General features: G+C 40.2%; 2 protein-coding genes across 5 annotated transcripts; both read left to right on the top strand.

Moving 5' to 3' along the window:
• Window positions 1-9233: 9233 nt before the first annotated feature.
• TMEM169 (transmembrane protein 169) lies at window positions 9234-12159 on the top strand. The gene is made up of 2 exons (XM_003406074.4): window positions 9234-9554; window positions 11283-12159. Exons 1-2 carry the CDS (start codon window positions 9284-9286, stop codon window positions 11903-11905), a joined length of 894 nt encoding a protein of 297 aa, XP_003406122.1. The 5' UTR covers window positions 9234-9283; the 3' UTR covers window positions 11906-12159.
• Window positions 12160-17178: 5019 nt separating this feature from the next.
• On the top strand, window positions 17179-124186 carry XRCC5 (X-ray repair cross complementing 5). 4 transcript variants are annotated; one of them, XR_010322235.1, is made up of 22 exons: window positions 17180-17338; window positions 19237-19350; window positions 22207-22390; window positions 23274-23322; window positions 24329-24451; window positions 31297-31488; window positions 34574-34688; window positions 36299-36437; window positions 39464-39576; window positions 43453-43515; window positions 49315-49452; window positions 50372-50462; window positions 52763-52896; window positions 63366-63562; window positions 71691-71784; window positions 73944-74013; window positions 104521-104630; window positions 106708-106804; window positions 108546-108613; window positions 112103-114179; window positions 119726-119797; window positions 120582-124186. XR_010322235.1 is itself a non-coding variant. In XM_003405911.4 (21 exons), the coding sequence occupies exons 1-21, from the start codon at window positions 17318-17320 to the stop codon at window positions 120594-120596; spliced, it is 2199 nt and encodes a 732-aa protein (XP_003405959.2). In that variant the 5' UTR covers window positions 17181-17317; the 3' UTR covers window positions 120597-124157. The 4 variants fall into 4 exon arrangements, 2 of the variants coding, with proteins under 2 accessions (XP_064142771.1, XP_003405959.2); XR_010322236.1 differs by having other exon boundaries at window positions 114088-114179; window positions 120582-124169; XM_003405911.4 differs by lacking the exon at window positions 112103-114179 and having other exon boundaries at window positions 17181-17338; window positions 120582-124157.
• The last annotated feature ends 1822 nt before the right edge of the window (window positions 124187-126008 follow it).

Here is a 126008-nt window from a genome sequence, read left to right as displayed (position 1 = left end):
CATGATCACCTCAACAAGCTCTCAAAACAAAGAATCCAGGGGTCTTCTAGATGAAAGTGCATTCCTGGAATTACCAGAGGCAGAATACAAAAGTTTAGTATACAGAACCCTTCAAGACATCAGGAAGGAAATGAGGCAATACGCAGAACAAGCCAAGGAACACACAGATAAAGCAATTGAAAAATTAAAAAGATTATTCAGGAACATAATGAAAAATTTAATAAGCTGGAAAAATCCATAGACAGACAGCAATCAGAAATTCAAAAGATTAACAATAAAATTATGGAAGTAGACAACTCAATAGAAAGTCAGAGGAGCAGAATTGAGCAAGTAGAAGCCAGAATTTCCGAACTTGAAGATAAATCACTTGGCACTGATATATTTGAAGAAAAATATATTTGAAGAAGAATTTTAAACAATGAAGAAACTTTAAGAATCATGTGGAGCTCTATCAAGAGAAATAACCTATGAGTGATTGCAGTACCAAAACAGGGAGGGATAACAGAAAATACAGAAAGAATTGTTGAAGATTTCTTGGCAGAGAACTTCCCTGATATTGTGAAAGATGAGAAGATATCTCTCCAAGATGCTCATCAAACTCCACATAAGGTAGATGGTAAAAGAAAGTCACCAAGACATATTATAATCAAACTTGCCAAAACCAAAGATAAAGAGAGAATTTTAAGAGCAGCCAGGGATAAACAAAAAGTCACCTACAAAGGAGAGCCAATAAGAATAAGCTTGGACTATCTGGCAAAAACCATGCAGGCAAGAAGGCAATGGGATGACTTATTTAAAAAATTGAAGGAAAAAAATTGCCAGCCAAGAATCATATATCTAGCAAAACTATCTCTTAAATATGAAGGTGAAATTAGGACATTGCCAGATAAACAAGAGTTTAGGGAATTCGTAAAAACCAAACGAAAACTACCAGAAATACTAAAGGGAATTCTTTCGTTAGAAAATCCATAATATCAGGTATCAACCCAAGACTAGAACACTGGGTAGAGCAAACATAAGTCAGCCCAGACAGGGAAATCAAAAAAACAAAGCAAGATTAAAAAAAAAAAAAAACTCAAAACTGAATAACAATGTTATTATATAAAAGAAGACAACGTTAAAATAATAAAGAGGAACTAAGAAATGTAATCATAGATCTTCCATACAGAGAGGAAGGTACGGTGTTACAAAGAAATAAAAGTTAGGTTTAAATTTAGAAAAATAATAAGGTAACCACAACGGAGACAAACTATCCTACGTATCAAAATAAATAAAAGAAAAAAATGGAGACTCAGCAGAAACAAAATAAACAACAACGAATATGAGGAAAGGATGATATATAAAGATAACCTAATCAGCATACAAAATTAAGTGGGAAAAAGAAACTGTCAACAACACACAAAAAAAGACATCAAAATGATAGCACTAAATTCATACCTATCCATAATTACGCTGAACATAAATGGACTAAATGCACCAATAAAGAGACAGAGTGTGTCAAAATGGATTAAAAAACACAATCCATCTGTATGCTGCCTAGAAAAGACACACCTTAGACTTAGAGACACAAACAAACTAATACTCAAAGGATAGAAAAAATATATCAAGCAAACAACAATCAAAAAAGAGCAGGAGTGGCAATATTAATTTCTGACAAAGTAGACTTTAAATTTGAATCCATCACAAAGGGTAAGGAAGGACACTATATAATGATTAAAGGGACAATATACCAAGAAGTTATAACCGTATTAAATGTTTATGCACCTAATGACAGGGCTGCAAGATACATAAAACAAACTTAGCATTGAAAAGTGAGATAGCTCCATAATAATAGTAGTAGACTGAACACACCACTTTCGGTGAAGGACAGGACATCCAGAAAGAAGCTCAATAAAGACACGGAAGATCTAAATGCCACAATCAACCAACTTGACCTATAGACATATACAGAACACTCCACCCAACAGCAGCCAAGTATACTTTGTTTTCTAGTGCACATGGAGCGCTCTCTAGAATAGACCACATATTAGGTCATAAAGTAACCCTTAGCAGAATCCAAAACATTGAAATACTACAAACCATCTTCTCTGACCATAAGGCCATAAAAGTGGAAATCAATAACAGGAAAAGCAGGGAAAACAAATCAAACACTTGGAAACTTAACAATACCCTGCTAAAAACAGACTGGATTAGAGAAGACATTAAGGATGGAATAAAGAAATTCATAGAGTCCAATGAGAATGAAAACACTTCTTATCGGAACCTTTGGGACACAGCGAAAGCAGTGCTCAGGGGCCAATTTATATCAATAAATGCACACATGCAAAAAGATGAAAGGGCCAAAATCAAAGAATTATCCCTACAACTTGAACAAATAGAAAGAGAGCAACAAAAGAAACCCTCAGGCACCAGAAGAAAACAAATAATAAAAATTAGAGCTGAACTAAATGAATTAGAGAACAGAAAAACAATTAAAAGAATTAACAAAGTTAAAAGCTGGTTCTTCGAAAAAAATTAACAAAATTGATAAGCCATTAGCCAGACTGACTAAAGAAATACAGGAAAGGAAACAAATAACCCGAATAAGAAACGAGAAGGGCCACATCACAACAGACCCAACTGAAATTAAAAGAATCATATAAGATTAGTACGAAAAATTTGTACTCTAACAAATTTGAAAACCAAGAAGAAACGGATGAATTCCTGGAAAAACACTACCTACGGTCAACTAACACAATCAGAAGTAGAACAACCAAACAGACCCATAACAAAAAAAGAGATTGCAACAGTAATCGAAAAACTCCCAACAAAAAAAAGCCCTGGCCCGGATGTCTTTACTGCAGAGTTATACCAAACTTTCAGAGAAGAGTTAACACCACTACTACTAAAGGTATTTCAAAGCATAGAAAATGACGGAATACTACCCAACTCATTCTATGAAGCCACCATCTCCCTGATACCAAAACCAGGTAAAGACATCACAAAAAAAGAAAATTACAGACCTATATCCCTCATGAACATAGATGCAAAAATCGTCAACAAAAGTCTAGCCAATAGAATTCAACAACATATCAAAAAATTAATCCATCATGACCAAGTGGGATTTATACCAGGTATGCAAGGCTGGTTTAATATTAGAAAAGCCATTAATGTAATCCACCATATAAATAAAACAAAAGACAAAAACCACATGATCTTATCAATTGATGCAGAAAAGGCATTTGACAAAGTCCAACACCCATTTATGATAAAAACTCTCACAAAAATAGGAATCGAAGGAAAATTCCTCAACATAATAAAGGGCATGTATACAAAGCCAACAGCCAACGTCACTCTAAATGGAGAGAGCCTGAAAGCATTTCCCTTGAGAACGGGAACCAGACAAGGATGCCCTTTATCACCACTCTTATTCAACATTGTGCTAGAGGTCCTAGCCAGAGCAATTAGGCTAGACAAAGAAATAAAGGGCATCCGGATTGGCGAGGAGGAAGTAAAATTATCTCTATTTGCAGATGACATGATCTTATACACAGAAAACCCTAAGGAATCCTCCAGAAAACTACTGAAACTAATAGAAGAGTTTGGCAGAGTCTCAGGTTATAAGATAAACATACGAAAATCATTTGGATTCCGCTACATCAACAAGAAGAACATCGAAGAGGAAATAACCAAATCAATACCATTCACAGTAGCTCCCAAGAAGATAAAATACTTAGGAATAAATCTTACCAAAGATGTAAAAGACCTATACAAAGAAAACTACAAAGTACTACTACAAGAAATTCAAAAGGACATACTTAAGTGGAAAAACATACCTTGCTCATGGATAGGAAGACTTAACATAGTAAAAATGTCTATTCTACCAAAAGCCATCTGTACATACAATGCACTTCCGATCCAAATTCCAATGTCATTTTTTAATGTGATAGAGAAACAAATCACCAACTTCATATGGAAGGGAAAGAAGCCTTGGATAAGCAAAGCATTACTGAAAAAGAAGAACAAAGTGGGAGGCCTCACTCTACCTGATTTGAGAACCTATTATACAGCCACAGTAGTCAAAACAGCCTGGTACTGGTACAACAACAGACACATAGACCAGTGGAACAGAATTGAGAACCCAGAGATAAATCCATCCACATATGAGCAGCTGATATTTGACAAAGGCCCAGTGTCAGTTAATTGGGGAAAAGATAGTCTTTTTAACAAATGGTGCTGGCATAACTGGATATCCATTTGCAAAAAAATGAAACAGGACCCATACCTCACACCATGCACAAAAACTAACTCCAAGTGGATCAAAGACCTAAACATAAAGACTAAAACGATAAAGATCATGGAAGAAAAAATAGGGACAACCTTAGGAGCCCTAATACAAGGCATAAACAGAATACAAAACATTACCAAAAATGACGAAGAGAAACCAGATAACTGGGAGCTCCTAAAAATCAAACACCTATGCTCATCTAAAGACCTCACCAAAAGAGTAAAAAGACCACCTACAGACTGGGAAAGAATTTTCAGCTATGACATCTCCGACCAGCGCCTGATCTCTAAAATCTATATGATTCTGTCAAAACTCAACCACAAAAAGACAAACAACCCAATCAAGAAGTGGGCAATGGACATGAACATGCACTTCACTAAAGAAGATATTCAGGCAGCTAACATACCTGAGAAAATGCTCTCGATCATTAGCCATTAGAGAAATGCAAATTAAAACTACGATGAGATTCCATCTCACTCCAACAAGGCTGGCATTAATCCAAAAGACACAAAATAATAAATGTTGGAGAGACTGCAGAGAGATTGGAACTGTTATACACTGCTGGTGGGAATGTAAAATGGTACGACCACTTTGGAAATCTATCTGGCATTATCTTAAACAGTTAGAAATAGAACTACCATACAACCCAGAAATCCCACTCCTCGGAATATACCCTAGAGAAATAAGAGCCTTCACACAAACAGATATTTTTACACCCATGTTTATTGCAGCTCTGTTTACAATAGCAAAAAGCTGGAAGCAACCAAGGTGTCCATCAACGGATGAATGGGTAAATAAATTGTGGTATATTCACACAATGGAATACTACGCATCGATAAAGAACAGTGACGAATCTGTGAAACATTTCATAACATGGAAGAACCTGGAAGGCATTATGCTGAGCGAAATTAGTCAGAGGCAAAAGGACAAATATTGTATAAGACCTCTATTATAAGATTTTGAGAAATAGTATAAACTGAGAAGAACACATACTTTTGTGGTTACAAGGCGGGGAGGGAGGGAGGGTGGGAGAGGGTTTTTTACTGATTAGTTAGTAGATAAGAACTGCTTTAGGTGAAGGGAAGGACAATACTCAATACATGGAAGGTCAGCTCAACTGGACTGGACCAAAAGCAAAGAAGTTTACGGAATAAACCGAATGCTTCAAAGGTCAGCAGAGCAATGGTGGGGGTTTGGGGACCATGGTTTAAGGGGACTTCTAAGTCAATTGGCAAAATAATTCTATTATGAAAACATTCTGCATCCCACTTTGAAATGTGGCGTCTGGGGTCTTAAATGCTAACAAGCGGCCATCTAAGATGCATCAATTGGTCTCAACCCACCTGGATCAAAGGAGAATGAAGAACACCAAGGTCACACGATAACTAAGAGCCCAAGAGACAGAAAGGGCCACAGGAACCAGAGACCTACATCATCCTGAGACCAGAAGAACTAGTTGGTACCCGGCCACAACCGATGACTGCCCTGACAGGGAGCACAACAGAGAACCCCTGAGGAAGCAGGAGATCCGTGGGATGCAGACCCCAAATTCTCATAAAAAGACCATACTTAGTGGTCTGACTGAGAGTAGAGGAATCCTGGCGGTCATGGTCCCCAAACCTTCTGTTGGCACAGGACTGGAACCATTCTTCCCTACAAACCTGTTCTAAACCAGAGAATATTTACATGAAACCCACTTCCTCCAACTTGACTTCATTTTGTTCAAAGTCTATCAAACTACACTGTGACCAAGGTACAACTATTTTTTTGTAATGTCATTGTTGACACTCCAGCCTTCCACACCATTAAAAATTTCAAATATAAAAAAAAAATCAATAAAATTGAAAGTGTTTATTATAAGAACTCAAGTAATAGTTTAAACAGAGAAGAAAATATTCTTTGATGGTTACCAGAGGAGGAGGGAGGGAGAGAGGGAGAGGGTGATTCACTAATTAGATAGTAGACAAGAACTAATTTAGGTGAAGGCGTCGTGGACAACACACAGTACAGGAGAGGTCAGCATAACTGGACTAAACCAAAAATAAATAAGTTTCCTGAATAAACCAAATGCTTCAAAGGTCAGCGTAGCATGGGTAGGGGTTTGGGGACCATGGTTTCAGGGGACATCTAGGTCAACTGGCATAATAAAATCTATTAAGAAAATATTGTGCATCCCATTACGGAGAGTGGTATCTGGGTTCTTAAATGCTAGCAAGCAGCCATCTAAGATGCAACAACTGGTCTCAACACACATGGAGCAAAGAAGAATGAAGAATACCAAAGACACAAGGTAAGTATGAACCCAAGAGTCAGAATGGGACATGTAAATCAGAGACTACATCAGCCTGAGACCAGAATAATTAGATGGTGCCTGGCTACAACTGATGACTGCCATGACAGGGAGCACAACAGAGAATCCCTGAAGGAGCAGGGGAGCAGTGAGATGCAGACTTCAAATTCTCATAAAAAGACCAGACAATGGTCTGACTGAGACTGGAGGGAGCCCAGAGATCATGGTCCCCTGACCTTCTGTTAGCCTTAGATAGGAACCATTCCTAAAGCTAACTCTTCAGACAGGGATTGGACTGGACTATAGGACAGAAAATGATGCTGGTGAGGAGTGGGCTTCTTGGATCAAGAAGACAGCTGAGACTGTGTGTAGCCCCAGTCTGGAGGGGAGATGTGAAGACCAAGGGGGACAAAAGCTGGCTGAATGGACATGGAAATACAATGTGGAAAGAAGGGATAATTGTCTAATTAGGGAGAGAGCAACTAGGAGTGTATAGCAAGGTGTGTATAAGGTTTTGTATGAGAGACTGACTTGATTTGTATACTTCCACTTAAAACACAATAAAAATATATTAAAAAAAAAAAAAGTATACAGACCAATCAGTGTCTTCTTTAAAAGATGTTATACTGGTTCTCATCTCTCCCCACCTCTTTTTACTTGGGAAAAAAAAAAAGGAGAGGGAGATTGTCTTAGTTATGTGGTGCTGCTATAAAAGAAATAGCAAAAGTGGATGGCTTTAACAAAGAGAAATTTATTCTCTTACAGTCTAGTAGGCTAGAAGTTCAAATGTAGGGCACCAGCTCCAGGGGAAGGTACCTTAGTCACCTAATGCTGCTATAACTGAAATACCACAGGTGGATGGCTCTAATACAGAGGAATTTATTGTCTCACAGTCTGGTAAGCTACAAGTCCAAATTCAGGGCTTCAGTTCCAGGGAAAGGCTTTCTCTCTCTCTTGGCTCTGGAGGAAATGTCCTTGTCATCAATCTTCCCCTGGTTGAAGAGATTCTCAGCCCAGGGACCCTGGGTCCAAAGGATGGGCTATTCTCCTAGCTCTTGTTTCTTCATGGCATGAGGTCCCATGTCTCTCTGTTTCTTTCTTTCTTTTATATCTCAAAAGAGATTGGCTTAAAACAGTCTAATCTTGTAGATTGAGTCTTGCCTTATTAACATAACTGCCACTAATCTCATCTCATTAACATCATAGACACAGGATTTACAACACATAGGAAAATCACATCAGTTGACAAAGTATTGGACAATCACACAATACAATCATGGACTAGCTAAGTTGACACACATTTGGTGGGGGGGGGACACTACTCAATTCGTAACAGATGGTAAAGAGTAAAAAGTGTGCATCCCCTGCATTTGGTCTCCCAGCACATGATAGGACAGATCCCAGCAACTTTCTGAGATCTTGGGCCAACAAGAAGCCAGGAGATGTTGCCCTTTGCTCAATACAAAGGTGGCTGATGAAACTGCACCACCCTTGGGTGGTATCTTCATTATCCATTGCTGCTGTAACATCAATACTTTTAGTGGGTGGCTTTAACAAACAAATTTATTTTCTCACAGTTTAGGAGGCTAGAAGTCTGAAAGGGTGCCGGCTCTAGTGGAAGCCTTTCTCTCTCTGTTGGCTCTGAAGGAATGTCCTTGTCTCTTTGCAGCTTCTGTTTCTTGGTTCCTTCAAGATCTCATGTGATGTGGCATCTATCTTTCTCCATTTCTGCTTTCTTGCGGTTTTCTCTTTTATATCTCATAAGATATTGATTTGTTGTCAGAAGGGATCAGTCCCTGGAGAAGGACATCATGCTTGGCAGAGTACAGGGTCAGCAGAAAAGGGGAAGACCCTCAACGAGGTGGATTGACACAGTGGCTGCAACAATGAGCTCAAGCATAACAACGATAGTAAGGATGGCTCAGGACCGGGCAGTGTTTCATTCTGTTGTGCATAGGGTCGCTATGACTCCGAACCGACTCAACGGCACCTAATAACAACAACAAGATATTGATATTGATTTAAGACACACACTATACTAATACTGCCTCATTGACATAACAAAGAAAACTACTCCTAAATGGAGTTATAATCACAAGTATAGTAGGATTTACAACATATGTTTTTGGAGGACACAATTCAATCCATAACAGGTGGCTTGCTCAAAGTTGCATTCATCTATTTGGGTGTAGTTGCAATGTACGATGCGATAGATAGCCCAAAGCCTGGAGTTTGGTCCCAGCCACAGGACTCTCTGCTTCTGGTGGAAGTTAAGAGATGTGCTTAATTTCCATCCCTCTGGGGGGCTTCCTCACCCAACTTCCCTATACTCTGCATCCCCCAACTGGATTGATGGTTCACATAATATTATATGTGTAAATGACAAAAATATTATTGTAACTAATTGTACATGTGTTGAATAACATTTATTCACAACAACCCATTCTTGTAAAAGTATTTCCACGGCACTCCCAAAATAAACTTTTATGAGAAGTGAAGGGAGGAGAAGGCTTCTGCCAAATAAAAGATCATTTCCCAAACTCCTCTCCATCTCACCCTACTTGCTCCCTATTCATGGCTTTCATGTCCCTTCTTTCAGGTGGATTGTATCCTTGGGACATCTTTGCATAACCCCATCCTGAAAAAAGCTCTATGATATGTGGATTGTGAGTTTGTCTGAAGCAAGTTGAACTTTTCCCAAAACATAGCCTGCTGTGAGAACGGGGATGGAAGAGCTGGCACCAGCAGAAGGCGAGAGCCAGCTCCCAAGCCCCCACCAGGGCTCTCTGAGGAAGGCTGTGGCTGCTGCCTTGGCCCTGAATGGTGAATCCACAATGAGTCGCAGGAAAAAGAAAAAGAAAGAGTCCCGCCCAGAATCTATCATCATCTACCGGTCAGATAATGAGAAAATGGAGGAGGAGCCAGAGGAATTGGAAGGCAGAGAGCGACCTAAAGAGGAGGAGGGAGATGATTTCCTAGACTATCCTGTGGATGATGGTGAGTCTCCCTGTGCCCTGTTTATGGGATGGATTTCTGTGTGACTAGTGTGTAGGCAGCCCTGGTGGCACAATGGTTAAGCGCTCAGCTGCTAATTGAAAGGTTGGTGATTCAGACTTAGCAGCCAATCCACAAAAGAGCTGGTGATCTGTTTCCGTAAAGATTACAGCCTAGGAAACCCTACGGGGCAGCTCTACTCTGTCTTATAAGGTCACTGTGAGTCGGAATCTACTTGATGGCATATAACAACAACAGTGTGTAGGCAACAAAGAGAGAATGGTGACAGGAAGTCTGAACGGTAGTCAGTGTTTGGGCCTTGTAGATCATAGTAAGGAATTTGGAGCTCGTTATAAGTGCAGGGGGAAATCAATAGAAGACTTTTAAGCAGAGGAGAGACTCATTTATATTTTTAAAAAGACCACTCTGCCTTCTCTGTGGAGAATGAATTGCACGGGGAAAGAGTGGAAGCTAATGGAAGACTACTGTAGCACTGCAGCCACAATAGTGTGAATGCAGAGCCTTGGACTAGGGTTATAGCAAGAGAGATAGCTAGTAAAGAGTGGATGAATTCGGAGTGTGATTTAGACCTTGCTGAAGGACTGGAGGTAGTGGTGCAGAAAAGAGAAGACTCAGTGATGACTCCTGGGTTTTTGACATGAACATTGGAGAGGATAGACAGTGGTGTCATTCACTAAGGTAAGAGAGACTGTGAAAGTGTTAGGTGTTTGGGGAACAGTAGAACCTTTATGTCTGGGCAGCCAGAGACCCTGCCACTATCCTGGGCCCTGCTCTTTAGATGGCTCGGCTCTGGCCCTTTTCTAACCATGGGGCAAGAATTTACAGGGACCAGGGGACCTACCTGCCTAGAGTATGTATACTGTCCCACCCCAACACACCCAAGTTCTAGACCACCTTTTCACATGCCAAGGACCACGGAATTTCCTGCCTTAATATATCCAAATTCCCTTCCAGAGTGGCCAAAGGATGGATGTTTGGCCGTGGTGGCGGTAGGCATGTGTGTGAGTGGACAGTGTCTGAATATGCCAGCTAGGAAGTCCACAGGCCTGTGTGGAGAACCTCTCTCAGGGGAGCACAGAGATAGACGTGAGAAGAAGGGGGATGGGCTACCCATCAGGGGCTTTGTTTCTTGCCTTTGCTCCATAATGTGTGTGCATGTTATATATATGAATGTATGTATACATGCATATGTGTATGGTTATGTATGTATGAATGCCTACATACATACAGTATATATATGGTGTATAATGCCCACACATAATCTTCACAAACAATAGATGATATTCATGAATAATATTTTCACTGGACTTGTAAACTAGAAGTAAAATCAATATAAAATTGTGTCTTTAATATAAAATGAGGGTGTGGATGTTTTGATAAGTTGAAAGTTTTCCCTCACACCCCTCCATATCATGGAGATCCTGCCAAGATGGAGGCCCAGAAAGGTAGACAGAGGACATGAAAAACAAATTTAACCTGTTTCACAATTTCATCAGTGGCCAGATCTGTGCGAGTTCACTGTGAGAGACATAATACCAGTGGCTGCCTTTCCTAGGGAGGCCCTTTCAGTCAGTCACTGACTTCTGTCCAGCACTGTGCCAGATGTTGTGAAAACAGATATTTGCATACACGGCACCAACCTCAGGGGACAACAGTGATGAAATGTTCCCTTTTCTGATCTTGAACTTTCACCCCCTTTGTGCCCTGTAGGTATGTGGAACATGCCTTTGGACAGTCGCTATGTCACGTTAACTGGGACCATCACGCGGGGGAAGAAAAAGGGTCAGATGGTAGACATCCATGTCACATTGACAGAGAAGGAGCTGCAGGAGTTGACCAAGCCTAAAGAATTGTCAAGGGAAACAAGATCCGAAGGAAGAAAGGTCTGCCAGGTGGGAGCAGATCGTGGGCCCCATGTAGTCCTCTGGACACTGGTCTGCCTGCCTGTGGTTTTTGTCCTCTCTTTTGTTGTCTCTTTCTACTATGGCACCATCACTTGGTATAACATCTTCCTTGTGTACAATGAGGAGAGGACTTTCTGGCATAAGATTTCATATTGCCCCTGCCTTATTCTCTTCTATCCAGTGCTCATCATGGCCATGGCCTCTTCCCTGGGCCTCTATGCCGCTGTGGTGCAACTCTCCTGGTCCTGGGGAGCATGGTGGCAAGCTGCTCGGGACATGGAGAAAGGCTTCTGTGGTTGGCTCTGCAGCAAGCTGGGCTTGGAGGACTGCTCTCCCTACAGCATTGTGGAGCTGCTTGAATCTGACAATATTTCAGGCAATCTCTCCAACAAGGACCCTGCACAGGAGGTAGAAACCTCCACTGTCTAAACTCTGAACAATTTACTTCCTCTCTGGCCCCTGTAGTCTCTATATCATCTTCCAATTCCAGAGAATTCTTTCTTTAAATACCCCTTCCCACAGTTCTTCCAGAAAATCCTATACAACGTTGGTCTGTCCTACGATCTTGATAATTCCAGGAGGGCAGGAAACTGAAAAGCAACTTGTGCCAAAGTAGTCTACCTAATGAACAAACTCCTTTTCTTCCCTGCCCTAAAGTGACAATTTATCTGAGACAGGGAGCTCAGTAGTGTCAGTTCAGGAGCTTGGAGGTGTTCCTGGGTCTGGAACCCAGGGGAGTATGTGACCGACGTGGTAGAGAGAATAAGGAGGCTCGGGGAGACCACAGCCACCGGGGAGATAATAGAGATGGAGTGAAACATTTAAGAAGCAGGGCTGCCACAGAATAGCAGAAGTAAAGACTTGTATCCCTAAGATTTAAATTTAGCTGCATATTATTAAGACCCTAAAATGCCATTGGTTTAAACAAGATAGATGTTATAGAAGACTGGAGGCAGAACATCAGGGACCCTATGAAGTCATCAAGGTCTCAGGCTTCTTCTATTCCATTACCATTAATAGGATGTGGCCCTCATTGTCCATATCTTTTAACGTTCCAGATGGAGACGGCATCTCCACTCACCACATCCGTGTTTCTGGCAGCAGAATAGAGGAAGGGGAAGGAAGAACACACCATTCCCTTTTAAGAAGACTTCCCAGAAGTCCCACTCAACCCTGCTTCTTATGTTTCATTGACCAGACCTTAGTTACATGGTCTCAGGTACAAAAGGGGCTGAGAAATATAGTCTTTTGGCTGGGCAGTAATATTCCTGGCTAAATATTGGGGTTATGCTAACCGGAGAGAAAAGGGAAGAAGCATTATTTTGGTAGACAAGTAAGAGTCTCTGGCTCATTATGATTATTTAAATATGTTTAGAATACCAAACTGTTAATACAGTTTTATTTACTAATTTATTTTGGCCAGAACTTTACCCAGATAATTTATATGTAAATATTAGCTAAGAAGCACCTTGTGTCCTTTGCGATTAAACGTTTTGCAATGTCGTATGGTTTCAGGTTTATTTTTTTTTTAAAGGAATAATGGTCAGGAGAGGACAGCTATAAAATAGTAGCCCAACTCTTTTCCTGTGGTAGACATGGGATAGTGGTGGTGATATTTAATCTAATCTACAGATTAAAGACTGTGAAGGGAGAGATTGCTTTTGCCAAACTCCCCACTTCCCTCCCCTTCCCCAACAAGGATTAGTAATACTCAACACAAAGAAACCAGATTTAGTCTTCTGTTGTTTGGTGCAACCTCACTCAAAACCTCACTCACTCGGACCTTTCTAGAGTTTAACCATAAACACGATTTTTCCTGTGCCGTCAGGTTGGTATCTTTCTGGCTCCTAGGGGATTGTAATCCAGCTGGCACTCACTGCTTGGTCATGTTACAGAAATAAACTGTTGAAAGAACTGCTGTGAATCAAACCAGAGGGGTCAGCCATGCTCTCCCCACACCAGGCCAGGGACATTACTCAAATGCTTGGTGCTGGACTCCATCTACTTTCTGAGGAACTTTCACCTTTTTTTTTTTTTAATTATTATTACTTCAACCAGGAAAAAAAAAACCTCCCCAGCATTTTTGAAGATAAACTTGGTGCTCTCTGGTGCTTTTACAGAGACATGAACAACTGTAATGAAGACAAAGAAAATAAAAATAAAAACTGATTAACATCTGCTGACTTTATCTTTGAGGCTCTCCAGAATTTGCAGGAAAAGGGCGAGTGTGGTGGCTGTCCTATATGTATGTAACGATAGTAATATGATCTGTACCCCGATGTCTTGACACTTTCCATGTACCCCTAATTTTACTGGGATGCCAGTTTGGTGGACTGTTTTCACAAATCACATACTTAAGCCTACAATAGAAAGCTGTAACCACGTCTGTCACATTTTTCTGCGCATGGGGAAATCCATGGTCAAGGCCAAAAAATAGTCATGATTAAGACAAGGGCAAGATGAGGCCATGGTGGAATGGAACGTGGTGGGATGGAGGGTGAGACTAGGCACAAGGGATGTCTAGATGAAGTTGACAGAGCCCTCCTTGTCACTAGTTAGGCTCGCCATCTAGTGGAAGAAATAGGTTTGTAAACTAATTTCCAAAGGGCTTTTTTTTGGTGGCACAGTGGTTAAGAGCTTGGCTGCTAACCAAAACGTCAGCAGTTTGAAGCCACCAGCTGCTCCTTGGAAACCCTACAGGGAGGGCAGTTCTATTCTGGCCTGTAGGGTCCGTATAAGTCGGAATCGACTTGAGAGCAACAGGTTCTAATAGAGATACATTCAAAGCCTAGAGGAATAGACACTGAAGGCAATGTCAATGCATTTGAATGAAAGCAATCAAATTTTGCTCTTAGCAAATGCCTAGCAAACCTGAGAGAAAAAATTGAGTTAAATACCATACTTGAGCAATTGTGTTAGCTCATAATTACCTAATCTTCATGATGAATATCAAGAAGGAAGACAACATTTTCTAATTGCTTACGAAAACCAAACCAAACCCGTTGCTGTCAAGTTGTTTCTGACTCATGGCAACGCTATAGGACAGAGTAGAACTGCCACATAGGGTTTCCAAGGAGCAGCTGGTGGATTTGAACGGTCGACCTTTTGGTTAGCAGCCGAGATCTTAACTACTGGACCACCAGGGCTCCTCTAATTGCTTAGCGGACATACTATCCTGAGTTGAATAAACCACATATCTGACCCAGTGGGATGATACTGATTTCAAGACAACTCGCCTATTTACGTTAGGTAGCACCTTCATTTCAGCTCACATCCAAGGGAAATACAACCCCTGTTCTCCATGACATCCTGTAAAACAAGATTCTAAATCTTAAAAAGAACCAATTTCAGATGTCTTGAAAGTTTCATTCTGCCACTTTGGAGTGGCCACCCAGGGCTTAGTTTTTGCAGTGTTAAATAAAATTGTTATTGTTGTTAGGTGCAGTCGAGTCAGTTCCAACTCATAGTGACCCTACAGAACAGAGTAGAACAGCCACATAGGGTTTCCAAGGAGCGGGTGGTGGATTTGAACTGCTGGCCTTTTGGTTAGCAGCTGAGCTCTTAAACACTGCACCACCAGGGCTCCGTTAAACAAGATTAGTGGCCAACATAAGACATTTTCTCTTCCTCAACTGAATTAGTTACATGGAATTTTTTTAAATGGCATTTGATGGAAGTGGTGGAATATGGTACCATCACTACTCACATCTCTTTAGGATATAAACCTTAATTTCATATTCGTACCGTGTTAAGGATTTTAACTAATTTTCCCAAGTGCCCACATAACTATTGTCACAGCTTGCTGTCACAGCAGATAGCCTCCTCTTTTTTATTCTGCATAATGCTTATGAAGTCATTACTCATATAGTTCACTCACAGAGTGATGTTAAACATAAACACATTCCAGTAACCAAAACTGTAATTTCAAAATAAAGTTCTTTACTTGCCTTCTTTTCAACTACTCTGAAGGGGATGCATAACGTGCACTATAGCAATACTTTAAAAAATCCCCCTTGTTTCAGTTATTGCTGCTTAACGAGCTACCCCCAAACTTAGTGGCTTAACAATCATTGATTCATTTGCTCACAATTCTGCAATTTGGGTAGAGCTCAGGTGAGATGTTCCAGGGAAACAACTCATCTCTGCCTAGTTTCTCTAACACTGAGGCAGCTGTCACTGGGCTGGAGGATCACTCCCAAGATGGCCTCGAGGCTGCCAGGTTGGTGCTGGCTACCATCTAGGCTTACCGTTGTGCTCAGTGATCCTCCATGTGGCCTCTCCAGGTGGTTAGGTTGGGCTTTCCTAGAATCGCAGTCTTAGGCTACATCCAGACATGGGGCTGGCTTGCCCCAATGCGCAAAAGCTAAATCTGCCAGGCATTCTGAAGGCTTTGGCCCAGAATTGGTCACGTTTTGCGGGTAAAAGCAAATCACAAGGCCAGCCCAGACTCAAGGGGAAGGGATAACACAAGGCTGTGAATTCCGGTAATCATGGCTCATTGGGAACCACCAAAGTAACAGTCTGACATTCCTCTTTTCCTGTCACATCCATTTCCCTCATATGCCACAGTGGCTCCTGCATCTCTCTGTGCCCAAAATCCCTCCCCCTCGCCATAGCCCATCAACTTCCTGTCCTCTCTTTTCTCCTTTACAACTAATTCTGTATCATCAGTTAGCAACCACTTTAATGTGCTCAGCTTCTAACCTAAAGGTTGGAGATTCAAGTCCACCCGGGGTGCCTCAGAAGAAAGGCCTGGCGACCTACTTCCAAAACTTAGGCATCGGAAACCCTGTGGAGAACACTTCAACTCTGACACACATGGGATCTGCCATGAGTTGGAGTGCAACCGGTTTCAGCTTTACTTCTCACTTTCCCCAGTTCCAATTTTCAAGAGGGAGAAACTCTGATTGGATTTTATTTTTTCCAGTTTGGTCAAAGGTTTGTGCACACTCTGCAGGTTGCTGGACCCGACCCTTTGTCCAGTCACCTGTGAATTTGTAGATCGTTCAGCAATAGCTGTTTCTGCGAAGCTTTGGCTTGGGCCTCGCCACCCTCAAAGGGGCGGGGCTGCAGGTGGGCCAGTTTCCTTTGAAAGGGGGTGGTGAACGTGTCCAAAAAACAAACCAAACCCGTTGCCGAGGAGGTTTCGACTCATAGCGACCATATAGGCCGGAGCAGGACTGCCCCATAGCGTCTCCAAGGAGCGGCTGGTAGATCAACGCGGACCTTTTGGTTAGCAACCAACCTCTTTAGCCAATATGCACGTAAGGCACTGTGATTGATAGCTGCCGTTCCTAGAACATCTGCTTAGGCTGGCCTTCCAAATTAAACCCCACCTCCCCGTTTACAGGCTAGAGCCCCCCCCGCCCCCACATTATTGGAAGATCCTTAGCAGATGTTTCACGTCTCCAGATTTCTCTATATGCCCCTCCCACTCTCGTTTGCCTAGAATTACTCTTCCTTCAGGAGTTGGTTCTACAGGTCACCACATCTGTGAAGTCTTTCATTATCCCCCATGTTACAGAACGAACTGAGACTTAGAGAATTTAGGTGACTTCCCGGATTTATACTCAAGCAGATCTAACTCCAGAGCTCTGGCACAGGACGCCTTAGGCGCTCCCTTGAATAAGAGAAAAAGCAAGTGAAACCAGCGCAGTAGTAGATCGGAGGGAGTCTGCGCATGCTCAGAACGCCGAAGCACGGCTTCCCCCCGCCCCTTCCAGGCTCCCGGGATAACCAGCTCTTTCTATTGCTGTCGGGCTCCGAGTCCGCCGGAACTGAGTTGCAGCGCTGCAAGTTCCTTCCCGGAAGAGGCAGCCGAGGCTCCTGAGCACCGGCAACATGGCACGGCCGGGAAATAAGGTAGAGGGAGGTGTCGGCTTGGGCTTTACCCATTCCCGGGATTTAGAGAGAGTGCTTCGGGAGCGGGAGTCGTGGGGTCACGGTGGTGCTGAGAAGCGGGGAGAGAAGGGAGAATCTCGGCGATGGGTTGGGGCAGGAGGGCCTGGTGTGAACGATGCGCTGTAGGAAGAGCTATGCTTTTGAAGACCGAAGACCTGAATTTGAGCCCCGCCCACTCTCCCTCCCCTCCCGCTGCCCACCCGCCTGTGACGCTCCCACGCACTCCTCGTCCCACTTCCGCCCTCTTCCCGCTGCTTCCCTACACCCTTGCCCCTCTCTACCCTTCCTTCCTTCTCCACCTCCCCACTCACCTCCCCCGTTACTTCTGAGACCAGACTTTTCACTGTGAGAGTGCGATTTATCACGACAATAAGCACCTACCACACAGGCTTGTAAAGCAGAGGGCTATCTGATAAAAGAACTTGAAATGTAAAGCATCATGTTACTACCTTTATAATAATATATCTCAGTTACTGGAAGCTTACTTTGTGCGACTCACTGATCTAAATGTTTTATCCCTGTCCCATTTAATCCTCACAACCACCCCGTGAGGTGGAAACGATTGTCCCCATTTTACAGGTGAGAAAACCGAGGCACAGAGAAGTGATTAATAGTAATAACAATAAAGTAAAAAATATATATATATTTTCAATATAGTCGAAGAGCGGTAGTTGTTTCTGAGGGGTCACCAGAGAGAGGTGTGGTTCTGGGAGTTGTTCCACAAGTCAACACATATTAGTGTTGGTGAAGAATATTAAATATACCCTGGAGTGCCAGAAAAATGAACAAGTCTGTCTTGGAAGAAATACAGCTAGAGTACTCCTTGGAAGTGAGGATGGTGAAACTTCGTCTTGCGTTCTTTGGACATGTTATCAGAGGAGGGACCAGTCCCTGGAGAAGGACAGAGTCAGGGAGAAAGAGGAAGACCCTCTATACGAGGGATTAACACATTTGGCTGCAACAATGGGCTCAACCATAACAACTACTGTGAGTGGTGCAGGACCTGGCAGTGTTTTGTTCTATTGCATATAGGGTCACTATGAGTCAGCGCCTAAAACAGCAACTACTCTACACTAGACCCTGTATTAGGCACCTGGTATACAGATAATTTGTTTGCGAGCAGTTGATCCTTATTCTCCTTTCCATTGGGAAATGTTGATTAAAATGATTATAGACTGGTAAGGATGCTGTTCTCCTCTGTTCCTCCTGTTTCCAGGGCTGAAAACTTTGTAGCTCTAGTGGAGCAGCTGTTTATGGCAGGTGAACCTGAAGCAAAATTCTAACAGCCTGTATTGCTACAGTATAGAAATGAAGAGTTGCTATGTTGCCCAGTTTCTTTTTTTGGATTCTTACTGCTGCCGGAAAGGAACTTGAAGCGTTATAGAGTCCATTCTTTTGCTTCCAGACAAGAAGTTCTATATTAGGAAATACTTTTTTGAATACCTGCTTCCTTGCAAAAGACCTTTAGTCCTTGGCTTAGTGTCTTCTTGTTTAAAATTGCTTTTATGAGCATATATTAAATAAATGCATCAGCGTTTGTTGGGCTCAACTGGACTGGACTTGATGCTAGCCTGCAGGCTGGGTTCAGGTGTGCTCCCATGGGGTTCATTCTGGGGCTCAGGCCAAGGGAGTAGCAGTTACCTGGATCATGCTTCTTTCTTGGTAGAGAGTTTCTAACTTTTAGAAGGCATCAGGACTATATAAGGATTCTCCGTAATGAAAATTTATGTCATATATACATTTTCCTGCAAATAACAGTACATATTTTGTGAAATGAAATAAGGAATGGACATATCTTTATCTTTCCCTGTCACCATTATTAATGTTTTCTCAAACACTCTTTGTGACTGTGTTTCTAGGCAGCTGTTGTGCTGTGTGCGGATGTGGGCTTTGCCATGAGTAACTCTTTTCTTGATGAAGAATCATCATTAGAACAAGCAAAGAAAGTGATGACCATGTTTGTCCAGCGACAGGTAAGTTTCAGATTGACCTTGAGCATGTAGCCTGTGCTTTAACTGCCATTTGTCTTCGCCTACTAATGCAAGATACCAGCCTCCTGTTAAGGTCCAGCCTCAGTGTTTTGGGGAATCTGGAGAGCTTTTTTACATGTACTCACATACAAGTTCAGCTATCACTAGAATCTGGTATTTCTCCCCTTCCCTCTTCTGGCCCCTCCACTGGATATTACAGTTTTCATTAGAAGCAATAGGCATGGAAGTAATTTTTTAAAAGTACAGTCTCTGGAGCCACTTCGTCTAGGTTTGAATCCCTGCTGTATCATGGCCACTAACCTTGTGACCTTGAATGAGTCATTCAACTTCCTTGTGCCTATTCCAGTTTTAACAGACAACCCCAACACTTGGTGTCTTAAAACAGCAGCTTATTCCCCCCCCCCCCCCCATAGTTCTTTGGGACAACTGGGCTCAGCTAGCTGGTAGTTCTCTCTTGGAGCTTCTTGTATGATTGTAGTTAGATGGTGTCTGGGGCTTGAGTCATACGAAGGTTCAGCTGGGTTGAATGTCCAGGTTGCCTCACTCTCATGGCTGGTAGTTGATACGTCCTGTCACTAGTTAGCTCAGTTGGAGCCATTCGCCAGACCACCTACATGTGGCCTGTCTCTGTTGCTTGGGATTCTCAGTAGGGTGACTGGTTCTAAGAGGCAATGTCCCGTGAGTGAGCATTCTAAGAGACCATACCTGCATGACTTCTTACGATCTGGCTTTAGAAATCTCAGAAAGTCACTTCCACAGCTTTCTTTTGGTCAAGCATGTCACTAAGACCAGCTAAGATTCAAGGGAGGTGATTGGGCTCTGCTCTTGTTGTAAGGAGTAGTCTGTACAAGGAGAGAAGAAATTATGGTGGCCATTTTGTAAAATGGGAGAAAGTAATAGTATCAATCTCATAGGGTTGTTTTAATAAATTAAAGAATTAATACAGGCAAAATGTCTAGAATGGTACTTGGCATATTTTAAACACTGTATGGGTGATAGCTGTAATGAGTACTGTCACCCCTTCCACTTGATATGGCTGCCACACTTGCTAGGTCCTGAGGTCCTGCTTCATCCACCGGGTACGGTTGCTCTGCTCTTTCTTCTGGGTGTTGCCATTTCCACTGAGCACTGCCGCCTCCTACCAGCCATTGTAGCTTTTCACACATTTTGATGACCTGGAGTCCTTGAAGCATCCAAGTAGAAGAGAATACCTCTAACCGCATTTTCAGTTGTGGTCGTTTGTGTTGGTAGTATTTAAGTAGTGTTGCTATGTCCCACTGTACTACAGAGTTCTTTCCCTTTTTAAAAAAAAAAATAATAATAAAAGTTCTTTCATTTTTTATTTTTGGCTTCTTCCATGAGAATCTGAGTGAGCCCAGAAAGATGGGAGACAAAGCCTGGTGACCGTCCCATGCTACACTCAAAATATCCTCCCCTCCCAGGACTGAGGTTTTGCTATTGGAGCAAGACTACCTTGCCTTAAATGAATTCTTGTTCAGGAGGCAGATAGGATTCTGGCTGGCTTGCCTCACCAGCATGCTAGATGTGTTTGAACTTCAGCAGCTGGGACCTTTGCTGCATGTATGACTGGGAATTATAGTTGGAATAGTGAACAGGCTTGGGAATTTAACAGACCAAACAGACGTGAAAGATGACAGTTTCATTCTTTCCCCATGCAGCAGTCCTCTCCATCGACGTAAAAGGCTTACGTTAGTGATAAGTTGGGGGCGGGACTGCTTTTTGTGTTGGATACTGTTTTTTGTTTTTTCCATTTTATTTATGAAAGCTTTCATAAAAGAGACACAGAAAATAATGACTATCCAAGGTTTCCCATTGTCTAGCACTATACAGTCCTAACGTTTTACCACAGTCATGTGATTTCCTTTTTTTCTCCGTAAATAAAATATTACAGATACATTTGAAGCCTCTCGTATAATACATTTGAAGCCTCTTGTATATCTCCCCCTAATCCTGTTCTTCCCTCTTCTTTCCTTCCTTTCCTCAGAATTTTGGTAGGTATCATTACCATGCATATTTTATACTTTTATCATATAAGCGTATCTTAATAAATAATATTTAGTACGGGTTCTTTTTATTATAAAATTTCTCAAGGCTATCTATATGATATCATACAGCACATGTAATTCTGCAACTTATTATTTTCTCGATCTTACGTTTTTGAGATACGTTCATGTTAACGTTTATGTTGTACACATTTACTTCATTTTTACTGGGGTGTAATATTCCACTGGATGTACATTCCACAGTATATTTTTGCATTGTCCCTGTTGACGTACTGTTTCCAGTTTTGCCCTGTTATAAACAGTGCCGAAGTGGACTTCTTTGTCCGTTGTCTTCTCGTCTGCATGTGCAAGAATTTCCTAGGAGACGTATACCTGTAAATGGAATTGCTGGGACATAGGGTATGAACCAGCAATTTTTTTTTTAATCCTTGGAAAATTTAAACCTTGCCTAGTCATTCCAAAAAGGCAGACTAAAATCTTTTCAAATTATTCCTCATTAGTTTTCATTGAGAATTAGAATCTGATTTGGCTGGAAGTCATCAAAAGCAGTTACTACTCTCCCTATTATCCCTGCCTTAGCTTGTGCTGACAGGAAGGACGGGACCTGTAGTCATTGGAAAAGTCTGCTTAGAAACTAGGAATTGTCCTTGTCCATCGGGTCCATGGTCCATCCAGGCCAGCATTCTGGTTTTGACAGTGGCCTAAGGAACCCACCATAGAGAGGCATGGTTGTCCTGCTTCCTGCGTATTAGGTACCCAAAGGATTCCAGTTGGTAGTAATATCATTTTCAGGTTTGTAACGTTTTTTCTCTAGGTGTTTGCTGAGAGCAAGGATGAGGTTGCGTTAGTCCTGTTTGGTACGGATGGCACTGACAATGCCCTTGCTCAGGAAAATCAGTATCAGAACATCACAGTGCACAGACACCTGATGCTACCAGATTTTGATTTGCTGGAGGACATCGAAAGCAAAATCCAACCAGGTTCTAAACATGCCGACAGTATCCTTTTTCAGCCAGAGAAGACTCTTAAGAAAATTCTTTTTGTCTGGGGAATCATAATACAGTTTGGGCAGGCTCTGTCAGAGTCCCAGCTCTGATTATATTGATGGCTTGGCCTCTGAGAACACGGAGGAGATGCCTGTGGGATTTAATGTGAAGTTAGTCGGGTGTAGTGCCTGGTCTCTAGGCCCTTCAATCACTTGCCCCTTCTCTACACTGGTAGAGGATACTGACTGGTTAGGAGGCATAGAAAGGGGGAAGATACTAGGGGACATGTATTTGTATTGACTGTGGGAGGGTTTGGTGGTAATGATGGTTAGAAATGTTTGGAGGTAGAGAAGATATTTTTAGAAGAATATAGCATTAGAATTCTCCGTTCTTTTCTAGATGGGGGATGTTTTTGTGCCAAAAGTTAAATTGGTAACCAAATTCAGATTTCCAATTTCTTCCACGTGCCCTTTAATTTTAAGGAGTTATTTTTCTAAACAATCAGTAATGCCGTCCCTGATCACTTGGAGGCACTGTTGTGCTGGGAGTGACTTGCAGATGCTACATTGTGGCTTACTTCATACTTAATATTCACCCAAAAAGTGGGTTCTTGACACTGTAAAATGGCATCATAATTTTTGGTGAAGTAAATGGAACATATTAGATTAGCTTTTGATTTTGTTCATTGTGTGTGTCGGGATGTACATATGTCAATATGCGCTAGTGAAATAAACTTTGGAACAAGGGTACTTAGGCAAGTACTTCTAATCATCACGTAGTCACCCCAGCGCCCACAATTTCCAGCACAGTGGACTTTGCTAGAAAAAAAAAAAAGTTGCTTGTTCTTGGAACAAAGGGACTGTGCAATGCCATCTTTTGTCCTTGACTAGCTGAGTCCTGGATGCACTTGTCGTGTGCATGGATTTGATTCAACAGGAAACTGTGTAAGTATTTTAACTGAAGAGAGTTGGAAGTGGGCCCTTCTACAAACATTTAAGGGTTTATGTAGTCAGTGCACCCTGATTCATTGTTAATCAAGCAGCATGTTTGTATGGCTGAAGAAACATTTGACCGAATTTAATGGCTCAGTTCAACTTCTATGTTTGTTTAAAATTTTAGTTTATTAGAAACAGGGCTGTACTTGGTGAAAATTTCTCTGGGAGAAATAAACCTTTGGCTTAGTTCAGGTTCATTGCTGTTTGACTTAAGCTAACTACTAAGAATTTTTTTTTAATAGCAAGCAGTCTATGTATCTGTAATTTAAATTAAATGCATAGGAACTGTGGCCAGCTTCCTTATATACTGTAGCTTAGCTACACACATACACCACACACAGACACACACATTCCTTAACACACACAGTCACGCTTACACACTCACACAGTCACGCTCACACACACTCAAACTCACACACGCTCACACACACACACCACACACACACACTCCTTGACACACATACTCACTCTCACACACACACTCTCACACACACACTCACCACACACACACTCCTTGACACACACACTCACGCACACACACTTCTGGCCTGTTTGGATGAGCATCTGCACTAAAATCTCAGGCCTAAATCTTTATTATCATTTCCCACAATTTGCAAAATTCTGCCTCGAGCCTCATGTGTGGAATCAGAGCATTTGGAAAGTGAACCCTTACAAGGCTTAAGTTAGAGTGCACGAGTAGACTTCCTTGTTTACATTCTGCCATAATGGTCAGAAATTTCACCCAAGATGTTGAAAGTATGAGTTATGTCAGGGTCGCTTATGTGTTTAATAGAACTTCACTGAGCATCGACAATACGTGACTGTCTCAATGCAGTAGCTTTTGTTAACGGTATATAGATTCCTTAGCCTCTCTCTAGCTCGCTGACGAAGTATTTGAAATTGTAGAATGTGATTAAGGGGAATGATTTCTTAATGTGAAACATCTCTCTTTTAGAGGAAAGAAGTTTGAGAAGAGGCATATTGAAGTGTTCACTGACCTCAGCAGCCCATTCAGCAAAGATCAGTTGGATGTTATAATTCATAACTTGAAGCAATCTGGCATCTCCCTGCAATTCTTGTAAGATCCTAACAATAATGTATGTAGACAAATGGTGTGATCTCGTAATGAGGGCAAAAATGCAGTGAGGGAGACCCCAGTATCAAGTGCTTGGTTCGCAAGGCCGTCTCTTTCTGCTCTCAAGTGGAACCCGTCAGATGACTGCACTCAGCAAACATTTACTGATCATTCGCTGTGTACTAGGAACTGTCCTGAGCTCTGGTGGTAAAGGGATGAAAGGCACAGTGATACAGAGGAGCTTAGCTCAGTTTCAGACCATTTGTTCACTGTTCTTGGGCTCAAAGAATGAGGAATTAGAGGAATCTTTTGAGGACATTCAGTTCATCTCCTACCTATATAGAGGACTTTACCTAAACAATTACCAGATTGATAGCTTCTTTTTCATAAACAGCTCTAGAGAACTCTAATCCTATAGGCAGTAGAGTGGAGAGACATATTTTTGGGGTAGAGAGAAATGTCAACTTGGATACCAGTTTAAATATTAATGTTTATCTTGAATTCTCTTTTCAGATCTAAAGTCACTTTATTGTTTTAGGAACAAAATACTTTAGGAACACAAAAAATGTAATTTGCTCAGTATATTTAGAGATGGGATATTTAAATTTGGGGGAAAAAAATACATATTTCATAATTTGTTAGAGAGAGAGCCCCTCTCCCCTGCCCCAAATAACTTGAATTTCCTCACCAGGCATTTACTTTTTCTAGCTTATATCCTCCCTAGCAGAAAGCTCTTTTTACTTCATCAATACTTCCTGCTGCATTTGAAACTGACTTCTTTCTTTCTTTTAATTGTGATTTAGGTGAAAGTTTACAGGGCAAATTAGTTTCTTATTCAAAATTTATACACAAATTGTTTCACAGCATTGACTGCAATCCTGCGTTTTGTCAGCACTCTCCCCCTTTCCCTTACCACACCGGGTTCATTCATCCAGTTTTCCTGGGCTCTCTTGCCTTCTCCCCTTTGTTCCTGGGCAGGCTTTGCCCATTCGATCTCTGTACTTGATTGGTCTAAGAAGCTGTTTCTCATGTGTGTTACTGTTTGTTTTAAGAGCCTGCCTAATCATTGGCTGAAAGGAGAACTTTGAGAGTGGCTGCAAGCCTGAGTTAGAAGGGTGTCCAGGGGCCATAGTCTCTAGCATTCGTCTAGTCTGCCAGTAAATATGCTCTTTTTTGTGAATTTGATCATTTGTTCTACATTTTTCTCCCGCTCTGTCTGGGATCCTCTATTGTAATCCCAGTCAGAGCAGTCTGTAGTGGTAGCTGGCACCTTCCAATTCTTCTGGTCTTGGAGTCTTGTAGGCTGTGGTTCATGTGGTCCTTTAGTCCTTTGAACTAATTGCTCCCTTCCTAGTATTTTTCCCTCTTCTTTGCTCCAGGCTAGAAAACTGATTTCTTCTTGTCCTATTTTTGGTGAACGCAGAGTGATGATACAGAATGTTGAATTAATAAAGTCTTTTGGGGACACTCATTTTTCAAATTGAAGGCTGTACCAAGAAGCCTCCAGTTCAAAGTGGCAAGCCTTTGGCTCCTTCATGGTGCCTGCCATAGGGAATTAAGAACCTCTCTTGCATGTATGCACCTCGTAAGACTGCTAGGGGGCACCTCCTTTTTTGTAGAACTGTAGAAGAATAGTTCAGAGTAACCCATCAAACTAATACTTGGTAAGACAGTACTTCAGAGAAATGAAGGGCTTTTTAAATGACACTTCTCTTCTTATTGAGTTGAGGCTTTCTCAGCACTTCAAAAACCCAGCTCAGCTTCTGGTCCCTGCTCATAATCTCGGGATACCTTTACATGGTTGAAGCATACTGCACTTCTGTCAATGTCATTTTAAAGGGCTACTTTTTGGGTATGAACAATATAGTAAAGCAGGCTTAAGAGGAAACCTAGCTTTTTCTTCGACAAGCTTGTTATTTGACCAATTGTTTTTTTTTTTTTTCCTGAATCATAATCTTTCTTCTTGTGCTACAAATCTCCGGCATACAAAGTAGAGTTTATGGTTTTATTGTTTGGTGTATCCCATGTATGATAGATTGTGCTGGTAGTACTAAAAAAATGCCAGCAGCCCAAAGAAGAACTGGGCTCACAGCAGGCTTGTTCCTCGGACACGTATCTCAGTTTCATCTACTGACTAGAGAGAAAGTTTATTTCTAGTCTAATGTACGGCAGAAGGAACTGTTAATACAACTTTTATCAGAATAACTTACTGATACATTTTCATGTGTTTCTCCACTTCTTCCTGATGCTATGGAAACTGTGCCATTTCCTGCTGCCTGGAAGCTCATTATCTGATAGGTAATGCAGGAGAACCAAATGTATCATACTCAGTATAAACCCAAACCAATCTGACCACCATGAGTCATCTCCAATTCATGGTGACCCCATGTGTATCAGAGTAGAACTGTGCTCCCTAGGGTTTTCAGTGGTTGATTTCTCAGAAGTAGATCACTGGGCCTTTCTTCCAAGGCACCTCTGGGTGGACTCGAACCACCAACCTTTCAGTTAGTGGCTGTGTGTTTAGTAAACTTAGAAAAAAATTTAAACAGAAGGCCCTAATTATAGCAAATAAAATTATAGAGAAATCATCTTAAAAATGTTGTTGTTGTTAGGAGCCGTCAAGTTGGTTCCGACTTATAGCAACCCTATGCACTATAGAACGAAACACTGCCTGATCCTGAGCCGTCCTTACAATCGTTGTTATGCTTGAGCTCATTGTTGCAGCCACTGTGTCAGCCCACCTTGTTGAGGGTCTTCCTTTTTTCTGCTGACCCTGTACTCTGCCAAGCATGATGTCTTTCTCCAGGGACTGATCCCTCCTGACAACATGTCCAAAGTATGTAAGATGCAGTCTCGCCATGCTTGCTTCTAAGGAGCATTCTGGCTGCACTTCTTCCAAGACAGATTTGTTCCTTCTTTTGGCAGTCCATGGTATATTCAGTATTCTTCGCCAACACCACAATTCAGAGGCGTCATTTCTTCTTCAGTCTTCCTTATTCATTGTCCAGCTTTCACATGCATATGATACGATTGAAAATACCATGGTTTGGGTCAGGCATGCCTTAGTCTTCAGGGTGCCACCTTTTTCTTCAACACTTTGAAGAGGTTCTTCGCAGCATATTTACCCAGTGCAATGCATCTTTTGATTTCTTGACTGCTGCTTTCATGGGTGTTGATTGTGAATCCAAGTAAAATGAAATCCTTGACAACTTCAGTCTTTTCTCCTTTTGTCATGATGTTGCTCATTGGTCCAGTTGTGAGGATTTTTGTTTTCTTTATGTGGATGTGCAATCCATACTGAAGGCTGTGGTCTTTGATCTTCATTAGTAAGTGCTTCAAGTCCTCTTCACTTTCAGCAAGCAAGGTTGTGTCATCTGTATAATGCAGGTTGTTAATGAGTCTTCCTCCAATCCTGATGCCCCGTTCTTCTTCAATATGGTCCAGCTTCCAGGATTATTTGCTCAGCATACAGATTAAATAGGTTTGGTGAAAGAATACAACCCTGACACACACCTTTCCTGACTTTAAACCAGTCAGTATCCCCTTGTTCTGTCTGAACAACCGCCTCTTGATCTATGTAAGGTTCCTCATGAGCACAATTAAGTGTTCTGGAATTCCCATTCTTGGCAATGTTATCCATAGTTTGTTATGATCATACAGTCGAATGCCTTTGCTTAGTCAGTAAAACACAGGTAAACATCCTTCTGGTATTCTCTGCTTTCAGCCAGGATCCATCTGACATCAGCAATCATATCCCTGGTTCCACATCCTCTTCTGAAACTGACCTGAATTTCTGGCAGTTCCCTGTCAATATACTGCTGCAGCTGTTTTTGAATGATCTTCAGCAAAACTTTGTGTGTGTGTGTGATATTAATGATATTGTACTATAATTTCCACATTCGGTTGGATCGCCTTTCTTGGGAATAGGCATAAATATGGATCTCTTCCAGTCAGTTGGCCAGGAAGCTGTCTTCCATATTTCTTGGCATAGACAAGTAAGCACCTGCAGCACTGCATCTGTTTGTTGAAACATCTCAGTTGATATTCCGTCAATTCCTGGAGCCTTGTTTTTCGCCAATGCCTTCAGAGCAGCTTGGACTTCTTCCTTCAGTACCATTGGTTTCTGATCATATGCCACCTCTTGAAATGGTTGAACATCGACTAATTCTTTTTGGTATAATGACTCTGTGTATTCTTTCCATCTTCTTTTGATGCTTCCTGCGTCGTTTAATATTTCCCCATAGGATCCTTCACTGTTGCAACTCGAGGCTTGAATTTTTTCTTCGGTTCTTTCAGCTTAAGAAATGCCAAGCTGTTCTTCCCTTTTGGTTTTCCATCTCCAGCTCTTTGCACGTGTCATTATAATACTTTACTTTGTCTTCTCGAGCCACCCTTTGAAATTTTCTGTTCAGTTCTTTTAGTTCATCAATTCTTCCTTTTGCTTTAGCTACTCAATGCTCAAGAGCAAGTTTCAGAGTCTCCTTCTGACATCCATCTTGGTCTTTTCTTTCTTTCCTGTCTTTTCAGTAACCTCTTGCCTTCTTCATGTATGATGTCCTTGACAATCGTTTGGTCTTCGGTCACTAGTGTTCATTGCGTCAAATCTGTTCTTCAGATGGTCTCTGAATTCAGGTGGGATATACTCAAGGTCATATTTTGGCTTTCATGGACTTGCTCTGGTTTCCTTCAGTTTCAATTTGAACTTGCATATGAGCAATTGATGGTCTGTTCCACAGTTGGTCCTGGCCTTGTTCTGACTGATATTGAGCTTTTCCATCATCTCTTTCCACAGATGTAGTCAATTTGATTTCATTGTGTTCCATCTGGCGAGGTCCATGTGTATAGTCGCCATTTATGTTGGTGAAAGAAGGCATTTGCAATGAAGAAGTCGTTGGTCCTGCAAATTCTATCATTCAATCTCCGGCATTGTTTCTGTCACCAAGGCCATGTTTTCCAACTACTGATCCTTCTTCTTTGTTTCCAACTTTCGCATTCCAATCACCAGCAATTATCAATGCATCTCGATTGCATGTTTGAGCCATTTCAGACTGCAGCAGCTGATAAAAATCTTCTATTTCTTCATCTTTGGCCCTAGTGGTTGGTGGGTAAATTTGAATAACAGTTGTATTAACTGGTCTTCCTTGTAGGCATATCTTAAAAATAACAGTTCACATAAGGGTGACCAACAGGTAATCTGAAGTGAACTGAAAAGATTGCTGAATTTTAGCCTTTTAGTTTTTCAGGGGCAAAGTAATGTATTGTGGGACATTGGAAAGAACCTTGTCCTCGAATCAGGTGGCTGAGTATTCTATCACTTGGTAGCCATGTGGCTTTTCCCAGAGTATTTCATCTTTGTAAAGAATTGAGTTAGAAATCTCTATCTATCTGATATGTAAGGATTAAGTAAGATTATTTACATGAAAACATTTATAAAGGGCCATATAGAATATTACCGTAAAAAGTATGCAGTTGGCTTATTTTTCAATTTCTATATTGTTTATTGACTATCCCCATAACCAGTAATCTCAATTTAGTTTTAGTCTCATTTCAGTCAAACAACGGAAGCAAAACACAAGAACAAAATTGGATTTTGCCTATTTCTGGGAATTAACTGGTGTCTGTATAGGAATTCTATATCTGCAGTAAGAATTATATTAGATTGGATTTTATGAATTTCACACACATTCACTTATTTCATCCTTGTAATAACCTTGAGGGATCGTTGGTGGGCATTTATTTACTTATTTTGTCTACCTAGAATAGCACCCAGTCTTTTTCTAGGAAGCATTCCTTCTTGAACTCTAACCTTGTAGCTGAAATGAGGGCTGTCATCTTTTAGACCTGGCCAAGGCTACCATTCATTAGGCAAGTGGTAGAGCACCTGGCCCAAACTAGGCCAGTCAGAACCCCTTCCTGTTTCTCTTTTTTTTCCCCTTAATTTAGATACCAAAGAGTTAAACACTCAGTTCCACCAAACTAAGCCAATCAGAATCCTTTCCTGGTTTTCTTTTCGTAAATTAGATACTAGAGCATTGAACACTCAGCCCCTCTTAGTAGTGGAGTTGAGCAGATATGAGTGTGAGGCATTGAGAGGCAATGGGGAGGAAGCCAGTCAGAGGATGAAGTTAGTGGGAAGAAAAGGGAAGATTAGCTCTGGAGAGAGAGTGTGAGAGGGTCAGATGATCCTCGTGGCATTTGAAACCCTGGGTATAGTCATCCCTAAGGCCACATACAACCCTGCCCTTTTTTAAAAATAATTTTATTGTGCTTTAAGTGAAAGTTTAAAAATCAAGTCAGTTTCTCACACAAAAACCCATATACGCCTTGCTACACACTCCCAATTACACTCCCCCTAATGAGACAGCCCGCTCTCTCCCTCCACTCTCTCTTTATGTGTCCATTTCGCCAGCTTGTAACCCCCTCCACCCTCTCATCTCCCCTCCAGGCAGGAGATGCCAACATAGTCTCAAGTGTCCACCTGATCCAAGAAGCCCACTCCTGACTAGCATCCCTCTCCAACCCATTGTCCAGTCCAATCCATGTTTGAAGAGTTGGCTTCAGGAATGGTTCCTGTCCTGACAACCCTGCCCTTTTAATTGTTTGGTTGTTTAAACCAATAAGTTCCCACTTTTTACTGTATCAAAGAGGTTTCTGTCACTTGAAATGGAAAGAGTGTTGGCTAAGGTAGGTAAGTGCCATTTGAGAACTGAGAAGTATGAAGCTCAGTGAGGTTGACTGACATGCCCATTTTCACATAGCTAGTGAATGACAACCATAGGATTGGAACTCTGCTTCTTCTTTGACCTTAGAACTTGTCCTTTTAACTACTGCTGATCTTTTCCTGACAGTTTGCCTTTCTCAGTTGGGGGGGAAGATGGAACTGGGGACAGAGGAGATGGCAGCTTGCGCTTGGGCCACCATGGACCCTCCTTTCCCCAAAAGGGAATTACTGAGCAGCAAAAAGAAGGTATTCAGGTGGTGAAGAGGATGATGATGTCTTTAGAAGGTGACAGTGGACTGGATGAAATTTATTCCTTCAGGTAAGAAGTGAAAACATTGTTCATAACTTTTCAATCATACCCATATAAATTTCTCTTTTGATCAGAGGTCTCCCTTTTGCTTTTCTGGACCACTTCTTTGATTTGGCAGTTAATTTTCTGATTTTTATTAAAGAAATGATGTGCCAAACCTCCTCTCCTTCCTTTTAAAAACTTGTGTGGTTGGCACAAGGTTCTGATTTATTTCCAGAACCTGTGTCAGTGAAGTTCGGGAATATAGAGATAAACCATAAGAGATTTAACAAATCCAATGTAGAAGATGAAGTAGTAGATTTTCTTCTTTATGCCAAGCTTGAGGCACATTTCTTGGGCCCTTCCGTTTCATATGCTTACAGAAAACATTCTTGATTTTAAAAAGTGATATCATGGATACCTAATAGCCCCTGATTTAGATTTTTAGAGATAGCATATTACGATAAGGAGCCCTGGTGGCGCAGTGGTTAAGTGTTCATCTGCTAGCCAAAAAGTCTACATTTCGAATCTACCAGCCACTCCTTGGAAACCTTTTGGGACAGTTCTGCTCTGTCCTGTAGGGTCGCCATGTGTCGGAATCCACTTGATGGCAATGGGTTTCTTTTTTTATATTATGATAGAGTAGCTTTTTAAAAACTTTGGTCGCAAAATATTTTGGTCAGATGGAACAAGCAGACGAAAACAACTCCCAAAGGCTAAAGAGTTCCTAGCCTGCTTATTTCGTGTGGGTGTTGTAAATGATTTCTGAAATGTGAAAGCCTTGAAATACCATTAAATATAAAGCTGGCCACTTTATTCTTGGTTAGAATTGGACGTGCATCTATTTTGAGTATGTTGAGTAGTGTATACTTGGGGGGCCTGATTTGATAAAAGCAGCAGTACTTAACCAAGCAGTATGGCTTGTACAGGTTTTGATTTTCAGGGATAATACCCTTTAATGTTCATGAATCAATTCTAGTTTATCAGTAATTACACAAAATACAGATGGTTTAAGCACAGTTCTTAGACTAAGTAAAGTCTCAACAATTAGAACTTTTCTGAGTAGCTACAGTATATATCTGCTCTAATTTTTTTCTCAACCACAATTTTTAAAAATTTTTAGTGAGCTATAATTGAAAAGTAGTACCTCCTGACTTTCTAAATACAGATATTCTTGGAAAATTGTAGGCAAACGGGAAATTTTGCAAATGGAGTTGTAATTTCATAAGGGGCTGCCAAAAGAATCAGTGAGGAATCCTATAAAGTGAAGTTTCTTTTCATACTGCAAAGATGTGTTTCTAAGTTATTTTTTATTCAAATTTGGACATGGTTTACTCTAATGTGAAGGTATATGCCTTAAGCTAACATCTTAACCATGATATAACCATGTGTTAGACTATAAGAAAAGTTACAGGCCAATACAAATTTCTATTAAAGGTTTGTTTATTTCTATACTGTATCATTAAAAAAAAAAAAATTGCCATCAAGTCAATTCTGACTCATATCGACCCTATAGGACAGAGTAGAACTGTCTGATAGGGTTTCCAAGGAGTGCCTGGTAGACTCGAACTGCCGACCTTTTGGTTAACAGCTGTAGCTCTTAACCAGTATATGCCACCAGGGTTTCCAATAGCAATAGGTAAATTGCTGACTAAACACAGTCCTAGCAATTTGAAGCTACTTTAAGTCAGGTCTGGAGATACAGACCAGAACTGTACCGTCCCATACAGTAGTCATTAGCCACATGTCACTATTTAAATTAAAACCAATTTAAATAAAATTAAAAGTTTAGTCCCTCAGTTATATTAGCTGCATTTCAAGTGTTCATAGCCATATATGGCTTGTGGCTTGTCCCTATTGGATGATGTGGTTGGAAATAGAACAGTTCCATTATTGCAGAAAATTGTGTCGGACAACTTGATTCACATCTACTACAGAACTGACCCGGCCGCTCTTAGTTGTTGTTGTATGTTGAACACCGGTCCTTAGAACCTCCCCTGAAACAGAATCCAAACCTTATGATGGTTCGAGACCTGACTGATATTTGGACATGTATAAGACACATTAGACCTGGTTCAGACCCCTGTATTCCCCAGGAAAACCAAAGCCAAGATGTACAGTAAGCTTTGGTAGAATATCTATTATTCGTTGTAAATTATTTCTGAAAATTGGAATCTCTTGAGGATTCTCTGGTCATAACTCTGTGGATAATATCAGATCATTCTGTTTACCTCTTTGTAGAGCTATTTTTTGTTTGTACCAAGGAGATAAATCATGAAATCTGGACTGTATGCTTTGAGCGTGTTTAGTCATTGACTCCTTTGCCTCTTATTTTAGTGAACACCATAAGTTCTATCTATCTTCTATAATTTTCTATATTGTGTTTTATTAGAGCCCAGATTTAAAAAAAAAAAAAAAAAGATTTGATCGTCTTCACTTCTGGTCAAACGAAGTTGAAGTAGCACTCTCTACATTGTGTTTGCTTCCCCTTTTCCTGCAGTGAGAAGTCTAAAGCTATTTGTTTTACCTTAGGGTTAAGACCAGATATGGACTACTAAATTCCTTTATCCTGTAGATAGTCTTTACTTAACTCTCTGTTGCATGCATATAAAAAAATACTAGACCATTCAAGAGTTGGCATTAACTAATGAATTGTAGAGCTGTGAGTGGTGAAGTTATAGGATGGTACCCATCCTTTGATGTCTTAGAACAGGAGTTCTTATCCTCAGGTCTGTGGTTTTCAGGGAGTTGGTGAACCTTTTATATTGTGTGCAAACTCATTTATGAATGTGCATTCATTGTATTCTAAAGTTGTCCTTGGTGCTGAAAAAAAATTTTAAGAACCACTGGCTGAGTAGAAAGAAAACAAAGAATAGGGGAAGATAGAGATGTTTACTTTCACCTGTCAGTAAAGTAATTTAGCTCCTTCTTCCTCCTAAGCCAACTCTTTTTTTTCTGGCTCTCTTCCAACTTGTGGTTGTCATTTTCTTGCCATCCCCTGCTGTTCCTCTTTTTATGATCAACAACAGCTCACTTATTCTAGAAAATAAGTACATGATCCAGCACAAGTTAACACTAAAATCGTTGCTTTCACTGTGCATTTTTCTTTATAAAGTGAGAGCCTGAGACAACTGTGTGTCTTTAAGAAAATTGAGAGGCGCTCCATGCCCTGGCATTGTCAACTGACCGTTGGCTCCAATTTGGCCATAAAGATTGTGGCCTATAAATCGGTAAGTGGTAGGTACACCTTTTTAAAACAAATTTAGGACAGATAAATATCCTTGTATAAGTAACTGACAATTCAGGTGTGGGCTATCCAGTACTGTAATTGCTGCTTCTCTAGCTGCTCCCCCTGTTTGTCGAGTCTCTCTTTAGCTTCTCCCGTAAAAGCTATCTCAGGAGAGGAAATTTTAAGAATTGTTTATAATAGAGCTTGATTCCCACCTCTTTCTCTTTCTCTCTGTAAATAATTGAGAGTTAATCATGAGTTGCAGGCCTTTTCTTTTAAGAATATAAAATGCATTAAGCTGTGTCCTTATAGCGTAGCAGAAATATAGATAAGCACCGGAGTTAAACAGTTCAGCATTTTGGAGAGACAATCACAACCAGTTCAATTATTAATGATTTGGTGGTACCATCATCTGTGAACTATCAAAAAATGGTGAGTTGTTACTGTGAAATTGTGTTTTATAATGCATGTATATTTGTACATAATAGAACATTTTCAAAAATGAGGTGCTTTGGTAATTATTTGATGAAATTCTGGTCTGGTTTGCCTCCACATGAACCTCCTTACCTTTTTCCTTTAAATGTTCAAAATAAATATATAAATCCTTTTAAACATACAAAAACACGTCTTTATATATTCAAATGTTTTTTGTATATTCAGGGACTTAATTCGAAAACACACGGCACATCCATGAAAACATTGGAGGTAGTTTTTTATTTATTCAGGTTCCAGTAAGGCCTAGAGTAGTATCCCTAGGAATGAGAATGTAGTCTCTTCCCTGTTTTCTTTTTCAGGCTTCCTTTTCAAATTTCAATATTGGTTTATTACTACTGGTAGATTGCTATCCCTTTTCTGTTAGAAAACTGTGAAAACAAAATGTCTGCCTCCCTTCTTAGCAGGAATTCACTTATCTGAGTGAGTTAATGTCTGAGGATTTTGTATAAACCAAAAACCAAACCCACCGCCTTCAAGTCGATTCCGATTCATGGCGACCCTATAGGATAGAGTAGAACTGCCCTGTACAGTTTCCAAGGACAGCCTGGTGGATTTGAACTGCCGACCTATTGATTAATAGCCGTAGCGCTTAACCACTACGCCACCAGGGTTTCCAGGATTTTGTATAGGAAGTGCTTATGTATAAATAAAGTTTAGTATTTATCTATAGATTAAGGAGCCCTAGTCTCAGGCCCTTACTTTGCTCAGCTGCTAACTAAAAGGTCTGCAGATTGAACTCACCAGCTGCTCCACGGGAGAAAGCTGTGGCAGCCTGCTTCTGTGAAGATTTACGGCCTTGGAAACCCTAGAGGGGCAGTTCTAATCTGTCCTACAGGGTCACTGTGATTTGGAATCAGCTGGATGGCAGTGGGCCTTGGTGTTGGATTATCTGTAGATTACCCTGGGGGAAAAATGAAATGTAGAGATACTTATACCATATATCCTATTATAAAATGAGCCAAGAATACCGTAATAGGCAAGAGCAAACAAAACCATGTAGCTAGAGTAAATGTTCTGGATTTTTCTGTGTGAACCAGAGAGTATGTTAGGTTTTCTTCTGTCAGTCTGAACCGCTAGCTTTCTGTGGTTTCCCTTTATTTTCCTTTTGGAAATAAGATTCAACAGGAGACAATTAAAAAGACTTGGGCAGTTGTGGATGCAAGAACCCTGAAAAAAGAAGATATTCAAAAGGAAACAGTTTATTGCTTAAATGACGATGATGAAACTGAGGTTCCAAAAGAGGACACTATTCAAGGTACGCCAGTAAGAGTTCTCACTCCTGCCTAGAAGAGATTTTCTTCAAGGTGATATGAAGCAGCCTATGATTTGTATTATTATTGGTTTAGATGTATTTATTTATCAGAGTTACAGAGATGTAGCAGTTTGAGGGGTTAATGAGACCCTAGATCGTTTAGCTAACCTGCTGAGTCTTAGCTAGGATGGTTTCCAGGAATATACGGTGCTTAGGTGTTTCATCTCTCTGAGTTTTAAATGTTCCAACAGACAGGACTTCATACTTGGCTTTATTTTAAAGCTTGAAATTCACTAGCTAGGTGAACGCTTATGTTAATATGGTTGAAACAACCTTTTTTTTGTTTGCTGTTTTCTTTTTGACTTCCATGGTGATTATTCTTTTAACTGACAATTTAAGGTCTATTTCCTGCCAAATATGTTTCCTTAAGTTAACTTGTTGTTAGGAGCCCTCGACTTGGTTCCGACTCAGTGCAACACTGTATACAACAGAATGAAACACTGCCCGGTCCTGTACCATCCTCATAATTGTTGTTATGTTTGAGCCCATTGTTAACTTAGAGGACAAGAAAAATTATTTATATTTGTTAAATTGCTTTCACTAGGATCTTTGAAATTTTTTTTGTATATTATACCCATCTGCCATTGTAGAGTGTGTCTAGATGGCATCTCTGTCCAAAGGACTTAGAAACTAGCTGAGTGTGAGCGTTCAAGAGCTAAAACTTAAAGATAATGACTGGTGGTTAAGATAGAAATCAGGGTCTTCAGATAAATTTATTGCCAGAGTATGTACTACCTAGCATAGTTTTAATTTGCCAATCTTGAAAAAAACTCCTTTTCTGTGGCACTGTACCTTCGTGTTTGTGCATATTTGTGTGTGTATGTGGAGGGGATAAGGCATTAGGCACAGGTGATGGTGGTTGTGATTTCCTGGCAGATTATGTGTAGAACATAGCTAATATTCTGCTGTCTTTACGGATTCTTTAATTCAGTTCAGTAGACTCATATCAATAAGAACATGAGCTTCGGATTAGATCTGGGTTAGAATCATGGAACCATCACTTACTGACCATTTGGTGTTAGTGTAATGACTGACTTCACCACTGCACCACTGGGTTCCTTTTAGAAAGAATAGCACGATTAAAGGCACAAGACCAGGAAAGTAGAGGGACTTCTCAGGGATATCAAGTTGTCTAGATTGTTTGGTGTAATGGGATTATAACTGATTAGTACTGGAGGATAGTATCTACTAGACACCCTGCATTTTCTCTTTTTGTTGACGCAACAACCTTATGAAGTAGGCATTCTTGTTATTTCCATTTTACAGATAAGGGAACTGAGGCTGAAAGACATTCATTAGCTTCCTCAATGGCACATAGCTAGCCACTGGCAGAACCAGAATTCTAACTCAAAGCTGTCTGACTTCAGAGTCTGTGCTCCTACTTTTTATTCTGATTTAGGTCTCAGTTTTGAAGGGCTTTGACTGACAGGCTGGAGTTTATACTTAATTTTGAAAGCAACATGGAGCTGTTTATAGTTTTGAGGAACAGAGTGTCATTATTGGGGCTGTGTTTTAGGAAGATTAATATGACAGCTGGGTGTAGGTTGGATTGGAAGGAGAAGGGCCTTGAGAGGAGGGTGCCAATTCCTTTGGTTGCAAGCAAAGAAAGCAGCTCTGGTTATCTTAGGCTAAAAAATTTATGGGCAGGGCAGTAGAGAGGGAGAAGTTAAAGATTGAGCTCAAAGAGCTTAGAAATACAGCTTTTCTCCCTTACCTTTTTGCAATTACTCGCATATTTCCTTGCCTGTTCTCCACTCCCTAATATATAGAATTTTCTTTCTTAGAAATATTAATATATACACACGAGCAAAGGAATGTGCTTATCTGTTGTAGTCTATTCTGTGCTTTTTGCAATGTACAGAGGCTAGAGTTATTTATTTGACCTTTAAGTAGATGAACCAGAAAACACAAGACAGTCTTAATTAGAATTTTCAAGTTACTGTTAAACTGTTCAGGTGAGATGACTAATCGCAGAGAAAGTTAGAAGAAACATTTGGTTCAAGTAGCACTCTCAGTCATGTGCCATATGTTTCCCTGTTAATTTTTTTTGTTGGAATTTTTATTTCCTTTTCATTACCAGAATTTTTAAAAAGACATGGAGGTAGATAGAAATTTGTTTCTTCTTAAATATGTGACAACATCAACAGACTGACAGGAACAAGTAATCACCGATCAATTGCAGAGTCTGCCCCCAGACACAAGTTTTATGTGTCTTATAGTTAAAATGCTTCTGCTTTTCCTTTCCATTTGCCTAAGGCCAGAACCCTCAGATTTTGACGAGTCTTTTCTCACCGGACAGATGTTGTGTATTGAAAGGACGTGACCTTTCATAGGCCAAAAAACATGAGACGGGGTTGAAGCTTTTGTTGTTTTGAAGTCAAGAGCCTATGTCCTAAATAGTTAAAAGGAAGAAATTATACAACCAAATCTCAGAGATAAGTTTAAATGTAGAGTATTATGCAGCTTATCATTGGAACGTTTCTAAATAGAAGAATTTTGGCTTCTCCCATTAGGCATTTGTATAGCTCCAGGGTGCGTTGTTGAGTACGTTTTGTTCTGAAAATTTCCTGTGGGCATTTTCAGATTTCTGACTAAATGTGTTCTTGTTACCATGTTTACAAATCGCGGTTGTACTTTAGTCAGCCATGGTTTATCTTTGGAGGATAACTAGTACAGTGCATTTGTTTAATTTTTTCTTCTAGGCCAGATAATCATTAAGGTAACTAGATTGCAGAAGATGCTACTTAAAAAATGTGATTAGATTTTAATCGTTTCTGTAATGTATATGTTGTTTGTGTATCTGCTTTTTTCCCATTGATCATAAGGGGTAGTAATTTGATTTCAGAGAACAGAATATGGAAACTCGTTCTGGAGTGTGCATGTATTGTTAATATATGTGAAGAGCTCATTTCAGCTTGTAGAAAACGAGGCCCCATATGCTTAACAGATGCTCTTTTCCTGTTCTCTAGGGTTCCGCTATGGAAGTGATATAGTTCCTTTCTCTAAAGTGGATGAGGAACAAATGAAATACAGATCAGAGGGAAAGTGCTTCTCTGTTTTGGGATTTTGCAGATCTCCTCAGGTACAGTGCTTGCTCCACAATTGTAAACAAAACAAATGAGCTTTTTTACCCTAGGTACTACTTGAGATGGTGCTTTTGATTGGTCCTTTTATTTACAGCATATATTTACCTCACTTTTAGTTTTTCCAAAATGTAGTCTAGGGATTAGTGTTACTTTGGTTCTTTGAAGAAATAAACCAATATGTAGTGAATTTAAGTGACGTCTGATCTTAGCGTGAGTCTGAAGAATAGATTCAATTAAAAGTTACTTCTTAGCTTCGTTGGACTTCATAGCTCACAGTGTTCAGCTCTTTGTTTTTGTGATGCTTTCTCTAAACTGTTAAATATAAATGAAGTATTTTGGAGGATTAAAGGTCTGACTGCGTTTTAATAACCACAGAGCTCTTAGAACTCCCAACGTAGGGTTCTAGGATGTGAAACCGGTCTATAAGTCATAATTTTTTAGACACCATTGCAGAGATACACAACTAGATGCAGTGGGAAATGCAGTAATTCACTGAAAGCTACGTGTAGTATCTTATACCACCCTAAACCAAACCCAACCTGTTGCTATTGAGTCAGTTCTGACTCATGACGACCCCATGTGTTACAGAGTAGAACTGCACCATTGAGTTTTCTTGGCTATAAACTTTACAAAAGCAGATTGCCAGGCCTTTCTTTCATGATGCCTTTGGGTGGGGTGGAACTGCGAACCTTTAGGTTAGTAGTCCAGCACAAACTGCTTGCGCCACCCAGGAACCTCCTATACTAGCCCAGAAGTAGTTATTAAAAGATTCTCAGAGATCTCAGATTAAATGCTTTTGTGCTAGGTAACCAAAGAGATGGATCATAATTAATAAGTATAAAGTATGTCTTTTTTTATGTGTATTTTACCTGGACCCAGTAGCATAGGGACTGAAAGGATTTTCTTGTTTCAAGAAGATGTTAAGTGAGAATTATAATGGAAATAAATATCTACCCAGTACGCTGGATTGAACTTCCTCGTGCTGCTCTAGCGTGTAGTCCCTACCTCCTTCACTGTTGCCGCACCGACGTTGGGGGCAGTGTTGTCCTGCTAGGTCAAATGTTTACGTACATCCTCAGGACTCGTAAGCACCAAATTAGAAGTATTTAACTTACAAGTCTGTAAGGTTTTAATGGTGAGAATAAATGCTTTTGGGAAGTTAAGATTGATTTGTATGTAGTTCTCTAACAAGTTACTCTAAATATGCTTCTCTTAAAAATAAAATACTTTGAGAGAGATGTGAACTTCAAACTTACGATTATTAATGACAGTGCTTATGAGTCTTTTCTGTGGGGGAAAAAAAAAGCCCTTGTTCAGACCTGTTTGTAGAAACTAGCCTGTGAGGAAGTAAGTCAGTCTAATACCAGCTAGAACAACCTGGAAATGTAGTTCAGGATTCATAAAGTTGAAATCCCCTGTGGCAGAGTGGGAGTGGGAGGCTATTTAGTTAAATGACAAAGCAAAAAAGAATAAACGGAACAAAAATATATTTTCCATTGTAGCAGACTACTGTATTAACTAAAAATTAACTTTTAAATCATGATATGTTTCTAAATCAAATTTTGTTACTTTTAAGCATTTTCTTAAAAAAGTACAACCTCAGATGGTACAATGATGATAATATTCCATTCAATCTACTGAGCAGTTCTGTAAATTCTCATTTAATTCTTATTACAACCCTTTCAGTTAAGTGTCATTATCTGTATTTTATATGTTGGTAAATTGAGGTTCGGAGCTAGTAACTGCCCCAAGGTTTTGAATCAGGTCTCTTTGACCCCAAAGTCTAATCCATTACTAGTTGCCCTCAAGTCGATTCCAACTCATAGTAACCCTATAGGACTGAATAGAACTGCCCCATAGGGTCTCCTAGGCTGTAATTTTTATGGAAGCAGACTGCCACAACTTTCTCCCACTGAGTGGCTGGTGGGTTTGAACTGCTGACCTTTTGGTTAGCAGCCGAGCACTTAACCACTGTGCCACCAGGGCTCCTTGGCCTATATCATTAGTTTTTTGTAATTTGCCCACTAGATAAACAAACTTATTTTTGAATAGGCCAGCTTCTATATACTTGCCTTCACAGATCATCTTACCAAGTGCTCACATATTCTCTTAAGAGTAAAGTGTTTGCTGTAGTGACTAAGATAAAATATAAGCATGAACGATCTAATGGACTAGTGATTATCTTTAAATTAATAAGATCACATACTGTTCCAATTCTTTTAAACTGGAATGTGGACAAACTAACATTTCTGGATTGAATTGTGACGTTTTTTCTTTATATAAAATAGGATTTTTTTTTTAATTGTGGGTTATTTTTCTTTTTTAGAATTTCAAGAGGCCTTTTTACTTCTCTTTCTCCAAGTTGTCAGTCTTCTAGGCATTTAATTATAGAAGGGATAAGAATTTAGCCAGAACTTTTCTCCAAATGTCTGGCTGTCCTTTGAGAAGTCATTAAGGTATCTCAGGAAAAGATCATTAACTGTTCTTCAAGCAATCAATCAAATTTAATTCTAATAAGAGGACAAATAAATCTATATGAATATTTCTTAGAATAATGGTTTTCAAATGGGGAAGGGAAGTGGGGTATTTGAATTATAAAAGCCCACCTCATACCTTTGAGATTCAGTCTTCTTGAGCTACTATTACTGGTGAAAGTGCTTATGATGTCCTGGCCTTAGAGGTGGGAGGATGGAAAAAAACACAAGAAGCATTGCTAATACAGCACATGACGTGTTCTTATAAACAAACTCGAGGTTCAAGATTAGGTAGATCAGAGAGAAGTTGATCTTGGTAAATAAAGACAGGTGGCTGTGATGTTAAGAACTCTTCAATATGTATTTTCTAGCCCAATATTGGTAGAGCTACTTTGACCCCTCTGATACTCTGCTAGATAAATTACTTGAACTTAAAGGGGGAAAAAGTACATGCATTAATGGTTTTTGGTTTAACTAGTTTTCTTCCAGTCCTGCCCCTCTGATTAATTCTTCAGTTCGCAACCAGAGTACTCAGATGCTAGCCTGATTGTGTTATCATCTCTTTGCAGTTGATCAGTGCCTCACTGCTCTTAGGATGAAGTCCAAACCGCTTAACTCTGATCACAGGAACTTTCATTACAGGAGCCCTGCTCATCTCTCTATTCTAATTTTTCACCTTTCCCCTCGCACTGTGGCACCACACCATCCAAACCCAGCTCTCCACATGCACTGTGTTTTTACGTTACCTTTTTGTTTTTGGACACCCTGGTGGCTTGATGGTTAAGTGCTATGGCTGCTAACCAAAGGGTTGGCAGTTCAAACCTGCCAGGCACTCCTTGGAAACTGTGGGACAATTCTGCTCTGGCCTATAGTGTCGCTATGAGTCGGAATCGACTCTATGGTACTGGGTTTGGTTTGGTTTTTGGTTAGACATTTTTTTACACTCTGTTTGTCTAGGACACTTGCTCCCAGACTTTTCTCTTTGTTAATCCTTGCTCATCTTATAAGTGTCAACTTAGGTGTCACTGTTCACAGAAACCTTCACAGACCTCTTGTGCTCAAGCTAGGTGGCCTTCTTATGTGCTCCTGTGGCACCATGTAACCCTGGACTGAAATAATGCACTGCCATTAATTTCATATTTATCTAAGCTCCTCAAGGACGGACTATATCCTGTTCATTGTTGTGCTTATTGTGCTCAGAACAATGTTTTCCACATAGTCAGTGCTCAAATATTTGTTGTATTGAATTGAACCTCAAGTGGTAAGTTGTTTCTAGTACCTTTGAATGTTTTCAGTAAGAACATTTTGAATCGGATTTCTTAGTAACTTGTGACATTATGGTTACATGTATCACTTATTTTGAATCAAAACCAATTTTTTCCTCACTTATTCTTGTAGGTCCAGAGAAGGTTCTTTATGGGAAATCAAGTTCTAAAGGTCTTTGCAGAAAAAGATGATGAGGTGAGTTGACAATGGAATGGGCCTTTGAGGTAGTGCCACAGAATTGAATTGTCATTTTACGGAAGCGAATTGTCACGGAGGTTTTATGCCTTACAATGACATTAATTCTTGGAATAACAGCGAGAAAATTCACTGACCTTTAACTTTGAAAATGGAGAAATGATAAAATGAGTTTGTTATAGCATGAGCACATGTCCTGAGAACATAGTCCTGCAATTGGAGATCAGGTGAGTATTGAAAACAAGAAATATGAACAACTGCATTTAGGTGTGGAAGTTTCGTGGTCAAATGTTGAGGAGGGTTTGAGGTCAAGCTGACATTTTCACTTCTGTAAACGTTGAACAGGCAGTGCTGGCCCATACACCCTAGAGATGAGCTTAGTGACTCCTGGACTTGGTCTGTCATTGTGGAGTTTGTCTTTTCCTTCTTCCCTCTCTCTTTGCATTCTTTTCTCACCTCCCCAAGATAACTGTTTTCTCAGGCTAGTTTCTCACTGTTTAACATCCCATAACTATTGCATCCTACACTCAAATCTGCCCTCTCTGCAACTATTTCTGGTTACCCTCCAAGTCAGAATTTGTGATTTCCTTGGAGATACTGATCTTAACTGGACAATTGTAATCTAGTGTCTGTTTAAAATACTTGACCAAGTTTCTAAGTTCTTGAAGTATTTGCATTTGAAATTAGTAGACAATGGAGAAGATTTGTTTGGGGTGGGGCCTGGACAGTGGTATAACTTACCTAGTTTTCTTAGTCCTCTTTTTCTCCTCACTTCTGAAATGTGGCTGGCTGCTGACCTAGTAGATAGGTATAACATTATTCTATCAGAACAGTTCAAATTAGGAAAGGAAAATACTTGGCTTCTATTCTGTGCTGCATGAATTCATTAGAGCAGAGTAGGCATATGTGAATCCTCAAATTTGAGATTCCCAGTTCCTGGACTTCTGCTGAATCAAATGCTGTTGGTTGGTAATCATGCAGTTCTGGTATATATTGTCAAACCACAAGTTAACAGCGTTCTTAACTTCTACTGAAGTTTTAACTCCCACTTATCGACTATCTGCATAAAGAGAATTCTGATCACTTCATGGTTCCACAAAGATGTGCTGAAGCACATGTACTAGATAATTTTCTAGACTGGCTAACAAAGGGTAGCCTTGTGTCTTTGATAATTCAAATCCAGCCTCCTACAAATAACTCTTACGTATTACGACCTTTGGGATCACTCAAGAAAAAACAAAAAGATACTCTTTGCAGAAAGTATGAAAAGAAGATGGAAGGAATACAGAGTCACTGTACCAAAAAGAATTGGTCGACATTCAACCATTTCAGGACATAGCATATGATTAAGAACCAGCGGTACTGAAGGAAGAAGTCCAAGCTGCACCGAGGGGAATGGTGAAAAACAAGGCTCCAGAAATTGATGGGATACCAATTGAGATGTATCAACAAACAAGTGCAGCACTGGAGATGCTCACTCGTCTATGCCAAGGAACTAGGAAGACAGCCACCTGGCCAACTGACTGGAACAGATCCATATTTGTGCCCATTCCAAAGAAAGGTGATCCAACAGAATGTGGAAATTACCAAACAGCATCACTAATATCACACATAAGTAAAATTTTGCTGGAGATCATTCAAAAGTGGTTGCAGCAGTACATGGACAGGGAACCACCAGAAATTCAAGCCAGATTCAAAAGAGGACGTGGAATAAAGAAAATCATTGCTGATGTCAGATGGGCCTTGGCTGAAAGCGGACAATACCCAAAAGATGTTTACCTGTGTTCTATTGACTATGGAAAGGCATTCCACTTTGGTGAATCATAACAAGTTGTAGATAACATTGGGAAGAATGGAAATTCCAGAACACTTAATTGTGCTCGTGAGGAACGTGTACATAGACCAAGAAATAGTCGTTCAGACAGAACAAGGGGATGCTGTATGTTAAAAGTCAAGAAAGATATGCATCAAGGTTGTATCCTTTCACCATACTTATTAAATCTGTATGCTGAGCAGATAATCCAAGAACGGTGTGAAGAAGAGTGTGGCATCAGGGTTGGAGGAAGACTCATTAACAACTGGTGTTATGCAGATGACACAATCTTGCTCGCTGAAAGTGAAGAGGACTTGAAGCACTGACTGATCAAGATAAAGACTACAGCCTTCAGTGTGGATTGCACCTCAGCATAAAGCTAAAATCCTCACAACTGGACCAGGAACATCATGATAAACGGAGAAAAGATTGAAGTTGTCAGGGATTTCGTTTTACTTGAATCCACAATCAGTGCCCATGAAAACAGCAGTCAAGAATTCAAATGATGCACTGCATTGGGCAAATCTACAAAAAACTCTTTAAAGTGTTAATTAAAAAGCAAAGATGTCACTTTAAGGACTAAGGTGTGCCGGACTCAAGCCATGGTATTTTCAATTGCCTCATATGCAAGCAAAAGCTGGACAATGAATAAGGAAGACAGAAGAAGAATTGATACCTTTGAATTATGGTGTTGGTGAAGAATATTGAATATACCATGGACTGCCAGAAGAGTGAATGAATCTGTCTTGGAAGAAATACAGTCTGAATGCTCCTTAGAAGCAAGGATGGCAAGACTATGTCTCACGTACTTTGGATGTGTTATCAAGAGGGACCAGTGGCTGGAGAAGGACATCATGCTTGGTCAAGTAGAGCGTCAGTGGAAAAGAGAAGGACCCTCAACGAGATGAATTGACTTAGTGACTTCAACAGTAGGCTCAAGCATAACAATGATTGTGAGGATGGCACAGAACCAGTGTTTAGCTCTGTTGTACACAGGGTTGCTATGAGTCAGAACTGACTCAATGACACCAAACAACAACAGCAGCTCTTTGATAATCAGTTCTTGAGCCATGGCCAAAGAATTTTATTATCTAACTGGAGCTTATTTCGTATAAGATAAACTGGGGAGTAAGGAAACTATGGCATATGAGGACCTCCAGGGGGAATTGAGGAGGAGGAGGTTGAATGGAAAAGACTTGTGTAAATAAGCAAGGGAGTAGGAGGAATAGCAGATATAATACTACTCGTACTGCATTTAGAGGATCATCATGTGGAATAGAAATTAAACTATGCTCCATACCGGAGGGGTGAATTGGAACTAACAGGTGATGGGTTTTGTTCAGGATGAAGAATTATTTTGTCTACAAGGATTGCTGTCTCCAAATGGATGATTTCCTTGTAGGATGTTGTCTTAGTTTCCTAAGGTTGCCATAACAAAATAGCACAAAACAAGTGGCTTTAAAGAAAAGAAATTTATTTATTTTTTTACAGTTCTGGAGGCTAGACGTCTGAATTCAGGGTCTCAGCTGTGTGAATTCCCTCAAAGGACTCTGAGAGTAACTAGTCCATGCCTTTCCTCCTTCTAGTGGTGCCGACAATCCTTGGTGTTCCTCTGCTGCTTGTAAATGTAACTTTACTTCACTTGCTGTCTTCTCCCATTCGTGACACTATTTCTGTATCTGTTCTGCCTTTTATAAGACACCACTCAGGAGGGCTTAGGGTTGGGACCCATCCTACTCACATATGAGTTACCTGATGTGACTTAATCTTCAAAGAAAGACCCTATTTCCCCAAACTAGGTCATATTCACAGGTACAGGGGTTAGGACTTCAGCATATCTTTTTGGGGGACACAAGTCAATCTGTAACAAGTGGTCACAACCCCATCTCTATAAATTTCCAAGCAGAGTCTTTATTACCACCAGCCAGAATGTTGGAAAGGGACTCTAGCATCATGTGGGTTATTAAAATAGATGAATACCGTTTGTTTTCAACTGAACTAGTGGGTTATTAAAATAGATGAATACTGTTTGTTTTCAACTGAACTATTCCATGATTCGGTGAATCATTCCTTTTTAAAAAATATTTTCTCTGGTCAGTCACATACAGGTTTTTTTTTTTGTATATGAAATCTACATAATTATGCGCTGATTTGCACTGTGTGCGAAAGAGAAGGGGACAAGAGAAAAGGAAGGAGGTGAAGATCTAGTTGAGTTATACACAGTGTAGCATTATGTTGCAGTCGTTCATGACCCCACCTGTCCCTAACTTCATGTATCCCAGTTGCTCCCACGGAAGACACCCAAAAAGAAACTTCCAAACAAATTAAAAGTAATCTCTTCCTCAGATTCCCATTGTGATTATTTGGTCCTCTCTTACAGAACTTATTGTTAGAGCGTATGTGCTCTGTATTTGGAGCATATCTTATTTCATCTAGTAACAAAAACCAAACCAAACCCAGTGCCGTCAAGTCAATTCCGACTCATAGCGACCCTATAGGACAGAGTAGAACCACCCCATAGAGTTTCCAAGGAGCGCCTGGCGGATTCGAACTGCTGACCCTTTGGTTCGCAGCCGTAGCACTTAACCACTACGGCACCGGGGTTCCCTCGTCTAGTAAAGAATGTAAAAACTCAGTGAGGTCAGGGACTCATCTCTGTTTTTCTCACAGAGCCTAAGACGTTGTATTGCAGGCAGTAAGTAAATGTTCCTTGAATTGAACTGAGAAGATAATGAATCTATTATGAAATCTGTAGAAAATCTTGATGGTAGGTATTGAGGTCATAGGTTTTTAGTGGAGGAAATGACTGTATTTAGCTAACTGTGATACAGGGCAGATGGAGAAAAGTCCAGTGTTTGGGGAGTGCTGGGGAAGGAGAGGCCTGACAAAGGCCATTTTGAAATGGAGAGGGTGTCAATTTGTTGAGCCTTGAAAATGGTTTAGAAGCTAGAGAGCCAGAGGTTTGAGGAGGGTATCCTAGGAAGAAGTTGTATGAGCAAAAAGCCACAGGGATGGAAAAGTACAAGGCCTGTCAAGGTTAAATGCTTAACTCAGTGAGGCTGAATAGAAGAACTGTTGGAGGTTTTTATGGAGATGGGGACATGAATAGAGGAAGAGAAGGAAAAATAATGAGGTTAGTTTCACTCATGTACAGTTTTACAATACCTGAGATATAAGCAGGTGAGATCTGTACCAACCAGCCAGTGCGCAGCTCATGTCTGGGTTTTGTGAGAGAGAGCTGGATATAACAGATTTTTGAATCATCAGTACATGAGACCGGATGATGTAATCCTCAAGTAGAGTTTTAAAGTGAGAGGAGGAAGGCCAAGAGCACAATTTAAACATCGTTGGGAGAAGAGAAGAGCTTGGGGAAGAGTGGTCCATGAAGTAGAGCAATCGGAGAGAGTGCTGTTTCTGAGGCCAAAGAAGGAGAAAGTGGTGGGGGGCCGGGGGAGAGGCGGGCACATGCTACTGACAGGTCAGATAGAAAGGAAACCAAGGATTTGGCAATTAGGAAGTCAGGGTGACTTTTCTGAGGATACTTTCAGTAAGGAGGTGAGGGCAATAGGTGGATTGGATGAAGAATAATTGTGTCTAAGCAATAAAAACAGCAAGATTATTATTTCACAAAATTCAGAGATGAAGGGAAGGAAGGCTACAGGTAGTTATTTATAGAGAAGGCGGAGCAAAGAAAGATTTCATCTGGGAAGGGCTGAGACTTGAGTTTACTTAGAGGATGATGGTATGAATTCAAAGGAGATGAAAGACGGAAGAGACAGGATTTAGATAATGAAGCAAAGTCCCAGAAGAATAAATGTGGTTAAAAGCATCGGTACAGTTTGGCCTTGAAGTGGATAGAGGGGCACTTTTTTAAAAAGAAATTTGAAACAAGCAGGAAGAAAGTGGATAACGATATTACAAGCATTTAGTTCTATTGTGAAATTCTCAGATGTTGGATATGTGTTAACATGCGGCTTTCTTATTAGGCAGCAGCAGTTGCGCTGTCCTCCCTGATTCACGCTTTGGATGAATTAGACATGGTGGCCGTAGTTCGATACGCCTATGACAAAAAAGCTAATCCTCAAGTTGGTGTGGCTTTTCCACATATCAAGGATGCCTATGAGGTAAAACCCACAGCTCTTTTCTATTCATGTTGTTGTTATTATTTTTTCTTTCAGTTTCTTTATTCTAAGCAGTGTTTCTCAAGTGTTAATGTATATGGGAATTATTTGGGGACCTCGTTACGATGCAGATTCTGATTTGGTGGGTCTGAGATGGGGCCTGAGAGTCTTAGCACAGACTCCCGAGTGATGCTCATGCTGCTGGCCTGTGGACCACACGTTGAGTAGCAAGGAAGTAACAAATTACAAAATTATATAAGCAGCCTTTTTTTTTTTTTAAATCAGTAAAGCTTAACCATGACCTTCTGTTTGCCAAATCCAATGATGACCTTCTCAGAACCAGTAAGAACAGAACTTACCTCCATTTTTACAAAGGGGGGCTGTGAATAAAGATTGATGGCGTGAATTCATTGGGATCATTGTGAAATCAGTTTATTTAGTGCTCTCTTTTAAAAAAAAAAAAAAAAGTCTATAGATTCCTTGTTGTTGTTAGGTGCCGTCAAGTCAGTTCTGTGTACAACAGAACAAAACATTGCCCAATATCCTTACCATGTCTAAATTTCTTACCATGTCCTATTTATCAGAGAACTTACTGTGTCAGATCTGGGAAGAGGAGACAAATACCTTGACTTCCAGATCAGCCTTCCAGTCACCCTGACTCTTCTTATCTATTGTATCAGTCATGCATTTTGCAGTTATTCTTTGGTATTCTTTCTTTTAAGCATTTATGTTTGGTGTTCGTCATACTGTTTGCCGTTATGTATAGCTAATAACAGAAATCAAAACACATCACTTTGTACATACCAGATTTCTGCTGATTGTGGAGTATTTTTGATGTGCCACTTTTGCAGCATTGGGGTCAGCTTTATATTTTTCCATTAATTAGGTCATTTCTGCTTTTACCCCCTTTCTTTCTCATTAGTGTTTAGTGTACGTGCAGCTGCCTTTCATGGAAGACTTGCGGCAATACATGTTTTCATCCTTGAAAAATAATAAGAAATACACTCCCACAGGTGAGTGTGTATCCATTTAGCTCAATAATTGGCTCTAAACGCAGACAGTTCTTGGGAAATCACCTGTCTGCCGTCATTGGTTGGGGCCAAGATCCACCGGCTGAAATTAATTGAATTCCCATCATATGCTATAACGATGAAGGTGATTCACCTTGTGTTTTTCCAGTAGTAGGAATGGGTTTGGTCTCAATTCTCCAAACCCTGTCTAGTTGTCCACTCTGACTTAGAGCTTAGGGAGCAGCTTTCTGGAAATGGATGCACATTCTCTAGTTGTGAGCAGGTTTACCCTCTAGAGAAGTGAATCAACTTACAGGATGAAAGCTATGAGGATAGGGTTCTGCATAAAATATAATGTAACTTTGAACGAAAAAGTAACAATGGTGGAGATTAACTTTTCTCTTTGCCCTCTCCCTGTGGTTTGTAGTAACAGTCCAAGTATCATTGTTCTTTATTTCTGGTTTCAAGTGTCAGACTGCTATACAGAATGATTTTCATAGACATAGGTCCCATCTTCCAGAGCGCACAGTATGAAACAGTCGTGATAAGGTACAATGATGGGCAGAATGTAGAGAACATACCAAAGAGAACAAAAATGAGTAGATGTTTTAGTTTGCAAGTTTGAGTATGTTATTTGTGGCAGTGTAGGATTAGGGAATTATGAGGTGAGTCTCAGAGCTGGGCTCTCTCTGTGTGTTATTTTGGTTAGACCCTTTGGGAGCAGTGTGCTGCAGAAAGGCCAAGAATCCTTCTAGAGATGAATCCCTCTGCAACATGTCAGGACAGGCATGGACCTAAATGTGTAAGAGAAGCTGCCACTGTGCTACAGTATTCTGTGTCTACCCCTTGATAATTTCAAACTTTAAGTAGCTTAGAATTTTTAAAAAGAACTTTGTTGAGAAGTCATCATAATAGACATAAATCACTCAGAATCTAAAACATGCAAGACCTTTTGATCTTGATCGATTTTTTTGTGAGTTAAACATGTTGTTTTTATTATCTCCACTGGAAAAATGGATCATTAAAGTTGTTTGGCATTTATCCATAGTAGACAAGTATGTTTGTTGTTGTTAGTTTCATCGAGTCCATTTTGACTCATAGCGACCCCATATGACAGAGTAGAACTGCACCATAGGGTTCTTTAGGCATGTAGGAGTGTGTAATACCAGAGCAATTTGACCTGATGCTAGCTTGAAACAGGTGAGAATCACTGAATGTTCACACATACAGTACCATTGCCTACCTATGGTCAGGTGAACCCTGCAATAATCAGCTTATAAAGCTGATGGCAGTGCCTAAAACCTCCCCTGGAAAGTCTGAAAACAGGAATAGAAAGGAAATGTCTCTTGATAAATATCTGTATGCTCTTTTGTTTCGTAGTAGCTGTACAAAAGAGATATTTGAATGGGTAAAGAACAGAAGCATATTATACTTTTCAGGGACTGCATACTCTTTTCTGCCTTTTCTCAGTGACCATGAATGATCCAAAAACAGCACTTCGGTTCAACAGCTGCATTGCATTATGAATCAACAGAATGAAAGCTACACATGGCACTTTAGGTAGAAGCATTTTTGGAAGAGTTGCCTTTGGACTGTGCCACTTTCAATGACTTGGTAGATTTTTATTGAGCAGCACCTCCTTTCCATTAGGTATTAGGAGAGGCATAAAGAAGAGGCAGTCATGTTTCTGCCCTCAAGGAACTTAGAGTTTGAATGCAGTGGGCTAAGACACATACACAGATACCATCATAGATGCAGAGTGGTCAGTGCCATGAGACTTTGTGAGAGGAAAGAGGTGATTTCAACGTGGGGAAAATGTGAAGGAATAAGTCCACTTTGGTCCAATGGGTCTTCCTGTTAAGGCGGTATACTCTGATACAAGTATTTTAAATCCTTACAGTATTTATCAAGGTTTTTAAAAATGTTTTTCTCCTTTAGCTAATTGCCAGGTTTTTTTTAGTATTTGCTAATTGAGTACTGTACTTGATGTTTCAAACTTTCATACAGAAGCTGAGTTTTGTATGGCTGTAGTGCGTTTCTCTGGAACGCTCTTGCTTTTGCTGTGATACTCCATTGTCAAAGGTCACTCTAAGAACTCAGCTACTCTTAAATAGGTGTTTTCATAGGTAAGAAAACTGAGACTCAGAGACTAAATGACTTGTATAACTAGGGAATTTTTTTGGCAGAGCCAGGATTGTATAACCTGCCAATATTGCTGTGAATGTCTCTGGGTGGAAAATATTAGTTTTAGTGGAGGATAATAGAATCATTTTTTTCTTTCTTCTGTTCATTCTTGCTTTAAGAGGCCCAGCTGAATGCTGTTGATGCTTTGATTGACTCCATGAGTTTGGTAAAGAAAGATGAGGAAGAAGACACCATTGAAGACTTGTTTCCAACCACCAAAATCCCAAATCCCCAATTTCAGAGATTTTTTCAGGTGAGAGATGAATGATGAGCCAGCCATATGTCTTTGAAATTATAGAGAACTGAGTTAAAAGTGTAGGGTAACTTGCCAGCCCCAGACCATGCCTTTATCCCTGGAGGACTTCAGTTATTCTATTTATTCGAAGAATAACACTTTCCTCTCCCTACTTTAAAAAAAAAAAAAAAAAAACCCAAACCCATTGCCATCCAGTTGATTCCTGCTTATAGTGACCCTATAGGACAGAGAGAACTGCCCCATACGGTTTCCAAGGAGCACCTGGTAGATTCAAACTGCCGACCTTTTTTTTAGCGGCTGTAGCTCTTAACCACCACGCCACCAGAGTTTCCCTCCCTACTTTAGAAAGATAAAAATACCCTAAGCTCTTAAAAAGAAGAAAGTAAGGTTGGGATGTTTTTCCTCCCTGGAGGAAGGGTAGTTTTTGTTTAAAAATATGGGAAGGCTTAACAAAAAGCAGATTTTTATGCTTTCTCTAGGCTTTTCTCCTCTATTTTATGTGAATGAGACCTTTTTTTTTTTTTTTTTTTGGTAATCCAAGCAGAAGGAGAGTTTTTCTAAAATATGTGGTAATATTACCACTATTAGGAAGGAATGTGTTCCCATGCTACATATGTCAAAAATTTCATAATCAGAGATAGTATAAAAAAAAAACCCGTTGTCGTCCAGTCGGTTCCAACTCATAGCAACCCTAGAGGACAGAGTAGAACTGTCCCATAGGGTTTCCAAGGAGCACCTGGTAGATTTGAACTGCAGACCTTTTGGTTAACAGCCAAAGTCCTAACCATTATGTCACCAGGGTTTCCAGAGCTAGAATATTCCTTCCTGTATAAACCTTAGTCTATCTACATCCTCCTTAGCATAAACCAGCTGAGATGTCAGCTTCCCCAGTTTCCCTTAACCCAGTCTCCACCTTTGTCCTAGGATTCAGAAATGAATGTATGGGTTTTTGTTTTTTTTTTAGTTACTCTTTAATAATTTCATGTTTCTATTGTTTTTATCTGACCTCTGTACTACCTCTAGAAGTCAGATAAAAACATTAGACACACAAAATTATTAAATAGTAGCTAAAATTAAAAAAAAGCCAAAACCATATATTCATTTCTGAATCCTAGGACAAAGGTGGACATTGGGTTAAGTTGACATGACAGCTGATTTATGCTGAGGGAGGGGAAGGGTAGACTAAGGTTTATAAGGGAAGTAATATTTTAGTCCTGGGTTAATTTAGTGACAGTAGGACATAGTCTTCTCTGACCTCTATAGAGCTGAAGAAATCACAAGCAGCTTTTTTGGACAAACTTTCCCCCTCAGAAGTCTGGGGAATCCATTTGATGAAGAGACCATTAGTTGTCTCTTCTGACACTTCTCAAAGCACGCTTAACTAATTCAAGTCCATATCAGGGTCTGTTACAATTCGGGGGATCCTTTACACAAAAGAGACTGCCTGATTTTTTTTTTTTTTTTTTTAATTTTTATTGTGCTTTAAGTGAAAGCTTACAAATCAAGTCAGTCTCTCACACAAAAACTTATATAAACCTTGCTACTTACTCTTAGCTGCTCTCCCCCTAATGAGAAGCCCACTCTCTACCTCCACTCTCTTTTTGTGTCCATTTCGCCAGCATCTAACGCCCTCTACCCTCTCATCTCCCCTCCAGGCAGGAGATGCCAACATAGTCTCAAGTGTGCACCTGATCCAAGAAGCTCACTCCTCACTAACATCCCTCTCCAACCCATTGTCCCTGCCTGATTTTTTTTTGTTTTTTGTTTTTTGTTTTTTTTTTGCTGCTCATAATTCCTTTTTTTAAAAAATTGTGCTTTAAGTGAAAGTTTATAGATCAAGTCAGTCCTTCATACAAAAATTTATGTATACCTTGCTATGCACTCCTAGTTGCCCTCCCCTAATGAGACAGCACATTCCTTCTCTCCACCCTGTATTTTCTCTGTCCATTCAACCAGCTCTTGTCCTCCTCTGCTTTCGAAGCTCCCTCCTCACCAGTATCATTTACTGTCTTACACTCCAGTCTAATCCCTGCCTGAAGAGTTGGCTTTGGGAATGATTCCAGTCTTGGGCTAACAGAAGCTCAGGGACCATGACCTCTGGAGTCCTCCTAGTCTCAGTCAGACCATTAAGTCTGGTCTTTTTATGAGAATTTGAGTTCTGCATCCCACTGTTCTGCTCCATCAGGGATTCTCTGCATAATTCCTTTAAGTAGTGAAAAAAAATCTTTTGTTCTAAAATTAGAAATATGAAGCTTAACATGTAAAGGCCTGACTCAGTTATTACTTTAGTTTCCTCAATGCAGTCAGATATAAATTTTTGTTGTTGTTAGGTGCTGTCGAGTCAGTTCCGACTCATAGTGACCCTGTGCACAACAAAATGAAACACTGCCCAGGCCTGCAACATCCTTACAATCATTGTTATGCTTGAGCTCGTTCTTGCACCCACTGTGTCAATCCACCTCGTTGAGGGTCTTCTTCTTTTCTGCTCACCCTGTACTTTGCCAAGCATGATATCCTTCTCCAGGGACTGATTCCTCCTGACAACATGTGTGAAGTATGTAAGATGCAGTCTCGTCGTCCTTGCTTCTGGTTGTACTTCTTCCAAGATATATTTGTTCGTTCTTTTAGCAGTCCGTGGTATATTCAATATTCTTTGCCAACACCACAATTCAAAGGCGTCAGTTCTTCTTTGGTCTTCCTTATTCGTTGTCCAGCTTTCACATGCATATGATGTGATTGAAAATACCGTGGCTTGGGTCAGGCGCACCTTAGTCTTCAAGATGGCATCTTTGCTTTTCAACATTTTAAGGAGGTCCTTTGCAGCAGATTTACCCAGTGCAATGTGTCATTTGATTTTTTGACTGCTGTTTCTATGGCTGTTGATTGTGGATCCAAGTAAAATGAAATCCTTGACAACTTCAGTCTTTTCCCGGTTTATCATGATGTTGCTTATTGGTCCAGCTGTGAGGATTTTTGTTTTCTTTATGTTGAGGTGCAATCCATACTGGAGGCTGTGGTCTTTGATCTTCATTAGTAAGTGCTTCAAGTCCTTTTCACTTTCAGCAAGAAAGGTTGTGTCATCTGTATAACACGGGTTGTTAACGAGTCTTCCTCCAATCCTGATGCCCCAGTCTTCTTCGTATAGTCCAGCTTCTTGGATTATATGCTCAACATACAGATTGAATAGGTATGGTAAAAGGATACAACCCTGACACCCACCTTTCCTGACTTTAAACCAATCAGTATCCCCTTGTTCTGTACAAACAGCCGCCTCTTGATCTATGTAAAGGTTCCTCATGAGCACAATTAAGTGTTCTGGAATTCCCATTCTTCGCAGTGTTATCCATAGTTTGTTATGATCCACACAGTCAAATGCCTTTGCATAGTCAATCAAACACAGGTAAACATCCTTCTGGTATTCTCTGCTTTTAGCCAGGATCCATCTGACATCAGCAATCATATCCCTGGTTCTACGTCCTCTTTGAAACCAGCCTGAGTTTCTGGAAGTTCCCTGTCGATACACTACTGCAGCCGTTTTTGAATGATCTTCAGCAAAATTTTGCTTGTGTGTGATATTAATGATATTGTTCTATAATTTCTGCATTCGGTTGGATCACTGTTCTTGGGAGTAGGCATGAATATGGATCTCTTCCAGTCAGTTGGCCAGGAAGCTGCCCTCCGTATTTCTTGGCATAGACAAGTGAGCACCTCCAGCATTGCATCCGTTTGTTGAAACATCTCAGTTGATACTCCATCAATTCCCGGAGCCTTGTTTTTTGCCAGCGCCTTCAGAGCAGCTTGAACTTCTGCCTTCAGTACCATCAGTTCCTGATCATATGCCACCTCTTGAAATGGATGAACATTGACTAATTCTTCTTGTTATAGTGACTCTGTGTATTCCTTCCACCTTTTTTTGATGCTTCCTGCATTGTTTAATATTTTCCCCATAGAATCTTTCACTATTGCAAATGAATTTTTTCTCCAGTTCTTTCAGCTTGAGAAATGCCAAGCGTGTCCTTCCTTTTTGGTTTTCTGTTTTTATCTCCAGCTCTTTGCACATGACATTATGATACTTTGTCTTCTTATACCTCCCTTTGAAATCTTCTGTTCAGTAGTTTTACTTCATGATTTTCTCCTTTTGCTTTAGCTGCTCAATGTTTGTGAGCAAGTTTCAGAGTATCCTCTGACATCCATCTTGGTCTTTTCTTTCTTTCCTGTCTTTTCAATGATCTCTTTCTTTCTTTGTGTATGATGTCCTTGATGTCATTCCACAGCTTGTCTGGTTTTCGGTCATTAGTGTTCAATACGTCAAATTTATTCTTCACATGGCCTCTAAATTCGGGTGGATTATATTCAAGATCATATTTTGGTTCTCATGGACATGCTCTGATTTTCTTCAGTTTCAGCTTGAACTTGCATAATAGCAGTTGATGCTCTGTTCCACAGTAGGCCCCGGCCTTGTTCTGACTGATAATGTTGAGCTTTTCCATCGTTTCTTTCCGCAGATGTAGTTAGTTTGATTCCTGTGTGTTCCATCTGGTGAGGCCCATGTGAATAGTCGCCGTTTATGTTGGTGAAAGGATGTATTTGCAAAGAAGAAGTCGTTGGTCTTGCAAAATTCTATCATTCGATCTCCGGCATTATTTCTATCACTAAGGCCATATTTTCCAACTACCGATCCTTCTTTGTTTCCAACTTTCGCATTCCAATCACCAGTAATTATCAATGCATCTTGATTGCATGTTCAATCAATTTCAGACTGCAGAAAAAAAAAAATTTTTTTTTTGAAGCTGATAAAAATCTTCTGTTTCTTCATCTTTGGCCTTAGTGGTTGGTGTGTAAATTTGAGTAATAGTCATATTAACTGGTCTTCTTTGTAGGCATATGGATATTATCCTATCACTGACAGCATTGTACTTCAGGATAGATCTTGAAATGGTTGTTTTGACGATGAATGGAACACCATTCCTCTTCAAGTTGTCATTCTTAGCATAGTAGACTATATGACTGTCCAATTCAAAGTGGCCAATACCAGTTCATTTCAGCTCACTAATGCCTAAGATATCGATGTTTATGCATTCCATTTCATTTTTGATGATTTCCAATTTTCCTAGATTCGTACTTCATACATTCCAGGTTCCCATTATTAATGGATATTTGCAGCTGTTTTTTCTCATTTTGAGGCGTGCCACCTCTATGTCATTAAAGTCGAGTCTACTTTGAGGAGGCAGCTCTTCCCCAGTCATCTTTTGAGTGCCCTCCAACCTAGAGGGCTAGTCTTCCAGCACTATATCAGACAACATTCTGCTGCGGTTCATAAAGTTTTCAGAAGTAGACTGCCGGGTCCTTCTTCCTAGTCTGTCTTAGTCTGGAATCTCAGCTGAAACCTGTCCTCCATGGGTGACCCTGCTGGTATCTGTATACTGGTGGCATAGCTTCCAGCATCACAGCAACACGCAAGCCCGTGCAGTATGCCAGACTGAGAGACACATGGGGGAAATATAAATTACTGGTATAAAATCCTTTGATGTTCTTGACAAGTGGACCTAAAGACCTGAAGGCCTGTAGGGAAGAGAGAGGTAGACCACTTGCTGTGGAAAGCTTGTTAAAACAGGTTGTTACGATAAAAAAGAGAAACTTTGAATATTTGGCAGATTTATCTAGGGTGGGCTCTATTTATAATCTTCAGTAAATTTGTGTTGGAGTAATAAACAGATACAAGCCATAAACACAGGCGTTTTTATCTTGCAAAGCTGCAAGCACTGGCAACTTTGATTTTCACAATTTACCAACTTGATTTTCTTCTGTGGGAGTTTTTTTAAATGAGACATTATAAAGGCTCGTGCATTTGTAAATTGAATTAACCTTTTTTTCCAATAACAAATATTTATTGACTAATAACAGCGTACCATATGCTAGAGATACTGTAAGCTCACTGCTTTCAAGAGCCCCTCTAGAGAAGTAGATACAGAACCAATAGTTACAGCAATGGTGGTTCAACATGCAATGGAAATGAGAGGAAAACGGAATTCTTCTGAAGGGGTGGCTTAAGGAAGGCTTCCCTGGGGATATAACATTTCAACAGAGTTGTAAAAAAAAAAAAAAAGGGATGCGTGATGTGTCAAAGGCATGCCAGGAAAAAGACGTAGCGTACGCAAATGCACGAAACCATGAGGTGTGATGTGTTAGGAACTCAAAAGTAGTTCTGTGTGACTGGCTAGTCAGCTCTCTGAGAAAATGGTGGAGAGGTGGCAGGGCAGGTAAGCAACAGGTAGGTCATGAAGTACCTCCTATGCCATACTCAGTAGTTTGGATTTTGTCCTGTAGGCAGTGGGTGGTCATTCAAGGATTCTGTCAGCAGGTGGATGACCTGATTTTTAAAAAATGGTGACTGCATAGGAGGTGGACTGAGGAGGTAGGGAGACTAGTTAGGACCATGCGGTGGTCCGCATGAAGGCCTGAACTAACGCTGTGGGGGACGAAAGTGGAGAGAATAGTTTCTGAAGGCTGAATAGATGCTGAAGTCCTACCTGAATAGATAGGAGTAGTGGGTCATCATGAGGAATAAAGAGGAATTGAGGATAACAGAATTCTAGCTTGGGTAACTGAAAGGATGGTGTCCCGGTTATTTGTGATAAGGCATATAAAATGAGCAGGTGGAAAATGTAATTCATTTATTTTCTCAGGTGTTAAATTTGAGGTATCTGTTAGATATCCAAGTGCAGAGTTTCAGTGGAAAGTGGAAAATAAGGATGTGGAGCTCAGGAGAGAAGTCAGGTCTAAATGTGTAGATTTGAGAGTTCTCCTCCTTTAGGTAGAAGTGGTAGAAGTGAATGAGATTGCTTGGGAGAGCATGTTGAGTGAGAAGGAAAGAGACAGAAGTGCTGAACACCAACGTGTGAACAGTTCGGGGTGTCTGAAAGGAAAGACTTAACAAGTCAGGCGCTGCAGAAGGGTCAGTAAAAGTGAGCACAGCAAAGGGGTGGTTGGGATTTGCTGTTAAGTCCTTGGTGACTTTGGGGGCTCAGTGTCAGTAGAATAATGGAGTGGAAGACAGGTTACAAGAACCGAGAGGACATAGGAAGCTACAAGAGGATTTGGGACCCAGGAAGATTTTTTTTTTCCTTCTTAAGTGACAAATGTTTAAAAAAAACCAAAAACCAAACCCAGTGCTGTTGAGTCAATTCCGACGCATAGTGACCCTACAAGACAGAGTAGAACTGCCCCACAGAGTTTCCAAGGAGCACCTAGCGGATTTGAACTGCCGACCCTTTGGTTAGTAGCCTTAGCACTTAACCACTACACCACCAGGGTTTCCTAGTCGAAGGTAAATGAGCTGAGTAAAAGGGCAGAGAGAGGGAGAGATCAATAATCGATTCGTTGGCAGGAGGTTAATTTAATTCTAATTTAGGAAAGAAATGCTGAAATGGATGTCTTTTGTTAAATGTAAATTTAAATCAGCCTTTTAAATAATTGATAACCACCATTACCACTACCAGTTGCTGTCGAGTCAGCTTCAACTCATGGTGACCCCATGTGTGTCAGGATAGAACCGTGCTCCATAAGGTTGCTTTTTTTTTCCCTTATTTTTTGTTATTGCTGTTCTCCGTAAGGTTTTTAAATAGCTAATTTTTTGGAAATGAAATGCCAGGTCTTTTTTCCAATAATTGACACCCAAACCAAAGACCCACTGCTGTGGAGTCGATTCTAGTGTTGTTAAAATCAACAGACTAGTAACTTCTGAGCTAGCCAGTGAGAAACCTCATTAGTACTTAAAGGACCAATCAGAATAGTTCTTACCACTGGCGATGCGTTTGTTGTATTCCTTTTGGTTTTGTGATACCATAGTGGATAGAAATTTTTTCTTAAATTATGTTTGTGTCATATTTAAATAATAATAACCTGTAAACTTCTATGCAGCCTGCATTTTTCTCTCTAGTCTTTTTCAAATTGTAAAAATCACATCAAAGAGTAGCAGTTGGTTAAAAGAAAATAGGTGGATTGAAGACTGTGATTTCAGCTTCCCAGCTACTAAAAAAATGTCAATTTTTCTTAACTTCATTTTTTTCAATGAGCTAGAATTTGTTGTTTGAATGAATCTGATAAGTATCCCACTTAAATTTATTTATCTATATTGTAAGCTTTGAGAAAATACAAGAGCGGGTTTGATGCTTCAGCACATCTCTTATAGGTGCTTTATTATTTATTTATGGGTGATGACACTGGTTGGAAGGATTGCCTGAAGTTTATGCTGGAAATCTGGAATGCTTTTTAGTAGGGAGGTTGGGTAGGATAGTTGTCTGGTGGTGGTTTTAGCTTTTTTCCCAAAAAGCGTTAATTGTGTATCACAGGTGGAACCTTCCAGAGTATGTGAGAGCTAGTCTGCTCTGTTGGGTGTTCATTTACAGCTAAAATCTTTAGGCTTCCTAAACGGTTTCTGATATTTTAATGATCTGAGGAAGAGCACTGGGAATTAAGGGTTATGGACGAGAATGGTAGAGGTAAGTTCACAGCGCTTGGGATCATTTTGGTTTCCCCTTGCTTTACGTTAAACAGGCCTGATGTTATTGATGCTCAAGGGAAATTGAGTAATTAAGAGAGAGGAACACAGAAGGCATACCCTGAAGCCAGTGAATATACTGTGGGGAAAGAAGAGTTGTGAGAGGTGTATTGAAACAGAGAACAGTGCATGGAATGTCTAGAGGAAATTGGTACTTAATTCCCACCTCAGGCTTTCTGAATTTATAGGACATTGACTCTTGGATGATATTTTACTGTTGAGACCATAGTATCTTTTATTTTTTAGAATGGAGACTTCTAGCTTATACATCTTCAGTGTAGGGAAACTGCCCATGGGAGAGTATAAATCACATACTTTGTGATGTGAAGCGGTGTTTTGAAATTGCAGGAGCTGCTCAGCTCCTTGGTTTTTTTTCTTCAAAATTAGTGATGTTTAAAGGTGAGAATATTAGGAAACTTATTCTCCAACCTAAGTTTAGAATTATTCTTTAGCAAGGGAAGAAAGCTATCAATAAACAGCTAGTTTTAGTTCTTTTTTTTTTTTCTTAGTGGCATCTCATCCTATTGCATATCTTCCTTTTAGAATATTTACTTTTCTGGGAAGATAACAGTACTGCTGGCCTGGCCTAGTATACTGAAAACAGCACAAGTGATTGAGTGGAAGGGGCTTCCTGTCCAGATTTCACTCACGTGAGCCATGGCGAAGCCTCCCTGGCCTTGATCTTGGCCCCACTCTTGGCTTTGCTTCTGACAACTTGGTCAACAGCTAGAGCTCTTTGTTCCTTCAACCACTATCTCTTGGGTGCTTATATGTCAGACGCTGTTTTCAGTGCTGGGAATTGAAAAGCAAACAAGATCTCTACTTTCGAAGAGGGGGGTTAGATAATAAACCAAAACATTGGTAAGATAATTTTAGATAGTGATAAATGCTGAAAAGAATATAAAACAGGGGAAATGAGAGTGATTGGGTGATAGGATGGAGGCAGAGGGACTACTTTGAATAGATTGTCAGGGAAAGCCTCTCTGAGGAGATAATACTTGAGCAATGACCAGAATAATAAGAAGGAGCCAACTCTGTCAAAATCTAAGGAAAGTCAAGGGAACATAAGCGCAGGACCCAAAGGCAGGAATGAGCTCGGCTCATTATGAAGCAAAGAGGTGAGTCTGGGTGTGTTGTGGTGAGTATGGAGGAGAGGGGCAATGAGATAAGGAAGGTAAAGGAGCTAAATTATATAGGATTGGATAGGCTATGGTAGAGTTCTTTTTAAGATCACTTTAGCTTTGGTAGAACAGTGAGAACAGAAGCACGGAGCCCCTTTTTAGAAGGTGGTTGTGGTAGATCAGGTGAGAGGTGATGGTGCTTGGACAAGAAGTGTATAGACTTGTGGCGAAAAGCTTGAGCTCAGCCCTTGGGAAGTTTGAGACAGACTCAGTTTTCTCATCCTTTCAGATTGCTTCCTGGGATTCACTGAGCATGGGCAGCAAGCCTTTAGCCACCTCATCCGCCACAGGTTGTTTCATAAGAGTAAGCAAAGGAGAAAGTGCAGTATGCTTAAGGGAGGTAAAAGGATTATAACTAAAAAGCTATGGTCCTAGACTGAGAGGCTGTTGGAATCATGTGCCTTAGGGAACCTTGTAGGCTGTACCATGTTCCTCAAGTAGTTAAAGCAACAGCTGCTTTTTATAAGCTGAAGCTCCTTTCTGGGAGAGCTGTAGCACACATTGCTGCTAGGCCGGGGTTTGTTTTTATAATGAGTTTTAGACATTTGTAATATCCTGCTAACAAAGGTTGTTGTGGGTTAGCCCTTCTTGCTATCTTTTACATATGGTATGAATTGCAAAGCTCTCAAACGAAAGATGGAGGATCCCTGGTTAGAAGAAGTATAATGAAGCCGTACGCAATATCTACAACTGCGTTTTAAAATCCTTTTGCCTTTTTTCAACAGTGTTTGCTGCATAGAGCTCTACATCCCCAGGAGCCTCTGCCCCCAATTCAGCAGCATATTTTGAATATGCTGGATCCCCCCACTGAGGTGACAGCTAAAAGTCAGATTCCTCTTTCTGAAATAAAGACACTCTTCCCTCTGACTGAAGCCATCAAGAAAAGGGATCAAATAACTGCTCAGGACATTTTCCAAGATAAGTAAGTACTGTCTGTAGTTAGATTTGGAGTAGTCGTTTACAAGATTGGTGGTAGCCTTAGAGGGGCTCTGTGGAGCATATGGCTTTGTGGAATTCCAAAGTGGGAGGAAGAAACCTTTTGATACCTGACCCTTGCATTGAAAATATTGGCTTTGATAGCTGTTAGAGAAGGATCCCTGTGCATTGTAGTCATATTTTATCCTTTTATCTGTAATTGAGTGCTGCCTTCTAAATTGTTGACTTTTTGATCAGCATCAAATTCATGGAGAATAGGAAGAATAAGCAGCTCTTTTGAAAATCTAAGGCTAAATTTTACCCTTTTTAAAGTAAGCAGCTAGAGATGAGGGGAGAGGACTGAGGATACTAGGTTACCTTCCTTTGGAGGGTTAGGTGTCCGGAGAATATCAGTGAGATTTTAGAGGAAAAGTGGGAAGAAGAGTGAAAAATCTGACCCTTCTTTAGCGATGTCAGTGATTTTCTTAGTTAAATTAGCGTAGGGGCGATTAACCAGTAAGCATGGTATGCACCGGCTTACAGAAAGCAAGGCACACTCGAGCTTAATTGTGCTTACTTACTAATCTGTACCTTGTGTATTGGATAATCCGTCCCTGGGTTAGTGATGTGTTTGTAGTTTAAGGATTGCACAATGATTTTCATATAATCCTTAAATACCTTTTGAGTGGCCATTAAGTTTTTTCCCTCCCATCAGATTCTGTTTAGAATCTGTTTTGATTTCCAGTAAAAACAAAACGAAAACAAAAATGAGAACTTGTCCTTGATACCCAGCATCAATTGGGTATATAACATTGATTTTACCAGGTTTAGGTCAACCGATTACTGGTAACTTTTTTTTTTTTTTTCTCGCAAATCAAAATGATCTATTCATTTCTTTAGGTTATATTTTGAAATCCAGTTTTAGACCAGAATTTATTTTTTTCCTATGATTTCCTTGCCACAGCTGTATCTTTATTGACAAAATAAAGCTTATTATTTATAAATACCTCAGTGTAGGAGTATTGAGCAATTTCCAGAACCCTTCAGCGGTTTCTATAAATCATTAGTCAGTTATCTTCCAAGCTGAATAGAAAGCTTTGCATCGTTGGTGGCTTTCTAGACGTTAGTACCCAAAGCTTTGTCAGGATTGAAGAAAATTCATGGGATTGATAAATTCCATAGTGTGCATTCCTCAACGCACCCTGGAGAGACTTACATTTCGTTTTAGTCTTCCGTACTTTATTTTACGTACGAAAACTGCCACTAAAAATCCACTTTCCCATGGCTCTTCTCATCTACCTGTATGCCTCTGGTCTGGCAGTTTAGTAAATTCAGTAAAATTCTGAGTCCTTCTCTTCCCTTGACAATCTTACTTTAGTCTCACCACAGTCATGTGGTTATTCTTTCTCTGTATTAAAGTTCCAGTTCATGATCTTGATTACCTGCTAGTGTCGTGGGAAAGAAACGGGTTCATTTTCCCCTCCTCCAGGTGATTAAAATGCAAATTAGCTGGTTAAAAAACACACACCACAGAGACCCAGAAGGCAGTTGTTCTGTGATTTGATCCCTACCGTGATTACACCTTCAGCTCTGTTCCTGCCGCTCACTCTCAGGAAGCTAGAATGTGCTGGGCGTCTTGTTTTTTGCTTCCATGATAGCTTGTGGTTCAGCCAAGTTATCCGCCTCAGGCCTGAGAATGATCTCACTCACATACACCTACTCACGCTCCTGTTTCACGCTTTCTTCTCAAATATCTTAGTTTCTAAAAACTGCAGAAATGATACAGTTAGTAAATAATACTGAGAACCTCCTCTCTTCGAGAAGAATGACTCAGTTCCGTCTGCAAAATTCCTAAAACCCTCAATTTTTATGACAAAGCTCCAATCAGCTTTAGAGGTAGTGTCCTTGAAGGGGATATGGCTAACGATAAGCAATGTTTTGTATGTTCAATATCCCTGTACCCAGGGTGCATATTTCCAGTGTCATGGTGAGGAGTGAGCAAATGCCTGTTCAGGAATTGTCATCGTCTAGGGCCTGAGCTGGGACTCACTGGTGACTGTTCCAGCTTTGTCACTCTTGATCTGACTTTGGTTAAATAATTTTTACCTTTCTGAGATTTTCTCCATCTAAAAACAGCCTCAATGAAATCACAGATATTAAAGCATTTTGAGCTATTTGGAGGGAAAGCAATAGTCAAAACCCAAAGCACTGATAGTAACTTATCAAGAAAATCCTTGAACATTTGAGAAGTTCTGCTATAAATGTTGGACCTATTGATCCCTAGGGTTAGAAGCGATTTCTTAAAATCAAGAAGGTAAGCATACCATTTGACATTACAGTTACCCTTATCATATAAAAGCATGATTTCTCTTAATATTCATGTGTTGTTGTTGTTAGGTGCTGTTGAGTAGGTTCCAACTCATAACGACCCTAGGTGCAACAGAACACAACATCGCCTGGTCCTGTGCCATCCTTGCAGTCGTTGCTACGTTTGAGCCCATTCTTGCAGCCACTGTGTCATCCCATCTTGTTGAAGGTTTTCCTCTTTTTCGCTGACCCTCTATTTTACCAATCATGATGTCTTTGTCAAGGGGCCTTTGCCTCCTGATAACATGTCCAAAGTGTTTGAGACGACGCCTTGCCATCCTTGCTTCCAAGGAACATTCTGGCTGTACTTCTTCCAAGAGAGATTAATTCGTTCTTCTGTCAGTCTGTAGTATGTTCAGTACTCTTTGCCAACACCATAATTAAAAGGCCTCAGTTCTTCTTCAGCCTTCGTTATTCATTGTCCAGCTATTGTATGCATATGAGATGATTGAAAATACCATGGCTTAGGTCAGGTACACCTTAATCCTCAGAGTGACATCTTTGTTTTGCATATGTTAACGTACACCCTTGAAATGGAAATGTCGTCTCTCGGACAGGGAGCTTGCATGAGAATTAGAGTATCTTAGGTCTAATGCTACTTGGGCAATTGAGGTATGAATGTGATCTTGATTTATTTTTGTCTCTGTGCAGATATTTCAAAGTTTCTACTCTTTTCAAGTCCCCTAAGATCCCTCCTCACGCACTCTCAGCAGACATCCTCACCTGACTAATGATTAAGTCTCCAGGTTCCAGAGTCAGACCATGTGAGTCAGTCCCCTTGCTCTGCAGTGTGACCTTAGGCACAGGTGGCTTATCCTCTCTAAGCCTCAATTTCCTCATGGACAAGATAGGGATAATAGTAGTACCTGTCTCATAGAGTTGTTAGGAGTGGTGTGTATTGTATACTGTTCATTGTTGTGTCCCTAGAGCATAGCACGTAGTAACAGTACAGGGTGTGTGAGTAAAGGATTTTAAAAAATCCTAATCACGTCTCTGGCACATTAGCAAGGATGATGATGACAATGATGACGAGGACGATGATGATTTCACAGAGGAAATAGAAACCATTAGGTGGGAACTCCTTTAATTTTCTAGCCTGTTTTATCTAAAAACATATCTGAATTTGCATCTGCTTTTATTTCCTTCTTTCCTTTGTCAGTGGAAGATAGTATATCATCCTGTCCAGAGATAATCCCCTTACCCTTGTCCTGGGATCCCACCTTTTATCTCCTGTGGTAACTTAGTCCACTGATAATTTCTTTCTTTTTCTGTATTTTTGGCTTCCCTCTCTACCAGCTCCTTTCCTCTGCATATTAGCATTTTAGTTCTTTCATCTAAAACGAAATAAAATAATCCCCTCAGTTTCCTTCCTGTAATCACCGCCCTATCCCTGGGTAGTACAAATGGTTGACTAGCTCAGCTGGTAACCGAAAAGTTTGAGTCTACCCAGAGGCACCTCGGAAAAAGGGCCTGGTGGTCTACTTTGGAAAAATTAGCCATTGAAAACCCTGTGGTGACCATTCTACTCTGACACACGAGGTCACCATGAGTTGAAATCAGCTTGACAGCAACTGTTTTTTTGCTTTGTTTATTCCCATAAGTCAAGCTTATTGAAGAATAGTCTACATTGCTTCTCTTTTCTCGGCTCCTATTCTCTCAGGCTTCTGCCCCCATCACGTCCCTGAAATTCGTCTTTCACAGGACACTAACTGCTACATTCACTTCAGCTTTGCAGTCCTTTACTTGCTTGACCTCTTTGTAGCACTTGACGTTGTCAGTTATTCTCTCCCTTTTAAAACTCATTTATCTCCCTTAACTTCATCTCCAGATTTTTTTTTTCTAAATCTTTGCCAGCTCCCTCTCAGATTCCTCTGGGGGCTGCTTTTCTTTTTCCAACAACTTTAAATGTTGATGTTCTATAGGACTTACTCTCAGAAATAGCTGATATCTATTGAACACAGGTATAATGCTGAGTGCTTTATCTGTTTGGATCCTCTTGGCTTCCCTATGAAGTAGGTTCTTTTATTGGCCCTGTCTTAAAGCTGAGGAGACAGAGGGTTACAGAGCACTAAGAAACTTGCTCAAGATCACAGTTGATAGGCATTGGAGTAAGGATTTCAATGCATGTAGTCTAACTTGAGAGCTTGCACACTTAACTCTTTTGCCGTATTACCTTAGCAACGCATATCTACAGACCTTTTGTATTTCACATACATGGCTTCAAAACTACTAAGTATCTGTCGGCAGCCCAGATTTCTGTTTAATCCACTGGCTAACTTAAGTATCTCAAGTTCAGTATGTGCAGAAAAGACTTCGTCTTCTTCTCCGACCATGCCCGTGCTCCTTTCAAACTCTCTCTTCTTCATGCCGTGTTCTGTATTTCATTGAATGGCGTCTGATTTCCTGGGAGTCACCCCCTTTCTCTCCTGACCATATCTAATTAGTTTACCAGGTTGTATTAAATTTACCTCAAATCCTCTGGTTTCACTTCAAGTTAGTGTAATGGCTAATAGCATCGATTTTGGAGTCAGACAGATTTGGACCTAAACCCAAGCGTTGCCCCTTAGTAGCTGTTGAAATTGCCAAGTTGCTCTGTGTCAAGAGGCAATAACAAATACCTGCCTTTCGGGAAGAATACTGGATTAGTTCTGAACTCTTACTGCTTGTGTGCTTTCAACAAGGGCTCAGGCCCCTTCAGGCCTTGATTTGCTCATCCATAAAAGACGGTGATACTAACTCAAAGGTGGTTGTGAAGTTTAATTGAGATATTTTAAAAGTGCTATTAGCACAGTGATGAGCACATGCTAAGAATTAAAAAAAAAAAAAAAAAGTTAACTAGCATCACCCATTGCCATTGCTTTTATGCAGTCCTTCTTATTTTTAGCCTGCTTTACTGAGATGGGAGCCCTGGTCACACAGTGCTTAAGAGCTCAGCTGCTAACCAAAAGGTCAGCAGTTTGAATCCTCCAGCTGCTCCTTGGAAAACCCTATGGGGCAGTTCTGCTCAGTCCTATGGGGTCCCTATGAATTGGAATCAACTCGACAACAACAAGTTTGGTTTTTTTTTTTTTATTTTTTACTGAGATAACCTCTTGACAGATTTCCCTTTATTCCAGTCTTAACCCTTTCCCATCCTTTTTGCAGTTCTGCTAACTGACTGATTTTAAGAAAAGAACAAATCTGATCACATCATTCTTGTGCTTCAAATTCTTTAATGCAGTAATCCATCTTTTTTATTTTTTGTAAGGGACCCTTTTCATAATCTGATAAAAACTGTGAACCCTCTCCCCAGAAAAATTCCCTTCACTTACCAAGTTTTGCATGTAATTTTAGGTGACTCACAGATTCCTTGAAGCCATGCTTGGACCCCTGATTGAAAACCCTTGCTTTAACAACTTTTCATTACCTTCATCATGTGATCAAACTCTATCATACAAATGGGAAAACCCAGATAAGCCAAAAGAAAAGCAGTGTATCTATAATCCAACTACCTAGAGAAAACCGTTTTCTTTCCTCACATTGTTATGCCTATAACCAAAAAACCACCGTCGTCCTATAGTTTACGTAGTTTCTAGCTTCACCTGTCACTACGTCCTAGCTTGCACCTCATGCTCTTGCCCAACAAAAGGGATATGCTACTGGTCACAGTATTTTGTTAACTGTTTATATACTGATCTTTTTTATCAAGCTTAACTTCTTGGAGGTGTTGGTTATGTATTAATTTTTGTATGTCAAGAGTTCAGAGTCTAGCTTTGTGCCTAACATGTAGTAAGTACTTAGTAAATATTTGGCTAAATAAAGGAATTATAAAATTTATATATACTTATGAAAGAAAATGAGAAGAGAAGAAAGAGGAACAAATTACCTGTGGTCCTGATGCCCAAATACAGCAGCTGTTAACATTTATGTGTCAGCTGTGATCTTGCTTGGATAATATCTGCCTTCTGGGCCTCAGCTCCTTTCTCGCTTCACATAGACATTAAGGGTAAAATTCCTAATAATACTGTTAAATGATTTCACCTTGAAAATATGAACTGTATGAAATTTTTACTGCTTTCTGCGTCTTCTGAGGCTGCTTTACCTGCGTGGTACTGGAGAATTGGAGTCTATGTCTCCTTACCCTTTCTTCCCTAGAATCTTATTTTGGAGTGTTTAAAAATTCATGTGATTCATCCTTGCATCGCACAGAACTGAGCATAGCGCTTTGCATGTAGCAGTGCTCCTTAATACCACCCTATAAGTTAGTTTGTGTTTTTGAAAAGAGAATAGTTGGATAGTTGCTATCCTAAGGGTACTTTTCATCATAGCATTTTTCTGATGAGAATACTGAAGCCCAGAGACAATAGTAACTTACCTAAGTTTCCAGGGCCAGTCTGATCTTTAGCATTTCCCTATTGTCTGTCTCTTGAGAATAACTGGCAAAGGTGCACTGAAATGGTCATGGCCATTTTTAATTTTTTTTTAATGTACTCAAATTCTAATGGGATTTTCAGCATCTTTGGGTAAGTGCATTTTTGCCACCAACGCTTTGTGTGTTTATTTTTTATTCTACTTGCAAGGAAGGAGCTCCAGATGACTCACCCCCTTTTAATGTTTCTTGGTTCTCATCCTTCTGTCTTCTACTTACCCCTTCTCTGCTTCTCAGAAGGGGGAAAAAAAGACAGTGGTGAATGGGAAAGATGTTGAGTAATAAAACTTTATACTTGGTTTTTGTAAAGCTCTGATGATTACTTTAATCCTTTCATTGAGCTGTAAAAGGTGATACATTACTGAAGTACCACCGAGGTAGCCAGCTTATGCCTTGGTTTTTTTAGCGTTGTTTTCAGGATAACCTCGTCTTCAAGACTCATTGTCTGAAGGTTGGGGTTTAAGAAGAAAAATTCAAAATATTGCATCCTAGTTACTAATTTCTCTTATCATTTTGACATTTCTTGACAGCTGTTTTTACCCCAGATAGATTATTATTTCTGTTTGAGAAACATGTTTATACCTTTATGTTCAGCAGCTTAAGGGATACTATGGGCAGTCTTTGGATTTGATTTTCTTCCCCTCCGCAATTAACTTGACTTTAAGGCAGGCTATTAAAGCCAGCGTGCTATTTGAGGCATGATGTTTGATACACTGTCTTGGAGTTATGCTTCCCATAGCACACATGTGTGATTGGACCCTATTAGCATATTACCCAAAACAGAATTATATATATAGAAGAAAAATTAAAAGTTTTCTTTTGAAAGTTTTTTTTTTAATAGTTTAAGATTTCTCTTAAGAGCAAGCTCTTGCATGTTTAATTATGGATTGTCTGCTGAGTTTTGACAGGTGTAAGTAGAAGCTTATAAAGCTCTTGTATACACGATGGAGAAGATGGGTTATTAGACATGAAGGTCTTCCGTGTACATGGAGAGCTAATAGCTATCACTTCTGAGACAGGAACTACAATGATATCTGAAGGGTAAATGGATTTCTTACTTAAATATTAAGTTTCCATTACCTGTGCTTGTAGGTTCATCTTTTGAAGCAGACATTGTGATGTGACTCCTAATTCTGATTTCTGTACCGCTTCAAAACAAAGCCCAGCTGCTTCAGGCAGGCAGCTGTCAGAAACTGAGGCTGGGAACGGGAGGCAGGCTGTTGGTAAAGAGGGACTAAGTGTGGATGTTTATCTTTGATGCTTGGAAAATAAGTTTACACTTTTCACATCAGCAGTTCTGGTTTTTGTATTGCTTGTTTTAAGAGGGGAAATAAAATGCTTTTTTTTTTCTTTTTTCCAGCCAAGAAGAAGGATCTGTCTCTAAAAAATGCAAGACGGAGGAAGCAGACATCCCCTTTAGTATCACCAGCATGGCTGAGGGCAGGGTCACCAGTGTAAGCCGAGCTCTTCCAGTGTGCTTCCCCCTCAGCAAGGGTGGGGCTTGGTGGGGAGAGAGAGTATAGATGTCTGCTAGTCCTTCAGTATTTCACTTTCTCTGCTCCTTCTGGATGTAAACTGTAAAGGCTTATCCTACTCTCTTCCTTTTCTTCCTTTGCGTTAGTTATTATCAGTGAATTATCTATAGAACTACCTATGTAATACACAGTATATAGAGCTCTATATAATATATGGAGCATGGAACAGCTCAGTGGTAGCAGTTTATGTAGTGTTTTTTGGGTTTTTTGTCTTCATTTTGCAGCTTTCCATTAATCAAAACAATAGGATAACTGGGAGCTAATAATATGAGTCTTAATCTCCAAGTATGTAAAATTTAAAATAGTATAACTCTCCCATTTCCTTTGCAGTGTACAACTTCAGAACAGAATTCATAAGTTTAGGATTTGCCCAAACTACACTACTTTGGTACTTGAGATTTTTTGTATTTAATGAGAAAGTTTTTAGAATTTAAACATACCACCTTATTTTAAGTGGCATTATTTTTAATCAATAGATCTTAAAAATTGTCCCTTGTTAGCAAAATACGCTAGGAAGGATAGTCAGCGCAAGGGCGTGCCTTTATTCCCACATCAGCAGAAATGTTCTTAAAAAAATCGAATGGCTGAAAAAGTGATTTGGATTGTATATCAATGTTTACTCTTACGTAAAGGAAAAAATAGTGACCTTATTTGTTCTGAGAGCTTTTCTGCTTCTACACCACAGCAAATGAGAAACCTTAGTACACTTTGTACTCAAGTTTACCAGCCAGTATAGGAAGCTGGTTTTCTCCCCTGTGAGCTGAGCGGTGCTCAGGTCATGTTAAGGGAAGGACTGGAAGATTAAAGACATAGATGTGATCAGAAAGGACCATGTTGTGTGGTGGAGATTTTCATCTTTGAAACTTGTCGGTGTAGCACTACAGTACATTTTTCCACACGACCTGCTTTTACTTTGGGGGGACAGGATCAGCTTGGGCATCTTTGTTTACTGTACCAAAACTTCAATGCCAAATCACCAGCAGCGAGCCCCCAAAGAGGATAGTTCAGTGACTTGCCTCAGGCATCAGGCTATTTCTCATGTTATCTTAACAGGTCAGTTATGTTTTGAACTGACTCCTACTGCACACCCCTCCCCTTTCTAATTGGTTGGATGTCAGGATGCCCAGGAAGTCCTTGCCACATAAAGGCTTCAAGCTGGGCTGGCTGGTGGGTTGGTTTGTAATACTTCTAACCCCTGTGGAAAGAAATCAGCTTGCATAAAGAAAAGTAAGTGAGAGTACAGACAGCAGCTATTCTGCTAGCTTTGTATTTTTTAAATTATGTATGTAATTTTATTTATTTTGTTGTTGAGAATATACACAACAAAACATATACCAATGCAACAGTTTCTACGCGTACCATTTAGCGACACTGATTACATTCTTCGAGTTGTATAACCATTCTCATCCTCCTTTCCTGAGTTGTTCTTCCCTCATTAACATAAATTCACTGCCCTTAAGGTTTCTTTCTAATCTTTTGAGTTATTGTTGTCAATTTGATCCCATGTAAGTAGTTCTTAAAAGAGTATAATGCTCAAAGCAGACATTTTTTACTAGGTAAGCTAAACTATTATTGGGTTTTAAGATTTCAGGGGATGTTTTTGGTTTAAGGTTTAAAGATTATCTCAGGGCAGTAGTTTCAAGGGTTCATCCAGCCTTCATGGTTCCAGCCAGTCTGGAGTCCATGAGAATTTGAAATTCTGTTCTTCATTTTCTCATCTGCAGGCTTTTTAACAGAGCCCTGGAAATGAAAATGACTAGAAAGGGTTTTTTTCTTTGTCTTTGATTTTGTTCTGTAAGAGCACATTTCTTACATTAAGCCTCTTGTATTGCCTGGGGATGAAACCCTGGTAGCATAGTGGTTAAGAGCTACAGCTACTAACCAAAAGGTCAGGAGTTCGAATCCACCAGGCACTCCTTGGAAACCGTATGGGCAGTTCTACTCTGTCCTATGGGGTAGCTATGAGTCGGAATCGACTCAACGGCAACGGGTTTGGTTGTTTTTTTGGTTTTATTGCCTGGGGGTACTGCCAAAAAGAGAAGTGATCTGCAGGTTTGTTGTCTGTGGATGTATTCTAGGTTGGAAGTGTGAATCCTGCTGAAAACTTCCGTGTTCTAGTGAGACAGAAGAATGCCAGCTTTGGGGAAGGTGAGTGATAACACCATTTGCTTTGCATCTAAGAAGGTATTTAATTGGTTTAACTGATTTAAAATCTAGATTAATAACAGCAGCCTTGTGTTGTAATGCTTTGTATAGCATTTACTGGTAGATCTCTGCGATTGTCCCTTATTAGTGAACTTCCCAAGGCACCATTATGAGGACATGACGGTAAGCTTAGCACAGGTCTGTCCAAAGATAGAACTGATTTGTGAGTTTCTCTGTTAAGAAAGCTGCAGGCCAGAACCTTACTGTTCTCAGTTCCACTTCATTGAATTTCTCTGGGGTCTTGTGAGTGACCATGGAATAAATATTTTGGATCATATCTTCCTAGTTTCAGAGATATATACATCTTATTTCAGTCCTGAAGATATTGCTCCTGTTTATAGCAGCCACAGAAAGAACTTGCCACTGCCTGGAGACATCCTTCCAAAACTGACTACATCCTCACACTTTTCTCATCAGATATAACCTAGAGTTACATTTACTCTTGGGATAACATCAGACCAACTTTTAGGAAGGGACAGAGGGCCTGGGACCAGCATTTATTCACTCGGCAGCACTCAGCTTCCTGCCCATGTACCCTTTAATGAGAGGCACCTGGTAGTTTCTTCAGGTTTGTGTATACAACAGCTTTGCGTTCATTATTGCTGCCCAGGGTCAGGCCTGTCCTGAGCTGCCTTCTGTGCAAGTGTTCATGTACACATGTGTGCAAAACTTTCTCTTCTAACCCCTTGGCATTGTAGGGAGAGAAAATGACTCTTAAATGCTGAGATATACTACAGCTTTGTAGTTTAATCGTGTATAGTGCCTAGCATAAGTCTAAGAGCCTGAGAATCCTGGCAAGATGCCTGCACCTGCTGTGCTGTTGCCTGAAGGCAGTCACAACCAGATGAGCCTCATACAGGCCATACCAGGCCAAGTCCTGTTGGCAGGTATGTCAAAGACCAAGCCCATGAGAATTTTCTGAAGAAGACCAGCTTTGTCATCTTGGTAATCTGAATTCTTATGGGTGGAGTATATATATTTTCAGATGGGGGAAGAGGTTTTTGCCCTGTTTCAGAGTTGCCGTAGAAGAGAAAAGCTTTTGAGTTTTAGCACAAAACAAAACAACAGTTGAATAGAAGAAAATCTGAAGTAAAAGTGACAGCTTTCCAGAAGGCCTTGATAGAAACAGTACTTCAGAATTTTTCTCTTTCGTATATTGGGGTGTACCTGTTCAGTTGTCAGCTTGGCTGCATATGATGACTGTACATATGGGACAGGGCAGAGACATTACTGTGACAAGTCAACGAACTCTGTTATCTGTCATGATTATTGTGTTCTCAAAGGAGGATTGAGACTTTCTTAGCTTTTTATCATATGCTATCGATGACCTGGTGGCAAAGTGGTTAAGAGCTAACCAAAAGGCCAGCAGTTTGAATCCACCAGCTGCTCTTTGGAAACCCTGCGGGACAGTTCTACTTTGTTCTGTTGGGTCTCTATGAGTCGGAATTGACTTGATGGCAACGCGTTTGGTTTTTTAGTTTGGTTGATGACCTCAGCCAGTCAAAGACAAAGGTCCTCCCTTTGGAAGTGATTGGACTCTTGGGTTGGTGTAGGCCTGGTCTCCTTAGGGACTAAATCTAGTTGTCATCACCATTAAAAAGGCAGCCACAAATATTTAGTGTCTACTATGTGTAAGGCACTGTGCTAGCACTTTATTATATTCTTGGTCTCAATTACCCCATAAAGTCACACCTACGAAGTCGTATGAGGTTGTGGAAAAAATGTTAGAACTTTAACAGCTCGTGTCAAAATTTTCTGAAAGATTGCTTTTATTGGGAAGATACTTTGATAAATGCCTGGGGTGGAGCTGAGTCTTTATCCCCAGGCTTGGTTGTTGGCCAGTGCTGAGGTGTCAGGAACAGGGGAGCCACAGGGCATGACAAACTAAGTAGATGCTAGTAGGCAGGGACGAGGAGGCAGGGATGAGGAGAAAAGATAGGAAGGAGAAAAAGTGAATGCATGTACATATGGGCATAGTCTTCTACTTTACGTTCCCAATTCATGACCTGTAGACATTCAGTGTTAGTAAAGCTCTGGAATTATCTGATTTGAGTGTTCTGTTTGGGGAAACTGGTGAAGAGGCAGAATTTTGAGTCTGGATTGACTTTGGGAAGAACAGAGAGAACACCCATGAACACAGGAGGCCAGAGTCTGAAAAGACCATGAGAAAATCCTGAGAATTTGCTCAAATCTTAGGAAAATATAGTGTTTATCCCAGGCCATGCAGTTGGGAATTCCAGGCAGTCTTATAACAATAGCAAGGGCAAGGAAATCCTAATTGGCATGTAGGTTGTAATAGGTATCATTCCCATTTTACAGATGGAAAAACTAAACTGGAAGTAACTAATTTGTCCCAAAATAATACAGGAATTCAAACCTAGGTCTCTTTACAAATACTGGATTTTTCTCCTTAGCCATGCTATTTCTTCTGATTCCTAATGCTCTTCTTTCCTACACTTTAAAAAAAAAAAAAATTATAAAGTTATGTGTCTTAAAACCTTGAGCCCATAGATAGGCCATTTGATGAATTGACCATACTTTGAATGTGACTTTGAGGCATGTTGCTGGTGTTGTGACAGTAGATACAGCTCTGTACCTCCATCTAAGACCTCCACCAAACCTTCCACAGAGCTGTGGGGAAAAGAGACTGCCCACTTGTTAACAACTAGTTTATCGTCCTGACTTGGCTTTCTTTATACTCCCTTTCTTCCTTCAAGCTCTAGAAATTTTGTCTCCTCATTGCTTTTCCTACCTTTGCTTGTTCCTTTGGGCATCTCTTTTATCAAGATCGTTTGTGACCCAAGACTCACTTCCTTCACAAGCCCAAAGGTTCGGCCTCGAAATTTAAGCTGCCTTATACTTCTCCTTCCTAGAGATCTTTATCTAGTGTATTTATTTTGGTTCAGCTGCCAAAAGCATGATCAACAATAGATGGTTGGTAAGACTGTTTTACCCTTAGGTAGAATTTGGCACTTTCACCTGTTGTTATAAGCTAAAATATGGGCCTAATTTCTTTCCACCTGACCTATTGGTAGCACAGCCATGCTGAGAGTTTCTTGATCTTGTCCCCTTGACATCAGCAGTCTGTATTAGGCAGCTCCAGATTTTCTTATTAACTTGCTTTTCAGTGTGAGTGATGTTTGTTCTAAGCTTATTGGCAGAGAAGAGATTACTAACACTCTGAACCCCAGCAAATGATCCAGTTCTTTCAGCTGCCAGTGCTTTTGTGAGGTAGCTTTTATTCTCTCTCAGATGCCCATGTTTTTCCAGTCCTTTTCCTTCATGCTCCCTACCCACCCATCACTGCAGTTTTACAACAGAAAAATTCTTGGCCATGGCTGTATGTGTAATAATCACCCATCAGTTGTGAAAATAGGGTTTTTTTTTCCCCATATACACAATATTCATAAATGCATCATCGCCATTATCCGAAGGCAGATTATCCAATAGGCAAGGTAAGTACAGGGCTTACCTTGCTTACCAAATTGTGTATAGTGAACAGTTTCACATTCTTTTCACCACATCAAAGATTCTGCTTCTACATATGGCTGGCATCTGCCTCTTTCCCAACCTCACAGCGCCTTCCTACAGATTCAGAGCCTCTTTTCAAATTTACAGTCTCTGACAGGGGCAGATGACCCAGTAAGCGAGATAAGCATGGGCTTACCTGTGCTTACTTACTAACCTGTGGTGAGGAGAATCTGTCCCTACCATTATCTGTGATCTCTTATCTGTAGTTGTGAGCAATTTGAAGATCCTGAGTTCAGGGTCACTTATGTGAACATCCTTCTCTACCCAGCCGTTCACCAGAGCTGCTAAGGAAGAACCCCATGGATTTCCAGCTCCCTGCAGTTTCCCGACTTTTACTTAGGAAGAATACTAAAATGATCAAAAGATAGGCAGCACAATGGAGGAGAAGGAAAAGCCTTATTTCTTTAATCTTACAAATAATACCTTCATGATTGAGATATGTCTGAATTTATAGGTTCTCACTGAATATGTGACATTATGTAAAATATCTTTCAAGTTACCTGGTGTGTCAAAGACAAGTTCTCTGAGGACCTTAAGAGCCAGCAAAGATGGATCTATGGAGACAGATAAAGAACGGGATGTAAATTTTCGTAATATGAGATGATTCTCTCTTTCATGGGCCCTGTTTTGCCACTTAGATTATAGGTTCTGTGTTAGATATCCGAGTAGTGACAGGGTGGCGGTGCTCTAGTCCAGATTGAACTCACGTGAGCATGACAGATTAACAAACAAGCCTGTCAAGAGAAATGCTTGTTGTTGTTGTTAGGTGCCGTCGAGTCAGTTCCGACTCATAGCGACCCTGTGCACAACAGAACGAGACACTGCCCGGTCCTGCACCATCCTTACAATCATTGTTATGCTTGAGCTCATTGCTACAGTCACTGTGTCAATCCACCTCATTGAGGGTCTTCCTCTTTTCTGCTGACCCTGTGCTCTGCCAAGCAGGATGTCTCTTTCCAGGGACTGATCCCTCCTGTCAACAGGCCCAAAGTATGTAAGATGCAATCTCACCATCCTTGCCTCTAAGGAGCATTCTGGCTGCACTTCTTCCAAGACAGATTTGTTCGTTCTTTCGGCAGTCCATGATATATTCAATATTCTTCGCCACCACCACAATTCAAAGGCGTCAATTCTCCTTCGGTCTTCCTTATTCATTATCCAGCTTTCACATGCATATGATGTGATTGAAAATACCATGGCTTGGGTTAGGTGCACCTTAGTCTTCAGGGTGACATCTTTGCTCTTCAACACTTTGAAGAGGTCCTTTGCAGCAGATTTGCCCCATGCAATGTGTCTTTTGATTTCTTGACTGCTACTTCCATGGCTGTTGATTGTGGATCCAAGTAAAATGAAATCCTTGACAACTTCAATCTTTTCTCCATTTATCATGATGTTGCTCATTGGTCCAGTTGTGAGGATTTTTGTTTTCTTTATGTTGAGGTGTAATCCATACTGAAGGCTGTGGTCTTTGATCTTCATTAGTAAGTGCTTCAAGTCCTCTTCACTTTCAGCAAGCAAGGTTGTGTCATCCACATAACACAGGTTGTTAATGAGCCTTCCTCCAGTCCTGATGCCCCGTTCTTCATGTAGTACAGCTTCTTGTATTATTTCTTCAGCATACAGATTAAATAGGTATGGTGAAAGAATACAACCCTGACGCATACCTTTCCTGACTTTAAACCAATCAGTATCCCCTTGTTCTGTCCGAACAACTGCCTCTTGATCTATGTAAAGGTTCCTCATGAGCACAATTAAGTGTTCTGGAATTCCCATTCTTCGCAGTGTTATCCATAGTTTGTTACGATCCACACAGTCGAATGCCTTTGCATAGTCAATAAAACACAGGTAAACATCCTTGTGGTATTCTCTGCTTTCAGCCAGGATCCATCTGACATCAGCAATCATATCCCTGGTTCCATGTCCTCTTCTGAAACCGGCCTGAATTTCTGGCAGTTCCCTGTCGATATACTGCTGCAGCTGCTTTTGAATGATCTTCAGGAAAATTTTGCTTGTGTGTGATATTAATGATATTCTATAATTTCCACATTCGGTTGGATCACCTTTCTGGGAATAGGCGTGAATATGGATCTCTTCCAGTCAGTTGGCCAGGAAGCTGTCTTCCATATTTCTTGGCATAGACAGGTGAGCACCTCCAGCACTGCATCTGTTTGTTGAAATATCTCAATTGATACTCCGTCAATTCCTGGAGCCTTGTTTTTCGCCAGTGCCTTCAGAGCAGCTTGGACTTCTTCCTTCAGTACCATTGGTTCCTGATCATATGCCACCTCTTGAACTGGTTGAACATCGACTAATTCTTTTTGGTATGATGACTCTGTGTATTCCTTCCATCTTCTTTTGATGCTTCCTGCATCGTTTAATATTTTCCCCATGGAATCCTTCACTATTGCAACTCGAGGCTTGAATTTTTTCTTCAGTTCTCTCAGCTTGAGAAACACCGAGCATGTTCTTCCCTTTTGGTTTCCCATCACCAGCTCTTTGCACATGTCATTGTAATACTTTGTCTTCTCCAGAGGCCCTTTGAAATCTTCTGTTCAGTTCTTTTACTTCATCAATTCTTCCTTTTGCTTTAGCTGCTCAACGCTCAAGAGCAAGTTTCAGAGTCTCCTCTGACATCCATCTTGGTGTTTTCTTTCTTTCTTTCTTGTTTTTTCAGTGACCTTGTTTTCTTCATGTATGATGTCCTTAAGGTCATTCCACAACTCATCTGGTCATTGGTCATTAGTGTTTAATTCATCAAATCTATTCTTGAGATGGTCTCAAATTCAGGTGGGATATACTCAAGGTCATATTTTGGCTCTCGTGGACTTGCTCTGATTTTCTTCAGTTTCAGCTTGAACTTGCATACGAGCAATTGATGGTTTGTTCCACCGTCGGCCCCTGGCCTTGTTCTGACTGATGATATTGAGCTTTTCCATCGTCTCTTTCCACAGATGTAGTCAATTTGATTTCTGTGTGTTCCATCTGGCGAGGTCCATGTGTATAGTCGCCGTTTATGTTGGTGAAAGAAGGTATTTGCAATGAAGAAGTCATTGGTCTTGCAGAATTCTATCATTTGATCTCTGGCATTGTTTCTATCACCAAGGCCGTATTTTACAACTACTGATCCTTCTTCTTTGTTTCCCACTTTCCCGTTCCAATCGCCAGTAATTATCTATGCACCTTGATTGCATGTTCGATCAATTTCAGACTGCACCAGCTGATAAAAATCTTCTATTTCTTTATCTATGGCCTTAGTGGTTGGTGCGTAAATTTGAATAATAGTTGTATTTACTGGTCTTCCTTGTAGGCATTTGGATATTATCACTGACAGCATTGTACTCCAGGATAGATCTTGAAACGTTCTTTTTGACGATGAATTCAACACCATTCCTCTTTGAGTTGTCATTCCCAGCATAGTAGACTAGTAGAAATGGTATGGACCACCAAATAGCTGATATTTAACATTGGATTTATGTATAACGGGGCAGTAATATGCACATGTCCATCTGATTAGGCGATCAGTTCATTCTGTGGCTGCTGAGGCATTTAATTTCTCTCCTTTTCCTTTCTTCTCACTTTGTTTTGATCACATCCTATCCTCAAGCCATTGCCTTTGTTCACCAACCTACCTTATTTTCATTCATCAAACAACATCTTTTCAATGTTAAAAGGTATTTCTTAAAATTCACTTCTTCTGCAAGACCTTCTAGAACTAGGAAGAATATGGCACAAGTAGTAATAAAATTGTATCATTCTTCAAAGTCAAATAGTCCTTTTTTATTCCAATTCAATTTTTTGAGTTATCACACTATCCCATTTGCACAGTCATCCACTTGCATATCAAAAACCACACCAAGCCAGTTGCCATTGAGTTGATTCTGAATTATGGCAACCCCATGTGTGTCATGGTAAACAAAACCAAACCAAACCCATTGCCATTGGGTCGATTCCAACTCATAGTGACTTATAGGACAGTAGAAGTACCCCATAGAGTTTCCAAGGAGCGCATGGTGAATTTGAACTGCCGACCTCTTGGTTAGCAGCTGTAGCACGTAATCACTACGCCATCAAGTTTCCCATGTGTCAGGTTAACCCAGTGCCATTGAGTCGATTCCAACTCATAGCGACTCTATAGGACAGAGTAGAACTGCCCCATAGAGTTTCCAAGGAGCGCCTGGTGGATTTGAATTGCCGACCCTTTGGTTAGCAGCCATAGCACTTAGCCACTACGCCACCAGAGTTTCCACGTGTCAGGTTAGAACTGTTATTCCATAGGGTTTTCAGTGGCAGACTTTGGGGGAAATAGATCACCAAGCTTTTCTTTTCTGCCAACCTTTGGGTTAGCAACTGATCACATTAACCATTTGTATTTTCCAGGGACTCCTTAACCTATATCATTTGCGTGATTATTCTGCCATTAATCAAATTGATGTAATTTTGGGTATGAATTGTGTAACCTATCATAGCTCTTTTCAGATACGTAAAATTAAAAAGATAAAAAATTAATCTGTTGTTTTACACAGAACTGGTAAATTTAAGAAAAGTACTGTCAAAAACCTTAAATATCTTGAAAGAAGGATATTAAACATTAACTAAAATTTTTAACATTTTCAGCCTCATAAAATTTTTTTTCTTTTAGCAGTTGAACCTTTCTTAGTCCTTTCCCAAAATAGCAGTGATACATCTAGCGGTAAGAAAGATACTACAGAGGTTTAATCTGTATTGTAGATTTTTATAATCTAACTGGTTCTTTATATGATCCCTTTTTGGCAGTTTACCTTTAAGTTGTTAGACCCCAGAACTTGATGGTTCAAGTTTGCATTATGCCTCATTTATCAATGACAAGTAGTCTCGTCATTCTAAAACAGAAGTCAGTCTATTTGGAGTCATAGAGAACACCTTCTAAAAGGCTGTGTTGTTATTTGAGATGGTGATTATGTATCAGTGACCTTTAGGATCTTGTTTATCTTCTTGTGGGTGGACTGAGGCCCAGGGTATTAAAAATGACTTGCCCCAGATGATTGCAGATTTGTGGAAGATACTAAATTGAATTCCAGAGAGGCAGTTCTTGGCCTCTGTGCCTTATACTTTTTCATTGGCTGTATAAACTTCATTAGTTGGCACAACACTGCCCTGGAGTTTACACTTTAATAAAAATTCATCAACCAAATAATTAAAATGAAATCACTGAAATGAAGACAAAAAAAGAAATAAAAAAGACATGCCATGGAAATCAGAGACCATCATATATACATAACCACTTAAGAGTCTTCCCGTTTCCAGCAACTCTCCCTGAAAGGCTTCCATCTGTTCTTACTCAGCTTCTGAAAACCTTTCAAATTCCTGTCAGTCTGAGTACAGTATCAGAATATCTCTAATTACAGGGTATAAAAATGTAGCCTGACTACCCATTAAGAAAGAGACAACTGGTGCATGAAAATAAAAGCATGTTTGCTGCAGTTAAGTTCTCAGTGAACACTTAAATTTCTTCCTTAGAGCATTGAAAGAAAGCCTATACGTAATACATAGCCCTGGTGGCACAGTGGTTAAGAGTTGTGCTGCTAACCAAAAGGTCGGCAGTTCAGATCTACCAGCTGCTCCTTGGAAACGCTGTGGGACAGTTTTATTCTGTCCTGTAGGGTCACTATTAGTCAGAATGGACTCAAAACCAATGGGTGTATGTGATATACAACGGTGTTCTCATTTTACCTCAGTGCTTTGTTTTCTCATGCTGTATGGAGAAGTTACTTGCCTTAAACTTGCTGGGTATTTTTTCCTTTTTATGTTAAAAACGGAGGGGATATTTTTTCCTCTGGCCAAAGATTGAAAACTCATGTGAAGGTTTTCCCTGTATCAGGAGAGCTAGAAGAGAACAGAGTCCATTCAAACCTGCATTTAGCATACTAATCAATTGATAGCCTGTACCCATCAGTGCCACAAGGCAAGTGCTCTCCATCGGCCCTGATGGAAACAGGAAATTTTGCCTTCAGAATTCATGGGTGCTTAGGAGACTCTTTTTTAGGAGACTCTTAGGAGAACTTGCTGTTGCAGCTCACTCTTGCAGTAAGTGCTGAGTATGATTTGTGAGGCAGAGAGGGGTTGAAGCACTTCCTTGTGGCCATTTGGTTCTTTCTCTTTACCTCCTGTAAATTTTGCGGTCTGCCTTGCATGGTAGATCATTGTCATGCAGGGCATTGCACTTGGTTCTCCTTGAATTGGGCTGTCTTCAAGATTGCTTCTTAACCCCAGCTGGTTGAAAAAGGAAACTGATTTCAGATTGTGCTGATGTGCATACTGCTTTAATCAGTGACTTAAAGTGGCTGCTCCTGGCAGACAACAGAAGCTCTTAACCAATTAAGATGTTTAGGAAAGGATCTTAGGCTTTTGTTAAAAGAGTCACTAATCCTCTGATATGTGTAAGAGGAGCCTGGAAGAGCTTGGAGTCCCACTTACATGCAATAAAAGTGTTTTGGTCCTCCCCTTTCAATTTGTAAGCCCAAGGCAAAAATGTGCTGACATAGAAAGAAGTGGCAAGTGTAATTTAGTACAGTTAGTCCTGTCTATTAGATCCATTCATGTCTACATAAAACTTTTAAAAAATGGCATGCTTGTGTCTTTGGCCAGAAAAGAGGAGAGAGTTTGATTCAGATACAGAGTGCAGTTTTAGCAGAGATTGAGAGCATTATCAGCATAGATGTCTTTGGAAATAGAAAAATTAACTTCTGTTGAGGTTTCTTCTGGATACTTAGAAGATATTTAGTTACATACTTATGATTAAAACCCCATTTTAGTTTCCTTTGTCGCATTAAACTGCTGAAATCCTATAGTTTTTCTCTTTATGTCCTTCCGTGTTAATGAGGTTCAACCGTAGCCCTCAGGATAGTCACTGTATTTCATTGGGAAGCCAGTAGAGTCGGGAGTCATTTCTCGTATGAGAGCTAGCTTTTTATAATTCCTTTGCCCTTGGAATCTGGTAATGTTTTCTTGGGGCATTGGGGGTAAGACTTGCTGTCCATGTTTTAGCAGTTATACTGTTGTAGAAACTCCTAGTGTCTTTCTTTTGTCTGTGTTAAATCTCTACAGATCTCTTAGATTAACTGCACTTCTTTACTGCCAGTTTTTTGACAACTTTATTGAAGCATAATTTTCTACTATAAAATGTACTAATTTGTAAGTACAGTTCAGTTACTTTTCATAAATATATAGTTACACAGTAATCACCATAACTCAGTTAAAGAACATTTCTCTCACTCCAAAAAGTTCCCCAACCCTGTTTGTAGTCAGTTCCTACTTCCTCGCCCTTCCCAAGCACCCCCTTTCTGTTTCTGTAGATTTGCCTTTCCTGGAAATTTCACATAAGTAGAATCATGCCATATGCAGTTTTCAGCATCTGCCTTCTTTCACTTAGCATGTTTTTGAGATTCATCTATGCCGTAGCATTTACAACAGTTCATTTCTTTTTATTGCTGAAAAATATTCCATTATATGGATATGCAACATTTTGTTTATCCATTCTCATCAGTGAATATTTGGATTATTTCCAGTTTTTGGCTATTATGAATAATGTTGCTGTGCACATTCATGTACAGGTGTTTTCATTTTTCTTGGGTAGGTACCTAGAAGTGAAGCCGCTGGGCTGTATGGGAAGTTTAGGTTGAACTTCTTAAGAAACAGTCAGACTGTTTTCAAAAGTGGCTAGTACCAGCAATGGTTTCAAGTTTTTCCACGTCGTTGTTAACATTTGTGTTATCAGTCTTCAAATACAGCCATTCTAGTGGCAGTGTATTAGTATCTCATTGTGGTTTTAATATGCGGTTTCTAAAAGACTAATGATAATGGCGTTGACCGTCTTTTCATGTGTTTGTTGGCCATTTGTATATCTTCTTTGATGAAATGTCTATTCATATATTTTGCCCATTTTTTAATTGAGTTGTCTTTTTATTATTATGATTTGAGAATTCTTTATATATTCTGGACAGAAGTCCTTTATTGGATATGTGGTTTTCAAATATTTTCTCCAGTCTGTGACTTTTTTTCAATGGTACGTTTTGAAGTGTGTAAGTTTTTAATTTTGATTAAATACAGGTTTTTTGTTTTTTTTTTAATGGATTGTGTTTTTTATGACATAACGTAAGAGATCTTTGCCTAGCACTATCACAAAGATTTTCTCCTATGTTTTCATCTGGAACTTTTATAAGTTTAGCTCATACACTTAGGTCTGTAATCCATTTTGAGTTGATTTTTGTGGATGGTGTGAGGTATAAGGATCTAAATCATTGCTTTGCATAGGGATATCCAGTTGTCCCAGCACCATTGGTTGAAAAGATTGTCCTTTTCCCATTGAATTGCTTTGGCATCTTTGATGAAAATCAGTTTGATCATAAATGCAGTAGCTAGTGAGACCTTTTATAATTTTTGCCTCATTGAGCTAAATAATAATCAAGAGCCCCAAGTGGATTTCTACAAACCAAAACCAAACCATTGCCACTGAGTCTATTGTGACTCATAGCGACCCTATAGGGCAGAGTAGAACTGCCCCATAAGGTCTCCAAGGAGCAGCCGAGCACTTAACCACTGAGCCACCTGGGCTCCAGGATTGCTACAGGGCACCAATAAAGAAAACATTATCATTCTAGGTAATGGAGTGTATTTTAAATAAAGGTGTTCAGGTCCTGGAGTTTATTGAAAAAAAAAAAAAAAAGAAGCTTAGATACGTGTAAGATTAGTTTGTATTTCAAAGTCCTCTGCTTTGGGGAAAGAATTTACTTAGTAAATGACATACTTGTTCAATACAGAAAAAAAAAGCTTGGTAGAGAAAAGGGTGATTAGTAGTGAGTAATGAAGGTCAGTTTGCATTTTACTGAAAATAGGTATTTTAATACAGGCGGTCTCTGGGTTACAAAACAAGATCCATTCCTTACTGTGTCTTTAAGTCAAATTTCAAGGTAAGTTAGAACAGTTGTGTACAGCTTTTATTTAGCCTTACATGTACTTTAATGCAAAAAAAGACTAGAAGCCTTTTCAGTGATTTAAATGGTGTACATGCGGCAAGTGAAGGTAATTGTGATGAAGAATTTATTGCTAGTAGGGGTTGGGTCAGTCATTCCAAAGTGAGGGCAAATTTACATAACATTAAAGGGCAAGCACAAGTTGTCCGTATATCAGACTTTCATAACCCAGGGATGCCTGTGTATCAAGTCTCAGGTCAGTGTTTACCGATTTGGAAAATTTATAGGTTTATTGTTTTCATTTGTTTCTGTTTTTTGCACTATTGTTTCTCAAACATGTTTATTTTGCTTGATTCATTATTTGTCTCATGCACTTAGGAGAAAATACATACACCCGCTCCTCATTTATCAACATGGTTAGGTTACAAAGACCAGTTTGTTAGGCAGAAGTCAGTATTATGTGAAAATGGAAGACGACCACTTAGGATCACAAAATAAAGGATGACTGTATTGCTATATAACTGCCAAATTACATCATTTATATAACCTCCAAACCACTGAGAATCATGGCCCAGCCAGGCTGACACATAACCTTAGCCATCACAGCCAGCATTACTTTCACTTTGTTCCTTGGTGTCCATCACTGCCAGAGGGACGTCATTAAGTCGTTAATGTGCAAAATAGTCGGCTGATAGATTTTTCACTATTGTTGTAAATGTGAAATGTCAGGTAATGAGATAGTAAGTGAGGAGTACGTGTATAGAATAAGTTTGGATCTCCCTAGAATTTGCCCCATTTCTAATTACTCTTAAATGGACTGTATTGCAGCCAGGAAGACTAATAATGTACAGAAATCTTAAACATATGGAATTATAAGGAAGATAAAATTCACAGACCAAAGATAAGATTTTCCCATAGCAAATCTGGTTTACTGTCCTCAAAATGAGGACAGTGGATGAAATAATTTCCAGTAATTTCTAAAAAGTCCTTTATACTGCCCTCCCTTTAAATATATGAATAATAAATAGAAATACAAAACTGTATGGTACAGAAGGAGTAAAACCACAAGGAAATAAAAAGCATCCATGAAATAGAAGTAACATTCTGAGTCTCACCATTGGTAAATGCCAACCCATGAAAAATGTCTTTGCATTTAGAACTCAATAGAAATAGAAACAACTGTTTATTGTCCTCTTATTTTTTTTATATGAGATAGTCTTAAATATTTCAAGATGATATAATTGCTCCTTAGACGTCTCCTTAAAAAATTAATACATGATCATTGGAAAAAATTCAAATAGTAATATATAAAACGTGGAAGCTTTCCCCTTCGTTGTTTCCCCTACACCGATACACACATGCATCCATCCATCCGTCTGTCTATCTATGTCTTGTTTTCTCAGTTTCTCACCTCTTAGGAATAACCCTGCTAATGCCCTATATTGGGTTCAGGATAACTGATAGTTTTAGGTAGTGGTAAATTGGGGTTATAGCCATAGGCAGTACACTTTTGGAGGACATCCCACACCCCCATTCTCAATGGGATCAAGCAACTTGCACTAAGGGCAGAAAGAGAGCTTACAACAGGATGGATGAGGCTAACGCATACTTAATGAGCAACAACAACAAACTAATATGCTCACATGCATACAGTCATGACCATATGAGAAGTAATGTCTCATCCCCACACACCTGCATAATCTCTTACATAGCCTGTTACTCTGTGTCTATATATTTCACTCTGAATGTCTTCCATAGAGCTTTATTGCAACCCATTTCCAACTCTGTGAAATTGAGGCCGGGGGCAATAAAAGAGAATTCTACGCTATCTACTCCCCTTAATGATAACTGGCACTGAATACAGCAGTATATGGATTTAAGTTGAAGAAGCAACAAAAAATACATCTATGGTATGCTTTTAGAGTAGTAAACCAGTGAGGCCAAGACCATTTGTTTATGCATTCAGCAAATATTTGTTTTGTTTTTAATTAATTAGTTTTTTATTATTGTGCTTTAGATGAAGGTTTACAGAACAAACTAGCTTCTCATTAAACAGCACACATATTGTTTTGTGGCATTAGTTACCAATTTCACAACATGTCAACACTCTCCCTTCTCAACCTTAGGTTCCCCATTACCAGCTTTCCTGTCCCCTCCTGCCTTCTCGTCCTTGCCCCTGGGCTAGTGCTCCCCTTTAGTCTTGTTTGTTTTATGGGTCTGTCTAATCTTTGGCTGAAGGGTGAACCTCAGTAGTGACTTCATTACTGAGCTGAAAGGGTGTCCAGGACCATACACTCAGGGTTTCTCCAGTCTGTGTCAGGCCAGTAAGTCTGATCTTTTTTTATGAGCTAGAATTTTGTTCTACATTTTCCTCCAGCTCTGTCCGGGATCCTCTGTTGTGATCTCTGTCAGAGCAGTCAGTGATAGCCGGGCACCATCTAGTTGTGCTGGACTCAGTCTGGTGGAAGCTGTGGTAGTTGTGGTCCTTTAATCCTTTGGACTAATCTTTCCCTTGTGTCTTCAGTTTTCATTTTACCTTGCTCCTGATGGGGTGAGACCAGTGGAGTATCTTAGATGGCCACTTACAAGCTTTTAAGACCCCAGACACTACTCACCAAAGTAGAATGTAGAATATTTTCTTTATAAACTATGTTATGCTAATTGAGCTACATGTTCCCCGAGACTGGTCTCCACAGCCCTCAGCCCAGTAATTTGGGCACTGAGGGAGTCTGGATGTGTCTATGGAGCTTCCATGACCTTTTACAAGTTGTGCTGGCTTCCCCAGTATTGTGTACTGTTTTACCCTTCACCAAAATTTAGTGTTTTTCCATCCCTGCTCCTCCCCTCCCTCATAACCATCCAAGATTGTTTATTTTTGTATGTAAACTTTTTCATGAGTTTTTATAGTAGTGTTCTCATAACATTGTTTCCTCTTTTGTGATTGACTTATTTCACTCAGCATAATGCCCTCTAGATTCATCCATGTTGTGAGATACTTCAAAGATTCATCATTGTTCTTTATCATTGCTTAGTACTCCATTGCATATACGTACCATGGTTTATCATTCATCTTTTGATGGGCCTTGAGGTTGTTTCCATCTTTTTGCTATTGTGAACAATGCTGCAGTGAACATGGGTGTGCATATGTCTATTCATGGGATGGCTCTTACATCTCTAGGAAATATTCCTAGGAATGGGGTTGCTGGATCATATGGTATTTCTATTTCTAGCTTTCTAAAGAAGCGCCATATCATTTTCCAAAATGCTTGTACCATTTTGCATTCGCACCCGCAGTGCATAAGAGTCCCAATCTCCCTGCAGCCTCTTCAACATTTGTTATTTTCTGGTTTTTTTGATTCCTGCCGGTAATACCGGGATGAGATGGTATCTCATTGTGGTTTTGATTTGCACCTGTCTAGTGGCTAATGATTGCGAGCATTTCCTCATGTGTCTGTTGGCCACTGGAATGTCTTCTTTGGTGAAGTGTCTGTACATTTCCTTTGCATTCAGCGGATATTTGTTGAATGCCTACTTTGCTCCAGTCATTGTGGCAAGACACAGACAGTAAACAAAAATATTTGTAGGATAGTGGCAAACACTGTAGAGAAAAATTAAAGCAGAATAATTGGGTAGGGAGTGCTGGGGAGAGGTGGGATCATGAATTTAGGTAGAGCATCAGGGAAGGCTCACTGCTGATGTGTCATTTCAACAAAGAGTTGAAGAAAGTGAGACTGCCTGGTGAATATCTATGGGGAGAGCTTTGCAGAGGGAGCAGCATGTCCCATTGAAGCAGTGGTGTGCTTGGCTTCATCAAGGAGCATCAGAGAGACCTGTGTGGCTAGAGGAGAGAAGTAGGAGATGAGATCAGAAAGGTAGCTGGGGCACATATCATACAGTGTCTCATAGGCCGTTGGCTTTTACATTAAGTGAAATGGGGAACCTCTGAAGAGTTCTAAGTTAAGGATGATCTGATCTGACTCATGTTTTAAAAGACACTCTGGTTGCCATGTTGAGAATGGGCAAGATCAAAATAGGCAGTTAAGAGTTAGAAGGCTACTGCAGTAATCCAAGTGAAGGAGATGTAGTGGTAGAGGTAGTGAAAAGAGCTGAGAGTCTCAATACAATCTGAAGGTAGACTTGACAGATGTTGCTGATGGTTTGAATGTAGGGTGCAAGGGAAAGAAAGAAGTCAAAAACGGCGGCCAAGTTTTCTGGGCAAAGAAACTGTAAAGAATTGCCATTTACTGAGACGGGAAAGACATATCGAGTTGAACATACAAGTCTGGACTTCAGGGAAAATGTCTAATTTGTAGATCTATATCTGAGAGAAGTCAGCATACAGATCGAATATAAAGCCATAAGACTGGATGAGATCCCTGAGAAAGGAAGAAGTGTGAAGTCGAGGGCACAAGTGAAAGGGTTAGCTTGGATAGGTGTGTAGGGAGTTCATTCAAGGCAGTAGGAGGGAAGGCAGAGTGTATGGGTGCAGATACAAGTAGGTGACCAGTTTACAGAAGAATTCATGGAGGAGGTTGGCATAACCTGGGCCAGAAAAGGCTGGAGAGGAGAGAGCCCAAAGAAAGGCATCTCATGTCATCAAATAATGACATGTTACTGGTGTTATAGGTGTTAATGGGACTTCCTCCGGAAGTAAGAGTTTTTTTTGTTGCTTTGCCCCTTGAGTTTACTGTTGATGAGCATTTCTAACCACTTCGTATCCGTTTTTAATTCTCTTCTAATGTCTAATCTCCTTCGAAGTCAATTTCTCATATCTCTTCCTTTCCATTTTACTTGCCACCATTCTAATTCAGCTTTCTTTACATCATGATAGGACATTTCCAGTATCCTACATTAATTACCATCGAAGTTCTTCTCCATTAATCCTTTCTGTGTTTGTACAGGTTTAGTATTTTATAGCACAGATATGATCATGAGTCAGCCCTGCTTAATCACACCTCATGTCTCCTGTTGAAATCAGTCTCCCATTCAAGGCTTTTGACAATCTGGTCTTGCCCTGCCATTCCAGACTTGTTCTTCCACGGGCTCTGCCTGTGAACACTATACCCAAACCAACTTGTATTCGTGTCAGTACCCTTGTGACATTGGCTTTCCTCCCTCTGCATGTTAGCTGCCTCCACAAAAAATGGACTTCTACTCTCTCAAGCCCAACCCCGTTCTAAAGAGGTTCTTGTGATTTGAGAGCCAATATGTCTTTGTCTACCAATGCCCAGTCAGTTTTATTGTAGTATGATTTATTATCAGAAATGGTGCTGCTGGTCTAGCTTCAGTGGGACAAAATGACCTCCATTGTTATGTTCTCTGAGTGTTGCTGGCTAGTAGTAATTTTTTTGTTTCCCTTGTTAACTTTAATAAGGCAGTGATTGGGAGTGATGATTTGAATTTCTGAATTACATCAGACTTAATTCTCTGGTTCTTTGAATCAGTTCATAAGTCTTAGTCCCATCAAAGAAGAAATGAAGAAAAGTATCATCTCTTTATGCTGAGCTCTGGCATGTTGGAAAACTTTTTTCTAAAATCAGAAAAGAATAGGTGAGGAAACAAAGGAAGAAAGAAAAAGAGATCTGAGATGTCTGTAAGAAGAACACCATATGAACACAGGGCACCCTTATTTATCAGTTTTTAGAAGAATTTACCACATGGAATGGGGTTGTTTTAATGTTTCTGATATCTGGTCTTTCAAGAATGACTCAAATTCTTGAGGCATCGTAAACCCTGTGTGCTGCCTCCGCTCCTCTGACATCTGCAAAAGCACATTCAACCTGCTTCTCTCGTTGGTGAGAAATCTGACTCATTACTCACTAGTTTCTCTTCAACTGATATATGGGTTTAAATCGCATTCAATTACCAATGTTTAATTGGGTCCCATTGCCAGATTGGCGTCCTGTTCCATAGTGTCTCCTCTTGCCTGCACTGTTACTATGGCTACTTGATTCCTTCTGCTTACTTTTCTTCATTTAGTTGATGACATCCACTTAGGTATGAAACTAGATAGATACTGTAAAATTACAACGGTACCAAACACTGTGGTTGTCCATTCTGCTTTCCTCCTACTACCCATCTGGAATGGGATCAAGTCTAGGTGGTAAAGAGATTAATTCTTCTATATCACTCTTGTTTTAAAAAGCCTCATTAAGTTTTTGAATTCTAGGACCTTGGAAAATTGTGAAAACTCTCTTTCTCTGTCCTCCCTGTTCTCCAGCCCCACTCTTGACACATACTTCCAGGCATATGTGATAAACATTACATAATCCAACCAAAGAGATCATTTCCTCATTTGATGAAAAGGTCTTCCACTAATTTCTTATGTTAGCATAATGTCTCAATTTTGTGCTTTAGGTGTACTCCGTTAAATTCTTTCTGGAATTGGGGAAAATTAGTTATACTAAAGAGTAGATACTCTTTGGTCTTTAGCTAATGCTGTGTGCCTTGTAAATACTAATTGACAGCCTTCAGGTTTTGCAGGACATGTTCAATGTGCCTTCAGTGGTTAAATGGAAGGTTTTAAATCAAAATTAAAGGACCATAGAATACCATGGAGCCCATCCATTGACCAGGAAACTTAAAACTTTTCAGTGGACCTGGGACTCATTTGGCCTTATACCCAAGCTATTTATGAAGAAAAATACTATTTATTCAGAATAAAAAAGACATGTCATAATGTTCTCTTACATAAAATAAGCTTGCAGCCGGTGGGCTAACTGAATGCCATTTATCTAGTTTCTTATTAGCTGAAACTCTTATCTTTGCTCTCCAGAGTGAGCTAAGGCCAAGAGACCATCAATATCATTCTTCTTGTGACTACAAAGTAGGACTCAAGTTACCTCAAATAAAAACAAAAATAAAGCAAGAGAGATCTCATAGTCTACAGGAATGCATCCTGACGATAAAGACTTTGCATTTACTCTGCTCCTTGTGCCTGGGGTTTTAATTTAACACATCAATGAAAAGGCAGCATTTAAAAAGGGGGAAAACACCCAGCAGGACTTACTTTTATTAGTGTAATTTGTAAGAAATTACTGCATTTAATGAGAAAATCTTTAAGCATGAAAAAGATGTGTTGTGACTGAACTTGTGGAGCTTAAATGGTGAGGTTTTAATTGAGTTTTTTAGTTATTGGTAAGAATATAATAATGCTAAAAACAGGGCTGCATCTATACTGTTGAGGTGGTCAGCACTTTATATATCTTGGTTCAATTTCCTGTGCCACTGATCACGCATATTATTATGGCCATGGTATTTTTTTCCATGTCGTATCTACTGACCTTTTCTGTTCTTAACAGGGAGACAGGCAACTTCAACTTCTTTTAGCTGCTAGATAAAGAAGGTTGGGGCAAAGTGTCCAGCAGGACAATTTCTAAAAGGGAGGAGAAGGACAGAAACTGGGCAAAGAGCAGGCAGAGATGTATCTGCTTCATAGTCCTTGCTTAAAACAGAAGACAACATTTTGAACATCATTTGGAGGTTTATAATGCTTGGGCTTTTTTCCTAGTTCTCACTTTCTGTTGTTGTCGTCATCCAGAGATTTCTTTCTCCCCAATAAGGATTTTTCATTAAAGACGGCAGAACTAAAACAGGGACTCCAGAGCAAGGAGCACAGGCATCAAGGGCAGATTTTTCCTGGGATCTTAAATCCGAACTCTTTGGAAACTGGAAGCAGAAAGGATCTTTGAGAAATAAGTCAGCATATATTTTGTCATTTAGAGGAAAAATATTAAGGAGACCTCCTTTTTGACCTTAAATTTTCAGAAGTATGCTTGACTTCTGAAACGACGTGGACACCGTGGGAAGTGTTCAGGCGCCTCCAGTGCCTCTAGTTTTTATCGTGGTCCACATGATTGTGTGACAGCTGTTTGCTGTGCTTCACTGTGTTAAACCTGAAGGAAAGGGACATAAATGTAGCTGTAAAGATTTTACAAGTACAAATGAAAATCACATTTTTTAATATAATTCTGATTTTGTAAAAATATAACTTTTAAAAATACTAAAATGACTAGGAAAAGCTTTAAATATGCTTATGAACCGTCTCAATAACTTTTAATTGAATTTCATTGTATCCTACCTCACTAGGAAAAAAGGAAAGCAAAAACCCTGTAAATGTTATCTTCCCTTATTATTTAACTAGAAGATTGCCTTGTTAATTTCTATCTCCTGGAACTATCCAGTGCATACTAACGCACTGTGTCAGGTGGCCCTTAGGTTTGTAGATCGTCTTCTTACCCTCCCGTGCTGTGCACTGGATCCGGCAGGAAGGTGCAAAGCTGACTTCTGCAAGATGAGTTTCCTGGGCTTCTGTGCCAGCTGGCTTCCAGCTAGGTTTGACCAGTAGGAGACATTGGTAGAAGTCTGGTGGGAAGGAGGGAACAAGGAAGAAGTTAGGGTATTTCTCTCTCTTCTTTTCAGTGTTGGGCAGCATCTTTGGCCTTCATGGCTTCAGCTCCCTTAGGACAGGTCCCTCTTCTTCTGTTTCCTCACATGCCAAGAGTTGCTAAGGGCTTCTTGTTGTTGCTAATCTCTGGGTTACTACACCATTCTCAAATGACGTTACAGCTCTTAATCACCTGCCTAACAATTCCCTACTTTAAATTTCTTGTGTAATATTCAGGGTGATTTCTGTTCTCCTGGTTAGACCCTGACTGATCCACACGTGAACACACATCCCTACCCACAGTGACCACTTTATATCTGGACAGTGTTACATTCTGATGTACATAGGTCACTATGAGTCAGAACTGACTTGACAGCACCTAACAACAACAGAGAGACATAGCGAAGCCAGCATGTGATCCATTTCTGTTTTAGTTGCCTGTATTAAAACACAGGCTTATTTTCTTTATCTGGAAATGCCCTAATTTTGCCATCATTTTTTTGAGAGACAGTTTTGCTGGATATGTAATTCTTGGCTGGCAATTTTTTTCCTTCCAGGCTTTATGTATGTCATCCCATTTCCTTCTTGCCTGCATAATTTCTGCTGAGTAGTCAGAGTTTAGTCTTATTGACTGTCCTCTGTAGATGACTTTTTGTTTATCCCTAGCCGCTCCCAAAATTCTTTATCTTTGGCTTTAGCAAGTTGATTATAATATGTCTTGGGGACTTTTTTGGGGATCTGCTTTATGTGGGGTTTGATGAGTTTCTTGGGTAGATAACTTCTCATCTTTTGCAATATCAGGGAAGTTTTCTGCCAACAAATCTTCAACAATTCTCTCTGTATTCTCTTTTACCCCCACCCCCCATTCTGGTATGCCAGTCACTCGTAGGTTATTCCTCTTGATAGAGTCCCACATAATCTTAGGGTTTCTTCATTTTTTTTTTAATTCTTTTGTCTGATTTTTCCTCAAATAAGTTGGTGTCATGTGCTTGATCTTTGATCTCACTAATTCTCACTTCCATTGCCTCAATTCTGCTGCTGTGACTTTCTATTGAGTTGTCTAATTCTGAAATTTTATTGTTAATCTTTTGAATTTCTGTTTGCTGTCTCTCTATGGATTCTTGCAGCCTGATAAGCTTGTCATTACGCTCTTGTATAACCTTCTTAAGGCTCCTGTATTTCTTTGTGTGTTCCTTGGCTTGTTCGGCATTTTGCCTGATCTCTTGAAGAGCTCTGTATATTCGTTTTTTTTAATTCTGCCTCCGGTAATTCCAAGATTTCTCTTCCCCCAGAAGGTTTCTTGATTCTTTGTTTTGGTGGCTTGCTGAAGCCATCACGGTCTGCCTCTTTATGTGATTTGACATTGGCTCTTGTCTCCAAGCCATTAATGAGTTATCGTATTTATTTAATGTTTGCTTTCTATGTCCTAGCTTCTAGTTTTGTTTTGTTTTGATATGCCCAAATAGGCTGGTCGTATGACCTAGTTTGATTATTGGCATCTTTGAAGCTCTCATGTACTGTCTCCAGGTGACTAGAGCTGTTACGAGGTATGTGAGCCCAGGAGTCCATTTACATTTCTTGTGTGGATTCAGCTCAGGTGTTCAGGTCATTGGTCACCAAGTGTGTGGTGTAGGCTCTCACCTACAGTCCTAAATGGGCAGGAGTAATAAAACGCTAGATTAATATATAACGCCTGTATTTAAAACCTCAAAATCCCAAACAGTATTTTTGAAATAAATGACAGCCCCTTACCGGATTTAGTAAGGTCTTACCAGTGGCCTTTTTTTGTGTTAGTACTAATGAGTATTAGTGAGTCACTGACTAATTCTGAAGAACATTTTGGTGATTTATAATTGGAGCTGTGACTTACTGAGTATGAAGACTGACAGGCCATTCCTTAGCCCTGTAATTGTGGATGTGGAAGCAGAGCAAAGCCCCCTGATGATCAGCATTTCCTTTAGAAATGGAGGGCAGTCAAAAGTATAATTCAGCCAAAGTAGAATATTATTTTTGTCAGCCATTTCTGCATTTTACATTTATTAAAAATGGCAGGGAAATGTGAAATCCCACCAAACTTTGGAAGAAAAGTCTCTTGTCCATCTCCCTGTCTGATATTAAAGCATCACCCATCACAGCCATTCACTGGTGTTAAATGGATCATTATAGTCAGTGAACCACAAAATAGTCCAGGGAGAGGGATAGAATTCAGAACATGGGCCTGATACACAGGCCATGTAACTGATTATTCCTAGAAAGGCAAAATCTGGTTCTTGTAGTCCTTGGATTTATTGGAAGCTTGGATGTGTTTATTTTCCTGTGCTCCTGAATTTTCTGAGGAAGGGACAGAACAGTCTAATGTGTAAATCAGAAAAAACAAATCTAAATAGGCCTACGAACATACTGGGACTTCATTCAAAAATAGAAACTTGAGACTCCTATTTCCTTTTCTCTAAGTACCTTCTTATAGTTGCTGCAAATGGATTATTAGCTTTTGCATTTGCCCTTTTGAATATTTTTCTCTGTGAGAGGCCAGGGGTGGGTGGGTGGGTGGGGGTGTATGTGTGTGTGTTTCTGTCAAATTTCAGGAGAAAATGAGTCAGGAAGTTGTGTTTTTTACAGAGCAATTCAGTGCCTCTCTGGTTGCTTCTTGGGGTCCTCCTCGCAGTCCCCAGATCAAAGGATTTCCTAAATTTCATTCATTATCGCTTGTGCTCATTATGTTCTTTCCCTTGCAGGTGTTACTGGCTTGAACACAGCAGCTAACGCTCAGTCTCCTCTCTCCATTTCTGTGATGCCGTGTCCTCCTGGTTTTCTCCTATCTCTAACCATTCCTTCTTGGCCTCCTTTATTGGTCCCCTTTCTTCTATCTAACCTCTAATAGCTAGGTCTTGGATCCTTTTTTTCTTCTGCACTTTGTAAGAAGCCAAGCCGTACTCTGTACTCTGCTGCAGGACCCTCACACATGGTGTTCCCTCTGCCTGGAATGCCTTCCCTCCAGGTTTTTCCTGTCCAGTTCCTACTCTTGCTTTTTCTTCCTCTGTTCTCCTTCATGTACCCCATGCTCTAGTTACAGGACCATCTGCTTTTGTCCAAACACACCCTGTGCTTTTCCACCTCCATTCTTAATAGTTTTGCTCATTCCATTTCCTGCTGTGTGATATCCAAATTCTGTTTCTCATTGCCAAGTTCAAAAGTCATGTAAATTGTTAAAGCCTTCTGTAATCACCAAAGATTTTTCAAAATTCGAATCAAAAGATATATTTCCAACCAATCTTAGCCCTTTTTACGTTTACTGTCTGTTATTATTTTTATGTGTATAGATAATGTCCCCTGTTACACTGTAAGCTCCTCAGAGGCATGAGTCTTATCTTTAACTTAATTGTAGCCCCCGCAGAACATAGCATGATGTCTTATACATAGTAATATACCATAAATATATACTAGGATACATTAGTGAAAATAATCACTAAACTAGGCAAAAAAAAAAAAAAGAGAGAAACATATTTACATTCTAGCTTTCTAAGATTCCTCGTTCTCATTTTTTAAAAAATGGGAAACTTGGACTCTCTGTGATTACTGCCTTTGGCCTGTAAAGGCTCTTATTTCTACCCAGGTATATAACTCCCCTACATGTGTCTGTCTGTCATACTGTGGGGGCTTGCATGTTGCTGTGCTGCTGGAAGCTATGCCACTGGTATTGAGATACCAGCAGGGTCACCCATGGAGGACAGGTTTCATCTGAGCTTCCAGACTAAGACAGACTAGGAAGAAGGACCCGGCAGTCTGCTTCTGAAAAGCATTAGCTAGTGAAAACCTTATGAATAACAACAGAATGCTGTCTGATATAGTGCCGGAAGATGAGCCCCCCAGGTTGGAAGGCACTCAAAAGATGACTGGGGAAGAGCTGCCACCTCAAAGTAGACTCGACTTTAATGACATGGATATGGCACAACTTAAAATGAGAAGAAACAGCTGCAAATATCCGTTAATAATCAGAACCTAGAATGTATGAAGTGTGAATCTAGGAAAATTGGAAATCATCAAAAATGAAATGGAATGCATAAACATCGATATCCCAGGAATTAGTGAGCTGAAATGGACTGGTATTGGCCATTTTGAATTGGACAGTCATATAGTCTACTATGCTGGGAATGACAACTTGAAGAGGAATGGTGTTTCACTCATCGTCAAAAAGAGCATTTCAAGATCTATCCTGATGTACAACACTGTCAGTGATAGGATAATATCCATATGCCTGCAAGGAAGACCAGTTAATATGACTGTTATTCAAATTTACACACCAACCACTAAGGCCAAAGATGAAGAAATTGAAGATTTTTATCAGCTTATGCTGTCTGAAATTGATCAATTGAACATGCAGTCAGGATGCATTGATAATTACTGGTGATTGGAAGGTGAAAGCCGGCAACAAAGAAGGATCAGTAGCTGGAAAATATGACCTTGGTGATAGAAACAGTGGTGGAGATCAAATGATAGAATGATAAAATTTTGACCAACAGCTTCTTCATTGCAAATACCTTTTTACACCAACATAAACGGTGACTATACACATGGACCTCGCCAGATGGACACATAGGAATCAAATCGCTACATCTGTGGAAAGAGACGATGGAAAAGCTCAATATCATCAGTAGAACAAGGCCAGGAACTGACTGTGGAACAGACCATTAATTGCTCATATGCAAATTGAAGCTGAAACTGAAGAAAATCAGAGCAAGTCCACGACAGCCAAAATACAACCTTGGGTATATCTCACCTGAATTTAGAGACCATCTGAGGAATAGATTTGATGCATTGAACACTAATAGCCGAAGACCGGACGAGTCGTAGCTGACATCAAGGACTCATACGTGAAGAAAGCAAGAGGTCATTGAAAAGACAGGAAAGAAAGAAAAGACCAAGATGGAAGTCAGAGGAGCCTCTGAAACTTGCTCTTGAACGTCGAGTAGCTAAAGCACAAGGAAGAAATGATGAAGTAAAAGAACTGAACAGAAGATTTCAAAGGGCAGCTCAAGAAGACAAAGTAAAGTAGTATAATGATATGTGCAAAGAGCTGGAGAAAGAAAACCAAAAGGGAAGAACACACTTAACGTTTTACAAGCTGAAAGAACTGAAGAAAAAATTCATGCCTCGAGTTGCAATACTGAAGGATTCTATGGGGAAAATATTAAATGACACAGGAAGCATCAAAAGAAGATGGAAGGAATACACAGAGTCATCATACCAAAAAGAATTAGTCAGCGTTCAACCATTTCAAGAGGTAGCATATGATCAGGAACCGATGGTACTGAAAGAAGAAGTCCAAACTGCACTGAAGGCATTGGCGAAAAACAAGGCTCCAGGAATTGATGGAATATCAATTGAGATGTTTCAGCAAATGGATGCAGCACTGGAAGTGCTCACTCGTCTATGCCAAGAAATATGGAAGACAGCTTCCTGGCCAACTGACTGGAAGAGATCCATATTCACGCCTATTCCCAGAAAGGTGATCCAACTGAATGTGGAAATTATAGAACAGTATCATTAATATCACACATAGGCAAAATTTTGCTGAAGATCGTTCAAAAGCAGGTGCAGCAGTATATTGACAGGGAACTGCCAGAAATTCAGGCGGGATTCAGAAGAGGACCTGGAACCAAGGATATCATTGCTGATGTCAGATGGATCCTGGCTGAAAGCAGAGAATCCCAGAAGGATGTTTACCTGTGCTTTATTGACTATGCAAAGGCATTCGACTGTGTGAATCATAACAAACTATGGATAATGTTGCAAAGAAGGGGAATTCCAGAACACTAAATTGTGCTCATGAGGAACCTTTACATACATCAAGAGGCAGTTGTTTGGACAGAACAAGGGGATACTGATTGGCTTAAAGTCAGGAAAGGTGTATGTCAGGGTTGTATCCCTTCACCATACCTATTCAATCTGTATGCTGGGCAAATAATCAAAGGAGCTGGACTATATGAAGAAGAACAGGACATCAAGATTAGAGGAAGACTCATTAACAACCTGGGTTATGCAGATGACACAGCCTTGCCTGCTGAAAGTGAAGAGGACTTGAAGCACTTAAAGACCACAGCCTTCAGTATGGATTACACCTCAACATAAAGAAAACAAAAATTCTCACAACCGAACCAATAACCAACATGATAAATGGAGGAAAGATTGAAGTTGTCAAGGATTTCATTTTACTTGGATCCACAGTCGACACTCAATGGAAGTGGCTGTCAAGAAATCAAAAAACATTGCACTGGTCAGATCTGCTGCAAAGGACCTCTTTAAAGTGTTGAAAAGCAAAGATGTCACCTTGAAGACTAAGGTGTGCCCGACCTGAGCCATGGTATTTTCAGTCACATCATACACATGTGAAAGCTGGACGATGAATAAGGAAGACCTAAGAAGAATTGACGCCTTTGAATTGTGGTGTTGGTGGAGAATATTGAATATACCATGGACTGCGAAAAGGATGAACAAATCTGTCTTGGAAGTAGTAAAACCAGAATGCTCCTTAGAAGCAAGGATGGCGAGACTGCGTCTTATATACTTTGGACATGTTGTCAGAAGGGCTCAGTCCCTGGAGAATGACTTCATGCTTGGTAAAGTATAGGGTCAGCAGAAACGAGAAAGACCTTCAACGAGGTGGATTGACAGTGTCTGCAACATTGGGTTCAAGCGTTAACACCAACCGTAATGATGGTACAGGACTGGGCAGTGTTTCGTTCTGTTGTGCATAAGGTCGCTGTGAGTCGGAACCAACTTGATGGCACCTAACAACAACAACATATAACTCTGGGTGAACTTTATATCAAAGAACCTGAGAAAGTAAGCAGCTATAAGTGGTATAAGCAGGGTGAGCACGTGCTCAGAGGATCAACAAAACGGGCACCAGTTGTCCGAAACAAAGACGCATAGATGCTAAACAGACAGGACACAAGGAAAAGCAAGCACACAACAAATGATTCAAGAAAGACTTGATTCGTTATCCTTATTATATGTGGATGTAGATAATTATTTGGCAGCTTAATTGTGATGAAATCTTTGAAGAATTTTTAAGAGCAAGGAATAGCAAAAAATGTTTATAACACATTAGAGAAAAATCTATCTAAAAATAAAATACAGTAATTGTTGTAATATTTGTTTTTTGATCATTAATGATTCCTTTATGGCATTTTTTCATTTGCTCATTTATAATTATAGCATTTATTATGAATTATGCATCAAAATTGAAGTATGAGCTGTTTAAAGCAAAATTGGTGAAAATGAGTTTTTCATTGTGGAAGATAAACAGAATTTTACATTGATTGTTAAAACAACTAAGTTCACTGGCACATTTTCTTTGTTATAGAATATGCAGAATATTCCTTTTGTGGAAAATATGGTATATAGTAAAAATCTTATTACCTCGCATCCACTAAAAAATTTTATTATCCAGTTCATCTCATTCCACTAAAATGGCACACACCACTTTGTGTTCATTCGCTAATACAGTCAGATTTAAAAAGTTACAGCATGAATAGCTAAGACACGTACATACATGTGTATATATAACTCAGATCCCGTTTGAATGCACGTGTAAACACAGGAGGAGAGGCGCCACAGATTATCAGTGTTTAGGACCCTTACATGCCTTAATGCCACCCTGAGTATAGGAAATATGAAATATTTCTGTTACTTTACCTTCCCAAACTGAAAAAGGGAGATAGCTTCTATTGCTTTTTTCTTGTTGATGGTTTTCTGCTCTGCTTTCTAATCAGGGTTGTATTATTTACCTTGTTTAAGAGACTCATCTGAACATTCTTTCTCTTCTTTGAGTTGTAGTTGAATATTAATTCACTGCTGCAGGATACATTGATAAAGATTTCTGAAATTGCGGGGAAATTTTTTTCTAATCCCTCAAGTTGAGTGTTTTATTATAAGGTAGATCATAACCTCCTGGTTGGTAGAAGGGATGAATTGGTTACTAAGAATGTTTTTCTCTTGCTGCGAAATTACTGTACTAGAAAAGATTGTGTCCATTTTTTTTTTTAATCTTTTCCATTTGCTGAAAGAGCCTAAGGAAAGAGGAAACTGACCCTGAGTTTCATGTCTTTCATAAGGAACTGAGCGGTGCCCAGGGCACTGCAGCTCAGTGGCCTTGAAGCTTATACATGAGTCTGTAAAGTAGTTTGCTTTAGTATGGTGTGCATACACACGTGTATCTCTTAGATGCTCAGATGAGGCTTTGGCCGTGGGAAACATGCAGACTTAGACTATCTGGACCATTCAAATCTGGCCAAACAGGCAGCTAGTGAAGTGGTTTCAGGGATCAAGCAGGGAGTGAACCTTTAGGCCATGAATGTTCACATCCTGTTGGTTTCTTCTTCTACATAGATCTTAACGGTCAGTTTTGATCTGCTCAGCAGATTGAGTCCCATGATGACTTTTTATATTTCCATTTTCCTCTGCTTTTTTTTATACTGCAAATTTTTTTTTCCTTTATGAGGCAACCTCAAGTTGTAGCCCTTTCTTAGCCACCTTGGAAATAATAACAGTAATGTATTTTCTCTTTCTGTAGCATTTGTTTAATATTGCTGAATTGTGGAGTATTGAGCAGCATAGAGAATATTTAGGCCCAGCTAAGGGTATAATCCACTACCATTGAGTCGATTCCGACTCATAGCAACCATATAGGACAGAGTAGAACTCTCCCATAGGGTTTCCAAGGCTGTAAATCTTTACAGAAGCAGACTGCCACGTCTTCCTCCCATGAAACAGCTGGTGGGTTCAAACTGCCGACCTTTGGGTTGGCAGTCCTGTGTTTTAACCACTGTGCCACCAGGGCTTCAAGCTAAGGGTATAAGATATGTAATAATGATTTCTCAGTCTACAGAGATATTATTAAATTAAGGTTTGTTATTGTTAGGTGCCACTGAGGCAGTTCTGACTCATAATGACCCTATATGATACAGTAGAACTGCCTCATAGGGTTTCCAAGGAGTGGCTGGTCGATTTGAACCGTGGACCTTTTGGTTAGCAGCTGAGCTCTTAACCACTATACACCACCGGGACTCCAAATTAAGGTTAGGGTTAGTCTTTTCTAATTTGACCTGGGACTGGTAGAAGATGAGGTGCCCCTAGCTCATTATTTTTCATTGCCTGGAGCTGTTTGACGGTTATCCTGAGAGGAATTAGGGGAGGGACTAGAGGATCTATTTTCTAGACTATATCAGGAAAGGCAGTTTCAAATTGTCTAAATGGCCCCTAAATTCTGAGGGCAAAATAAAAAGCAGCATCAACAAGAAACCTTAGTGTTTGAAATCCTAAAAGGATCATTTAGCCATAATTCTAGAAATTAAATTTTATATTTCTTGACAAATATTAAGTATTATGTAAACATCTCAAATACTGACTTTTTGAGATCAACGTTTTGCATCTCCTCTTACCTTCCGACTCAGTAACGTGTGGTTATTGTGCATTCTGGCCATGAGGCTCTTAAACCATGTAGGCACACTGCATAGAAGCATAGACTCTCCCTAACAACCACCGGTCAAATCTAAGAAAATTAATTTATGTCTTATGTTCCAGTGAGTCACCAGTTAATAAGTCATATTGAACAGTTTTTGGATAGTAACGAGACACCGTATTTTATGAAGAGCATGGACTGTATCAAAGCCTTCCGGGAAGAAGCCATTCAGGTAACACTGTCCTAGGCTGTCTTCTCTTCCTGTACAGTTGTCCCCCATCACAGGGGGGAGACATACAGCCTTCCAGAAACAAACATCAAACCAAACCCTCTGCTGTCGAGTTGATTCCAACTCATAGCCATCCTACAGGACAGAGTAGAACTGCCCCATAGGGTTTCCCAGGAGGAAACCCTGGTGGTGTAGTGGTAAAATGCTACGGCTGCTAACCAAGAGGTCGGCAGTTCGAATCCACCAGGTGCTCCTTGGAAACTCTGTCGGGCAGTTCTACTCTGTCCTATAGGGTTGCTATCAGTGGGAATCGACTCTATGGCAGTGGGTTTGGTTTTTGGTGGTTTTAATCTTTACGGAAGCTGACTACCACATCTTTCTCCTTCGGAGTGGCTGAGGGTTGAGCTGCTGACCTTTCAGTTTGCAGCCGAGTGTTTGACCACTGTGCCAGCAGGGCTCCTCAAACAAGCATAGGCTTTGGAAATAATCATTCTTACTGTGCTTAACAGCACATGCTAAGAGAGGTAGAAATGACTAAACTCATTCTACTACAGTGTTGTTACTGAGGGGAAATGAAGACGGGTGGATGGGTGGGTGGGATGTTTTATCCCTGCAAGTTAGCTTTTTGTTATATTATAACCCTGGCTTTGCAGTTCCCATTTAGGGAACCAAGGAAATTTCCATTGTAAGTTCTGCTGGCCTGGTTATTATAGTAAAAGATGGGCTAACTATTTTAGGGAAATTGATGGGAAATATATATCAGTGTAATTATTGAGAAAGACATTATGAAGACAGGAGCAAAGATCTGAATACCAGAAAAAGCACTGAAAATTAATGACCCAGCTCCACTGCCCTCCCCAAGAATATTGTGCATTCTGTTTATTCATTTGTTTTACTAGAAATTTTCAGAAAAAAACTTTAAAATTCTTCCAAATTATTTCTAGGCTTTTATACCTCTAAGCATGGGATGAGCAAGTTTAAATTAGAAAGTTCATCTTTAAAGGACGCACAGTTGTAGTGTATGTTAGTTCTTGTGTAGGTGCGTACTAAATATTTGCTGAATGAATGAATAAATTAATGCTTGAGTAGTTTTAGGTGCTTTCAGAGGAGGAAAAGAAAATGAGAAAATTGTCAAAATTAGAATAGAAGATTCAGAAGTTGATGACTCAAATACCATACAGATAAAAAGACAAAATTTTGGAAAAGTAGTGGCAGGACAAGACTAAGGATGGTTCAGCTGGGTAGAGAAAGATTTAGTTAGATGGAAAAAGGTAGTGAAAAATGTATTGTTTTTTCAGCACTGCCCCAGCTAGCTGGAGTGTCTGGTAACATGTCTATGTACTGATGCCACCTCATGTTCTTAAAAGTAACAGGTTACTGGGTTGCTTAAAAGAAGGTAAGGGAAAAAAAGAGATGAAGGAGGATCAAGAGAGACTTGAGACATATCAGTCAATCTTAATGTATAGATGTTTTTTGAACTATAAAAATTAAAAGAAAAAAAGGAATTGTTTATAATTGGGAAAATGTAAGTACTGACTGGCTATTTGCTCCTATTAAGGAATTATTACTTATTTTTTGGTGATATGATAATGGAACATGAATATGTTTTTTAAAAGAGCTCTTTTAGATATTATATATTGAACTTTTTATAGATAAAATAATATGACTTGAGATTTTCTTCAGAACAGTTGGGGGTTTAGGGAAGAAGGTAGGGATATAGATGAAATGAGATTAGCTGAGTTGATAATTGTTGAAGCTAGGTGATGGGTACGTGAGCAGTTAATAAGCTGTTCTCTCTGCTTTTGTTTGAATTTATCTATATTAAAAGTTAAAAACAAAACAAAATACCAGGCCACCAAAAGTACCATGTGGCTCTGTGAAGCACTAGAGCTTCCATGTATGGAACAACATCTGGTCCCAGACAACCATTGCTCAGTTTGCCATTTACCAGAGAAGGACATTTTATCTTATTTTTACAAACATAGTGGATCCAAAATATAGCACTTTGGTCTGGGGGTGACTTTGATTTTGTATTTATTCTGACTTGCCTCCCCTTCTGCTTTCACGTCCCCACTCCCAGTTTTCAGAAGAGCAGCGCTTTAACAGTTTCCTGAAAGCTCTTCAGGAGAAAGTGAAAATGAAACGGTTACATCACTTCTGGGAAATTGTCGTTCAGGGTGAGATGTCATTTGTCTTTTTCTCCAAATACTTGTACTATTTTGTTTTCCAAATATAAATTAAATATAAATTCTTAGTATAAATTAAATTGTGTGATGTGTTATGCGGGGACCTGATGACTTTCTGTTTGGATTTGGGAAATGCCCAGGATTCAAGGGACTCGAAAATCTTGCTCTAATAAGCGTAAATACAAGGTGGAAAATAGTAAGTGAACACATACGTCCGAACTCCACGATTGTGAAGAAGCCATGTGGGCAAACATTGCCCTTTCCGGATTCCTAGGCACAGTCTTTTCAGTGGTGATGGGTCCACAGCACTTTCGCTGACCTCACCCACATTTTTGCCCTCCTCCTACTAGCCTGTCATTGCCATGTTCTTGGGCTTTCCGTAACAGCAGACCAATGCCAGTTAAACCCAGAAGGAAGGCAAAATCAGTCTTCAGTTTCAGACTTAATGGATGATTCCTTTCATGCCCTTTTGCCTTTCCGTTTTAACCTCACTTGATTTACAGGACCAAGTATAAGATTTTATTTATTAAAAATACATATTGTGAAAACAATGGACGTTGAAAAGACATTATGAAGTTTTTAACTTACAGTAGGGCCCAAAAATTAGTTGCAACTTATCTTTCTGTGCAAATCTATATAAAAGGAGTTGAATACTTGCCTATCCAGCTTCTAACAGGCAGTTTTTCATCACACAGGGAACCATTTCCCTGACAGTTAATTTTTCAGCCCTTTAACTTCTACACTAGGGAGTGAAAGCAATTAGAATAGGTGGTGAATGGGACTTACTTAAATCACTTTTTTGTCTCTGCTGCAGACCCAGTAGATGAAAGAGATTGGTTTTATTTATTGAAGGCGTCTAGCATATTATTTGCTGAAAGGAAACTTACAGGTCATACACAAGATACGTGTTTTCTGAGGATGTATAGCCTATTGAGAGAATACACAGGACTTAACCCATTTTTAGGAACAAATGGATGTTAAATACAGGTGCTTTTCTGTAAGTGTATCATAAGTCAGTCATTTGAGATGGGAGAAAATTTTAGGAAGAAGAGAAAACTAAAGGGTAGGTTTTCTATTTTTGATTTGTTCTCACTGAGCTAAAATTGATGAGCTGATCGATGTGGTGGGCGTGGCCATTGTAAGAGGTGTTTCCTTTTAACCTTAGTCTTCTCACCATTCCATCAATAGCCAGGAAAACTACTGGAAGTCAAAATGTATGCAGATCCCCACCTAATGGGTTTGGGCAAAAGTATACATTCATTCAATTATTTACTTATCGAGCCTCTGCTGTGTAAAACATTGAGGGGAATATAAAGATTAATAAAACCTAGTTCCTGATCTCAAGAAAAGTATAATCTGTTAGGAGAGAGGAAATATGTGCAAATTTATACAAGATATAAAATATGATGGCAGCCATTTCAAAGGGATAAACAAATCAATTTGAAAATTCTGAAGAAACAGATTATTTCTATCTGGAGTTGGTCAAAGAAGGCTTCATGGAGCAGGTCACATTTTGAGATGTGACTTATTTTGCACGAGCAAAAATAAAAGAAGCAATAATATAAGGTGGTAGGAACTATGTGAATTAAGAAACTCAGCAATTCAGTGACATAACACCTTTATAGTTTTAAAAATCTCTAGTCCTGAGAGTGGGAGGAGGTGTGATGTAGGGGATAGATGGGATTGGATTATTTCATTGCATTTGGATTTTACTCTGTGAATTACTTTTTAGATGGAATTACTCTGATCAGCAAAGATGAAGCCTCTGGAAGCTCTGTCACAGCTGAGGAAGCCAAAAAGGTATTGAGGGATAACTTCCTGTCTTTAGATGAATTACCACAGTGGGCATAACTTTCTTGATGTCCATTCTTCCTTGAAGAAGTTAAACTTTAAGGGTAACTAAATTAGGCACCCCTTCTTTAGTCAACCAACTGGCAAATTGCTTCAGCTACAGCAGCATCTTGGGAAAAATTGTGATCTCACGCAGTTTCCCATAGACCATAGTTACATTTCTACAACTCACCTACAATTCCACTGTCAGTAACTCTAGAGCTTCTGACGTCCGTAGTGCATACCAACTTAGCCTAGACCTGGTAAAGCCTATGAAATCCATCTAGCCCAAAGATTTCCATCCTTGTGCACTCATTAGATAACTAGGGTACTATTTCTTGAAAATACTGATGACCGGGCCTTACTGCACAGGGATTCTATAGGTGTGAGATGGGTCCTGAGCATGGCTTTGTTTGTTGGAACTTTTAAAGCCTGTCCAATGATTGAGGAAACCCTGGTGGCATAGTGGTTAAGGCTATGGCTGCTAACCAAAAGGTTGGCAGTTCTAATCCACCAGGCACTCCTTGGAAACCCTATGGAGCAGTTATACTCTGTCCTATAGAGTTGCTATGAGTCAGTCACCAGTGATTGTAATGTGCAGCACGGTAGGGAGCCTGGTGTTCTAGCATAAGGGATATCTAGATACTTTCAGTAAAAGATCCCATGTATGCAGACCCCATGAGCTTTTTATTGACATAGTGAGGCCAAGGTCTCCCTGCTTAGTGTAGGAGTATTGAATCTGATTCAGCTAAGAGTCAAATACGTGTGGCTTCTTAGTTCAGTAATCCTTCATTATGCCTCGGTTTTGTGATGAAGTTTTAGTGGAATTCAAATGGATAGCTCAATTTTATGGTGTATTTTGTATATCCTTCAGCTTCATTTACAGTTACTTATTGATCCAGTCACGCTAGTACAATACCTGGCAGCTGTCAGTTAGATACTAAGCCTCTACTGTATGCTAGGCATTGTGCTAGATGATAAGACACCCCCTGCCCTCTAGAAACACAAACCAATCAGTTACAATTTAACACAGTGAATACAATTACAGAGATAATGAAGAATCAATAACTACACACACACCAGAGAGAGCTTAGTGTTTGGGGCAGGAGAGCAGGAATCTGTTAGGGTAAAGGTGGAAACGTTCATTCATATGCCTAAATTCAGGTCAAATTGTAAAATACCTTGAATTTTCAACTCAGTAAAGGCACTTGACAGAAACCATAATATTGTTTGGGGGAGAAGTTAGTCAGAATATACAAGAATTTTCATTAAGCTCTTTGCCTGGCATAGGGGTTTTGTTAAAGAACACATATGGTCCCTGCTTTCAGGGAGTAAGAACCTGAGATTTTAGAAGGTAAAAGATGCTGATTATTATCTAAAAAAGGAGTTCCACAGTATCTGTACCTTCTTCTGCCACAGTCAGTACTGAGTACCATGAGCTTGAGTATGTCATTTAATTGCTTGGTTTTTTCTGCTTGTGACTTGTGGCTTGATAATGTTTTCCCGTTCAACTGGGAGGAAGGCTTATCAGTCAGTTTTTGCTTAACAAGTAAAATAAATCAAGACAAATAATTTAATTTTAGTCATTATTACAATTAAAAAAAAAAAAAAAACCATCATCCCAGTGAGAGTTGAGTACATGTGAAGTTTTTAAAGAAGAGGGGAGCACTGATCTATAAAGAGGTAGCTTTTCATCCCTAGCGGACCATCTTAACCAAAGGTGTCTTAGCTAAGTTGAATACAGATTATTAGAAAAGAAATCTAAGGAGAGAAAGGTGCTTCTAGCATATTGTGTGAGGCTTCTCCTATACTGCACAGGCGGTATCTTCTCTAGAATATAATGGCCCAGAGCCTAAGCATCAGAAATGTTATTGTCTGATAATTAAGCTACAGAGAAGAACTTCAGTTAACGGCTAGATAGGAGATTGTCCTTCTGATATCACCAGAACTGATTTCACTTGGTCGACATTTAAGACAGTTCTGGAAACGTCATTACTTTGAGTAGAGAGAGGGCATAGGGAAGACGAGTAGAGAGAATCTCCTCCATTGCTGGCTTTGGTGGCCTCCTCCCTTTGGAGCACACCGTTGTCGTGGCCGAGGCATGGCAAGCCTTCCTGTACTACCAGCCAAACTTAATTTCACTGTCATGGCAGATCAGAAACTAGCAAATTCTACTAAAATGTATTGAGTGTCATCTGTATGTTAGGCATGTTTATATACATTACATACATATAGCCTCCCAAAAAGTATATTACCCATTACCCTGGCAGACTGTTTCACATTTAGAAAATGCCACTTCCTTTTTCACATTTACCAGTGCTCCATTCAATTTAATATTTATACCAAATATTTGCATAACTCTATGACTTCTAAAGAACTTTCACGTTATATCATGTTCACATAGGCCGTTTGTCTTAGGCTGGGTTCTCTAGAGAAGCAAAACCAGTAAAGCATATAAATATATATACAGAGAGAGATTTATATCAAGGAAATGGCTCACACGGTTATAGAGACTGGAATGTCCCAAGTCCATGGGTCAAGATAGAGGCTTCTCCTGATTCATGTAGCCGCAGGGACTGGTGAACCCAAGGTTGGCAGGTCAGAGAGCAGGGCTCTTCGTTACGGGCTGTGAAGATGGATGAATCCCAAGATCAGCAGGCAAGACTGCAGGTAAGTTGCAAGCTCAAGTCCCAAGAACCGGAGGTCAGACAAACAGGAGCCAGCTCCAGGATCCACCACGAGCAGAGTCCTCAAGCCCTGCCAGAATGTCCACTTATATTTGATTCAGGTTACACATCCAAGGAACCTCCCTTTTAACTGATTGGCTACTCACAGCAGATCTTGTCATGGGGGTGATCACATGTCACATCTCAACAGGGAAGCGATCACAACATTATACAACTGCCAAAACATTGAGAATCAAGCCCAGCCAAGTTGACACACAGTCTTAACCATCATACCATTATATAAATCACATGTGAATAATGGTAATCAAGCTTCATATATACCTAACTCTAGAACCAGATTGCCTAGTACTATCTCTGTGATCGTCACAGTGAGTGTCTAAGAATTGGCAGGAGCAGGAACTAGCATCCCTGTTAGCGCTGGGAAGCCAGCCTCAGAGAGTTCACGTGCGTTACACCATGAGCTCTCAGAAGAGCTAAGAGGATTAAAATGCTGGTTCCTGTGTGCTATACTGAACTTTCATTCCTTAACAGATCAAGTCTTATATATGGCATTTTGAACCAATAATCTCAGAACTACAGTGGTCCCTGTCTGCTGCATCAAACAACTGACTGTCGGGCCTAGGGCATGGGTGGCAGTTACAGTGACCTGGAGGAGCGTAGAGTGGAGCCTGTGGTTCTGCTTCACCTCAGCACTTGCCATCATGTCTGACTTGCAAAATTGTGCTTTTGTGTCTGCTTTAATATCATGTGAACTCTTTGTTTTGTTTTTCAGAATGAAAACTTGATGCTTTGTATTAAAAATGTTTTTAATGGCATTTGCTGATTTTCTGAAGAAAAGTATAGAGAAGAAAGTGTACATACAGATGATAATGAGGAGAGTGGTAGAGATTTTGGCTCAAGGAAGCTGATTTCTGTGGTTTTAATAGGAGAGACATGCTTCAGCTACTTCTGTTAGCGAAGTTAGGGAAGTGTAGTCACTCTTGACCATGCACTGAAGTATTCATTTACGTTGCCTTTAAAGCAAGTGTTAAGTTTGGTCACTTCCCAAATAATCAATTAAGGAAACCGGACTATAATCAGAGAGATTGAAGGGCAGTCCTCACAGTCCGTTTAAATTCTTCCCTGGTATTTACCGTTAAGTTATTTAAAGTTAGGAAGCTGTCACATTCTTGCTGTTAAATTGACAATTTGAGGGAAATGATCATCCAGGGATGTTTAAGTGAAAATTAAATTATAATTTTACATTTGCGCAACAGACGTTTCCCTCCAGTCTGTTCTACAAATGTAGATTTAACGATCCTTTTGAGAACTATAGGTAAGTCAGCCCTGCTGCAGAAAGAGAAAGAACTTCTATGACATAAGCTTAGATAGTCACTTTAAGTTTACCTCTCATTTCACTTTAAAGCCTAAGCATAATTATCCCCTTTTTATGCTTATTTTTATTGTTATTATAACCTTTCAGTTAATTCTTTCACTTTTTCTATTTCTAGCTGATATTATTAAATATGCTGTTAGCATTTGCTGTTAGGTAAAGTCTTTGTATAGTCCTTGTGTGTCCCTCATCTATTAGTGGGTAAGAGGCATGGCTGCTTATCCTGGTGCTTCACGGGAGCATCTGGGACCTGCTTGGTTCCAGTCCGGAGTCGGTAAGAGGCCTGCACTTGTGATAGGTCAGGACAGGAGGAATGATTCTTCACTTTGAATTTTATCTTTCTTAATCAAAAAGGATTTTTTTTTAGCTTCTTTCTGCTAATCTATGTTGGGGTTAGACCAGTGATTGTCAACCAGCAGTGATTTTGCTCCCCAAAAGACATTTGGCAATGTTTGCCCACATCTGTGGTGGTTACAAATGGGGGCACACTACTGGCTCCTAGTAGATAGAGGCCAGGGATGTTGCTAAACATTCTACAGTGCACAGGACAGCTCCCACAACAAGGAACTAACTGGCCCAAAAGGCTAATAATGTCACTGTTGAGAATCCTGGGTTAGGAGAATTTTAACAAACCAAACCCTTACCTAAGGCAGAGAACATTGGCTTAAATTGTATAGCTTTTTATACAGATGGAAATAATAATTTCCTAGCCCAGTTTTTATTTTTAAATTATGAAAGGTTACAAGGAAGCTCGATATATTAAAAAAAGCAGATGAAGATGGTGCTCCTCCCTTGATGGGCAACAGGAGCAGCAGATTGGGGTTGTTACTCATGCCCAAGGGACTCCAAAGAACCCTCAGGACATCAAGGAACAGAACTTGAAAAATACTGGTCTAGGCCCAATACCTTATTTTATAGATGAGGAAATTTAGGGCTCTGAGAAATAAAATCACGTGTCAGAGATCTCGTTGCTGCCTAGAATTCAGCCCTCTTTTTACTCCATATTGAGAACACAGGGGAAAGAGGATCTAGCCTCATGGTTTTGGAGAATTGTTTTTCCCGGACTTAGCTGTCCAAATAATCATTTGATAAGAGCTCTATAGGGAAAAAAATCATCTTTGTAGTACTCGTTTTCCTTATGACTGGCCTAATCGTGCCATCTGTGTTCTTATTGACATTTACTGATTTCTAACCTTAGCATGATGGACTCCCAGAGCTTAGCGATCTGGCCATTTTACAGACACGATTCAGAGGTGAAATTGATGAGACTAGTGTCTCACAGAGAGTTAACAGCTAGCAGAATTGACTAGAATCCAGACCCCTAGACTCTTAACTACAGGTGTCTTTACATCACACCACGGCACCACCTTTTCATATGCCACCAGCCACATCTATGTGAAGAAAAGATGTTCATGCCCCCTCTTTGAAGAACACAGTTGTGTGTGTGTGCCAGCTCTCCGGAACCCTATGAAAGATGGTAAGATAAGTTGAAGAATCATTTCCTGAGAATAGTTTTCTCTAACTACTGGCCCCTGTTGGACCCCATGACATTTTTCTTTGCTGTTTTCTGCCTTGAATCTCTGGTGTAGTTGTTCTGTATGCTAGTACAAGAAAAGCAATAATGAAAATACCACAGTGCTACCTTATATTTGTTTGGAACTTGATACTTTTTTAGGATATATTTTTTATCGAGGTGGAACTTGGAGTAAATGTACGTATAGTAAATGTACCAATTTTAAATGTGCAACTTGATGAATTTTTATACATGCATATACTTGTGTACTCACCACCCAGTTCAAAATATAGACCATTTCTGTTACCCCAGAAGGCTTTCCGGTGCCCTTCCCAGTCTTCTACCCGTCAGGGTAACCAGAGTTTGACTTCTGTCATTTTAGAGTAGTTTTGCTGTTCTTCACCTTAATATAAGCGGAATCGTGCCTTTCGTGATTCATCCGTGTCTTTATAGTTGTTATTCTTTATTATAGCTGTGTAGTCTTCCTCTGTAAGATTACGTCACAATTCAGTCGTTAGTTCTCCTAATGGTGGACATTTGGTTGTTGCCACACTTTGGCTATTACAAACAAAGCTGCCATGGATATTCTTGTACATATCTTTTGGTGAACATACGTGCAGATTTTTTGGTGCCATATTCTTAGGAGTTCAAAAGTAAAACTTAAATACTGCGAACATTTTTGCATACTTTATTTCATCTGAGACTCCCCACAGACCCATGATATAGATGAGGTAGATAGTAGTATTCCCATTTTATTTTTAAGGCAGATTAGTTACAGAAAGGTCAGGTGGCTTGCCCATGGTGAGCTAAGGTTATGGTTGTGCTTTTCCACACTTGGTTGTATGACTTCTCTGCTGTACGTGAAATAAGCTGTAGGTGGCATTGGTGAAACCCAAATGTAGGCCATTTTAAAGCAAAATACATGCAAACCAAACGGATTTTTGTTCCTCCTGATGAATTTATGCGTCTGGAGTGTGGGTGATTCTTTGAAATAGCCTGGTGGAAGCCATGTGTTACTAATTTGGGGATTTGAGCACAAGCTGATTGTTATTTTTTAGCCTATGGAGTGATAGGGCTAGGAGTCCCTGTGCAGAGGTCATTCATTTCTCTGCTTTTGGCCAGAACTGGATTTCAGAATACTTGAAAAGTAGTAGCTTAGCCATTTCCTGAAGATCTCCAGGTAAGGAGGCTCTTTCTTGGAAACCCCGAGTAAATTATGGTGGTTTGAGGAAGGAGAAGTATGTCACACAAGTGTCTTTTCTGTTTATTCTCAACTTTCTGAGCATATTGTGAAAGGAAAGGACAAGCAAAAGACGAACATTGATTTCTGCCCTTTCTGCTGCGTCTGCGAATCTTTGGCTTTAAGATGGCAGGCCTATCATTGCATTCTCTCTGTATCTGCAGCTTCCCTGTCACTGTACAGCCTGGAAATTACTGGCAGTTAAAAACTCTGATGATGAGGAGTGGTAGTATAAGAGATCAGCCTGGCCCCGGGCTTGGGGAAGGATAACGGAGTGCATCCCAGCTTGCAGGCATAATTTGCTTACGCAGAAATGCAAAGCAGATCTGTCAGGAAAATCAGTTGCAAATGTTTAACACTTGATGGAAATGGAGGTCTCAGTTTGCTGCTGCTCCTCTCTCCTTCGGAAATTAGCGTGGTCTCAGAGATGTGCCCTTTGTCTTTAATTGTATATACCATGGTCATACTGCACATATTGCAGTATGAAAGGGGCTTTGCAGGTGCGAAGGCAGTAGGAATTGGAGCTTTTAGAGGCTGACAGCCAAAGAATATTTGAGATTTTCCAGATTCATCAATAAGTACCTAGGAGTCCCTGAGTGGCACAAATGGTTAAGTGCTCAACTATTACCCAAAAGGTTGGCAGTTCGAACCCACCCAAAGGTGCCTTGGAAAATAGGCCTGGTGATCTGCTTCCAAAAGGTCACAGCCTTGAAAACCCTATGGAAAGCTTCTGTTCTACATACATGGGGTCGCCATTAAGTCAGAATCGACTGGACTGCAACTAACAACAAGAATGTATCAGGTTATAAAAAACACGACATAAAGACATAGTGGGCTTGAAACCACTGAGCCTATAGAGTTTGTCTTATGTTTGAAAGATGCCAACATTTGTGGTCCCACAGAGTTTTATGGCAGGAATCGGCTCTTCTTTTTATTCTCTTCACTGTGACTGGTAAGTTTTATCTTGTAGCCATATATTCCTGATACAGGAACAACCACGTAGGCGTTAATGATAGTGAGTAGGAAAGAAGAGGAATGAAATAAAAATGCTTTTTAAAATAGTGATAGTGTTTAGGAAAACCATAAATAAAGATTAATTTGGGATTCTAAGATAAAGCAGAGTTTAATCTTTAGATATAAACCATACACAATTAAATGTAAAAGAGTCCTGGTAGTACAATGGTTAAGCACTTGGATGCTAACAGAAAAATTGATGATTCAAACCCACTTAGCAGCTCCTCTGGAGAAAGACCTGGCGATCTGCTCCCATAAAGATAACAGCCTAGTAAACCCCGCAAAGCATTTCTACTCTGTCACGTGAGGCCGCTATGAGGTGAATATTGACTTGACAGCCCATAACAACAGCAACAAATAAATGGGTTTCCTGTTCATTTACCTGTATTTGGCTCTCAGACATCTTTATTAATAATCTACAAAAAAAAAAAAAAAATAGAATTAATGACACAGAAGCTGCATTACAGTTCTGTTGCAGATTGTACTCCCCCCATTGCTAAGATTTTCTGTCTTCTATACCGTTGGTTCCTAGCCCTGAACCTGGTCCAGTTTAGGGTTGCCAAAGAGATATGGAAAGATACATAAATATCCTTGGAAGAGGGTAAATTCCTTACTCCCTCGGTCAAAATTGGGGTTACTGAATGGTGAGGTGGTTTTGAAGGAGGAAAAAGAGTCCAGAAGAGAAGCTGAGCCAAAAAACGAATTGTCATGGCTGCTTCCATGGTGCTGACAGGGGCAGCACCCAGTTCTGCAGAGGAGATGGCCTCCCTTAGCTGTTGTCATTTTGTAGATAGGTGGCTGAGAACCTTGCTCTTAGTTAGATCCAGTTACCACAATGCCTTGGAGGAAAAGAGTTCCAACCACTACTCTGGGAGGGACAGGATGGAAAAGCAAGAGTGTTTAGATCCTTTTCAAGGGCACTCACTACCCTTTCTGATATCATTTTACTGGGATCCACAATCAACACCCACGGAGGCAGCAGTCAAGATATCAAAAGATGCATTGCACTGGGCAAATCTGCTGCAAAAGACCTCTTTAAAGTGTTAAAAAGCAAATATGTCACCTTGAAGACTAAGGTGTGCCTGACCCAAGCCAGTGGTGTTTTCAGTCGCCTCATACGCATGTGAAAGCTGGGCAGTGAATAAGAAAGACGGAAGAACTGAGGCCTTTGAATTGTGGTGTTGGCAAAGAATATTGAATACATTAAGAATGGCGAGACTCTGTCTCGCATACTTTGGACATGTTATCAGGTGGGATCAGACCCTGGAGAAGGACATCATGCTTGGTAAAGTAGAGGGTCAGCAAAGAAGAGAAGGACCCTCAATGAGATGGACTGACACGGTGGCTGCAACAGTTGACTAAGCATAACAACACTTTTGAGGATAGTGCAGGACTGGGCATTGTTTTGTTCTGTTGTACGTACGGTCACTCTGAGTTGGAACCTGCTCAACAGCGCCTAACAACAACAGCACTACCCTTTTTAAATCTGAGTTTCAGTCCTAGATCCTTGCAGACTCAGGGACCCTGCTTTTCTGTACATCTGCCCTTGAGAAGTTCCAGGTCTAGAACCCTGATGCAGAACAGAAGAGTGCATTAGAGTTTTTCTCATCTATCTCCCTGTTTTCAAAAAATGTCTAGCACAGATCGAAGGGTTTCCCGAAAAAGAAATTAAACAACCTCCCAAGCTCATGCATTTTTGTGTTTCATATTTCTTGGAAGTCTGCTTTTTTACCTCCTTTGTCCTCAGTGAAGAATAATCTTTAAATTCAGATATTTGAAATCATTCTTATGCTCTCTTCAAAACAGACCAAGTACATACTGGTTCAGCGTACAGACAGTCCCTGGGTTATAAACTTACAACTTACGGACTTCGGACAACTCTTTTTTTTTTTTTTTAATAATTTTTATTGTGCTTTAAGTGAAAGTTTACAAATCAAGTCAGTCTCTCACACATACACACCTTGCTACACACTCCCAATTACTCTCCCCCAAATGAGACAGCCTGCTCTCTCCCTCCACTCTCTTTTCGTGTCCTTTTCGCCAGCTTCTAACCCCCTCCACCCTCTCATCTCCCCTCCAGGCAGGAGATGCCAACATAGTCTCAAGTGTCCACCTGATCCAAGAAGCTCAGTCCTCACCAGCATCCCTCTCCAACCCATTGTCCAGTCCAATCCATGTCTGAAGAGTTGGCTTCGGGAATGGTTCCTGTCCTGGGCCAACAGAAGGTCTGGGGGCCATGACCACCAGGAGTCCTTCCAGTCTCAGTCAGACCATTAAGTCTGGTCTTATGAGAATTTGGGGTCTGCATCCCACTGCTCTCCTGCTCCCTCAGGGGTCCTCTATTGTGTTCCCTGTCAGGGCTGTCATCGGTTGTAGCCAGGTACCATCTAGTTCTTCTGGTCTCAGCAGACAACTCATTCTTGTCCTTTAATGTTATGTAGATTTTCTCTCACCTTAAAGTGATTGAACCAACCTCTAAAAAACAAAACCCATTGAGTTGTGACTTCTACTCATAGCAACCCTATAGGACAGAGTAGAACTTCCCCATAGGATTTCTAAGACTGTAAATCTATGGAAGCAGATTGCCATATCTTTCTCCCGTGGAGCAGCTGGTGAGTTCAGACCATCAACCTTTGGGTTGGCAGCTGAGCACTTTAACCACCGTCCTACCAGGGCTTCCGAACCAGCCCTACTTGGAACAGATTCTTCATCACAGTCACCTTCACTTGCTGCATGTGCAGCTTTGAAATCACTGAAAACGCTTCGGGCCTTAAAGTAAGGCTAAATAAGAACCATATGCACCTGTTCTGACCTACCTACAAACTCAGCTTCAAGACACAGAAACGGATCTCACTCATAATGTAACCTGGGGACTGTCAGTATTTGGTTGTTTTTGTAACCTTCACAAGCCACCTTATCCCCTGTGAAAGCATAAATGGAAATATCAGGTGTCCACAGTGTCTGATATAGGGCCCTCCACATAGTCACTGTCTTGACTTGCCATATCATCTCCTCCCTCTTCCCAAGAATTTTCTGTGTTGACTAATACGTGCTGTCGAGCCTCAAATTTAGTCCTCTCAAGTCCAGAGTCAGGTAAGGAGGGTATGTCAAAATGATGCCTTCTTTGGACTATTTGCAATGAGACTTGGCTGAACAAGTCTTCTTAGGTTTGCCTGTGGCGATGCTAGCAGATTGTTTCCCCCATCAAAAGAGGTACAATGGCATTTTGGTACATTGATTGGCTCTCTATTCACAGTTTCTGGCCCTCAAAGAAAAACCAGCTGAAGACACAGCCATATATGAAGAAGGTGGTGATGTGGATGACTTAGTAAGTACATCTAATACATACCAGGTGCTCTAATGATTGAAATCACGTGAGCTGTAAATAAGTCACAAAGGCTGCCTGTCATAGACTTGTTTCTTATTTTTGTTTTCATTTCTAACACATCAGAAGCTCCCTACAGTATTATTTATTGTCATCATAAATTTCGTCCAATAGGTAATTTCATAATGGAAATTTCTGTGCTCTGTGGTTTCAGTTATATTGTTCATTCAGATTAATCCTCTCATTTAAAGGGCTAAAAAAGAACTAGGAAGGCTATTCCTTTACTAGCAAAATGTTATAATTTACTGAAATTACTCTTCACCAGGAATAAGCAATACAACATGCAATTTGTGGGGGCTGACAAATAAAAACAGCCTTTAAAAAGCGTAATTCTTAAATGTTCTCATTTAACTTAATATAAACAAAATAGATTGATAGGCATTTGAAGATTTCTGGACCTCATTACAAGTGAGTGCCTCACAGGCTGTGTAAGTGTCGGCTTTTGTATCCAGCTTTCATGTGTATCCAGCTTTCATGTTTGGAAACTTCTTGCCTTTAAGTCTCGCATGACAACTGTCCAGCAAAACCACCTACTAGGCTTTTAGGCTTTTTATGGTGCAGTTGTTAGTGCAGAGATGAGGACATACTTCGTACTTAACCCCTGCAGTGGTTAGCAGTGAGTAGGTGTGCATGTCTGTGAATGCCTACCAGTTAAACCCAGTCACCACGGTAGCAGTGCTCTGAAGTTGGCCTGACTCCTTGCTAATTACGTTGTTCTTGTTTACAGCTGGACATGATATAGGTCTCGGCTGTGTGAGGAATCTAAGGGAGTCGAACTGCATCGTCATGGCTGCGGTGCTAGGAGTTCTTACAGAACAGCCTGGAGGAGGCCATTCAAGGGCAACTGGAGCTCTGGGGACCAGATGACACAGAAGTGAACAGCACCTAATTCTCTGTAGAATGAATGTGTGCACAAATATTATGAGGGTTAATTTAGACGTTACACAAGTTTATAAAGAGTCACTCTTATTTTCTGATGGGTGCATTATTTCTTTAGTGGTCTTACTGATCTCAGTATATTACTCACATGCTTCAAAGTTTCTGAAAAATGACTTCTTTTATCCTGACTTGGTGTATTGGTGAGGATTATAGCCCTCACAGAGTTATTAGCATCTCATCCTGAACCATGGCACAGTCATTAGTGAGTTTTCCCAATCCTTTCCAGGAGCACGACAGTCACAGATACAGTACTTTGATCCTCCAACAGCATTCCCAATTTGGGCTGATCAAGCAATGGCATTTGTTTCCTACCAAGGAAAAACTGGATTAGGGAAGTCATAGGCAAGGGCCAACCCATTTCCCCCTTAAGCCTTTTAGTTACCACATTCAGAGTACAAGCCTTGCGGGGATGCAGTGTAGGTAGGGAAAGAACGCTGGGCTAGCCCAGATCCTTACGAGTGAGTTTTGATGTTGTTCCCTCACTTGGCCCAGCTTCTGTCATTAGTGAACCTTAAAAGAAAGAAAAGCTGAGAAATTCACCAATACTTAGAAATGTATCATGTATACTTGCAGGTCTCACAAGAAGTTTGGTTGTCTTAAAACACTTCTTCCTTAATTTTTCAGTCTTCCTGTCTCTCTGGATGATGTTTTGGTTTTTTTCCCCTGAAATAAGAAAATAATCCTTAGTCTTCTTTTTCCTGGTCCCATTCCTTCCCTAAGTTTTAACACCTCGTTCCTTGATGTCACAAACTTCTTGTACCCAATCTCACATGTCCTCAACAGCCCCCATGTAGGTAACCAATACATTTAATTTTACAGACATATTGATAAAGTTATGAATGACTCACACTCCTCCTGTGGATTGCTGTTAATTACTAATGCTCTGCAACGAAGTTCTTCACTGCTGTGCTGAGGATTAAAGGCCCCCTGTGCATTGATTGAAAATGGATCTCCAAGAGAGAACATCATTCAGTCCACCGAGCGGTTCATAGTCCATTGAGTGGTTCACTGTGGACCTCTAGGACAGTGCTCATTGTTCAGTCTTGACATACATACAGGTGCCCATTAAAAGTGATCCCAATAAAGAATGCCATGTATTACTGTCCAGTTAGATAAAGTCTAGTGATTTGGTCAAAACAAAGACATTTCTTAGAATCATAAAGCAAGAAAACTTTGTTCTTTAAGTTCTACATTATCCTCATCAGATACTCCTGACAATAAGAATTGGCTCAATAAGTATGACCTTATAAGCAGTTTGGGGAATTCCCTCTTGGAAACAGCAATCCTTCTGTCAAGCCAGGAAAGGTTTGAATCAAGTTAGTCCTTTAGATCTTCTGATTGTTTTTTATTTAGGTCGTATGTTGCAGGATTATTTGTGCTTCCCTAACTCCACTTTTACGTAAATTACCTGAGCACCTGAAGGAAGAAATGAGTTTGACAAGCTGGGGAAAGGACTAAATTAGCCATGCAATTTCCAAATCCACTATGTAGACCCAGTATATGTGCGGTGTAGACTTGGTCATAGCATACTGTTTTGAGTAGGTCATCATGTTTTGGATGAACACACCAAAGTCTCATTTTGCTGAAATGAGATTTTCAGATCAGTAGAAACCCCAGTTGTTCTGTTGACTGCCTTGCAGAGCAGCAAGCACTAAGTCAGCTTTAGATGGCCCCAGGCTAGTCCTCAGAAGCCCATATGTCCTACAAATAAAAGGCTGTATGTAAATTGGAAGTCACTGACAATGTCCCTGTTTTTAGTCTTCTTATTGCACTAAAATCTGTTGACTTAGTGAGAAGGGAGACACTTACCCTCCAGTCACATCCCAAAGGCCCCCATGCACTGCCAAATGCCCAGTCAAGGGTGTGTGCCACACTGCAGTTAAAAATCATTAAATGTTGAACCTCTACCCTTTGTTAATTAATTCACATGAAATTTAGAATCTTGGAAAATTATTTGGGGATAAATGTTACCTAGTTCAGAATGGTTTTGAAAAATGGGCCCGATAAATGCTTCTATTTTGAATGTATACAGTACTAACGACTGGCTTTTTAGCTAATTATGATTCAGGAAACATGTATTCTGTTTGGTCCACTGTCTCCCATTGGCCTCATCTCATATTGTTACCTTCTTCTACATGAGGTATTCTAGGTTCAGAACATGAGCTGGTGGCCCATCCAGAGTAGATGATGTGAAGGAGCGCAGTGTGGGTGGGGAAAGAACTACTGTACCTTCTGCGTTGCCAACCACCCGTGCATGTTAACTCTCTGCTGGAGCTAAATACACAAGGTGCAAACAACAAAATGGAAATCAGCATACTAAGTATTAGCTTGTTGCAAAGATGTGTGGAACAGCTATTGTGTACCACATGGCTTAGGTTTGTAGTCTTCTCCTACCTCCGGATCTTACCACCTAGCCTCAGATGAAGAGAGCAAGAGCATCTGGTTGGACCCAGCTTTCTTGCCTGATTAGCAGCATGGAGCAGAAGGTGGAAATGCATATAAAGTTTAACATACATATAACCTATTGGGGTTTTAATGACCCTAATAAATATGGCCCAATCACCAGTCACATCTGTATGCCTGCCTCCCTGTAGCGGGCAGGGGACTATTAGGAGGGAGTGAGGAGTGGGAGCTTCCTCCAACCACCACCCTCACACCCACATGGAGTCAGTTCGCTTAATCAGTAGAATTGATAATCTCTGCTTGGATAGCATTGGCTTTCTGTGGTCATTTTTGAAAGGAAGGAAAATACTCCTTTTCTCTATCTGAATGTAACTCAGGAAGAGACTTCCTCCTATCTCTACCATCTCTTCTTTAGAGACACAATGGTGTAGTGCTTCAGAGCATCACCTGGATGTTAGATATTCTTAGGTGTAAGTTCCAATAGCAGCACTTAGCAGCTGTGTGGCCACAGAAAGCCTCTAAGCAACAGAATATGACAATCACTTGTGTTTCAACTGTGGGCAGGGTGTCCTGGGAGAAGATGAGACCTTCTCTGTCAAAGGGAGTTCACAGATGGCTTTGCAGGAGCTGCTTGAATGATGGGAATGTGTGTTGTCTGGAGCAGCCCCAGACACGTGCCCCATTCACGGCCTCATGTGTTACCTTTCCCGGGCCCACTGCCTTTGCCTAGAGCATTGTGGGGTGGGTAAGGGTACCGACTGGGGTCAGGCAGACTTGAATGGAGGCCTTTTCTATACTGTCTTAAATGCGTCTCTGAATTTCTCTAGGCCCACAGACCTTTTCAGTGAGCTTCATAGGGTTATGGTTAGAATTAATAAACATAATATTAATGGCGTATATTATGTTGGCAAAACAACATGGGAAATAAAACTTTGTAGCAGCATCCCTTTTGAGAACAGATTTGGTTTGTTGGGAAAATACTTGAATGAACTACTTGGGGGCGATCAGGGTGGCAGCAGAATGGGGAGGGGAGTGGTAGAAGGAAGTTGACATTCTGGGGATAAGCCCAAGGAACAACAATGGTGGGGGTGGTCCAGCTAATTACCAACCTTTGTTGTGATGAATGTTAAAAATGAGGACAAAGTTTTAGAGATACAAAGGCATGACTGGGCAGCTGGCAGGGAAGGAAACTTTGGGGGAGTTGGGTAGCACAAATACAAATGTCTATGGGGTATTTTATTAATTTTATAGTTTGTGAAGTGAATCTCCATCTCCCTGGTGAATATTCAGTAAAATATCCATTTCTCGTTAATGTGTTCGCAGTTGTTCATATTAGAGGATGCATGTAAGTGTTGTATCCTGTGGCCTGCATCCAGGAGGGCAAGGATGAAAACAGGCTGCCCGTGGGGAGTCTAGTCATCTCTGGATTACATGGATGTCTTGTTTCTTAAACCTGAAACCAGTCAAATGTAGGTAACGGCGTGCTCTGCTCCTCAGGTTACAATATAACGCCCCTATGCCTCTACATTATGGCCAAGATTAAACATCGGTATATTCCACTTTCAGAAGGAAGAACAAAAATGAGCTCTGTTCTTGACAGTAACTGCAGATAACAGCTCAGCCAGGAAAGCACAAAGGTAGCATGTGTGAGAGATTTATCACTGCTCATAATTTTAAAGTTGCATACCAAGCTGTTTGGTTTGAATTTTGGTTAAAACCCATGACGGCAAATTGGGGCATGATCAAACACACTGTCAAAGATTCACACACATATTCTGTGTGGCCACATCCTTTTAGTTGTTTATTTCACGGGATGTTGTGCCTGTTACTAGCCTTAGGACTGCTGAGGGATCTCCTCCCAAAGTTTTGGAAAGAGATCCCTCTCCCTCTTCTCTGCAAGTCTTCCCACTTGGTTTAAAACAGTCTTGCCCAAGGGCAGAGGAAAAGACATGGTAAATCCCAGTGTCTCTAAGCAATCTTATATAATGTACATGGGACTTTTCTGTATTTCCACCCTAGGAAGAATAAAAAAATGAAAACTATGTCCCTTTTCTTAGCAGTTTGCACTGACAGAAGTTGACAGAGGGTTTGGGTAAAAGAAAGTCATAGGGCATTTCTGAAGCCAGATGGTGTAATACTCCAGCCCCACCTGGAAATATCTGATAGGGGTTGAAAAAACCCAGCAGATGCTGTCCGGAGTCTGTCAAGTCGTTTTTGCAGCTTTAGCAATACCCAAGAATTATCTCAGTCACACTGAGTGCCTATAGCCTGTGTCCCAACATTTGCCAGATGAGATGAACAGAGAAGAATGTACTCACCCCTGAGAAGCTTAGAGCCTCTCTCAAACCAGACTAATGAAAAGCTGAGGAATGAGATCTATGCAAAGTAATGTAGAAATACTAGCCCAATCCTGTTTTTACTAAACCGAAAACAAAAAACCAAACTCATCATAGAGTTGATTCCAACTCAGAGTGACCCTATAGGACAGAGTAGAACTGCTCCGTAGGGTTTCCAAGGAGCAGCTAGTGGATTTGAACTGCCGACCTTTTTTGGTTAGCAACAAAGCTCCTAACCACAGAGCTACCAGGGCTCCATTTCCCCCCCCGCCAAAAAACAACGTACCTGTGGCTTGAGGTTTTCATAAATGAACAGAACTGAGACACTTATGCTCCACCTGCCTTGAGGGATGTGGGTATGTACTGTGGGATAAAGGAGGTCTCAGGCCATTTTTAACGCTCTACTTGCACGTCATCAAAATCTGATGGAAGGCTCCCCGACATAATAAAGGGCATTTATGAAAGTCACTCAGTGG

Source organism: Loxodonta africana, chromosome 6 (assembly GCF_030014295.1).
Source record: "Loxodonta africana isolate mLoxAfr1 chromosome 6, mLoxAfr1.hap2, whole genome shotgun sequence".
In the NCBI taxonomy this organism is placed as follows: Eukaryota; Metazoa; Chordata; class Mammalia; order Proboscidea; family Elephantidae; genus Loxodonta; species Loxodonta africana.
The sequence above is the reverse complement of the archived record's forward strand: the minus strand, read 5'-3'. Positions and strand labels throughout refer to the sequence as shown.

What these genes read in the sequence shown, in the direction of transcription:
- TMEM169 (XM_003406074.4), top strand. Translation starts at nt 9,284, where the DNA reads ATGGAAGAGCTGGCACCAGCAGAAGGCGAGAGCCAGCTCCCAAGCCCC. An exon ending in AGACTATCCTGTGGATGATG is followed by an intron (nt 9,555 to 11,282) that starts GTGAGTCTCCCT and finishes TGTGCCCTGTAG; the next exon opens with GTATGTGGAACATGCCTTTG.
- XRCC5 (XM_003405911.4), top strand. Translation starts at nt 17,318, where the DNA reads ATGGCACGGCCGGGAAATAAG. An exon ending in AAAAGAGGACACTATTCAAG is followed by an intron (nt 36,438 to 39,463) that starts GTACGCCAGTAA and finishes CCTGTTCTCTAG; the next exon opens with GGTTCCGCTATGGAAGTGAT. An exon ending in ATATCAAGGATGCCTATGAG is followed by an intron (nt 49,453 to 50,371) that starts GTAAAACCCACA and finishes CTTTCTCATTAG; the next exon opens with TGTTTAGTGTACGTGCAGCT.